The sequence below is a fragment of the Vulpes lagopus genome, chromosome 4, assembly GCF_018345385.1.
Source record: "Vulpes lagopus strain Blue_001 chromosome 4, ASM1834538v1, whole genome shotgun sequence".
In the NCBI taxonomy this organism is placed as follows: Eukaryota; Metazoa; Chordata; class Mammalia; order Carnivora; family Canidae; genus Vulpes; species Vulpes lagopus.
In genome coordinates, this window is record NC_054827.1 from 6489935 (window position 1) to 6634113 (window position 144179).

The 144179-nt window shown below is 37.4% G+C and overlaps 2 protein-coding genes and 1 pseudogene across 2 annotated transcripts; 1 reads left to right on the forward strand and 2 right to left on the reverse strand.

The window, feature by feature from the left end:
* Positions 1-3909: 3909 nt before the first annotated feature.
* VEGFC (vascular endothelial growth factor C) lies at positions 3910-110411 on the reverse strand. Its single transcript, XM_041752430.1, has 7 exons — positions 110165-110411; positions 39270-39483; positions 37603-37793; positions 23495-23646; positions 8086-8192; positions 7443-7767; positions 3910-4414 (listed from the first exon to the last, which is right to left on the reverse strand). The coding sequence occupies exons 1-7, from the start codon at positions 110309-110311 to the stop codon at positions 4300-4302; spliced, it is 1251 nt and encodes a 416-aa protein (XP_041608364.1). The 5' UTR covers positions 110312-110411; the 3' UTR covers positions 3910-4299.
* Positions 110412-110810: 399 nt separating this feature from the next.
* LOC121489488 (translation initiation factor IF-2-like) lies at positions 110811-114463 on the forward strand. The gene is made up of 3 exons (XM_041752569.1): positions 110811-110840; positions 110912-112394; positions 114118-114463. Exons 1-2 carry the CDS (start codon positions 110811-110813, stop codon positions 112088-112090), a joined length of 1209 nt encoding a protein of 402 aa, XP_041608503.1. The 3' UTR covers positions 112091-112394; positions 114118-114463.
* A 17064-nt stretch (positions 114464-131527) lies between these two features.
* On the reverse strand, positions 131528-131903 carry LOC121489491 (annotated as a pseudogene).
* Between the last annotated feature and the right edge of the window lie 12276 nt (positions 131904-144179).

Sequence of the window (144179 nt, forward strand, 5' to 3'; positions counted from 1 at the left end):
CATCATCTGAGAATTTTGACCCGCGTACTTGTCGAGAATGTAGATGCCAGGTCCTGGTGGTACAGAATTCCAGATGGCAACAACGTTTGAAGTCAACCTCTCCTTCAATGGCTTTGCCTGGATGAAATAGAGTATATGTGTATCTGACGGAGGTTTGCAAACAGCACATTGGGAGTTTTAAGTTTTGGTTTCTTGGGGAAAATTGCTCAGTTTTGTTTTTTATAATAACTCTTTCCAACAGTTGAGACTTTCCACAATCTCTCTGTGTGACCACCTTTGATATGAAGGAAGGAATCAGGTGAATGGTGCTCTGAGCTATCTAAAGTAGTTAGGACTTAAGTAGTTGAATAAGATGGTATGAGGAGACAGGATTTTTCATGTATAATTTCTTAATATGAGACATTTAAAAACATTTCCTCTTAAGGGGGGGGGGTCACTAGTTTCAAGAACAGAGCTTTCTAAGCATTAAAAAAAGATTTTTAAAAAACATTAAAAAAGTTTCCTCCTAATGGGGTCACTAATCTCAAGAATTGGGCTTCCTTGAAGTTCTTAGAAAGGTTCTGTGTATGTGTGCTTTCCCCCACTCTGTATGGAGTTTACTATAAACTTTGCAACTTCAGAGGTGGGACTTCATACACAATTTTAATTCAGCTCTCTCCTTCCACAGAGTAAGAGAGGTTGAGACTCAGAGGGTTTTGGCGATTTGCTCAGGGGCATAGTACAAAAGTCAAGATTAAAAACCTGGCACATAATTCCCAATCCAGCGCTCCTTCTGTTATAGAATGCTTTTTAAAGTAATGAATCATGAGCTATGGGACAAAGAAAAAAAAATCAAACACGTAAAACTTAGGTTTAAACCATCAGACACCATTTGCATTTCTACAAGTTACCAGGTAGTTATTCCCCACTGAAAAAATATCCTTACTATATACTAACACTTCAAACATGAACAGAAAAAGTAGGAATTACTTTGTGAAACATGTCCTCGACTTCCTTAAATTGTTCTCTGAGTGTCCTCTATGTGTTTTTGGGAAATGATACTGGATTTGTTCAGAACTTTCTAGAATTCATCTCTATAAGAATCAGACAAATGCTCTCCCACTGTGGCAGAGTGAAATAATTTTGTTTAATCACTTTTTCGTTTGCAGTTCCAAAGGTAAAGTCCCTAAAAAAGCATCCTTTGAAAAGTCTGCCAGAGAAAGCTCAGATCTGGGGGGACAGGGTGGTGATGAAGGTAAGGTGAGCTCACTGCCCAGCACCTACTCTGGTTGGTAAACATGCAAAGTTATCTGAGGAAGGAGTTTGGCCTTTGGCCACATACTGAAGAAGGCTGTGGTGTGAGCTCTCTGACCTCTCTGTCTGCTTTTTCTCTCCCACTGTGAGCAGAGCAGAGACCCAGGGAAACAGGTGAGGAGGGAGCCTGTGACCCTTTCTCCTTGTCTTAGAGAAGTGCATTCTGGGTAGGCCAGTGAGTGCAGGTGGAGGACAGATTATTTTTAGAAAGTCTAATAATGGAATATATTTCACTTAAGCAGTGAGCAAATTAAAACACCTTTCAAAACAAAACAAAAAAACCCTGGAAGCTAAATGTTATACAATTGCTTTTTTTTTTTTTTTTTTTTTTTAATTTTTAACTAATCTCCGTAGCCAACATGGGGCTCAGATTTACAACTCCAAGATCAAGAGTCTCATGCTTTACTGACTGAGCCAGCCAGGTACCCCTTCCCATTAGTCTTTTAAACTGAATGTACAGTATTTAGTTCCTAGACATGAAATTCTGTGTATAAACTTTTAAGATTTGAATATATGTATTAACTGTCCCTGCAAGCTTCCAGTGTTTTCTCATCATCCTTATCCTTGAGATTTGGCTGGGTTGGTATCTCGAGACTCGTGGAGAGTTTACATTCTCAGTATTTTTTTTTCTTCAGCTTTTTGCTGAATCATGCTTGCTAACATCCTAAATAATTATTTAGCCTTATCTCTAGTCTAAACTGGTACCACAAAATCTCGATTCTTATTATTTAGTGAAGTGAGATTTTTATGGTCTACATAAAATTGTTTGCAAGTATCTCTGGCAATGTATTGTTTTTGCTCATGTTACTTTTGATTTTGGCCAAAATTATTACATCTCCAGGGACAAATTAAGTGCTATTTTTCTGGCATGCTTCATGCTTTAATTTTTGGTCTAGTGATTCTTTTTGGCTTACGCATAATATTCTGAGAAACTAATTGTCAACACATACTTTAGATTTTTTAAAGCTGATAGTAGCCATTGTACCAGGCTCTCATTCTTTACATGGCCTCAGGGGGTTCATTTGAACTTAGATTACATTTTTCCCCTAAATCTGCTAAACATTCAATATATTTTAAATGTATCAAAACTAGAAACAATTAGCCAGATTGCCATAATAGATTACATAATGTTTGTTTGCTTACATTCTTGGCTCAAGTGTGATAAAAAATGATTGAATTGAACGTCAGTTGAATTTCATAGATGGTGACCAGTTTATGGACTAGACACCAACTATGCCTCCCCATTAGGTGGAAAGATGTTATTTATTTTGATTCCACTTTTCCATTGGTAGTCATCCCTGAGCTTGTTTTTTTTTTTTTTTTCTGAGCTTGTTCTTATTGAGCAATATTAATGGAAACTACAGCTTTAGTCAAATTTAATTAGCTTTTTCTTTTGTATTATTAGTTATTATTATTGTCTTCTACTGTTCTTGCATTTGAAAATGACTTGGACTGTGGTTTGAACATAAGGATGTATAATGGATAGATTTTCTCCCTTAAGGCTTCAGCCATCCTCACTAAAAAATAAGAAGATGGTCCATAAATGTATATAATGAGAGAATTTCAGAAGAGCATTTTTTTCCCCAATACATGAAAAAAATCGGCCTTATAAACTCTATGTTTAAGTTATGCAGAGCACGTAACTGGACTTTTCTAAACATTACACGTAACATTATTTTAAAAGTCAATACTGAAAATACTCAGAACATGTTTAACGCATCAGTCTGTTGAAATATTTTTAAAGAAAACTATTTTATGGCAAAACACAGATGATAATATTTTGAGTTGTTGCCTACACCATTTTAAAACATTTTTGTTAAATTTGCAAGCTTTAGGAAGCTTATATTTATATAGCTCGATAGAATTTTCTTCTCCTTTCAGGATTACTGTTTTTATGTATTGCTGTAGCCTTGTCTTTTTATGTATTGCTAGCAGTTATGTTTTATTCTTTGCTAGCAGCTCTATCCGACCAGCAAATAATCCTCTGTCAATAAGTGAACTACTCATATGGTTGTGTTTATGTAGGCAAAATATTTGTTCCCAGAGAAAAGTATTTTAGCATGATGCCCTCTTAAACATGAGACAAGCACTTCAATTGTGTTATTGAAATGTCTCCTTTTTAATATATAAGAGTATTTAAACATGATCTCCAGTTTATATGTGCCAGAGAGGAGCATTTCAGCTCACAAATAGTATTTTAGTTGGTCAGGAGGAGTTAAATATCTGGGCAAGATTCTTTTTGAGTAAAATATTTAAAAGCCATTTGAATACATACCGGGGGATAATAAAGCAAGTGAAGAGTCGGAATGATCCCAGTGCACCGAATAGCTTCCATCACATGGACATGCTAAGCAGCATACCGACTCACTTGGTTGTAAATTTAAAAATGTCATGTGCTAAAACATAATCATGACGTATAGTGAGAGATGAATTCAAATAAAATGTAATAGCAACTGTTGTCTCTCTGGAACTTTCTTTTCTAGGATCACACATTTTCATAATAGTCAAAATCTGACATCTGACTGGAGGAAAAGAGAAAGAGCAGGAATGTTTGAATGTTTTCCTATCATCAAGTTTTGCTTATTGTGTCTGATAGTAATGGACTGAACTTTCCAGTTTATAATACAATTTTCATTTTATTTTAAACATATTTTGCATGATATAAAAATATTGATCACAGTGAGCTTTACCAATTGTTATTGCTATAAACATGAATGCAGAAACAATATTTTTTAGTGGAAATAAATTATATAGTCATTTTTTTTTTTAATCACAAGAGAAAAACCTCAGCTGTCTGGTCATTGGCAGAAAAACCAGTCATTAAAAGAGGTCTTTTGCAGATGAGCTCCAGTCCGTTTCTGTAAAGTTATCCACACAGGTCAGCAAACACTGACTTCTGTCTCTGTCTCCATGGTCCCACCAAGGTCTCTGTGTTCACAGATAGTTCTAATGTGGCAACACGGTTTTCCAAGATAAAGAAATGGCAAACTGGAAAATAGTACAGTCTTAGTTCATCTGTGGTCTTTTCCAGTATGAAGGGACACAGCGACATACTTCTTCACTAAATATAAGTCCTTGCTCACAATGCCTCAGTCGGTTTGTACACGGTCTTCTGTAACAGCTAGAAAAACAAGGAGGAACACATTTTTGTTAAAGCCCAAAGCAACGAATTCATTATGTGACAGACATGGTGGTTTCTCTAGATTTAAAATGAGCACAAAGTTACTCATTTTATCATAAAATTATTCTTAGGTTTACGTCTTATTGAAGTTTGTGCTGAGACTTAACAGAAACTGAGGAAGAATAGAAAAGCCTAAAGCAGTCTTGCTGCTAGAACAGATGGGAGAGCGAGATGATGTGAGTGTTGGTTCTTTTGAAGTGCTCTCTGCGTCCCCGGATGAAAGGAACCTAACCCAGAAACCGTGAAAGTGAGGGATTCAGGTCTGTCGATGTGGTGTGAGCAAAGAAGCGTGGCACAGTTCACAAGAGTCTGGGACTTATATGGAACCCAGACTTGGAAGGGATTAACTGCAGCCACATTGGCAGGACCGTGGTCCTCAGTAGGGAGCCCCAACCTCACTCCATGTCTCTGTCTGAGCCGCCTGGGCTCCAGGTGGGAACGGGGTGGTCTGGGGCAGGGGGAGCAGGACAGTGCTTGCTAGGGGCACCCTCTCTCTTCCTACCCTAGACTTCCTGGTTCCCAGCAGTGGTGAAAGGGCAGATGATCAAAAGGCCCTGGTGCTCTAGCAAATGGGAGCTGCCTCTGAAGAGGCCATGGGAGTGTGAGTGTCCACTGCGAGAAAGGGCTGGGTGTCCAGGGAGCAATGCAAGGTGACCTGGCAGGGGAATCAAAAGCGCACACTACAGGGAGACTGCAAATGTGAGTCTGAAGTTTCATTTCTTGGGCTCTAGTAGAAAAGAAAGCATATCTAGTTAAGATGTTATTATTATTATTTTACTTCTAAGCACAAATGCATTATTACAAGACTTCTGGTATTCCTTTACTAAAGACATTCAGTTCTCAATGATTAGTGAAAGTTGCTGATTTAAGGCAGTGGGCAAAAAATATATACTCTGCACCCCCATCACTTTTGGAATAAATATTAAGAGAAAATGAATGTACATATTTTCAAGATGTTAAATTACCTTTTTTTTTGCTTCAATATATACATAAAACCTGAAAGTATAGCCTTAGAAAAATGAACACTTGAAGGTTTCAGTAAATAGAAAATCTTCATGAAACAGTATACTATTAGAAGAAATACAAAGGTAGAAATCCTTTCTCCTAAGTTAATATAAGAATTCTAAGGAAAACATGATGGCTAGTTAGTCTTCTGTAAACAAAGTTAAGTTTGGCAAGCATGCTAGGGTTCACTCAGAAGGGTTCAATACACAAGATGGTTTAATAATCTTTAGTATCTATATACTATTCTGCATTTTTTGAACTATCCTCTGATATAGTAGGGATCTGCAAGTAAAACTGAAATACAGTTATTGCTCAAAATATTTTAAAAATGAAACAAAAGCATCCCTATAAGGCGCTCTAAAGCAATAATGGAAGATAAAATATCATCCATGAGTTACCTAGATTCACTGAAGTTCCCTTAAGTGGTAGCTAAAATGTTAGTGTGGATGGATCACTAGAAATATAAATTAAAATGGGAGCACAAAACTCAGGAGGATTAAAAAAGATGGACGTTTTATTTACTGGGGAAAGGTAATGAACATTAGTGCCTATGTGAAATGATAAATAAATGAAATTTAAGATTTAAGTCACGTGAGCGATCATCTGTTGTCTGCGCATTACTGGCATCTCTAAAGAGTAGGTTGGAAGAAGAGAACCCAGTGGAGATGATAGAAGTAAAATGTTATGGCGGCCAAAAGAGGGGTGCTTCAAGAAAAAGGTACAGAGAAGACAGGTTACACGAAGACCAACTTGTCCACTGGATTTAGCAGTCGAGTCTATTGGGACCTCAAATAGAACTTTCTCATGGCGCTCTGGGGCATACCCTGGGTTACAGTTGGTTGAATAGATGAGAGATGAAAGAGGTGAAGGCAAATCCTAAATGCCTAGGTCTTGGAGCAACTTTGAAGAGGACAGAGCTTCACTGCTAAAGTGTGCTCAGCATCACAGTGAGATGCTAAAAAATATAGAAGAGGCTTGGGAACTCTCAGAAACCCAGGGGAAAGAAAAGAAGTCAAAGATGTCAAACATAGGGAAGAGAGAAGACCCGTCTGGTGGAGCAGTGTTGAAGGAAATGCCAAAAACACAGATCTGGCTAAAAGAGTAACCTTCCCCCACCCCGACTCCACTTACCCTGAGGTTAAAGAGGAAGTAAGTAGTTCAGGGTGCTGTTTGAGTCTAAGTCTTATTTTGTTGTTCTTGGTGAAGAAGGGGAATCAATGTTCAAGGAGTGAGCCTTGAGTGATCTTTAACAATAGAATTTATTTCTCCAATTCCACTAAATACTTAGCCTAAGTATCTTTCTAGATACAATTCTACATTTAGTGGCACGATCCTATCCTTTGTAAATTTTGCCTGAGATTTTCTGCACCTGGAGCAGCTGTCCTCTATTAGGTGTCAGAATTTGGGCAGGGGACAGGTGTGGGTGTTTGGATGTTCTGGAAACGCTCCTCAAGTGACTGTCCTGTGCATCTGTCTCCCAGCCTGCGCTCAGCACCACGGCCTCAGCCCTAGCCCCCGGGCCAAGCAGGAGGAGTGCATTCTGAGCTCAGCTCTGGTTTTGGGTCTCAGGGCTCTGGTCTTACTTTTTTTTTTTTTTTTTCAGGAGTAAACACAGTCTCAAAGTCAAGCATCGGTTAGAAAAAAACCAGAACTTGTCTTCCGGAACTTACTGGTCTCATTCTAAAAAGCACCTGCTATTTTGGTTGAGAAGACTCTTCCCAGTAAGAGAAACAAACACTGTTCATGGAGATTTCTTCTTTTTTTCTTTTTTAAGTTTTTATTTATTTATGAGAGAGAGAGAGAGAGAGAGAGAGAGAGAGGCAGAGACACAGACAGAGGGAGAAGCAGGCTCCATGCAGGGAGCCCAATGCGGGACTCCATCCAGGGACTCCAGGTTCATGCCCTGGGCTGAAGGTGGCGCTAAACCACTGAGCCACCTGGGGTGCCCCTGGAGATTTCTTACCTGCATGTTTGATGTTGAAATTTCTTTCCTTTTAAGAAGCATTTCTGTGAATTTTCTGTACACTCACAGGCACATTTTCCAGGGTTTAGGGGTTGATTTCTTGGGCAGGTTCTTTTACATACGCACTGGCACGTGTTTTCATCAAATTCTCTGTTGGCCCCACACGAGTTGGGTAACAGTTTGTTTTTACAGACACACTGGCAGGAGTTTCTGTCTAGTTCCTTGTGGGGTCCACAGCTGGAAGGCCGGAGCCCCCCTCTGCAGACACACTGACACGTTTCTTCATCTAGCTCCTTGTTAGGTCCACAGATGTCATGGAATCCATCTGTAGAGTGTAGACAAACACAGTCAGACATCTTTACTACACCTTACTTCGTTCGGGTGTGGCCTGAGACAATTAAAAGCATTTAGAAGCGTCTCTTTATGTTTTTCATTAGAGGGTGATGCACAAACATGGGTACGCTCCTTTACAAGGGAGTTCAAAACGGTACCAACGTCAAGTGGAAAGCATCCCGTTTTACAGCCGCTTACTTCAGAGTATGAAAACCTGAAGGTTGTGCAGGTGATTTTAACAATATTAAATTATTTGTGAATCAAACCAGAGACGCATGGCATTTAGTCTTTAAAACACCATTCTGCTTACCATCTCCAGAATCTGAGGCAAAAATAAAATCTTGCTGAGCCAGGCATCTGCAGAGATGATTATTCCAGATGTAATTTGTGGGGCAAGTCTTGTTTGCAGCTTGGCACCTTTGGGAGAGACAGACGAGTTAAGCAAGAATGGTCTACCTGGGACACAGAAGGGAGCATCTCTTACCCGTGTATCACAAAGCCTGCGCATGCTTGAGAGGAAGCTGCGGAAGGACGTCAGGATATATGAAATGAGATGTGGAAGTTCCTTCTCAAACTGCCCCCTCGCCCCTACATATGCAGTCAAATTTTACCCCAGAGCTGACCACTTAGTGGTCCCGTCTTCTATCCCTCCAGACTTTTATCTTGATAAGGCAAACATGTTTATTTGTATAATCGCATGGTGGTTTTATGTGTGTAAAAAGGGGATAAGGCTCTCATATCACTCTGCAACTGCCTTCTTCCACTGAACAGTATATTGTGCATATCTTCGTAGGTCACTCCAAAATGTTCTGTTAGTGGCTACACAGTGGTCCATAAAATGCATGAGCACTACGATTAATCTTTTGGGAATTATTTAAATACTTCCAATTTGTGGCTTTTTCAAACAATTCCACAGGAAACATCTTCACATGTTGACCTTTATGACTTATTTCTGAAACACAGATACTTGTAAAGGGTCTATGAATCCAAAATTTCCTCTCTACACCCCACCAGGAAGGCATCGAAGACCATGTTTGTCGTTGTCGTTGCTGCTGTTTTAGTTTTTCCTCACTCCCTCTCTCCGTCTCTCCTCTTATGTCCTCACTACTTCTTTCAGTAAAAATTACGAACATACGGGCTTCAATCAAGCCCACGGAGTGCTCCTCTGCTCCAGCTGTCTGACTGCTGGTTAACTGGGACTCCTTCATGTTGGCGCCTGGCTGAAATGAGCCGTGCAGTGGGGAGCTTCTCTGTTCTCTGAGACAAACAGAGTCACAAGCTCATCTTGCCCACTGTCTTTTCCACACCTAGAAATGGCCGTTCCTTCAAGGAGCCCAATTCTGTTTGTTGAGAAATGGCATGTGGGAATCGGTCTGTTGGGTGCCATCAGGTCACATCACTTCTTGACTTTTCAGGGTGCGGAGCTAGGAAGTGCACCCATACCCCACAGCATGTCTCCTTAGTTAATGTTCACCCATTAGAAGGATTCTTGGCTCTTAATATCCTAACTTAGGGAGTGTGTATAAACCCCTCACTACCTTACTTTTCAGCTGAGGTCAGTGCAGGGCAAATAATTATCTTTCACATTCAATATCGTGAACAATATGTGATAGAAGGGTGTTGAGTTACATTCCAGGCTGATAGAACTTGACAGTCCTGCGTAGACATCTTAACAGGTGCACCGAGTGTAAACACACAGGTCATGTGCTAAGAAAAGTTTCAGGGCCCTACTGTGTGATGATACAGCGATACGCCTTTCTTGAAAAGACAGCCTGATGTCTCATTTAGCACCTCAGGAAGGACTTTTTGAACCGTGTAAGCACATCTGCTTTGTTAACGCATTTTTCCTCAACAACCACCTCTGAGGATACACAGGATCTCTCCCACCCAGGAGTCTCTACAGCAGCTCCGAGACCCAGAGCATCTCTATCTGCTCCATTCGGTGAGGCAGTCTGCCTAAAAGCCCCTCCGCACACCTCTTGACACAACCTCAAATGGCAATGGCTGTCTTACCCTTATCCTCCTCCCTTGTAACCTCCTTCAAGGGCCATGTCTCCAGCTTAATGAAAACCATCTATGATGGAAAGTTATCTTGAATTTATTTTTGATTTTTAAAAGGTTTTTGAATGCTGTGTGTTATCCGCTGTCCCATAACATGGGCTAATAATTTCTCAATCAGCATGCAAATAACCCAGGTAATCACATATAAGGAAGCCACGTGTTGACAACCATAACAATTGTTGGATGTCAAGGAAACAATGTCTGAGCATTTCAGATCCTATCAAGATAGGGTGTTACTTTTCTACAGGTATTATCTTTAAGTTCTTTGTACGAAATTAGTTATGTGTGGGGCTTAATTCCTCTCGTTTAACACAATAAAAATTTGTTTGCAATATATATTTTTGGAAATAGGTTATTGCTCTTAAGTAAAAGATACCTGTATGTAGTTTTAGGTAAAAAAAAAAAACAGTCTTAGTGTTATTTCCAAATATGATTTAACATTACTGGTTTTTAAATTTACCTCTTGACCTCATACTAATAACTTCCATTAAAATTTTTGTTCCTAACAATCTTCATATTTGCTTAGGTATATACAATATATATGTATATGTGTGTGTGTGTGTATATAAAAAAGATATTTGCCTTATCCTGCATATACTATATGCCTTTTTCTTTATAATTTAAGTTTTTGAAAATTTGTGTGTTTCCTGTTAAAATTATGAGAAAAATATATATTCAGAGGATTCTGATCCATGTCCTCAGCATGCTGATCCTTTTTGTAGTTTTGGTTTATGTTTTCAGTGGTTCTTTTTATAAATAAAATAAAATGTATATGTATGTATTTTTTTCCCATTCTGCTATATTTTTTCCCATTCTGCTATACAGAAGCTTACATGCTATTCGAAACCTTGCTTTTTCAGTTAGCTGCATGTCTTGGCGAACCCTATACGTTCCTAATAACTTTATGTGTCCCCAAGAACAAGTCTTCATTTAGCACATATTTTTGTCATTACTATTTTCTTGGTTAATCATGATTGTACATTGTCCCACAAAAATATTTGAACAATATTTCTCCATTTTCCAAAACAATATCATTGTTTTTTCATTTACCTCCTATCCAAAGCTTTAGTCCCTTCCATCAAGTAAGATGCTCCTATGTTTAGTTATAGAATAGTAATGCAATAAATCCTGGCTGAATGAAACTCAGACCACTCTTCTATAAATGAAGGTAATCCATTTTGGCTGTGTTGCTTCCATGTTGACATATACATGATTTAAGGAACACACTCCCATGTTGGTATCAAGAGGGCACAGTGCTATGGCTGTTGCAGTAGAAAGACATTATCATTTTGCCAATACGTGATTTATACTGCTATTACCTAAGCCAGTGTTCTTCCAGTTGTTAGTTATAATCCATCAGTGGGTTATGAAATCAATTATAAGGGTTGGAAAATGCATTTGTAAGGTAAAAGAAGGATACGTAATAAAATACTATTAGAATGCATGTGATAAAGACTTCTTTCTGCAACTATATTTCAGTTCTCTACATGCATATATTTTGTTATATGCATATGTAAATATGCATGTACACTCCCTCAAATATATAACCTCCCCCTCTCCCACGTGTGGTGTATGTGTATGTGTGTATATGGTAGCTAAGTCCAGTGTATTCGTTTTTTAGTTACGGTCATTAAAGGTGATAAACGCATCTGAGCTATTTATTTCTATGGGGAAAAGTGTCAAGAATGAGCTCAGTCACTAGCCTCAGTGGGACTGGTCCAGGAGAGGTCTTCAACTGCAGGGGAATGCACTAAAGTATCTGTGCTGAAGTTAAAGTAGGTATACAAAATTGTTCACCCTAACGGGATAGGAAAATAAAACATTTCCTATTTTTCATGTGGTGAGGGAAAAGAGTTTCCTCTTGAATATTTCACATCTTTAAAAATATAAATTCAAAAACATGGACCGTTTGTAGAAACAAATGTAGGAATGTATTTCTGAAAATGTCATACAAAATAACAAGGTGTCTAGTGTCTAGTTTTACAACATTGACTAACTTCATATAATCTGGCTACACTAACCCTTTTGGTTTTGCACATTCACGATAAATAGAAATATGGCCTTCAGAATAGCAATTTCAATTATGTTATAACTTCAGTGTTGTTGCCAACATACACTTTATATTGTGGACTAATTATGCTTTGCTCAAGGTGAATTAAATATTTTAATTTCCAATAGTCTTAAAACTTAATTTAAATTTCTAGAAAAATATCACTTTAGAAACTTTGCCAAAAATAAGAAACTACTACTACTTATCAATGTTAATGTATTTTAATGTTGAACTTTGGAATCCTGTTAGATACCATTTAATTAAAGATACATATATTTGCATTGGATGCATTTTCATAATTACTAAATGAGGTTCCCTATCCTAAAAGTGAATGGCAAGTTCTTGGCCTTTAAAGCTTCTAGTGTGAAAAAAAAGGGAGACACAATTGCCAAACATTATCTTAGAATGAAAGAAAATGTTTTTGATGTGGATAGAAGTTAGCACAATTTACTTATCTTCCACATATCTTCATCTCCAAAGCATTTTTACCCTATTGAAATTTTTCTCCAAGTTCTGAAGGCCAACGTGTGTAAAATACAGTTACAAATTTAAATAAATTATTTTTATACTGTATTTATAAAACATTGATTTAAAGACAATTTGTCTACAAAGAAGATTATGCAATTATTTATAAAGCAGGTCTATGCTGAGAATCACACGTAAATAAATTAACTTTCCTACTTTGCCTTTCTCAGCCCGCCTCCACACCCTATAAACACAACCACAATCCTGTTTATAATAGTTATGAAGGAAAAAGATGCTTTTCTAAGAATGATTTCATTAACTCATTCAGCTAATTAAGTAGCTGTTGCTAGTTAAAATCAGAGGACAAAAATTTAAGGGTATATATGTGTTCAAAAACAATGTATTTAATGATTAAATTATTCTTATCATTTATCTCTCTTTTGAAATTTTATGACTAGTATGTTCTGTGAGATTAAATCCTACATCTTGGGTAACAGTTGCTAGCTCTCATGCTTTGGACACTGTAGTAGGCTGTTTTGTGCATACCACTGATGGGGTTCTTTCATCTTCTCTATACTTCTGGCACTAGAGTGTCTGTATACTGGGAAATTCCCTGACTCCCCAAATATCCATATTTAAGGAATGCAGACATACTACCACCTTTTGTTTGGTATTAGGGAGATCTGAGCTGAATGTAATATATTTTGTAACATATTTCTAAGTGAAAAAAAATCCTGCATCTTGATTTAAACTACTTTTGATCCAATTTACCAAATATCTCTTAAAATATTACATAGATCATCCAATATGAATGTCAACATTAACCAAATACCAATTCAACTTGTAGCACTCAATGGTTTTTTAGAAAAGCAAATTCTTTCTGTGGACATGAACTGTGATATTAATCAAATATTCTCAAAGGCATCTCTTTTCATAAAGTGTCTTTACAACAACCCAACTGATTAAAATTCTGCTGATCATGTGGTACCTATAGTACCCAATCATGTTTCTCAAACAGTTATCCTGCCTAAAGTCTTATTAAATGTGGAATGTGATCCAGTAACATTAGGTTGAAAGCATGGTATTGTGAGCTCTCATACATTCCTTCTAAGCATCTTTATATCTATTCAGTAAGATGCTCTGTATTGTATTATGAAAACATATGGAGCAGGGCGGGGGGGGGAGGAGACTCTGACCATGTTAATAATTTTGATAAATATCCAAATACAGTTTTGATTCCCTAAATGCCAACTGCTGATGTCATCTGAACTTCACCCACTGTGATTAACAATCACTCAAATCTATAATTATCCTTTGAAAGAGTATCTGTCCAGACCCTCTGGCCCAAGACTGCTTGTCAGAATAGCAGCAGGAAGGGCAACTCTTTTCTTTCATTTTCATAGAGCCACAGAGCCCTGGGTAAAATACTTCAACAGTTTTATTCCCAAAGACGTTGAATTGTTGTGTTTACTTTGAGTTCCTCATGCATGGCCCTTGAGTATACTTGACTATGTAATGCAAGGTGTTGGAGGAATCTGGGGAAGGAGGGTAAGAAGTATATGGGAATTCTTTGTACTTTTTGTTCAATTTTTCTGTGAGCCTAAAACTGCTTAAAAGAGGTCTAGCAAAAAATATTTAGAAAATGATAGATTTGGTCTAATGTAGATAGTTATTAAAAATAATCATCAGTGTGTTTTAGCTGAACTTGACATTAAGTTGAGAAACTCTTTGATCTAATAGTTCCCACCTTTGGTTAACATGACAATGACAACCTCAGTGCAGAGGATATACTGATGGAATATTTCCCACCTTTTGCTAAAATTTCTACCAATCAGTCAGCAAACCATAGGAATGCTGTGCTTCCAACTGCTAGCTTTTAGAAGGCAGAAACCAGATAGTCCAAAGGGTGGGTACTCTGCATACACAATTAGCTTCCTTTTAGAAAAAAAAAACATGTTCCAGGGTCTAGAGACTCTTACTTGAGTTCCATGGATCAATCAATTCCTATCAATAGACGCTCACTTGAAGGTGTTAGACAATATTTAGATAAAAACGAGCTTTTTTTTTTTTTTAAAAAAAAAGATGAACAGACATGTGAATTAAGATTTAAAAAATAATTGCATATTATCATGAGGGTTTTAAACCTAGAAAGAGGATATTTTTAAGCCAGAACACAGATGTGTGTTTTAAAACACTGGAAAAGTAGTTTCTAATCAATGGGTGCAAGACTGTGTCCCAGTTTAGTTGGCAGATGTGTTATCTCTGCATTTCTGCTCTGATGCAGTTTGTTAAATGCATCATGCTGTTCTGTTTATCTCTATTTTTGGTGAAGCAACTATGTATGATTTTGAAATGAAAAGGAAAGGAACAATTAAAATGAGAAAAAAACCCTCATGGATATTGAAACTTCTGAGCATTCAGACCGAGGATCTGTTACAGATTAACAAAGACAGTGAGCACTCAAGTTCTACATCAAAGGTTGCCAGGGCTATAAATTTACTCTGTTCCTTAGAGAAGAGATGAGTTCTCACAAGAATGAAATTTTCCTTAATAAGCCCAAATAACTCTAACTTCTTAGAAGCAAGTATGTTTTATCTAGTGTCTTGGTAAGCAATGTTGACATTTTTTTAAAAGAAATGAAAACCAGTAAACAAAAAAAATGAGTCTTCAGGCTAGATTTTTCCATTTTCTCATTTTTTCACCCTTCTTTTCCTCTCTCACCACACCAAGATTCTCCCCAAGACTGACAGAACCTCTTTATGAGGTTGAAATCACCTATTTTTGGCACTCATTAAAAAAGAAATTTAAGGTTCCCTGGCTCTGCTGAACATGGTTTCATCATTCCTGTACAAAAAGACTCCTCAGGCTACCCCAATACCTCTACAGAAAAGGTGAGACTCTCCAGGCCAGTGCCCAAAGCTTCTAAAGCACAGCCTTAGCATTGCCTTTTAATTTAATCTCCTATGGCCTTCACTGATTAATATTCAATTAAGTTATTCTGGTCTATTCATTGTCCCTAGGATGTGTTGTTTCCCTTAGGAATCCTATAGGGACATTGTCAATGAGAACCAAGTGACCAATAAGTTGACCACTGGGTAAAATTCACTTCAAGACACTTGCCTTTCAAATGTGACCTCCCTCTCCTTTGATTTTACTCTCTTCCTAATATGTAGTAGAGTGTCTCCCATAGAGTGTGTATCATAGAATAAGCATGAACATTCATTCATTCATTCATTCATTCATTCATTCATTCATTCATATAATGGAATGCTATACAGGTATTTACTGAACAAACCAGGCCTACAGACCTCAAAATGATTACATGTCTAAAACATACTGTAGAGAGATAAAAATAAAGTCACCATTTTAACACAAATATTTTAACCACAAGCTGTACTACTTCTTCTGTCATATGTTAATACATCCGTGTGCCATACATATGCAAGAGCATGAATAAGAATAAAGAATAGTGACTGGGGCTTTGGGTTGTATGTTAAGTGAGTATGACACAGTAGTTGTTGAATTTCAAATCAGATTGGAGGGATATTTCGGGATGGTGTTTTTTTTTTTTTTTGGACTTTTACTATATGTTTGAAGATTGATTTTTTTTTTTTTAATTTAAAGAAGTTAAAAATGCAGTAAAAGACTACATCCCCTTAGGAATGGATCGACTCCAAATCCCTGGTTTGCTCCTCTCAGCTATGAGATGTTGGGGAAAATGGCTTAATCCCTCTAATTCAGTTTCTCATGTGTGATTGAGAATTTCACCCTCTTGTTTCCTCTGCTTCGTTCTCAAGGTCCTTATGCAATGTAGGTTATGAATAAATAAACATGCTATCTCCATTCCGTGTCCTTCAGATAATGGGTCAGTCCTTGTCATTCTTGAGCATTACCTAATACTTGGTCATCTCATCACTTCTTTCCTTGAATTCTTGTTGGTTTTGCAGTATCCTTTGGATTTCGTAATAACTAGTTTTTAATTTTATTTTTTCTGACTGTTCTTAGTCTCCTGCACAGACCATTGTTTCGTCCAGCTTCCAAAATATTGATAATTCTCATGATGTCAGCTGCTGCTTCTCCTTTTACAGTCTGTATTTTCCTTGGTGGGGTTCATCTCTTCCAGTGCTCCACCAGCTTCATGCTGGTAGTACCAAAGAAGTATGCCCATCTTCGTGTCCTCCCAGCTCCAGATCCCACTGCTTACCAATCATTTCAGCGTGATTTCTTACAGAGACCACAAATACCAATGTGCATATCCAACCCGTGTTCTCCTTTTCCAATCCATCCTTCCTGTGAGCACATATTCCGTGTTTGTATCATCCGTGTATACTTTCATCCTCAACCCCTGCCTCTGTGTTGTCCCACGCATGTAGCTCCCAAGTGGTGGGTTTTCTGAAAAATGTTTTTCTGCCTCTTTCCTCTCCATCCCCATTTCCACCGCCGTGGCTCCCACCCTTGTTAATTCTGTATCAGATTATTTCAGAAGCTTCTTCAATTTTTCCACTTCCTGTTTTGCTCCTCCAGCCCACCTACTACACTGCCTTCAGGACAAGCTGTTCTTTCTATAATATACAATGTAAATACCACGAGTCCTACATGTACCTTCTAATGGTTCTTGAGAGACTTGAAGAAAAAGTCCACCTTTGGCATGGCAGATGCAATTCTGTGTAGTTCTGCAGACTCAGGCAGGTCCACTCTGTCTCTTGCTCGATGGTAGGCATGCATCCTGCATACATACTTCTTCTGCAACCCTAGCTCCAGTTCCGTGTTCACAGGTATGAGTTGCTTATGAGATTTCTCTAGAGGAGCGATCCTGTCTACCATTCTTTTCAGCCTAGCATCATAGCAATACCACGGAGACACACAGGAACTGTTTGATGAATGACTCAATAAATCAGAGCATGTGTTTTATGTACTTATTATATGAGATATACTTGTGTTTATACTCTGGCACATGAGCTGCTTTAGTTAAGGAATTATATTAGATATTTTTAAATGTCCTACATCTCTTAGGATAGTGTGACACATATGTAAGATTCAACATAAAAATTCCATGAATGAATGAATACTACTTCTACCAACTAACAAAATCTGGGCATCACTTTTTATTCACAAACGACTCCCTCCAGAAAAGAGGCCCTCCATGTAAGGGGTCATGGGAATCTATGGTATTCAAGCTGAAGGAAAATATAAGAGGAAATAAATGGAAGGAGAGAGAAAAATCTGTGAGAACATCAATAAGAATATTGATATCTAACTGCTTCTAGAGATAATCTCTTCTGTCTCTGGAATTTCTGATCTATTTTAGTGCTGCTGGTATTGAGACTTGAAAGGTTTTTGTTTTGTAAATATTAGAAATTCTATCAGCTATTGGGGGAAAACATGGGTTTAAGAGCTAAAAAGACTTGAATTTTAATTTTTTCTGGCACTTTTCTTAGCTATTAGGTTTGTGCTAATTAACATTTCTAGTGCTCAATTTTCTCATTTGTAAAAATGTCTGTAATATTTCAGCCAAAATTTATTGAAAACTCACTGTTGGGTGTCAGGCACTGTGATAATGTTGACCAGGGATGACAGATTATAAACATCGCCACATCCCTATTTGTTAGGTGTTGTCATCATTCTCACTATTGCTCTTATCCTGTTACATCATTATACAGTATCAGACTAATATGTAATACAGTATAATGTCACTGAATGGGTTGATCATGAGGATTAGGTTATAAATGTTATGCTGCACTGTTATTTATAACATTTGGATTTATTTATTTATTTATTGCAGATGAAGAAAATGAGTCACAAAAAGTTTACAGGAACTAGTGAAACTCAAAGCAGGAAATGAATTTTCTAACCAGGAAGCTGCATGTAATATGCATAGCCTTCAGCCCTGTGCTCTGTGGTGTGAATCATCAGTGCAGTCACCTGACAGCGCTAGGATGAGCATGAGGCAACATGCGGCCAATGCTTGTGCATAGTAATATTTAGTGAACTTCTACTACTACTACTACTACTACTACTACTACTACTACTACTACTACTACAGATATAACACGTGTCGTTTTTCTTTGACTGTGAGTGCTATGAGGCCAGAAGCAGCTAGGCTCATGCTTATCCTCTCTCATACTACCTTGAAGCATTCTTTGCCCGTTTTAGAGATTCAACAATTATGAATGACTCATTTTATGAACGATTCATTTATTTATTGAATTAGACTTCTTCATAAGTAATGTAAAACAGATGGTCTGCTACTTATTTAACCTCATAATAATGGGGACATAATGCCATGCACTTGGGAAAGCTTTGCTGACACCACAGAGCTTCGGGAGGGCTGGGGCCACTGCTGAGAAATTGCAAATTCCACACAAAGGAGGGCTAGGAGGCTCTCCCCACTGGGGAAATCATGAGAATCTTAAAAGATCTGACCTAGGTACCATAAAGATTTTAAGCAATCTACCATTTTACCACTTCCTGTTTTGCTCCTCCAGCCCACCTACTACACTGCCTTCAGGACAAACCTAAATGAATTTCAAAATTATCATTAGTAAAAGGACCTGTTTCTCTTGGCTTTTCAAAAATCCTTTTTTTTTTTTTTGAGAAATATTTTGCCTATGATAAAATGCTCCTATCTTAAATCCACTCTCTTTTCCCCCCAAGTTTATGCACCCATGTTACTATTACCACAATCAAAATAGAGAATATTTTTATCACCCCCAGAACTTCCCTTTGCACCTTCCAGCAATGCCCCACCATCTGTATCTTCAGGCAACTACTGCAATGCTTTCTCTCAATTTAGATTGTATTTGTCTTTTCTAGAGTTCTTGTAAATTGAATCCTATAACATGTATTTTTTAGGTTAGCTTCTGTCACTCAGCTTAATGTTTTGAAAGCCATTCATGTAGTTCACAGCTCAAGAGTTAATTTTTTTCATATTACTCAGTAATGTTCTATTGTATGGATACACTGAAGTTTACTTAGGCATTCACCTTTGATGGACATTTGGGTTGTTTCTAGTTATTGGCTAATAAAGCTTATGTGAACATTTGTGTGCAAGTTATTGTGGAGAAATGTGTTTTTATTTATCTAGGGTAAATACCTAGGAGGAAATTTATGGATTGCATTTGTAAGTGTATATTCAAATTCATAAGAATCTGCCAAAATGTTCTGCAAATGGTCATACCATTGCACATTCTCATCAGTGATATATGAGCATTCCAGCGGCACCACATCCTCTCCAGCCCTTGCTTTTGTCATTTCTTAATTTTGGCCATTGTGGCGGCTGTTCCCTTTTAACAAATGGTTTTATTTTTTATTTTTTTTTAAATTTTACTTATTTATTCATGAGAAACAGAGAGAGAGGGAGAGAGGCAGAGACACAGGCAGAGGGAGAAGCAGGCCCCATGCAGGGAGCCTGACGTGGGACTCGATCCCAGGGCTCCAGGATCACGCCCTGGGCTGCAGGCAGCGCTAAACCGCTGCACCACCGGGGCTGCCCAGTAGTTTTTAATTAAATTGTGGGTCACAATTCACAATAAGTGGAGACCAACATTCAAAAAAAAAATAGAGTAGAAAAAACATATCTAAGGGCATCACGTGTAGAAAGGCATACATTGATAATGGGGACACTATCATCTGTAAGGGAGTAAAAATTGAGTGCTGGGGAGAAGTCTTAGATCTTCCAATGGGTTCTTGGCTCTCCAAAACCCAACCATAGCTTTTGAATCCGCATTTAATTTCTATTGGGTTTTATGGGCTGTCATGTGAGTAGCACTGGCATTAAGGATATCCAAAGCATATGAAAGATAGAGGCTATAAAATTATAGTGAATAGAGGGCTGTCACTAAAGGACTTTCTCTGGACCAAGTGCTCAATCTCAAAGTCATAGAGTGACAGGTGCCTGGTAGCTGCCTGGTGGGTGCTGCTTACGCTTGATCCCTGGTGATTTGGTGTGTGATGCGAGCTTTGGGAATTAAGTAAAAATAGTTTATATTTTATTATTTAATTTTACAGAAGCTACCAAATCCATTAGAATATGTCAAATGCTGAGAAGAAAGAGTGGTGACACTATTTAAATGAATATCTAGCAGCTGTAGAAGTTACAAGATGTTTTCTCATATGAAGCAAAAGTTAAGTTCTCTAAAAAATTTTACAGAAACTATTTAAAAACTTATCTTCCTTTTTTTGGAAAAATAAGAGTAGAATGTCTTCTTTAAAACTATGTTTATGTGGTTATATATTTATATTAATTGGTACTTTCCATATGGAATTTGATTACCACTAAATAAGTTACCTTAAAAGTGTCTTAGCAAATACGGTAGTTATAAAATTATATTCAATGTTAACAGCTTTTACATTTTTAATGTGACTTTTAACTATAATATTTTTGTCATTTTTAATCCATTGCATTACTTTCTGTATGTAAAAAGCCTCAATATAAGTAGGTTTATGGTATTAAGATTTTATGGGGGAGGCCATAAGGGAAAAGGTCTATAAAAGGATCCTTAGGGGGTGATAATGAAAAAAGGGCTGGATAGCACTGCAGTAAAGGAAAGTGTTCTAAAATAATATTTTGTTTTACCTTTATAGTTCCATATGATTTTAACTACATATAAAGTTACATATTTATTTACTTTACATCTATACACTAGATATGCTATACACATATTATATAAACATAGATCTTGCACCTGCACAGACCCAAGTGCATACTGACTTTGAATATGAGGTGCATTTCTTATTGTAGATAGTGGTAAAAAATACTGAAAAACACAGATGAATGAATCAGATATGAATCTTAATGGCAATAATAAATCTCTTTACTGACTCTCTCTTACACACCAGGTACTGTGCTAAGCATTCAGTATTTCATGCATTCCTCTTTACATCTTTGTGCTTTTACATATAAGCAAGCTGAAGTTCAGACACATGGAATACCCAACCTTAAACACTGACTTAGTGGCAAACCTGAATTTATGCTTAGACCTGGCTCATTGGAAGGGACAGGCTCTTTTTGCTCTTTTTGTCTGTTCTTGCCTTTGACTGTGTATATAGTACAGCAGTTATATGAATAAATAATGGTAAAAATCTGGGGAAAACATGCAATTCCTACAAAATGCTGTGGAGAAATAAGTTATTTTATCTAACAAGAACTGGTTGGTCAGTGGTGTATTGTTTGGCCTCAACACTGGAGTTATTAGCTGCTTCATCTGTAAAATAAGGCTAATAACTACCACCAACTTCATAAATGCTTTTGGGGCAGGTTAAATGAAACAGTGAATGTAAAGGGCTGAAAGTATAATAATGGCTCAATAATTTTCAAGCCTGATTATAAGCTGTATATAGAGGAGGATATGAATCTACCTGTACCTGAAGTGGTCACAGTCTGGTTGTACATGCCACATTTATAGACCCCGACAAATTCATGCAAGGAGAAAGCAAATACAGTGATTGTTGTGGGCATTCAAGAAGCAAAGATAGCAGCAGTATTTGGACAGGATACATGCCAGTCAGAGACCTTTACGTGCACTCTGAGAAGTGGAGAGGGCTTAGGAAGGCAGAAAAGAAAGGGAACTTATTTTAAGCCAGGGCCAGAATAGAAAGAAGATACAGAGCAGGAAATGAGCTTGGTGTTCAGGGAATGAGACTTTATGAAACCCACACCTGGTGAGAAATGAGACGCAAGACAAGAATGGAAGGCTAGTCACAGAATGAGGAGTTGACAAATTTGCATTCAATTCTTTGAGTAGCTGAAAGCCACCGCCAGTTTCTGGTCAGATGAATGAAGTGGTACCTTTTAGAGCTTACATGTGACATCATGCAGGAGCTGGAGAGATCTGATACTAAAAAACTGATCTGAATGCCATGGCATGAGATCAGTCATACATTCAAGATGGAGTGGACGAGGATGCCAGTGATGGAAATGAGATACACACTGGGGCAGATCTCTCCTGTCCAACCCCCCAAATCAATAGTGTTGGGGGTGTGACATAAGGGAAAAAAAGTAACAAATAACCACCATGTGATTTCAAGGTCTCAAAGAATATGAGAGCCAAGTGTTATGAATAATGTAGAAATAAACAGAATTATAAATCTTTGATTTTCATACCTATTTTATCTAATATAATTATAAACACAGCAATATGAGAGATTTAGATGTAATATTTTCAATCAACCTGAAACCTAACTCTGGGAACGTCATGGGGATAATGGCTGGAGCCCTCAGCATGGATGAGCTGCCACAGGTGGTAGGGACAGGTGCTGTGTGAGTAAACTTGCACTTACAGCAATTTGGGGGGTACTTGTACCACTATGCAGCAGCGTCAATTTACTCACAGATGCTGGTAAGGCCTTTTTGTTCCCACATTTGGGGCAGACTTCACTCAAATTAGGTTATCCTTAGTTTTTGCCATAACTGCTTTACTTAGTTGGCAGAGAGGAGGCCTCATTTTTCCTGAGACACAAAAAAACCTATCCACAGAGTCAACACCTGATGCTCTGTCCAGGTCCTTCTGTGTGACCCAGTGCAGCATCTGCTGCCATTTACCAGACTAAAAATATGAGAAAGGAACTTGAATAGCAAATGTTACTTTGAATGTTAGTATGAAATAATAGCAAAAATTCTGTCAAGTAATTCATCAATATTTCAGTATTCACTCCTTGCTGCAACAATATTAACAGAGAAAAAAATAAGTGAGATTGAAGAAAGGCAACTGAATGCTAACAGATGTAAAATAATTTTTTAAATGTTTTTGTTTTGGACCAAAAATCTTACTGAGGCTTAAATGTTTTTAGCTGTAACATCACCTATGACTTTGCACACTTGATTTCATGGATGTCAGATCAATTAGGCTAAATCACTGATAATATGAAGAGTGGTGAGATGTGTGTCCTTCCACAGAAATACTTGTTTTATATTATTATATATTGTCATATATTATATATTACTTATATTATTAATTACTACTACAGGGCTTTCCTGTTTCAGTCTAATTTTATTTTCGTGGTGCAAATAATTAATGTCTTCTCTTGTATTTGGTGCAGTATGTTATAGCAAACATCACAAAAATTCTCTTAATAAACTGTGTTTACTTGAAAATAATTTTATATTAGTAGATGATGAAGAAAAAAAGATTTAATTCATACTCACTGTGGTAGTGTTGCTGGCAGGGAACGTCTAATAATGGAATGAACTTGTCTGTAAACGTCCAGTTTAGACATACATCGGCAGGAAGTGTGATTGGCAAAACTGATTGTTACTGGTTTGGGGCCTTGAGAGAGAGGCACTGTAATTTCAAACAACTACAGAGAAGGGACAAAGAGAAGAAAAAATTACATCAATGTGAGAAAGCACTTATGGTAAACGTTGGCATCCAAAAAGAGTGAGATTAATTCTTTGTGATGAGGCCGTGCTGCATAATGTATGCAGGATGCAGAAGTTTTTTATAATTACATCGCAAAAACTGTTTTGCTTGTAATCTGTATCCTTTATCAGAATAATAAATAGTCCATATGTTTATCTCATATCACTCTTATAAAGCATATTACAATTTTGATAACCAGCTAATGATTACAGACCAGAGACACAGCAGACCACCATGTTCAGGGAAAAATAATTTTTTTCAGAGTCCTAGATTATTCCAAGGGTTACTAAAAAGTCACACAGATATAAATATCTTTGTGATATAAGAGTAAAGAGCTATTGGCCACACAACCTAGAAGTGTTTGGTTAAGTCCTATTCTATGTAAACTGAATACAGAGACTTAAAACTGATTTTTATTCCAAATTGAATTTCTACCTCAAAGTAGTTTTACATTTGTCCAAGATAGCTTATGAGTTTCTTATGTTCGAAAGAAAAATAAACACATTCATCACTGAATAGAGGTTTGTTTCTGCTATTTTGACAAAGGTATTATGAAAGTAATAAGCTTAAAATAAAGTGGGACATTACACATGTTTGTGGGTTAGAGTCTCAAGATTTAAAGTCTTATTCTGAATGCCTTGTCTATAGGGGACTTTAATTCTCCTCTTCCTTCTTCAAAGTCAACATTTTAAACTGAATATACAAATAAATTAGTGATTAAGAAAACTAAGTGGATTTACATTCCCAAGGTTCTTAAAATCTAAATGATCAATAATAATGGTAAAAGTGAAATCCTGGCCATTACTTGCTTGATAGGATCAGTTTGTTGTCCAAAAACTGTAGCTGAACTGCTCTGATGATATTTGGTGCCTTTTAGGCAATCTGAGCACAGTTAAAAATGATGATAAACTCCAGACCCTTGTGATTTGGCCCATCACTATAATTTCATGCCAACACCTAAAGATCATTGAACAGATACCTAAATTATAAAATGTACATTTTCTTCATTTGAAAGGTATTCATATATATTCATTGAAAAATTCAGCAACTTAGCATATATGTGCCTTAGGAAGAATAGGTGCAGGGTCACACCCTGACAGGGCATTTTTAATAGCAACCCCATTTGTAATTTGTGTGAACTTGAAAGAGTCATTTAATTTATCTAAGCTATAAATTTCTTTAAAAATCAGTAAACTGAGGAAACATTTGACCCATTGCTCATGGGACTGTTATAAAAATTGCACAAGCTAATGACTATCAGTGTGATATGCATACCGATTGCCAGAACGATGTGTTCTTATTTGAATACATTCTCAAGATTCTGGATCTTCTCCAGAATACTATCCATGCTACCTAGATAATCTCAGCATATTCCAATACTACGACTTTGACCAGTGTCTTCCCTAGAAGGACATTTGTTTATGCAGTTTGGGAGAAACTTCCTATTGGACAAAATGTCACTGATAGAAATCCTTTGCAGTAGGTATAACTATTTTAAGACAGAGAATTCTGCAGTGTCTAAATATACTGCATTTTATCTACTTCTTAGGATGTTTCAGGACCCTACATTAAAAACCAGTGTAAGAGAAGAAATATAAAGTGGTTTAGAAATAAGCAATATTTAATAAATTGCTTATTTGATTTTTGTATGTATAAAATTTGATCATTATTTAAACCCTATATTAGTAGAAATGATAGGAAGATGTACAGATCTGCTCATAAAATCCTAAGAATTTATGTCTAATAGGCATTTAGATTTGTGTCTAGAGCTTAGGCGAGCCATTTAAAAGCCAACGATATTAAAGCTGTAGTTGAAGTCTTGGACATTACTTGGAGATTACTTGGCGAGAATAATTTTGAATGAAAAGAAGAAATGTCTCATAATAGAAACCCGGAGAACAGGTGCACTTAAGGAGTGAAAAAAAGGCAAATGAAGTAGTAAATATGTCTGGGAAGAAGAAAGATGTGAAGACGGAGAACCAAGAGGAGTTTATTGTTAAACCAAAAGAAGCCAAAGGAAAGAGGAGAGCTTCAGAAAGGTGTCTGTGGGTATAGGTGTGATGTCCCGGAGAAATAAAGTGTAAGGATAGAGTGGGAACAAATGGGGACCAAAAGCTGCCCTAGGTGATCTGAGGGGCCAGGCTATGAGACAGGAGCAGTGGGGCTTGGGTGGGGGGCAGCGGCAGGAAGGGATGGAGAGGCAGTGAGGACGGACAGCCTCCAGCCACTGCTTGGGGTGGGGGTGGGGGTGTTAATGTCCACAATCAGGACCTGCCTGTGAGGACCACAATCAGGACCTGCCTGTATACTTAGGAACTGGGGATCTGAAGAACGTTCTAATGAGATGAGAACGCTTAAGTGAACATCACGAAAGCATCTTCCTGAAAATAAGCCTGACTCTATTTTCAAAGGGAGGAAGAGATTTGTATCCATGAACACACGGACTACAGGGATAAAGGGACAAGAAAAGAGGCACTAAAAAAAATCACTATTTAGAAAACTATTCTTTCCTCTAAGTTGAACTCATTCATAAGCATGAAAACTATGCTCACTCAGTTAAGTGTCTGCTTTGGGCTCAGGTCATGATCCCAGAGTTCTGGGATCGAGCCCCGCATCAGGCTCCCTACTCGGCAGGGAGTCTGCTTCTCCTTCTCCCTCTGCCTTTTCCCCTCTAAAACTCTCTCTCTCTAATAAATAAATTCTTTAAAAAATCCTATGGTTCAATATGAGAAAAATTTACTAATAGTATAAATAAAACCCCAATACTTTAACTACTGATGTTTCATTTCTCTTATTTAAGTCTAGGTAGGCAAGTGACCAGCTGAAATCAGTTAATTTGATCAAAAGGATTCAATAAGCTGAAAATTTAAAGCAAAGAAAAAAAACCCAAAACTTTCCTTCTCTTGAAATGCATCTTCCACCTCCAAATTTTTACCTGAATTTTTTCATCTAGTTTCTTTAATTCTCTGCTTGACTGTGTCAGCGGCGACAAAATTCAAGGATCCAGAGAAAGATGCCTTGACCAATATTAAACGTAGAAAGGTTCTTGGTAATCAATTTGTCTTCCTCTATTAACTTCTACTAACTACCAACCTCTATAATCTATCAACTTCAGAAAAATGAGGAGAGTGTGCCATATGTGTGTGTATTAGGGCACAATTGTGAGCCACCTATTGTGGCTCTTTTGAAGGGGACTCTTCCATTTTCCAATATCTTTCTGCACTGGTCTTAGGTGTGTATATTGATTGACTTTTCTCACTTAGGACTTTATGGTTTCTACTAACTTTTTAGTAAGTATGATAAATTCTGTTTTCTGCCTTACAGACCAATTTGTGAATTTTGAATTACTTATATTACTAAGAATGTCCACAGACCCTTTTTCCTAATCAGATAGTATACGCTTAGAAAATGTAAACTTTTTTGAACTAAAAATAGTAATAATTTGAATCACCATATAAACTCACAAGACGCCCCCTGCAAATAAATAAACTTTCCAAATTAACCAGCAACTTCCCTCCTTTACTAGAGATAGAAGAATAACCCAGAGCGGAGTCTTAGAAACAAGTATTTGAGTTCTGCACCTGCAGTTTACTACTTCTATGACTGGGAAGAATGATCTAATTGCCTTTTGCCTCTCTTCTGTTATCTATAAAATAGGGATAATAATGGTGTGATTTCCTAGTGGAGTTCTTTGGATGATGATTCTCCTTCAAAATTGAGTTGAATCTTCATTTGAGGAATTATAACATTTCTGCTTAAATTTTTACCTTCTTTAGTTTTCAGTAACTATTTATTGAGTACCTATGAGATACCGAGCTCCAAGCACCTGCTAGCTTCTCAAAATAACAGTCATCAATCAATGACCCTTGCCTCATGCAACTCTCTGTCCCTCCCTCTCTCATACATATATGCACACACATACATACATGCATGCATGTACATATCTATAAAGATACTATGTTAGAATTTTTAAAATATCAAATAGTTCAACAAATTCTGTTAACATACCTGCATTTTAACTCTCATGAAATCTGTGCTTGCCATTATAGGAAGATCTGAACCAACATAGTAACTATAACTTTTTCTCAAAAGTCTCAAGGTCTATCCATGCATATCACTATTGAAACAATAAATAAATTCTTCATATTTTAATAAAACAAGAATCCTTATACTAAACTGTTTTGTGTCTTCATGTGTGCACAGTAGTATTTTCTATTTTAGAATTAAGCTCATAGAGTGTAATGTTCATGTATTATGTTCATCATTAGCTAATAATTCCATGTATATGTGTGCCCAGTCAGTACTAATTGAGGATGATGACATTTATTCTTTGATATTCTGAACATGATGATTTTCCTAAAACAGTTTTATGCTATCAAGTGAACTGTTCTTGAACAATACGTGATAAGAGCTTGTACCTAATTTAGGATCTAAGTAGTAATAAAGTTCGTAATGGAGACTGATGGTACACTCTCTGCACATGCCTGTTAGAACAGTTGTTGGTTTTGAAGATCAAAAGGTTTATATAAAGATGGCATTTAAACAAGCTTGAACGGGGGGCGGGGGTAGAAAAAAGTGTGTATTCTACAAAATTGCAATAAATAAGAGGAAAAGAAGCATTTCCAAATGAGAGGGTCCCAGTTGTTTGTTACCTACTGGAATTCCTTAATAAGAATATCTAAATAGTCGATTCTCACCAACAAGAATGGACTTCAAATAAAGCCATCTTTTCAAACAATAGATTGTTTACACCAGCATAGCAACAGTTGTAAAGCAACAATTCCTACTTCTACTTATCTTGCAGGCTATTCAAGAAAAAGGTGTAGAACTTCCTTACTGACGAGATCCTGGATTACAGTTTAGTATTACATTCAAAAGGAATGTTTGTGAGGGAACAATTATCAAAAAAAAAAAAAAAAAAAATGGCCTCCCTTTACAGCACCTTTATTACACCCTGAAATATAACCAGTTTCTCTTTATAGCATATCTCATTGCCACACTTAATTTAAATATTCCAACCCTGAGTCATCAATTAAGTATATAATTAAGTATAGAAGCACTTTATAGCTTCTGGAAAGTATGGTTAATAATTGCAAAATGAGAGAGAGGAACTATGTGGCATTTAAAGAAACAATCCCCAAAAAAAAAAAAAAATAAATAAAGAAACAATCCCCCCCCCCAAAAAAAGAAACAATCCCTAAAAATTGAAAAAGGTGAAAATTAAAGGTCCACTGACAGCTTCTCAAGTGAGCATATAACACGTGGCTCACTCTCAAGGGCCTACAGAACTGAAATCAGATCTGGGAAGAACACAGGATAGCAGATCCTAACGGATGTGCTTTTGTACTTAGTTAATTTTCACATGTTGTTTTACGTGAAATGCATACACAATGATATAATTAAAAACTCCAATTCAGGAGTTTTAGAAATACTGAATAAAATTTGTGCACAGGATCAATACTTGGAGTTGGAAGAAAGGAGTATTTTTAGCAGATGCATTTTTTTTTTCTTAAGGAAAGTGTTCTTCCTAAACTTCTGATAACTGGTATTTTCCCCCCACATCTGGATAAAACCTGATTTCCCACAACTGTGTTTGCCAGATATTAATTAGCTAAAGATTTCAAACAAATCACATTCTGCTTGTTGATTACACATATGAGTGTAATCTTTCAGACTGCTGCAGTGCAAAATAATACCTCTAAGTTTCATTCTATAGTTGCACATTTTACTTAGGTTTAAATATATTCTGCTATAGAAGGAAAATTTTGTGAAGCACTCAGGTCAACTCAGATATAATCTGGCATGTTTTTGCTAATATATGCTTTTATTTCTTTATAAGATAATAAAGAATAGACTGGCTTATTGTTTTTTTGGAATGGCAACACAGAATTTTAAATACTGCTGTGCATGTCCATCAGAATGAGCTAGAAGAGACCCGTTCCCACACTGAGCCAAGTCCTTCAGCTGGCACTCACGGACACAGCAAAGAGGCTGTGTTTTCTTCAGCTCCAACCCCAAGATTTCTACGGAAGCCCCATGGGCTTGGTATTTTTTCTTTCTCATTCCTATCTCCAGTAAACCTACATAAGGTAAATACTAACATTTAAATAACTTTTTAGTCCAAATGTTTGGCTCAAAAGCAGATGACTTTCTTCTGCTTCTACTTGAGTCATCAAATAATTTATCTTTTGCAAAATTTGCTTTCTACTTTTTGGTTCTATCTCTTAAATATACAACTTCTCATAAGAAAATATACTGAAAGCATATGTTTATGAAAGAGGTCAAAAAGACACCCAATCTACTTCTTAGAAGCAGATAGCTAAGAGGACTTTGAAGCAGTTGTGACCTATTAGTTCACTTTGGAATGCTTAGTGCATATGGTTTCACTTTTCAACTAATGGCTGGCTTCCTCACACATTCTGGTAACCTGCCCTTCACTGAGCCCCATAAAAAAATTCTAGGAAGTTTTTATAAAAAACTTGGGTTTTAAATTACTTAAGGTACATTGTCCTTAAAATTTATATGATTCTAGTTGGTGACTTTTGTTGCTAAAATATATGTCTGGAACTCCTTTAACAAGACAAAAACTCTTTTTTTTCTTCCCTTCAGAAAATACAGCGGTAAGAAACTTCCTTTTATGTTTGAAAGAGATCATCACATGCTCCCATTTATAGTACATTGAAAATATAATAAAAATACACTTTGAAAAGGTATTGCTTAGGTATAAGCTTTTACAAGTTGCAATATTAGCAAAAATGTTAAATACACGTTAAAATACTGCCTTTGGGAGTTTCATAACTCACTGTCCTTGATACGCATTTTCATAAACCCTTGCATTTCTTTTTCACAACACTTAGACTACTTTTATAACTTGATAAATGTTGATTGACTTTCCCCACTAAATTCTAAGCTCCATTATTCAGGACCCGTACATCACCATATACTCACTATATAGCAGAGTACAAAGCACAATATAGTAGGTGCTTCATCACACTTGCTTAATTGAATATAAATTAAAATAATTGCTTTTATGATTAAAAACAATCTGAGTGGATTCTTCGGGTTAGAGAGAGGGTGTGATATTAAGAAATCAAAAGGAGAAATGGATGGGACTATCAATGATTCAATGTTGGATTTCCCTTAGCATTGGCTTTTGCTCTTCTCTCCTGACATGTGAACAATCTAGCTAGTGACAAGTACACCAGGGATTCAAACAGCATTTATCAATATGATGTTTCCTCTCAAATCTATAGCTAAGGATCCAGTCACTGCTGTAGAATTTTAGAATCACATGCCCTATCTTCTGGCACGTCCACCTAAATATCACTCAGATTTTTCAAAATCAACAAATTCATGACTACCTTTGACTCTAAATCCATTCCCTTTTCTTTATTCAATTTAGTGCCTAGTGTTTACTATGTGCCAATAATTGTGCTATGCTCCAGGGTAATACCCAAACCCAGTCTCTGCTTTCATGGATTTTAGAGCTTAGAGACTAGAACAACCTGACAGATGAGGTAAGGAGGCTAAACTATGAGCAATAGAGAATGCTATGGAGCATACAACAGGATGCCCGAGAGGTGAATTCATATCTAGAACGAACGATGAGCAGAAATTAGCAAGATGAGCAGGAATATCAGGACAGTGTGTAAGGAGATGGTTTAGACACAGAGTAGAGTATTGTAGTGACTCCGAGGTAATAAGAGATATTGTCATAATTTAAGGAGTAAATGAATTTGGATCCTTGTGGAAAGTAGTTTTGGGGAAAAGCATTGACAACTGAGGCTGCAGAGTTAGGTGGCAGCCAGATCACAGGGCCTAAGTAAACCATGTTGAAGGATGTCACCTAAAAGGAGAGTGCTGCCCCAAATATTTAACAGCTTAGAAAGTTTGCATCAATCCATCAGAACCCATGCTAGCCTGGGCAGAAACTGACTTATCATTTAGAGAAGAAAAAGCCTCACTGGTATAATGTAGCCAAATGGATCGGAGGGAAGTAAGAGTGGAGATATAGGACCAGTCACTAGGCTGGCCTAGGTGATTGATGAATGCGGCCTATATCAAATGAGATCAGCAAGATGAAGACAATGGATGGATTCTAGCCATGTCTGGAAGGGAGATTTAACTGGAATTGTTGATTGGGCTTTGAGTGAAAGGAAGAATAACTTGGATTAACCAACAAGATGAGTGGTGTCATTTACTAAGAGAATACCCGAAGGAGACAAATGTTTAGTTACTTGCTCTTCTATCTGTGTGGCTGGGGTGGCGCACGTGAACCATGACCTATGAGAAGGGAAGCCAAGTCACAGCCTTGAGTATGGGAACCATGAGAGAAATTTGAGCTGGAGATGAGGATTTGGGAAATCCTCACGAAAATCAAAACAGTGCTAATGAAGACACGTAGAGAGAGTCTGTGGAGTCAGAAAAGGCATGCTGAGACAGCATACTGAGACCTGAGTACCTTATTTTCAATTCACTTCAAATTTATAATTCAAACTCTGCTAATCTTTGGAAAACTGAAGTGCTAATATGAAACTACTCTGCTGTTCTAAGGATACATATATTAAAAAACACTACCGCTTCGCAGATCAAAATTTGCAAGAATTGTGATTATTGTACATGTCAGGCCTATCAAAACAAAACTTGAAAACAACACAAACCGACAACAAGAAACCGGACCTCGAAAATTTTATAGGTAAATTCTGATTTGTCGTATGAGCAGATGACTGGGAGGAAGTGGACAAAATGAAAGATTTCAACATCATAAATCTGTTATAGAAGTCATCCTAAATTCCCTGAAGGCTGGCTGTGAAGAGGATGCAGTTCAGGGAGAATTGATTCCATATAACCTAGACTTGATTTTCTTAGAGAAAAAATATCCTATGTAAGGATACCAGACCACATTCCGTTTCACCTACCCATACCTTACACTTAGCACTAAATGCTCTTCTTAGCTTGGAAGCCTTCTACTTTCTGAAGCCTGCAACCTTCTGAGGCTTCCACCTGACAGAGAAGTTTGTGTGCTGTTTAGAATACACTCTTACCCTTGAATAAATGCTCTCACTCGGGCACCTGTTAGGTCAACACGGACCTTATCAGGCCACTACACGGAATACGTATGCAGTCGTCACAGAAAAACTGCCAATGGTGAACAGAAGACTCCGTTCATTCATTTTGTTTACTAAAAATGATTTTCTGCTGAGTTCAGATTTTACCTAAGGCATTCCTAGTATCTCTTTGGCACATGTGTAAAGTAAGTGTGTATTCAGGAAGACAATAATAAGAGGAAGAGAATGAAGGGTGACTTTTACTCATATCAGCTATGAATGGGAAAAGAAGGTGAGCATTTTCTCTTTCATTTGTTCAAGAACAAACATTTTTAAAAGATGGATCTGAAATTTATAGCATACAACTTTGGTTAGGCAATCAGATCCATTTATTTAAAAATTACACAAGTGAGTTAATCAAGTATATTATTATTATTATTATTATTAGCCTTCAAGGCAGTAGTTTTAAAATCTGCTTCAGTGAGTAAGGACTAGGGTAAGGGCACCCCCTCACAAGAGTGGTGGGGTAAGCACTGGAGATGTGTCCATATCTTCATTATTTTTCTAGTGAGAGGGTCTTGTTTTTATTTTATTTTTTTAAAGATTTTATTTATTTATTCATGAGAGACAGAGAGAGAGACAGGCAGAGGGAGAAGCAGGCTCCATGCAGGGAGCCTGACATGGTACTCAATTCCGGGTCTCCAGGATCACACCCTGGGCCGAAGGCAGGCGCTAAACCGCTGAGCCACCCAGGGATCCCAGGGTCTAGTTTTTAATGTGCTTCCAAAAGGGAATGTTGCTAATTCTGTGGCAGACACTCAAGGAACCGATGAACAACACAGATTTGTTCTTGGCTTTATGGAGGAGATGGACATTAATCAAATAATAATGACTATATTGTTATAAACTGTTATTATAAGCTGTAGTAAGTGCTATGAAAGAAAAGTATGGGAAATGATTAAGCATTTTAAAGAAATACAAGATCCAACCAGGGAGGTCAGAAAAATCTCCCTCAAGGACTTCTTGAGCCACGTGATTGACACCCAAAGAAGTGGTACCTCAGCAGGGAGGAGGCTAAAAGGTGAGGGTGACTTAAAGATGGGAGTAAAATTGTAGGGCTGGAGGGGAGGGTGGTCCCAGGGACTCAAGGAAGCCTAGCGCATTTGGAAGAACAAACTTAAGACAAGGGACACCTATGTCAGATGATGTTGTGGAGATGGGCAGACACTGAGGTCTGTGATGAAGATTCTGGTCTTATTCTAAGAGAAGTGGGAGATCATTGGAGAGTCTTCATGCTGGAGACTGACACCACCAGATTTGTATTTTATTTTATTTTTTTAAAGATGTTATTTATTTATTCATGAGACACACACACACACACACACACACACAGAGAGAGAGACAGAGAAAGAGAGAGAGAGAGAGGCAGAGACACAGGCCAATGGAGAAGCAGGCTCCATGCAGGGAGCCCGATGTGGGACTTGATCCCTGGACCCCGGGATCACACCCTGGGCTGAAGACAGACACTCAATTGCTGATCCACCCAGACATCCTAGATCTGTATTTAAAAATATCACATTTGGGGGCAATTAAGAGAATGCATGGGGATGAGGGGCAATGGAAGCAAGAGAGCAGAGGGCATGGATTTTTATTAGCTGGAAAGAGATGAAAAGCATCTACAGTGGACTACAGTGATGGTGGTAGACATGGGGACTCAAGATACTTAGGGGATAAATAAACACTTGACTTGGGGACAGGCTGGATGTGTGACAAGAGAAGGGGAATGCCAGGGATGACCCCTGTGTTTCTGACTCGAGATGGTGTCACATGTCAAGAGGGAAAACCACAAGGTTAGGGGATTGTTTGGGCTGAGTGTAGTGCTAGGGATGGAAAGTTCGTCTAAGAAATGATTACTGCACAAAACATTTGAGCATCCATACCTAAAGAAAATATATTTTGAAATATGTAGTTTATATACTAAAATAATAACTATTACACCTTAGAGCAGGAGACATTTTTTAAGATTTTATTTATTTATTCATGAGAGACACACTCATAGAGAGAGAGGGTGAGAGAGAGAGAGAGAGAGAGAGAGAGAGGCAGAGACACAGGCAGAGGGAGAAGCAGGCTCCATGCAGGGAGCCCGATGTGGGACTCAGTCCCGGGTCTCCAGGATCACGCCCTGGACTAAAGGCAGTGCTAAACTGCTGAGCCACCCGGGCTGCCTCAGGAGACATTTTTTAAAGAAAATTCACCTTAAAACATCTTTTTCTATCAACAAGGCATAATAGAAGAATCCAAAGAAGAAATTAGTAATGAAAAACAGCTTTACATATTGTCAACTGGCAACTGATTTTCACCAAGAAAATAAATTAACTCTAAAAAGACAGGAATTTCAAGAATTGAACCAACAAAACAAAATCCCAATGCTAAAACAGTTACTACTTAACTTTATACTTTCACAATATGAGCACTTTGAAAATAAAGTTTCATCTAACAGCCAAATCCAATAAAGCATTTTTGAAATGATAAATAATGAGGCCTTAGAAGATACATTTTATTTGGTGAAATAATTCTTCAAGATCTGTCTTTGGAGGCTATTTCATACATCTCATGTTTAAGACAGATATATAGCCTTTTGGTCTTTGGAAAATGCAAATGATATATCTAGACCTTTTGAGGATCAACTAAACTGATACTGATTTAAGTCAAATCCATAATAATAATATAATCCAGGATACATATCATATTGCTTAATCAAAACATTTAAAAAATATGCTATTAAAGGCATTCCACAAATGTAATTTCCTCAATCACTCACATTTATTTTCTCTAATTTAAAAAAAAATGACATTTCAAGAAACTTACAGGGCCAAAAATCCTTTCATGGAATTTGGTTTAGATATAAAAGCAACAACATTTTTAATAGTAACTTCTTTTTAAAAATGAATGTTGGTTTTTGGAGGCTATCCTGCTGGAATAAATATTTATTTTGACTTTTAAAAATGTATTTAGTTCCAGCAATTATTAAAGGATTTTTAAAATCCTGTTTTACTTCAGGGTTAAGATAGGATGCAAACATATTATGCAGTAAAATGTGCTAAATTAGTAGTATTTTATTCAGAATAGTGTACATAAATCTAGTTTCTTAGCTAACAACATTCCTAATTACTGTTTGATAAAGATGGAAAGGTAAGGGGGGTAAGCCTATGGAGGAGGAATTTTGCTGTGCTCAATCACTACAATTCTGTTATTATACTAAAATATTATAATTTTATCAAGCACTGAAATGTTATCCCATGACCCACAAACATATATTCTACTGGTTAAGTTTCTAAACGCATGAATATATTTAGAATTATGCTGCTTCTCTTGCTAATGCTTGCCAGAAGGAATGCTGTATCATTGTGCTGGATTCTAGAAGGTAATCAAGAATAAATAAACTCCTCCTGTCTGTCCTTAACTATGATGATAACAGGAATGATGCCCCAAAGCATCACCTTTTAATTTTTTTTTTTTTTAGTCTTTAGAGTTTAGGCACAGGTAAACTGAAGAAAAAATTCAGTTTTATAACTTATTTTTTGTTTCCTCTTGCATGTCTTAGTATCTTCATTAGGCACATGAGCAAAATAAAGAAATACAATTCTTTAAAAAAAAAAAAAACAAAAAACAACAGTTTGGATTGTATAATAGGACAGTGTCTCTAAACCCAGAGCCCAAATGGTCACCACAGTAAAAAATTTTAGAAATTTCCAAACAGATGGGAAAGTGTACTGGAAAAAACTGAGTTCATAATCCCAATTTTCATTTCTACTTAGTTATGTTAAAATAAGAGCAGATTAGTGGGATCCAAGCTTTTGATCAGCTCAAGTTTCTGTGAGAAGCAGCTTTCATTACATATATTCTAAGTATAAACATTATTTTCCTAAGAATGTTAACTTGTTGTCATTCCATATGGTATACATCAAACCTCACATCACATTTTTTAAATTTTTTTTTCATTTTGAAGGTCAAAGTACAGTTCTGAATGTAGCCACATTACCTATTCCAACTCTCAAAAACCATTGGAAAAGCCTTTCAGGCAAATACAGTTTTGTCTTGCGGGAAGTTTGCATCAGCCCAACGCACAACCTGGGCTTCTCTAGACATTTCTGTGCCGAGCTGAGTGGCACACACCACTTCGAATAACACTCTGTGGTTCTCACCAGCTCAAAAACAGGACCTTTGATAGAAGACCTACAACGCAGGCTAGTGCATCTGCTCTGAAAATCCTGGATCCAGACCGAACCTTAAAAGTAAGTTTCTTGGTTATGATATTAAAAGCTTAACATCTAAAGTGATGGGACTTTAGAGGTAAAGTCCTGGGATTTAGCGTTGGAATATTTTCTTTGCTTTCTACATGGACACAATGAATACGTTCAGAGCGCTGTTGACTTATTTCAATACTACACCACTGTTTTGCAGAACACACACATTGCATTATACATTTTGAATCTGTGATTTGGATCATCTCTCTGGAATCAGAAGACTTAACCATTTAAAAGTAATTGATTGCCAAATGTAAATGTTTAGATCTCACACACAGACACACATTCATACTATTTATTACCGGCTTCCCTTGGCTTTGACACCACGACTAGGAACAGAGTTCATAAAGCATTAGTTGCTGTCTTTGGGAGATGATATCTTCCACGTTACAGAGTACTGGGAAATTAGCTTCATCTCCCAAAGGATAGTCTAAGCAGCTCAGAACCACGGGGCGCTACTGCAGAGGGACCACAGCAGGGGCCAGGCACTGGGGCCAGTGACCGAGTGGGCTCAAGCCAGAGCCAGAGCAGGGCACCTACCGTCTTGCTGAGGTGGCTTGTGCTGGTGTTCATACACTGTAGGCCCTCGCTGTTACAGCAGCCACCACATCTGTAGACGGACACACATGGAGGTTTAAAGAAGGTGTTTGTTGCTGCTCCAAACTCCTTCCCCACATCTATACACACCTCACGTGGTATGCACTGAGTTTTTCTCCACTCATTATCAATACCTGTCGAGTCATAGGGAAGCCGTAAGTTACACAGAAGCCACCAAGGCAGAAAAGCCCACAGTAGTTGGAAGTCACATTTGATTTCAGGTTTTCAGATTTAAGTACAACCCATAATGTTAAATGAGAAATCGTTGACAGGATCCTAAATTGCCCTGTGAATTGGAATGAGATATAATATTTATTTAATATTTAATAGAGCAGCAAAGGATATTTTCTTTAAAAACGAATTTCTGTAGCCATGTGCCAAGCTAAATCAGGATTATGCTTTCTTAAAATACCAAAGCTTTTATTATAGTCCACCTCTGTGTGGTTTTCTTTGCTTAAGAAAATGAAATTTTAACAGATAGCTGTTTGCAGGACCTGCAGAAACAGTCACGCTCATTTGCTACAGTACGTACTATTGTTGTGGTCTCTGAGCAAAGACAAACAACACGATTTAATTTTTCTTTTTAAACTGAAATGTAAATGAGGAAATTGCTATGGGTTTAGACTGAATTCAAAGATTATTTTCAGGCAAGCTATCTGGCAGCTTTGGGTAATGTCACTTGAAATGTAAGGGTATTTTTCATCAGCTGGGACATGGATCCTGACCTACGTGTCTCCAGGAAAGTCCAATTATCCTCTTCCTTTTATATTCTCTCCTGGAATTCTGTTTCCAGGGACTGAGGGGTTTAGCTCTCCAGCACTGTGGACTCTTTAAAGATTACATTTTAGATGATGTACTTCTTAAATGTTTTAGCTTCTTTTTTTTCATCTTTTCCCTCAAGTAAAATTTTTAGAAAAAAAGGATATAAACCACAGATTTTGCCTGCACTTGTTTTCAAAATAATTTGTATCTTGAACCTTGATAGTGATTAATAATCTAACAACTGAAGGGAGTTATTTTTTAAAAGTAGATCGCCAATTTATACTATGCCATTTTATGCAGCATCATAATTTTTTGTGACATTTTCTCCTAGATCTTTTAGTAGCTTTCCAAAAGTCCAGCTCCCAAGCCTGTGAAACAACCTGTGAAACAACATGGCATTAAGAAGTCTCTGAAAAGATGATTTGGGTGATTTAGGAATTAAGCATTTCTGAATCCAAATCAAAAAAATGTATGTGCAATTATTTTGTAAGATATAGAATGCTGAAGTGGTTGAACTGACACAGTGTGGGAAATATGTTTTCAGGTTTTTAAAGTTTTGCAGTGGGATATCACGTTAATTTAAAAAAAATGTGTTGGTAGAGCTGTACCTTTCTATCTTTATATTTCGAGAAATCCTCTTAACCACTCACAGTGAAGTTATAAAATGCTATATTTTGAGAATCTTTATTCCTACTTTGTTTGCTTTAGGCCCTAAAGGGATTTAGTGTTACAAATGCTGAAACTTAACAAACGAAAACAACAACAACAACAACAACAAAAAACCAGGCTGGCAGCCTTCACTGGGTTGATATATGAAGCTTATCACATATTTTCTTTCCCATACTTACTTTTCAAGATCTCTGCATTATAATGTGCTGCAGCAAATTTTATAGTCTCTTCTGTTCTTGCACTGATGTTGGGCTGTTCTTTATTACGCTGCCAGCCGCCTTTCCTTAACTGACACTTGTACATTTTCCAATATTCTGGGTAGAGTACGGTCATGAGTTCATCTACACTGGACGCTGATCGCAACTGTTCCTCCAAATCTTTGCCTGCATACGCCTATCGAAGAAACATGCAAGATCAGTCATTTATCAGATTAAGGGATTTGAAAACAAATGTACTAAAAAAACCTCTAGATTTACTGTTATATATGCCAAATCCTTATTAAAATATTATTAATTATCCATGAATTACTAACTTGGCAAAATCATATTCATATTTTAATTTGATTCAATACCATGATTCAAAATGAAGTTCAGTGCCGTGCCCACAACCAAAGTAGTAAAGTATATATTTGGTCTTTTTTTAAAGTATTTTATTTATTCATTCATGAGAAACAGAGAGAGAGAGAAAGAGAGAGAGAGAGAGAGAGAGAGAGAGGCAGAGACACAGGCAGAGGGAGAAGCAGGCTCCATGCAGGGAGCCCGACGTGGGACTCGATCCCAGGTCTCCAGGATCACGCCCTGGGCTGAAGGCGGCGCTAAACCGCTGAGTCACCCGGGCTGCCCTATATTTGGTCATTACGACAAAAAATTGGAAAGACATAATTTTAAACGTAATTTCTAAAGTAGCTTTTTTGATTTATAGTTTTGCATAATTGGCAAATTTTTCAGTTGAAAGTGTATTTAAGCTTGTATTAGCCTTCAATATGTATAAACTGAAGTCCATTCTAACACTTTGCTTCACTTTTAGTTATCAGCATCAATAAACATAATTAAGCAAGATGCTTGAACTTAGGAATCTTAGCTTTTTAGAAGGTATTTTATAGTAAATAATTCCACAAAGAATGGGATTTCAACAACAATATCACAGTTAGGTTTATATTTTGGCAGAACCTCCAAGTATTTCCAAAATCTTTGATTGTCAAGATTTATTTTGCTATGAAAAAGACATGAAACGCTTCAGAGAATATTAATTCTGCTCATAAATACCCGTCTATATTAGTGTATGCAATTAAGTAGAACATCCCAAGTTATAGTCAGGCAGTTACCGTAGTTACAAAAAATAGTTTTCTAAATTATACTTTGAAATTAAGGGAAAATGGAACATTGTTTAGCTTCATATACAAGGTGAAGTTGAATGAAAAAACCACCCCCTACCTGGGGGTCTTGGGCAGAGATGAACAGTCTACATTCTAACAAGTTATAGTTTTCTTTTTTCTAATTTTTGATGTACAAAATTAACATATTTGCTTTAAAAGTCAAGATACTATTTAACTTAGTCTTTTCACCATGATTTGGAATAATCAAAGTTATTCTGTGGTAGGTGCTGTTTGTACTTTATTTTGAGAAATACTTTTTTTTTTTATGATTCTAGAGCCTGGTAGACAGATTATAAAAAGTGTTCCTTTTTTTGATAATATAATTGGCTATTAATTTTAGGACCTCCTTTTCCTTCATTTATTGTGTCAGTGGGCCATAGACCTTAATATCTTTAGGTCTGTGTTCTGAAAATATTGATATTAACCCATTACCCTCTAGAATAAGTGGGGTGATTCTTGATATGCCATACAGTTATATAAAATAGAACTCCCTCGAATAGATAGCAGGTGAGGATGGAGACATCCCTGCTTAAATGAAAGTGACAACATATCCTCACACAGTTTCCCAATTGCTTATGAAATATTTGTCACAGGAAAGCCTCATATATGACATAAAATTCAAGAATCAAAAATGTCTCAGAATCTGCAACTGGAGCGAAAGCCTACAAAAGTTCATTGGTAGAGGCACCTGGGTGGCTCAGTGGTTGAGCATCTGCCTTTAGCTCAGGTCATGATCCTGGAGTTCTGGGATCAAGTTCTACATCGGGCTCCCTGCAGGGAGCCTGCTTCCCCCTCTGCCTATGTCTCTGCCTCTGTCTCTGTGTCTCTCATGACTAAATAAATAAAATAAAATAGAAAACACTGTTGCTCAGTAGATAAATAGAAAAATACAAGCATACAATTGACAATAGAAAAAATGCTATATAAAAAATGGGGAATAAAAAGTGCCAAAACTAAACTACAACACAGGAATAGAAAATATAAGTCATATTTATACTTTTAGAGTCAAAAAGGCTTTTCTGGAGGTGAATATAAAGACAAAATATAAACTATCTGGTAGAAAATACTATAAACTAAAAGATAATAAAGTAGGAAAACTATTTGCAAGAAACATGACAGATGGAAAAGGACTCATATTCTTAAAATAACACATGAACATGATAAAAAATAAACATTTTTCAATAGAAAAATGAACAAAGATCTTTTTTTTTGCACAAAGATCTTAAACTGAATATTCACGGAGAATAAATATATTAGTATGTATTTGGTGATGGTAAAAGTGAAGGGAACCACAATTTTTCTCAATCCTGGTGGGAATATAAATTTGTGAAGCTATTTAAGGCAAGTGTGTTATTTCAAATTGAAGAGACTTAAAAACAGACTCCATTTTAGACAGAAAATTCACTTTGGAATAAATTTTCCATCCAACAGAAGTGAGAATATAATTATGCCAAATACATGTACAAATTCATCATGGGGCTGTCATAATGACTTTAAAAAACAATCTATACAAACAATAATAAAGAACAAATAACATACAGTATAAACATAAATGTACTAATCAGATGTATAAATGAGATATGTAAAGAGGTTCGTAAATATTTTATGAAGAAGTATACAATTTAGACACAGCACAAACGATGTTTATATATGTAGCATATTTTTTCACAAAACCAAATTCACATATAGCTTGTATGAATGCATTTGTGTATAAAGATAAGAGTAAAAGGCAGCAAAACAACATGTATCTATCCATGTATATGTATCTTCTCCAAAGTGCAGAATTAAGGTAATTACTATGTCCTTCTTTACACATTTTTGTATCCTAAATTTTATATTTTAAAAAAGATTTTATTTATTTGAAAGAGAGAGAGAGAGAACACACGCACGAGTGGGGCAAGGGTCAGGGGGAGAGGGAGAAGCAAACTCCCCACTGAGCAGGGAGCCCAATTCAGGGCTTGATTTCAGGACCCTGAGATCATGACCTGACCTGAAGTCAGGCACTTAACCCACTGAGTCACCAGGCGCCCCTGTACTTTAAATTTTAAATAATGCACATATATAATCTTTACTATCAGAATGAAAATGTAAAAGTAATAATCTCTGAGCTAAATCTCTGAGTAATCATCTCATTCAGCCTTCATTTGCTTTACTCTTCTTACGTCTCTATAGAACATGCCTTTGACATATTACTTAATTTATAGCAACTACTGGCAAAAGCAGAAGCTATCATAGACAAAATGGTATAAAACTAGCTTAATACTGAGCAATTAATTTACTTATTCCCATTAGACTTTACTTATTATAGCTGTGGAAGAAAAAGAAGCTTTAGTATCGAAAGACCAGATTTCCATCGTGGCCAAAGTCCTTATTTAATTGAGTAAAATTAGATTTCATTTCTTTGAGTCTCACTTCACTCTGTAAAATGGGAATCCTATTATCTTTCTTAGAATCTTTGTGGTGATCCAAACAGACACTTGATAAAGAAGTATGTTATAAATCTTACATAATCTTCCCTTACAGGGAAGGGTGGAATGACTTGTCATTATAACATCTTTAGAGAGCAAACACACAGTACAGAGACTGTTTTTTAGATAAATTGAAATTTTTTACTCAGTCTTAAACTGTAACTCTCAGTATTGTACCAGTTCTGGGGCCATATTTCTTTGAATCCATCTTCTGCATTTTTGTTCTAAATGAGCAGCAACCTAGGAAATCAGCATTGTCAGCTAAGTGTTAGAGCTATTGAGTGAATCCAGAGAAGATTCAAATCTTAAGGATAGATATTACCAGTTAACCATGGCTCGTTCACATTCATATTCTACTTACGAGGAATTAGAAGGGGTCCCAGTAACCTAGAATGAGTTCTGACCCAGGGACACATTCAAGTCTTTCAAGTAGAATTGATATCCACATGAAAGCTTCCTTCTTTAAGCTTTCCTTTTTTTTTTTTTTTTTAAATTGCAATATAATTAACTCCCAATGTTATATTGGTTTCAGGTGTACAACATATTGATTCAACAATTCTATACATTTCTCAGTGGTCACCACAATAAATCTAGTCACCATCTGCCACTGCACAATGTTGTTATAATATTACTGACTATATTCCCTACGCTATAGTTTCTATCTCCATGACTTACTTATTTCATAACTGAAAGTTTGTACCTCTTAATCCCCGTTTCTATTTCAACCATCTGTGCACCCACCTCCCCTCTGGCAACTACCAGCTTCCTCTCTGTATTTAAGAGTCTCTTTGTTTTGGTTTTTAGATTCCACATTTCCATACACGTGAAATCATATGGTATTTGTCTTTCTCTGACTTACTGCATGCAGCACAACACCCTCTAGGTCCACCCATGTTGTTGCAAATGGCAAGATTTCATTCTTTTTAATGGTTGAGGAATATTCCATTGTGTGTATGTCTGTGTGGATGTGTGTATGTACACACGCACCAATACATGCACACACTACATCTTCTTTATCCACTCATCTATCGATGGACACTTGAGTTACATCTGTATCTTAGCTATTGGAAATAATGCTGCAAGAAACATAAGGGTGCCTATAGCTTTTCAAATTAGTGTTTTCATTTTCTTTGGGTAAAGTAGAAGAATTACTGTATTATATGGTATTTTTATTTTTAATTATTTGAGGAGCCTCCATACTGTTTTCCAAAGTGGCTGCACCAATTTGCATTCCCACCAACAGTGTCAGATGGTTCTCCTTTCTCTGCATCCTCGCCAACGTTTGCTGTTTCCTGTCCCGTTAATTATAGCCATTCTGACTGGTGTGAGGTCATATCTCATTTTAATTTTGATTTGTATTTCCCTGATGCCAAGTGATGTAACAATTTTTCATGTCTGCTGGACATTTATATTTCTTCTTTGGAGAAATGTCTGTTCATTTCTTCTACTCATTTTTGACTGGGTTATTTGTTTTTTGGGTATTGAGTTTGATAAGTTCTTTTTAGGCCCTGGATACTAGACCTTTTCTGATATGCCATTTGCAAATATCTTCTCCCATTTTGTAGGCTGCCTTTTGATTTTGTTGACTGTTTAACATCATACCAGAAGTCCACTCTAAATGTTTCTTGAGTCTTCAAGTTTACCAATGTTTTCAAGCATGTTGAGGTCATTTGCTTAAATGTTGATATATTCCTTTTATTTTCCAAAAGGATGGTACATCTTACAATAGAAAGTGTCTTAAAAATGGATATTCAAATGTAATAAAAAGCCTCAAGTAATCTAAAAATGAATTTAATTCTGTACTGTACTTTGGAGGGATCCCTTAGGAGGTTCCAGTGATGACTCTTATTTAACATTCAGCATGTACGTATTTGCAAACAGCAACCTATGTGACATTCAGTGAGGATTTTGAGGTGCAATGGAAGTCCAAGTTGGGTGTGCAATGTCAAAGGCAGGGAGCTATAATCAGGAACAAACTCCTTCCTTGATAATTCATGTACCTAGAACACATTCTCTTATTACTCTAACAGGAGAATGACGATTCCAGAAGTTACATGATGAGAAAGAACTTTGGGGATTCACCTGCAATCTGTAATTCCCCTAATTATGAAGAATCGTAACATAAAGTGAACACTTGAGGTCATTGACTATGATTCCTAATCATTTTACATTTTAAACACATAGCTTGCAAAACCTCGATTTCCTCTCACTTCTCTTTGTTGACTAAAAGGGGCTGTTCAGATGCCTGCTAGGGAAAAACCACGAGTCCACACAGGTTGTCCCTCCTCCCCTAAACTGTGATACCTAGAGAGTCAATGATAAGTAGGAAGTCATCTAAGATTAGTATTAGTAATGGGCTGGCATTGCCATAAGTGAAAGTTAGGTTTTTAAAATAACCCTACAGAGGCACCTAAGTGGCTCAGTGGTTGAGTGTCTGCCTTTGGCTCAGGTCATGATCCTGGGGTCCTGGGATCTAATCCTGAATCAGGCTCTCCACAGGGAACTTGCTTCCCCCTGTGACTATGTCTCTGCCTCAGTCTGTGCCTCTCATGAATAAATAAATATATTAAAAACTCCCTACAAGTCCAATGTCAATAATCTCTTCAAACAACAATCTTAAGTTAATTGCTGTGCTATATATAGACTTGGCACTCATCTGATAATTTTATAAAATTGAAAATTCATGTGGAAATGCATATACTTTAATTATGGAAAATTTTCTTTCACATAAAAGCATATACTGTTATCAAATAGTAATAATCAGAATTGAAAGAGTGGGCAAGGGTCTATCAAAGATAGGTTTGAACACACTACTGTATTTTCATGAAGTGGCCAAAGATGTCATAGGCAAATCTTTTTAGTTGTCCAATATATATATATTTTTGGGAGAGAGGAGGTAAATAATTTGTTTAAACTGGAAAATAAGGGATGTTTATATTTTTTTCTTAAACTGTGTATATGCTATCTTTAAAAGTCTGGCTCAAGTAATATTTTATATTTGAAAAGTGAACATTTTCATGGACAATTTCATTGATAAAGCAAAAAGAAAACTATTCGGTCAAATTATCAGTTATAAGAAATTTACTAAAAAGCTTAAAAGAAAATATTTTTCATCTTATTCATCTTATACATCATTCTTTTGTCATAAGAAACCAAATTATCAGTAGGGATCAACCTATTATAAGGCAATTTTCAAGATCAGTAACTCTATAATGCCATTGGGGTTTCTTTCTTTCTTCTTTAGAAAATATCTGGGTCAGATCCAATCATGAGAATAAGTAGTTGCTGAAATTATTCTTCCCCTAACACAGCAGCAGGACCTGCTTATTCAGTCCTACTTACTTAGCGGTGGCAGTTGTATGACAGGTCAACTGTGGTGGTTTGTTCTGTTTCCTTCAGATAACTGCCCATGCTAGGCAAATTTCTAAATTTTAAAAGTATATTTTGATCAGTGAAAATACCTTTTTAAAGCAAAATCTGGGCAAGGTGATAGAATGTAGAGGATTTGGGATTTGAAAAATCATCCAAGACATAGTTGTAGAATTCATTTTTAAAATCACCCTTTAGTAGAGAGTCATAAATAAATATGTAAGATCAAATGATATCCTTCTAAGGAATAAAAACTTGTATCTGTTTTCTATGACCTTAGCAAATCATTTTACCTAATGTTTTAGTGAAGGTGTCATAGTCAGGTTCTTTTCCCCACAGGTTCCCCATCACCCATGTCTACACCAGCCTGGTATGCCACAGATAGTTAAGCCCTGAATGCAGACACTTACATTTCAGCTTAAAAATGGAAGTATTTTATTGGAAGTTTTAAGATTCAATTTTTTTTGCCTAATCCCCTAAAATGTTTTATTGCAAACTTTTAATATAAGGCCATAATAAAGAATGGAATCTTTTTATATCTATTATTGGTAGAATAAATTGTGTTTATAAAAAAGTTACTTTCTTAGTTTATGACATCTATGAATTAAATTAAAAATGAAATACTTATTTCATTACCTAAGTAGACTCTTAGAAAATTGTTTAACTGTTCACTTGCAATTGTTCTTGTTGAGATAAATTTCCAATTTAATGCCAAATTAGATAGTTATATTTTCATAATCCACACAATGGCCAAGAGAGCTCTATATACACTCATTTCTTGCACTCAACACTGAAAACCACTCACTTGTTTCTTATTTTTGTTTTTTTTTTAAATTAATTTATTTATTTATGATAGGCACACAGTGAGAGAGAGAGGCAGAGACACAGGCAGAGGGAGAAGCAGGCTCCATGCACCGGGAGCCCGACGTGGGATTCGATCCCGGGTCTCCAGGATCGCGCCCTGGGCCAAAGGCAGGCGCCAAACCGCTGCGCCACCCAGGGATCCCTTGTTTCTTATTTTTGAATCGAATTGGTTTTCCTTCCTTGTAGAATGACAAAATGATTTCAGAACTATTTATTCCCAACTTTGTCCATGTATGATGGCAAAAATAGCATCAGACAGATGAACCAAAAATAACGAATGTTTTTACTGACAACAAGGAAAATCCCAAGGAACTAAAACTTATTACTGTAATATTCCAATATATACATATTGTAGCTCAAAGGTTCTAAACCAGGGATTATTTTTTCCTAGGGTTATCTGGCAACATCTGCAGACAGTTTTACTTTTCAGAACTATGGGGTGATGCTACTGGTACTAGTTAAGTGAAGGCCAAGAATGCTGCCAACCATTCTAAAATGCACAAGACATCTCCCTACCCCCCGATCCCCCAACCAAAAAAAAAAAAAAAAGAATTATCCAGGCCAACACTCACTGGTGCTGCTGTTGGGAAACTCTGCAGCTGAGTAACTGGGCCTCTTAAGAACATGTCAGAAGGTTAAAATTTGCATGAATTTTACTTTCTAAAATCCCTAGAGGTATCAGAATGAGTAAATAAATGAATCTAAAATATCACTAGCAGTTGGACTTAGTAACAATAAAATTTTTAGAGATATACATTTTTTTTTATCACCCAGGGTAACATCTTATTTTTCTTTTTACATAGGCATTTCTCAACACCTTTGTTTCATAAAGAGAAGAGAATGTAGCAGTTTAGACATAGTCTTCCTCTGTAAATAAATTCAAAACACTTCATAATTATTTTCCCTTGATTACTTTTTTTTTCTTTTGAAGATTAAACTAATTTCAAAATCATTTGGCACATTTTTTCAATGATGCTCTTTTATAAAGTTATTTTGAAAGTAAAGAATATAATGGATTATTATAATATTTCTTTTCAGTAAAATTTTTTCTTGAAAAAGTCCAATGTATGTTAGTGCTACTTAATTCTGGAAGTAATATTAATAATACTTTAAAAATCCTTAATTAATGAATAATATTCACCAGAGAAAATGAAAAAAATTCAAGTACACAGTTTCATAAATTGTTACAAATTGAACACACATCTGTAATTGCACCCAGATTTAAGATATAGAGCATCTATTACTTTCCAGAAACTTCCTTTGCTCTCCTCAGTGATAACTCTACCAAATTTTGCCGTTTTGTTACATTTCTGCTTTTCTGTTTTTGACCATCATAGTTTTTAGTCTTTTTCAAATTTTACACAAGTATCCAAGACCATATAATATTTTCTGTTGGATATAATATTTTCTGTTGGGTCTTTTTTTTCAACCTTAGGTTTCCGACATTCGTCTCTGTTTGAAGCAGTTGGTTTTCCTGCTTGTCTTGTTTCTCATTGTATGAACTACTGCAATATATTAATCTAGTCTATGCTCAGCATGTCTTTTGATGGATGTACTATGAATTGGGGGGAGGTCTATAATTAGAAATAGAATTGGTGGTTCAGGAGGTATGTATATATTTATAGCTTATAGATACTGGAAAACATTTTACAAAGTAATTGTATCAATTTGCACTCCTGAGGGTTGTATATAAGAATCCTTGACTCCATATCCTTGCCAACGACTAGGAATGTTTGGTTTTTAATTTTAGCCATTCTAATGGGGTTGTTATAACACTCATGTTTTTTTTTTTTAATTTTTATTTATTTATTTATGATAGTCACAGAGAGAGAGAGAGAGAGAGAGAGAGGCAGAGACATAGGCAGAGGGAGAAGCAGGCTCCATGCACCGGGAGCCCGACGTGGGATTCGATCCTGGGTCTCCAGGATCGCGCCCTGGGCCAAAGGCAGGCGCTAAACCGCTGCGCCACCCAGGGATCCCAACACTCATGGTTTTAATGTGTAGTAGTACACCTTGATGACTAATGATATTGAGCACTCTCATGTTATTTGGGCACTGGGTTATCCTCTTTTAAAAACTGCCAATTAAAAGCTTTTTATTCATTTCCGTTAGCTGTCTTGTCATTGATTTGTAAGAGTTCTTAATGTACTCTGGATAAGTGTCCTTTATCAGGTATGTGTATTGTAAACATCTTCCAGTATGAAACTCATATTCTCTCTGAATGGTGTTTGCTAAGAGAAATTAAAGAAATCTATATAAATGAAGAGACCTACCATGTTTACAGATTGGAACACTGAATATTACTATGTTGACAACCCTCCCCACATTGATCTATAAATTCAATGCAGTCCCAGGAGAGTTTCTTGTAGAAATTTGAAGCTGATATTAAAATGTGTGCAAAGAATCTAGAATAACTAGTTTTATTCAGAAAAAGAACAAAGTTGGACGACTCAGATTATCAGGTCTCAAACTCTGTGCGGTAATCAAGACAGTGTGATATTGGCTTAAGAACAGACTAATAGATTAGAATACAGAATACAGAAACAAACAAGTAAAAAAAAAACCATAATACTAATGATAAAAAGAATTTTGATAAAGGTGCCAAGGCAAATAAATGCAGAAGGGGTAGTCCACTCAATAGAAGGTTCTAGAACAGTCAGTTAATTATATGCCAAAATAGAAACAGAACAAAACAACCAAAAAAACCCAAAACCAGAAAAGAAAACCGATTAGACTCTTCCTTTTCACCAGAGTCATAAATACAAAATAGATTACATACCTCAAGGTAAGCATTAAACCACAAACCTTTTTGAATAAAACATAGTTTCAAGTTTGTGAAGCTGGATTAGGCTACAGTATTTTAGGACATCACAAACAAGATTTATTAAAAAAAATGCGAGGTTGAATTTCATCAAAATGGAAACCTCTATTCTTCAAAAGATACCATTAAGAAAATTAAAGGACAATCAAACATAGAGGTAAGATGTTTGAACATAATATATCTGATAAAGAATTTATATCCATAATATATGAAGAAGTCTTCCAAATAAAAGAAAAGAAAGATAACTCAAGTTTAAACAGGTGGGAGGCAAAGGACTTGAATCGATGTTCCACCAAAAATGATATTCGGATGGCTAATAGTTACTTAAAAAAATGTTCAACATCATTAGTTATTAAGGTAAATTATGCAAAATAAACTACAAATTATCATTACACACACCCAACCGAATGGCTATAATTCAAAAGAATAACATACCAAGTACTGGTGAGGACAAGGAGAAATTACAACCCCCCATTTGTTCATATGAATGTAAAATATACACTTTGGAAGCTAGTCTGACAGATTCTTAAATAAGTAAATATATACTTATATGGCCCAGTAATTCCACCACTAGAGAAGTGTCCATACAAAGATTTGCATGTGAATGTTCATAGTCACATTATTCATAATAGCCCAAAACTGAAAAAAAAAAATTTACAAATCCATTAAATGGCTAAACATGAGTAAAATGCATTGTATTATATAACGGAATAAACACTACTTAGCATTTAAAAGGAATAAACTATTGATAGATGGATGAACCTCAAAGATATTATGCAAAGTGAAAAGAGCCAGACACAAAAGACTATGCATCATAATCCCATTTATAAGGAATTTCTGGAAATTGCAAAACTATAGAAAGTGAACACAGATTGGTAATTGCCTAAACTTGGGAGTGGGAGCTGGGATTGATTTAACACAAGGTTTTTGTTGTGTGTGTGCTTGTGAGTGTGTGGTAGTAAAGATACTATAAAACTAGATTGTGATGGTTGTAGTATGTCTATAAATCATTATCCATTTACAGGCAGCAAATTTTATGGTATGTGAATTATACTTCAGTAAAGCTGTTAAAAATTGAGATTCTTCTCAATCCCCCCACTTGTGATGAGCACTGGGTGTTATATGGAGGTGTTGAATCACTATATTGTACACTGGAAATCAATATTACACTGTATATTAACTGGAATTTAAATAAAAACTTAAAAAAATGAGATTCTTCAACAAAATGAGGAAATAAGCCAAGAAAAAGACATACAACCCAAGAAATTAGCATTCTCATACTGGAAAAACATGAAGAGTTATACATGGGACTTGAAACTAACCAGGCAGAAGGAGGCCTCAAGGAGAGAAGAAAAAAAATATAGAGAGAGAATTCCTAAATTAACTTCTATGTTTTGTTACCAATTTTCAGTGGGCTTTTATAATTATCTTGGAAGGTCTGTAGAAGATTTAGGGCAGGGACAAGCAAACAGAAATAAGTAATTATTAGTTCTAAAAATTCCCAAAAACTTGCACAAGAAGAACAGTTACTCAGAAGTAAATAGATTGTGCATGATAAAATAAACAATGAATGTCTCTCCCCTAAATTCAGATATACTGCAGCTCCTTTAAGAAGATGGATGGGTAAGAAGTGTGCATATGAGATGTAGAGGATAACGAGTGGCAGGTAGATAAAAAGAGGGATACTGCCCAGATCCTTATCTTCTATAAAAACAAGCCAGCAAATAAAACCTAAATGCAAAAAATCAAGAGAGAGCACCAGAATATGGAGGTACCTACCAACAGCAACCATTAAGATGTGAAAGAGGTTGTATTGAGAGAACAGGACTTAAGGATGGAAAGTCTGTGGCACTGGACAGTTTTTTCATTTGGCAGAGCTGTGATACCATCTACTGTTAACTATTCCCATGTATCATTTAATAAAAAGTTAAACTTGCAATCATTCAAGAATTTGGTAGAAATGCACAACCTGGTCTTTTAGCACACGAATCTCACAACAGTGAAGGAGTTTTAAAATCCTTCATAATTCACATGCAATTTTTCACACAACTCTCCCTGCTGTTCCTGAACATGAATCTATACCAAACGATTTTCACTATGCCCAGGTGTAACCTGCTTTGTAATGCAGTCTCTCTCCTCCAATCACTTCTTTCCTTTTCACATCCATGAAAGTGGTACCCGTTGTTCAAGGCCACATTTATGTACTAATTTCATCCTGAGTTTTTCTTTAGCCATTTAAGCAAACTTTACATCCTGGTCTTGATTATTCACTCATTTAACGTGGGGAACTGTAGTCCTTGTGTTTGCTGAGTTCTCTTTGTGTACGAAAAACTCTTCTGTTTGTGGACATGGAGGCTGGTAAGCAGATTTGAGGGCTGTTGAGTGCTAAAATGTAGAATGCTTGGTTTATATTAGCAACGTGAGAGAGAGGGAAATGTCCGTGTGAATACGGAGTTTCTGGCATGTGTGACAAAAGTGACTAGAGAACACTCTGGGAGGACCAGATCTGGCGGGGGTCAAATAATGATTCATTTTGGACGATCCGGTTGGGAAGCATTTAAGACATACATGTGGAAATTCTGAGTGGACAGTAGAACGGTGACTACCCATCAGAAGCAGCCTATCCTGTAAACAGCAATATGACAATTGTCTCTGTGCCTAGTTGGAAATGAAGCCATGTGTGTGGCCGAGATTGCCTTGGAAGAGGATACAGAGTGAGCAGAGAGCCACGGAGAGCCTAGGCTGGGGAGCTACAAAACCAGACATTCAGATTCCAGAGCACGAACCAGTGAAACAGCAAAAGGAGAGTTTGGAGGAGCTGGTGTCATGAAATTTAATTTAAGGTAAGAGAGTGTTTCTGAAAGGAGGGAATGGTTTAAAATGAAAGTTAAATTCTTCTGCATACTTTGTAAGATGACATCCGAAACCATCAAAAGGACCCCAGCAAGGGCCGTGATCTCTAGCTGAGTGCAAGGCAGGAAACAGGCAGAAAAATAAAAAAGGTGTCGATTCATTGATGGATGAATTATCCAGGAGAATGGGAATTCTCCTAACTAGTTCTTGCTAATTTGTTAAAAGAATAAGCTTAAGTTTGGCGGTTTGGGTTGGTTTGAGGAATTCTAGGTTCTAGGGGAGCCAATAAAATCACTCACAAAATGTGTGACTCACCACTTTTTGAGAATAAATTTCAAAACCACTTTATCTTTAGGGGAATCTATCCATGAAAATAGAAGGAAAAGTTAGGCATAAATAGCTTCAACATTGCTCGGATAGCCAGGAGGTGAAGTATGGAGAGAATAAACACAAAACACATACATTAAAAAAAAAAAAAAAGTTCTCAGAGACCTAAATTTCTAGAAGACCATCTTTGTGCTCTTAGATGAGGCAAAGTGCTTTTAAATTTAATACCAATAGCGGGATACTTAAGATAAAGTAAAATAAATAAAATACAAATTGTATTTCAAGAAAATTGGAAGGCCTGCTTATGGAAAGACACAAAAGCCACACACTGAGAGAAGATAGTCACAAAGCATGAATCTCATAAAGCCTTGTTTCCAAAATAGAAAGGAACTTTCAAAACTCAATGTTAAAAAAGTAACAAAAATGGGCTAAAGACCTGATCAGATACTTCACCTAAGAAAAACAGTTGGCAAATAAGCACATGAAACAGTGCCCGACATTATTGATTATTAGGGAAATGCTCACTATAAATTTAATGCAATACCACTTCACATCAATTAGAATGGATAAAATTCAAAATACAGTACTAGGGCTAACAAGGGATAATATTATAATTATAATTATACCTTAATTATAAAGAATGAATCCTACATCTAACTAAAATTTAAATATATATAAACAAGACTAAAATTTTACATTTCATCTAAATATTTGCATCAATAAAAAGGTCAATTTAAAAGGGAAGCATGATCTTAACACTATCAATTTGTTCAGCAATAAAAAGAATTTAAACAAAAAATATAATTTTGATTTTTTTCTAGAAATAAACTGCTTAGTACACACAGGATTTATGAGATTTCTCTCTCCTTTTCTTTTCTTTTCAAATAGTATGATCTTATTCTCTGAGTTGGGAGCAATACTGCATTATGTTGAAGACAGTAATCTGGGCTCAGATGGGTTTTGTTCCTTGTTACTGGTTAAGCAACTTTGGAACAGTCATCTGAATTCTCTGGGTCTTAATTTCCCATTTAAAAGATGCTGATCTTAACTGTGCAAAAAGTTGTTCTATTATTTTATGTTTTATATTGTACAATAAATAAAATTTGAATAAGAAAGTCATAATCTACTTTAAGTGTAGCTGGAATCTACAGAGTGGTCTGGTATATCATCTGTCCTTTTAGCAAGTGTTTTATCATTAAAAACACATTTGAAAGAATACACTTAACAGTTACTGTAATAAATTATGCAAGTGCTCAATAAACAGGAGGGGCTACCATTTTTTTGGGGGGGCTACCATTTTTATGTTTGAAAATCCATCTTTAGACTGATAAGAGAAAAAACACAAAAGAATTTCTAGAACAACATTTTTTTTTAAACTAAAAACAACCACTTTAATGGATTACCAAAGCCTAATGTATAAGCAGCATTGATTAACTACTTTGGGGAAAATTGAGCGAAAGAAATCTGTAGACCCTAAGAAACTGGTAAAGATGGCAAAAGTTAAGGGGGAGAAACCTAAAAGAATGTAAAAGTATTGGAAAAGAAAATGTTTAGAATCAATATGTGTGTGTATGTATACATATTCATGAAAATATATACTCATTTGCAAACTGAAGGATTTCATTTATAAAATGGCTGTGGAGAAATATTCACCCAACTTCTGTGTATGTGGTTTTATAATAATGATATTAAGAAAATATTAGAGAAAGGGACGCCTGGGTGGCTCAGCGGTTGAGCATCTGCCTTTGGCTCAGGGCATGGTCTGGAAGTTGTGGGATCCAGTCCCACATGGGGCTCCCTGCAGGGAGCCTGCTTCTCCCTCTGCGTGTATGTCTGGCTCTCTCTCTGTCTCTCATAAATAAATAAAATATTTTTTAAAAAAGAAAATATTAGAGACAATGATAATTTTATGGCTATATTAAAATCGAAATTTAAAAATTGTAATTTGAAAACATTAGTCAATTAATTTTTTTTGTTGAAGTATAATTAACATACAGTGTTATGTTAGCTTTAGGTGTATAATATAATGATTCAGTTCTATCCATTACTCATTGCTCTTCACCATGAGTGTACCCTTAATCTCTTTTATATATAGTTCACCTATCTCCCCACCAACCTCCCCTCTGGCACCACTATTTGTTCTCTGTATTTAACGGCATGTTTTTTGGTCTTTATTTCTTTATTCTGTGTTTTGTTTTGTAAATTTCACACATAAGTGAAATCATATGGTATTTGTCTTTGTCTGCCATAACTACCAACACTTGTTATTTCTTACCTTTTTGATTTTAGCCATTCTGACAGGTGTGAGGTGGTATCTCATTGTGGTTTTGATTTGCATTTCCCTCACAATGAATGATATTGAGGATCTTTTCATTCATCAGTTGTCCATTTGTATGCCTTCTTTGGAAAAGTGTCTATTCAGGTCTTCTGTGAATTTTAATTGGGTCATTTACTTTTTGCCATTGAGTTGTAGGAACTCTTTATATATTTGGCATATTAACCTGTTATTGGGCATATAATTTGCAAGTATCTTCTACACAGCAGATTGCCTTGTCATTTTACTGATGGTTTCTTTCACTGTGCAAAAGCTTTTTATTTTGGCACAGTCCCAATAGTTTAATTTGCCAGAGAATACATACCTAGAAAAATGTTCCTATGGCCAATGTCAAAGGAATTACTGCTTAAGTTTTCCTCTGGGAGTTTTATGATTTCAGGTCTCAAATTTAAGTCTTTCATCAATTTCCAGTTTATTTTTGTGTATGGTATAAGAAACAGACGTGCTTTTGTTCTTTTGTATGTCCAGTTTCCCAATACAATCTCTAAAGAAACTATTTTTTTTCTCCATTGCATATTTTTGCTTCCTTTGTTGTAGATGAATTGACCACGTAGGTGTTGGTGTACTTCTGAGCTCTCTATTCTGTTCCATTGATCAATGCATCTATTTTTTGTGTGCGCCAGTACCATACTGTTTTGATCACTTCAGCTTTGTAGTATATCTTGAAACCTGTGATTGTGATAACTCCAGCTTTGTTCTTTCTCTAGATTGCTTTGGCTGTTTGGGGTCCTTTGTAGTTCCATACAAATTATAGTAGTATCAGTTCTAGTTCTGTGAAAAATATTGGTATTTTGATAGGGACTACATTAAATCCATACACTGCTATGCATAGTATGAACATTTTAACAATATTGATTCTTCCAATCCATGAGCATAGAATATTTTTCCATTTGTTTATGCCATGTTCAGTTTTTTTTCATTGGTGTTTTGTACTTTTGATAGTGCAAGTCTTTCACATCCTTGGTTAAGTTTATTCATAGGTATTTTTTGGTGCAGTTGGAAATGGAATTGTTTTCTTAATTTCTTTTTCATTATTAAAGAAATGCAACATATTTTTGTAAATTAATTTTGTATCCTGTGTCTTGACTTATCAGTTCTAGCAGTTTTTTGGTGAAGCATTTTGGGTTTTCTATATATATTATCCTGTCTTCCACAAATAGTGAGTTTTACTTCTTCCTTACCAGTTTGAATGTCTTTATTTCTTTTTTGTATGATTGTGCTAAGGCTTCCAGGACTATGTTGAATACAACTTGTGAGAACAGACATCCTGGCCTTATTCCTAATCTTAGAGAAGCTCCTAGCTTTTCACATTTGAGTATGATGTTGGCTGTGGGTTTTTCATAACTTTGTTATGTTAAGGTATGTTCTCTCTAAACCTACTTTGTTAAGAATTTTTAACATGAATAGATGTATTTTGTCAAATTCTTTTTCTGCATCTATTGAGATGATCATATTGTTTTTATCCTTTCCATTGTCAGTGTGATGCATTATGCTGATTGATTTGCAAACATTAATACACCCTCACAGGATGCCAGGGTGGCTCAGTGGTTGAGCAATTGCCTTTGGCTGGCTCAGGGCATGGCTGCAGGGGCAGGGGGTGTCTCAGGATTGAGTACCTCATGGGGCTCCCCACAGGGAGCCTGCTTCTCTCTCTGCCTATGTCTTTGCCTCTCTCTCTCCATGTCTCTCATGAATAAATAAATAAAATCTTAAAAAAACAATCCACCCTCACATCCCTGGAATAAATCCCACTTGATTGTTGTTCCAATATTTTCTTTTTAACTTAAATGACTGCAAGGCAACTCTTTCTAATTTTGCATAAGATGTTATCTCTTGCTGTTGAAGGAATCGTTCCCTGGTTTGAAAGAAAGCATTCCCAGTGGATTTCTCTGTAATGGAATTTTGTTTATTCTCAATCTGCTGGGAATCTGTTTTTCTTGTGGCATATAAATTCTCTCTTCCCTTGGAGCTCCTTCCTACATGACTTACTGACTGTAAATACGTTCAAAAACACCTTTTAAATCCTTACACTCTATTAACATTTCCCAAAACTAGTCTTTGAGGTACAAATGAAAGGTTGTCTTCTTTATCTTCAGATGTTTTTCAAACATCATTTTCTTTTTTCCAGCACTTTTCCCTATAATTTTAGGATCAAATACAAGATTGCAAAGCATTTCATCATGGTAAGATTAGTAATTATGTGTGTTATTTTAATTTTATTTTAACAGTATAGAGTAACTCATTGTTCAAAATGGTGTAAATTTGTCCACTTTGGATCTAGAAAGATAGAATTCTGACTCACTGGTTTTTGGCCCAGTTCTATTCCTTACATATTATAAAACAGGAAAGAAAAAGAAACAAAATACAGGAGCTATATACCACCACTACCTTCTCTTTTTTTCAGCACTGGATGTTTTGGACAGAGGCCCTTAGAGGAAATCTTTCCAGAAACAAAATTCTTATCTTTGCCTATTTGGTTATGTAGGAAGAATTCAATGAAGCAAGAGATTGTGAAACAGCATATTCAAGTGCTTATAAATGCATGTTTCTGAATGGTGACACTTTGAATAGAATATGGCAAAATTTAATCTTGGATGACCTAACACTGACTTTCAAGTGTGAGGAGACCCTGGACCAAATAGCAACACAATGCTTCAGAGGAGTGCCTGCCATCTGGATCATTTTCAAAGACTATTTGAAAGGACTATGAAATTGTTTCAGTGATGTATGTAAAATTCTCATAATATTTTGAAATCTATCTTAAGTAAATTGATACATTGAGCCTTCTGTAGCATCTAAAATAGCAAAAACTTTGGAAACTAATTGGCCTTAATTGCAATAGAAGTACCTGTTCATTTAAAACTGGTCTTACATCCATTGTTTCCTGCTAGAGAAAAGGCACTACCTCCACTTTGGAGCATCATCTCCTCCTTGGAGACTCTGCCTTAATTTTTATATCCAGAGACATTCTGTAGGGATTGTAGGGGGTGCTTATTTGTTAAATAAGACAAAAAGTATTGGAATAACGTGCACCTAAATCACCAATACAAAAATAAAAGTTTGCATGCTTTTGGACAATGATGGCTAATTATCCTGTAGTTAAATTTTGTGGTGTTTTCTCTTGATTTAGAATTTTAAAAACCATTAATCTTTCTATGCACTCAATATAAAGGAGCCTAGTCTCTCAATCTAGCCTCAGAGTTTACAAACTCACTTTATTTAGTCTCTTTGTGCTTCAACTAATTTTATTGTAAAGGAGATATAATAAACTTAGCTTCCCCTAATTCTTACGATGATTAAAAGATATGATGTGTTATTTCAACCCTCTTATTTGTGTGTGGTGGTATCTCATTGTGGTTTTGATTTGCATTTTCCTGATGACTGATGTTGATCATCTTTTCATGTGTCTGGTGGCCATCTGTAAGTCTTCTTTGGAGAAATGTCTGTTTAGGTCCTCTGCCCATTTTTAATCAGTTATTTGTTTCTTTTGGTGTTGAGTTGTATAAGTTCTTTATATATTTTGGATATTAACCCCTTATTGGATATGTCATTTGCAAATATCTTCACTGATTCATTAGGTTCTTTTCTGTTTTGTTGAGGATTTCCTTTTTTGTGCAGAAGCTATTTTGATGTAGACGGTATTATGCTAAGTGAAATCAGTCAGACTGAGAAAGACAGATACCATACGATTTCATTCATAAGTGGAATCTAAAAGAGCAAATTAATAAACAAAGAAAAAGCAGCATTAAACCTATAAATACAGGGAAAAAAAACCTGATGGTTGCCAGAGGGGAAAAGAGGTATGGATTTGGGCAAAATGAATGAAGACAAGAGAGAAAAACAGGTTTCCATTATGGGATGATTAAGTCATAGGAATAAAAGGCACAGCATAGTCTATGATATTGTAATAAGCATGTATTGGGACAAAGTATTTTACTTGTGGTGAACAAAGCATAATGTATAAACTTGTCCAATCATTATGCTGTACATCTGAAACGTGACATTGTGTGCTAACCATACTCAAAAAAAAATAGAGACAATATGTGTACAGAATTCAGTATAATTCCTGGTATACAGAATGAACACCACATAACATGAAACTGTTTTCTCTGAGGCTCCAAGAAAGTATGCATTTTAACGTTAAAGAATGAAAGACTCTGTCTTGGATCTATATATTAATTTCAATGAGAATATCACTTGTAACAAAAAAAAAGAGAATCTTGTAGTGATTTTTAAAATATTTCCTCTTTTATAAAATTGTTAAGTATTTCCTAGTTGTGTCAACATTTTTCATATTCCTAAACAGGGTGCTGTTCACCAAATTAAAAACAATTCTTAGCTAAACACATAGAGATAGAAGAAAACTATGGAGTAAATATTTATCAATGAGCCACATGATGAACATAACTCATTTTATTTTTAAGGATGCATTTTAAAATAATGATCTTTCTAGTTCAACAAATGAGAATAATTGTTTTTTTTAAACCTTCTTAAACAAAATATCGAATGTATCAGTGTATAAATTTTAAATAGTTATACAAAACATGCACTATTTACAAACCTGAGTGGTAATATTAATTAAGAGACCACCCAATTTGTTGTATTAACTAATAAACACCCTAAAATAAAATGTAAACCAACACTGAAAAAGAAATGTAAACCACCATAAAAATTCATTAATTAAAGAAGGGGGAATTATTATTACAAGTTTGTTTGAAAATATTCTAAAAAAGTTATGTAACCGATATATTTGAGATGTTTTTCAGATTAAAAAATAGAGATAAATCCAGAATTTATTCAGTGTTTCTAAAAAAGTTTGTCTTTCAGTGTTCATATAGTTCATATAATGCTCATAGCTAAAAATTATTTGAAAAGAAGAAATACCTTCCTTCATTTTATTAAAAAAAGCCCCAAATAACAATATAGTGTTTTAAACAGAATAATCATAAAGATAATCCAGTTATAAAACTTTTATAGCACAACTTTGCTTTTTTTCCCCAATTAAACTCTCCTTGGAAAATCACATCAATTCTTCATAATTTATATTTTATTCTTTAGTGGCTATTTAAATATCCCATGATTCCCATTAGAAGTAATGTCAGATTTAGTTTAAAATGCACTTATATATAGCTCTGTAAGCTGCAGATGCAGAAAGCACAAAATGAGCAGAATATGTTTTGCAAACCTTGAGAGATACTTTTCGACATTTCTTTAGTTGCTGAATAAAAATCTATTGTTGGGGGGATGATAATAAATTGAAGACAAATCTTTCAAATATCAACTTGATAGACTAAGATGCTGGATCTGGGCAAAGGTGGAAATGAACTACAGCTTGAAATCGAGAGATAAAGGCTTTGAAACTTTTAAAGAAATAAAACAAGATACATCATGGGTTGAAACTTTTAAATCTAGGTGCCAGGCCAAAGTGAGGTTATGTTTTGGGATTTCAGTAACTTTTGATGGACAGATAACCCAGGAGAGGTTTTGCACAAAGTCTGCATTTGGGCCAGAGTGCCTCAGCATGCAGCTGAAATCAAATCTTCAGGACTTTAAAGTCACTTTGTGGATCACCTTATCAAAACAAATCAGACAACAGCCATTTGGTAAATAACCACAATTAACATGACATGATGACTTGGTAGTTTCCATACTGACTGTGGGTATTAACCATATTCTTATGGTTTGTTGATGATTATGCCGGTCCTCAAAGAAACCAACCTCAAAGCTAATTAATCAAGTGCAGGAAAATATAAGCGAGCCTTCAGTTGCGATCTATGTTTTTCTGCTTATTAGGTGCTTTTGGGTTTTGTGTTCAGAGGCTGTAGAAAGGGTTAGGAATGTGCCCAAACCACAGATTTCAGATTTGAAACTGTTTTTAGAACACAAAAGGAAAAAAAAAACCCTCATCTTTTTACAGTTATACAGTTACTTTGACCACAACCAGCCTTCCCTAATAATTGGAATATTCACATTGTTTATGGAACTTGGCCTCAAATGATTTTGGCTGTTAGTATATTTGGAATTGTTTAGATAGTTCTGAAGAAAAAACCTGCTAGAGATAATGGAGACATTTACAAAAGTAAATATTCCCAAAATGTCTTAAGTAAAAGCAAACTTCTTTGTCCCAAGTTCAGGTAATTTTTTTTCCATTGCACCTCAAACAGTTCTTTACATATAGTATGACCTCAATTAATACTTACTGACTGAAATGAATAGCAAGGACTCAACAAATGTTTGTCATATAAAGCTGTTAATCCATTAATTAATGAGGTCAATGAGAACTCCCTGAATCTGAGAGATAAAACAGCAACAACAAAAATCCTTTGGAATAAATACTTAGCTTTACATTCTTAATTTATCAATGTTACAGTCCAATATTCTGTGTTGGATGTGTGTATGTGTGTATGTGTGTGTGCCACATGGAGCTCAGTTTCAAAGCTAAAGCTGCATTTTGATGGTTTGTCTTTACGTAAAAATCATCATCTTACAGTAACGTGAAAAGTTAGATAAAACAGGAAATGTGTTTGTTTCACATTTTTAAATCCTAACACTGTTGAGCATGGAAACATTCTTAATATAAGAAACAGAAAAAAAAAAGACTACACTAATTCCAGCTAAATTGTTGGAATAATGACTTATTTTATGTAATTCATGTGTGTTCGTTCCCAGGGCTGTGCCAGCTGGACAATAAACATTGATGAAGATTATATGGGGATGTCCTGTAGGCACTTTAAAATGTGAGAACTCCAGGCCAGAGTCTACTCTGGGGCTTGATTTATCTGGTAGGGTTATCTTTAGTTTCGTAGCAATTGGGAAACTGCCAAATTGCTACTGAATTATGCCGTGTATGTGAGGTCTTAGATCTCTACTTCCTAATTTTAAACTAATAGAGTACATAGTGTCCCATATGTCCTAAAATACATTATGCTGTGAATGATAAAAAAAAAAAAGATAAAGTGTAACCTTTAGTTGAAAAACCATTTAATGAATATTTTAAATTAAACCATTCGGAGCTACTTTATCGATTGTGCTGTTCATTAAGAAAAAATATTCTGGACTATACCCAAGATCTACATTAGGGAAAGGAAAGGGGCGTGAGAATGATTATGCTTTTTCTTGGCAGTGACCACACTTAAGAAGAAAAACCATACATGATATAGTACTAAGTTAATTTTCTTATTTAGTAAAGTGTTCTTCTTCTCTTTCTTCATATAGTTTAAAATCATGGTTTAAGGAAAGATCCTGAGTAGACAGATACTGGTTCAAATCCTAGTTCATCTACTTATCTTTTCGACTTACTTTTGAGTAATCATTCATAATCATTCTGTGTCTCAATCTTCTTATGTTCAAATGTGTTTCATACTAACCTATCTTTTGGGTCATTTTGAAGATTAAAAATGCTCAATGTGTTTGATAACTGTTATCACCATCTTCATGCATTTTGTTGGCACTAATTTTTAAGTTGTAAAATCCTAAAACAACTCTATTCTGAGTGAATTCTGATCAAATTCTTCTACAATTGATGGTGTCACTCTTGCCCATAATGATGTGAAAGGTCAGAAATTAAATTTATTCCCCCAAAAAATATTTATTTGGCAAGAAATGGGCCAGGTGCTAGAGAGTGGCACATGGAAAATATCTCCTAATTTGTGATGGCAACGATGCTGATATCAAGAGCAACAACGGTCAGCTAACCACATGGAAGCCCATCTGGGTTCTGGATCAAGGGAGGAGGAAGAAACAGATACCAAAGGCAGATATATTCAGGGAAAGACTAGCAACTCAGGGAAATGAGAAGAGTAGAGGGAACTCAAGAAGGAACTCAGAAGGTAGACATGGGTTCTAGGGCAAACACCCTGTTGAGCACTGCTGCCCATTCTGATTAAATATTCTCTCCTTCCTGTCCCTCGGAAGGCCAGGTGAATTCAAAGTACTCTGGACAAGAGCAGACAAGAAGAGCTTGTTTCCAAAGTACTTATTTTCATTTGTTTTATTTCATTATTATTCATTTACTTATTTTCATTTATATTCATATTAGTAGAATACAAATGTGAAAATATTTGGGACAAGAAAAATCTGTAATAAATTGTATATGTAGCAGTTTGATATGCCCTGCTTATTATTTAAATAAATGAAAATGATATCCAATTTAAAAAATCATACAATAGAATCACAAAATGAAGATAAATGATTAAAAGCCTTCTCTGATAGTAAACTAGAAATAAGATGTAGGATGCACAATTATGTAGTCACTACACATGTATTCTATATAAAATATATAAATAATATGTGTATAAATATATAATATACAAAGTGATGGGCACTGAGGGGGGCACTTGGCAGGATGAGCACCGGGTGTTATGCTATATGTTGGCAAATTGAACTCCAATAAAAAATATACAAAAAATACAAAGTGATATATATTACAATGATATATAAATAATGTAAAAATCATGTAATATATAATTTTATATGTCTATATAATTTTATATATATACATAAATATAATGCTTAGGGTTGAGATACTTACTAAGGATAGTTCCTAAGGTCTTTCCAGTAGCAATGGAATATGATTCTACATTTCTTTCTATTCTTTTATTCATATGAATGACAAATGCGTGTAGGCATTTATTTTTTTTTAAGATTTATTTTTATTTTATGATAGACAGAGAGAGAGAGAGACAGGCAGAGGGAGAAGCAGGCTCCATGCCAGGAGCCTGACGCGGGACTCGATCCTGGGACTCCAGGATCGCACCCTGGGCCAAAGGCAGGCGCGAAACCGTTGAGCCACCCAGGGATCCCCGCGTATAGGCATTTAATAATATATATTCTTCAGTGATTTTAAAACATTTACTCTGTAAGCTAAGTAATAGCAGCATTCTAAACTTCTTAATATAGCAACAATATAAATATGCAGCAAGTACTGTTTCTGATCAATGACTCCAAATCTCCACCCCATACTTAAGGCCACAGAAAGTTATTAAAATTTTGATTTCCAAAAATGCTGGTCACCATCCTGAAAGGAAAAACTTGCCACAGTTTCAAGAAGCCTTTGTTCTTCTATTTTAATTTTAGCTGTCCATTCTCAAAGCCATTATCTGACTCAAAACTTTTCACGCTTACGGCATTAAGAAAACGTGAATGTAGTAAGAATTCTCATCCTAAGAAAGAAAAATCACTTTAGGTTGAAAATGTTTGTCCGTGATCAATCCTGGATAATCATTTCTGTGAATTTACAGACTCTCTCTGAACATAAAGTCATTGATTACATAACTATTTCAGTGAGCTAAGGTGCATAACACCAGCCTCTATTTTATAAACACAATTTATTGTGATTGGAATCTGTGATGAGTGAGGTTTTGAACTACAATAAAGAGAATGCTCAGAACATGTTGAGAATCCAGGGCAGCATACACACAACTGAAGCAGAAATACCCTATTTCCTTAGGTTGCCTTAAGTGCCCAAGGCAAACATTTCCTTATGAAATATCAAGGTTCTTTCCTAAATGAAAAGGTAACCTTCCATTCCCTTTAAAACCCAGGGTGCATATATAATTGTCCTATACGTACAAAGTTCAGTAAGACATTACCTAGTTCTTTAGGGCCTTAGGATTAAATATGATGTTTAGCAGGGGAGATTTCAGCATGTCTACCTCATTATTTTGGTAATACTCAAGTGATGATAGACAGGAAGGAGGATAATCAACATGGATAAGCTTATTATAACAGCAAGGATTATTACCATTTTTGTTGTTAATGACTAGAATCTGTGCTAGTTGTTTAAAAACAACATTATTGCTTCTCCTGTAATAGCACTTCTCTACAAGGTACAGAATATTAACCTTGTTTTATAGTTGGAAACTGAAGTTTAGAGAAGTTAAATAACTTGCCAAGGAAGGGTTTGTAGCCAGGAAGCAGGCAAGACAAGATTTAAATCCGTATGCCTATGATGTCACAGCCTGTGTTATTTGCACTACGGGTCAGTATTTCTCTGTGATTCTAGCAATCTGTACATTTGTATAATTTTATACTCCCCAGTCATAGTGCACCTTGGGAATTGGGTGTGTCTTACCCTTTCTGCCTCGACCCTTCCCCTGACAGCCAGCTTTTCTCCCAGGCCAGCTGGTGGAAGACACAGCGACTTTGATACGTGTTAGTAACAAGGATCAAGGTTTTAAAGACAGATAGCCCTGAGTCAGACAGCAGCCACTTATGCTTGCAGATGGCATTTCCTTGAGGCTTTGGGAAGACTTGTCAATGCCTCAAAGCCACCCGGTTGCTTGGGGGCACTAGCTTGAACATCCACTGCTTGCACCCTCACCTGACCATTGATTCCAAAGTGTTCGCTAATGAATATACAAATATATGTATATATATATATATATATATATATATATATATATATATATAATCTTTTTGTTAAAAATATAAGTTCCTGGGTCTGCCTCCGAGGATTACTGCTTTATTAGTTCTCGATACTAGAAATTGCTACAAGTGATTTGGTTCCCTGGACCACTCTTCCAATAGTGGTCCCTGCAGTGTGGCCAGTATGAACCAGCCAGGAACCGTGGGGCTAGCTGAATTCTCCACTGGCTGGCTTCAGAAGCAATCAGATCTGGTTCCAGGAGCTATCATATTAGACCATGTCTCAAATAATACAGCAAACATGCTCACCTAACAGCTCATGTGAAAAAGTCTGGCTAGGGCACCTGGGTGGCTCAGTGGTTGAGAATCTGCCTTCGGCTCAGGTTGTGATTTCAGGGTCCTGGGATCAAGTCCCACACTGGGCTCCCTGCAGGGAGCCTGCTTCTCCCTCTGCCTATGTCTCTGCTCCTCTATGCCTCTCATGGATAAATAAATAAATAAAATCTTAAAAAAAAAAAAAGTATGGATATTTCAGGCATTTATAAGTTCATCCCAAGCCAAAACTGTGACATCCCACTAAAGTTGCACAGAGGCCTGCTTGATTACAGATCACAGCTGGAGCACTGTTTCCAACTGTAGGCACCTCATTTCAAGATGGAAGAGGATGATCCAGATGAGGACAACAGAAACAGAATACTGAAAGTTGGTCCATAGAAGGGATTGTTAGGAGCACTGGAGATAAATAGGGTGGAAATATAAATTCAAAGGAAATATATCTTTTTCCAAATACTCATTGTGTTCAGATTCAGAAGACATTTTCCCTGTTACCCAGGGAACAGAGCTAGAACCAGTGTGCAAAGGCAAACTCTTGGTTCATCCTAAGAAATAATTTTCTAAGATGGAGCACTTTCCCGTAATGCAAAGTAGTGAGGTCAACAGCAAACAGGAGCAAAGTAACTTGTGAGGGACGGCGTATGGAAGGTACCTAGCCAGAGGTGCCAGAGAACATATTGACACCAGAAGATGATACCAGAGGGCATTTTCTGTTTATTAGTTACCAGGCTTTTTTTCCCTCACCATTTATATAAACAGACAAGCAGCATGTCTCCAGCTCACAAAACTAACATCCTTCCCCCAACTAATAATATCTGCGCTACTCTTGTGCTCTCTGCCTTCACAAAATCAACCCTTTCGAGGCCAATAATGTTCATTCTTCTGGGAATCCCAAACTCATAAAATATAGAGAGAGTTGATCTTTGGGACTGGACACCTGAATGCAAATATGTCTGAGAGGAAGATGTGAAATTTTAGTGCTGAGATCCAGACCCAGACAGGAACCATCCAGAGTCTTGGCTATGCAGTCTTGGTTCTCTGTACTGAAACAGTATCATTTTTTAAGGAAAAAAGAATCCATTTTAAATCAGAAGTTTATAGGAGTTCATGTCTGTTACTTGCTAACAATACAGCATAAGATAGAATTCCTGAATATTGTTTTTATTCTCTTGGTGCTTGTATTTTGGAAAGTTCTTCAAGTTAAGGCATATGTTATAAAACTGAAACTCCAGAGACGGTAGTTTGTTGATCCTGTGATTTCTAGGAACTGTAAAGCAATTTTGAGGAAGCTGGTCACGATATGAACATTTAGAATAGCACACAAACAACATTAAACCACTATTGAAATTCCAAGTAACCACAAAAATTATCAAAGGTCACTAGGCATCAGTTATTCTTAGAAAGCCACTAACGTAAGGCAGATGGCAGATGTTGATAAATTCTTGTTTGCTTAATTTATTAACTAGATTCAGAAATTTACTTATTGCCTGAGTGCTTTGGGACCCCTGAGACATGCACTTTAGGAATATGTGGATAGGGTGATAAACAGCATCTTTTCTGCATCATGCTGCGTGACAGCGTGTGCTGAATGAGCGGTATACTTCTGTTCATGATTCTCATTTCATTATTCAAAGATTTGACATCATGAAAGTATGTCCTGGGATTGTACCTTGTGACATTGCATATAAAGTCTAACAGCATGGTTATATAAGCTTTGAAAACAGAAGCAAAGGGAAATGAGATGCACTTAAAAATCAATCAAGATGGATACAAATTGAAGTTATGAACTGAATATGTTCTTCTTTTAGGGCGCTATATTAAAATAAACTGATCTGAATTATTTAGGCATAAATAACGATGCCAATCTTTTTTTGAATAATTAGCAAAATCACAGGCAGAGGTGGGCACTTCACAGGGATGAGCACTGGATGTTATTCTATATGTTGACAAATTGAACACCAATAAAAATAAATTTATTTAAAAAAAGGCAGAGATAAATTAGACAAACACAAATCCACTATTTTTAAATGAAATATCACAGTCAGTATTCATTGAAAACTATAATGAATGTGACTGCAAACGCTGGGACAGAAGCAAAGATTGGACAAGTATACCAAGCAAAGTTTATGATAAAGCTTTATTAAACAGCTTATGATAAAGGAGGATGACATGAGAGCCGGAAGGAAGGGAGAAGCTGGCTTAGACCACGCATTATTTGGCTTTGATATATCAGGAGTTCAACCTCATTTTTATAAAAATATTAAAATGTGGGGATCCCTGGGTGGCTCAGCGGTTTGGCGCCTGCCTTTGGCCCAGGGTGCGATCCTGGATTCTCGGAATCTAGTCCCGCGTCGGGCTCCCGGCATGGAGCCTGCTTCTCCCTCCTCCTGTGTCTCTGCCTCTCTCTCTCTCTCTCTCTATGTCTATCATAAATCAATCAATCAATCAATCTTTAAAATATATATATTAAAACGATTCCTTGGGGGTTGGCAAAGGCTTTTTAAATATGTGTTGAGGCATTTAATATGTGAGTCAAAAATCCTGGGAATTTTAGACTATGTTAAGACTGCACCAGATTGATTTTGAATGGATCCCTTTATTATGTGACGGGTCACTTTACTATTATGACATAGGTAGAATTAATTTTAAACTAAGAGAAGATCTTTTGTGTGTGTTTCAATAACAACTCATAGATAACTGCTGATGAATTATTACTTTACTATTAAAAAATACACAAGGCAAATCAACATAGAAGTTGTACATTGGTTCTAGAATAAACAAATATCTGAACCCAAATTTCAGAGGTTACCGCTATGAAATCTATACTTGGCTGTTACTAAATTCATTAAGTCTCCATTTCTTCAGTTATAAAATGTGAACAATAATATCCATATATTAGCTTTGAAAACAGAATTAAAGGTTGGCTTGTGGATTAACGGTAAAAAGGCAATTGGTTGCTTGTGAATTAAAGGTATAAAGGCAATTAGTACAGTGGCTGGATATGTATGGCATACGTGTGGATCGAAAGAAAGAAAGAAGAGAGAAAGAGAGAGAGAAAGCGAAAACAAGTAGATGAATAACTTCACATCTCATGTTAATTCTTGGTGTCAATTTCCATTATCTATAAAATAGACTAAAAAGATAACCCCTATTTACTTCCTAGAAAGTTTGATACTAAAAATGGTTGTTTCAAATACAAAAATGTGATTTGGGGAAAAATTTCATTAAATTGCGTTAAAACTTTTGAACTGGATCTTTGCTGGGGCGTGCCAGGATAACACAGGCACAATTTATGTGGAAAACAGAGGCCTGACAAGTAACTCCTCTTCCAGCAGCGGCGTGGCTTTCACGTAGCCCATCCTGGCACCGGCAATGGCCTCCTGACTTTCCATAACCTGAGTGCAAAGGAGACAAGACCTTGTGACTCAGAAGACACTAATGCCACCGCCGACAAAACCAAATCAAACCCAATCAGCTTTGCCTTCACCCTGCCACTTTATGACAGCACAAAGGCATTTAGCTGTGAAGGGGTGAAATGCAAAATGAATCATTCCTTCTACTCGCTACTAAGATGGAAATTTCCTCTGAGTCTCTTGGCAGTTCAAAGGTCTTACAAAGATGAGCACGGCCTCCAGTGAAAGCTGCCCACGTAAGATGGACCATGCACGTGTTGCCTAACCGAAAAGGGTGCTTCTCCCACAGTACTAGGAAGCACGACTTGCCCGCAGGAGGATGGGAACAGGGCCAATAAAAATCGAGGTCTATGGCAAGCGAGCTCCGGCTTACCAGCTACCGGGTGACTTGGCGGCCTCGGCTTCCTCGCTTGCAAAGTGAAAACGTTAATACCTTTGGTCTGATGTTATTTTAAAGACCACAGCGACAGTTGACAGCATATGGTTGGTTCACAAAGTGGGTCACATTACCGTTTATTGATGGGGGGCGGGAAGTAGGTGCCTAGAAACAGGGCCAAAACAACTAGCTGGCATTGACAGCAACAGACTGAAATCCCTAAGAGAAACTGTGACACACCCGGACCCTCCCTGCCTCTCTTCCACCTCCGGGCTGATGGCGCTCAGACGCTGACAGGTTGCAGCTGTGACATTCTCAAGGGCTGTTTGATGGCGGTGCCATCTGTAATCAAACAGCAAACTGTTTATTATTGTTTGGCTTGGAGCTTATTTTTGGTCGGGGCAGGAAAAGGCAGGGGGTGTCAAAGAATGATATATGGGCTGCAGGATAAAAAACCCGCGCCCCAGTGCTTCATTTCTAGGGCTTAAGAAGAGAGAAGCCAGCACCCCCACCTTATGGAATTCATTAGCTGGGTGGATTCCTCACCCATGCGCCCAGGGCAACCTGCCGTCCTGCTCGGCAGGCAGCACGTCTGGTTGCAGCAAGGATTGACCCTTTCATCAGAGATGGTTTGTCCTTTTCTGTGCCCCCAAAGGATCTTTGCTAATATTGAGACAGATGCAAAGAAAGACTCAGAAAACACTATTTTGCCAAAGTTTTAGAAACACGAGAACACAGTTTTATAAACCATGCTGAAGGAGATGAGGCACAGTTCAACCTCTGACAGTCCACTGAAATGTTTTATTCCCACATAAGTGAACTATTTTGACACTTTTCTAGTTGAGAGGCGGAAAAAGGCAACTTAAAATGTAAGATAAAAATAACGATGACATTGTCACTCCCAGCAAGTACTCAATCATGTACCACAGACTTCTAACTGGTTGATTGTAAATACATATACTTGTTCATTTGATTCAGAAATGCTAAGAAATCTGTAGGTGGACCAGAATTATGTGGCTTAATTTGTATTTTTGAGTCCTTGATTTCTGAGATGAACTCTCTGGCACTAACATTTTCTAACAAAGCCAAGTGAGGCTGCCTATACCATTTTGCAGTCTAGAAAGTACTTTTACATAAATTAGCCACACTGATCTTTCAATAAACTCCTGAAGGAAGCAAGAATGTTAATACTGTCCCTACATTCCAGAGGACAAACTTCATGTTAACTGAAATGGAGAATAATGAGGCAAACTCCAAATCAGTTTTCTTTTTTTCAAATTCCAAATTCTTTCCAATGTTCAAAGCACAGCATTTCTTTTTCCTTTTTTTCTGTTTTTATTTTTATTTTATGTATGTATGTATGTATGTATGTATGTATATATGTATGCTCCACACCCAACATGAGGCTTGGATGCATAATCCCAAGAGCAAGAGGCACATGCTCTACCGACTGAGCCAGCCTTTAGATGCAAAAAGTCATTGTATGAGTCAGGGTCCAGTCACAAAAATGGAATCCACTCTAGGGACGTCTGGGTGGCTTGGTGGCTGAGTGTCTGCCTTTGGCTCAGGTCGTGATCCCAGGGTCCTGGGATCCAGTCCCACATTGGGCTCCCTACAGGGAGCCTGCTTCTCCCTCTACCTGTGTTTCTGGCTCTCTCTCTCTCTCTCTCTGTCTCTCATGAATAAGTAAGTTTAAAAAAAAAAAATCCACTCCAGATGGTTTACATAGAAGGAATTAAATTCGTGGCCACTGCTGACAAAAACAATGAAACAGTCATGAAGACAAACAGGGAATGTGTAACCCAAGTGTCAGCAAGAGCTGGAAGCCACTGTCACCTCTTCAGCAAAAGGGAAAAGGAGTGTGGTATTCTGAATCCTAGCAGCAGGATTCATGTGATGGAAGCTAGCATGGCAGGATACGAGATCACAGAAGGGGAGACACGCCTACTACATAAAACACCAATCTACTACCCTGAAGCCATCACTGATAAAAATACTTTTTAATACACCAGAAATAAAATTACTAGGTAGATTTTGTACTTTTCATATTTTGGTTGAAATATACACTAAAATGTATGGAAAACCTGCCTTTCTCCTATTTCTACTAATCCCTGATCTTCCTTACTCAAAGGATAGCACTTTTGACCATTTCATCCATCTACCTATATGAAAATTTCTATGATTTACAAAATACAGGTCGACACTCCTTCTTACTTGAGGGGAACTTACATCTATGCATTTGGTTAGGTAGTGTGTGAGTTCCCACTGCTGCCAGAGTAAGTCACTACAACGCAACTGCATTATTTTATAGTTCTGGGGATAGGAAGTCCAAAGTGGTTCTCACTGGGCTACAGTCAAGGGCTATGATTATTTTTAAGAAGCTCTAAAATAAAATTCATTTTCTTGCCTCTTCCAGCTTCCAGAAGCTGCCCACATCCCTTGGCTCATGTCCTCATTCCACCTTCAAAGACAGCAATGGTCAGTAGAGTCTTTTTCACACCACATCAGTCTGAACTTGACCCCCCTGGCTCCTTCTTTCACTTAGAAGGACTACTGTGATTACACTGGACCCACTCAGATAATAATCTTCCCATCTCAGGTTCCTTAACTTCACCAAATCTGCAAAGTCCCTGCTGCCATGTAAAGTAAAATTCTAGAAATTAGGATGTAGGCATCTTCGGAAGCCATTATTCTGCTTACCACAGGTACGTGTGAGTTCTCAAAAAAAACTATGTATTTATACTGGGGGTGGGGGTGGATAAATATATAGAGAAATGCTGACAAGCTTTTTAGGTTTATCTACAGATACCTTATCCCAAAGAGGACTGTTCTACATTAAATAAATACTTAGTGTTCTGAAATATACCAACAATTCCTAAAACATAGGCTGCCACATGGTTTCCATCAGCATATACATTGAGAGAGAAACCAATTTACCTAGAGTATTATCTGTATATTCTATCTCTGCAATTACACCTAAGTCATTCATATATTTTAGTTTTCATTCAGCTACTTCTCTTTTCTTGGTCTCAATTCACATAGACACATACATGCACAAATGCATAGAAATCACCATATGCATATGGGTAGTTTACAAAAGACCCTGTTAATACCTTGCCTATATGTCTATGTCCTCACTATTTCAATAAATACCAGTCCTACTTCCATCTGCATCTGTGTTTTGTTGCTGAGTGCTTGCTTTTACTGCCAGAACTCATTCTGCCCACTGAAGGCAGTTAGGATATACTGGGAATTATGTTGCCCAGAGAAGTCCTCAGCCAAAGATTAACAAGAAGTTCTGTGCAAATATAAATGCCCCAGTTCCCTTGCCCCTGGGCTGGGATAACTCTGAGGTGCATGTCCTACACTGATTCCCAGGATTCCCCAGTGGAATGAAACTCATACTTACAGCAGTAGCTTGCCTGATAAGTTACCATTCATTGGCTCCTCTCCCATCCTGTGCCATCTTATCTCTTCCTTGTACATGTACCCTGGAATCATCTCCCAAATAAACTCCTTGCTCAAATCCCTATCTCAAAATCTACTTCTAGAGAAACCCAAATTAATGATCCCATTGATATACACATATTCATAGTCATATAACAATGAATTCCCAGTCCATGTTTATATCCTTATCATGAACATATTACTGCATTATTTCAAGGCCAGTCTGATATTTTTAGTTTGGTAATTTCAAGTAAACAGATATGTACCCAGTTAATTTATGCATGATTTAGTGTATAAAGATTATATTCCTATGTCAAAGATTACTTTGTAGATCCATTCTTTGATATTGTAACATAAGAAAATAATTTGGCACAAGGGCATAACATGGCATAGAGAGTGAAGAATACGGGTAAAGTTCTAACGTCTGGCAGAGTCGAGTTCAAATTCTGATTCTGCTACTGAATCTACTGGGTCTGGGGGCAAGGTACTTACCTCTAAAATCTTCGACTTTTAAAAACGTAAATGGCAGTAACAGCAATAAACTTATAATGATCTCAGAGTTATGTGTGATTATATTTTCTTATTTAATAAAATGTACTAAATACTTATAAACAGTTTTTGAATGCCAGACATTATTCTAGGTTCCAGGCATCTGACTGTGAACAAAACACTCTAAAGCCCTTAGAGTTTCCAGTAGAGAGAGAGAATCAATTAAGAAATAAAGCAATAAATACAAAGGGAAATGAAGTGGCGATGACAGTAAACTGAATGTCATGATAGAAACCAGGACGAGGACTCCTAAAGAATCAGTATTGAAGTTGAAACCTCAACCACAACAAAAGAGCCAACCATGCTTCTCTAGGGAAGAACATTCCAGGCTCTATGGAAAGAATGTGTTTACATGGTAGATAAAAAAAGGGGGGTTTGAAAAGGGGTGGTGTGACAAAATGTAGCAGGGGTGAAGTTGATGAGGTAGTCAGGGGCCAGGTCTTATTTCATAGTCCACCCACCGCAGGGAGTTTGGATTTTAGGCTGAATGTAAGGAGAAGTCATTGGTGGGTTGAGGTTTAGGAATGGTATCATCTCCCTTAGAATTTTAAAAACACCTTAGCTGCCAAGGGTAGATTAGATTCAAAGCACATGGAGAGTGGACATAGGACAACTAGGTTCTATTACAATCATCTAAATAAGGGATAATGACAGCTTAAGTTAGCAGGATAGAGGCTGAAGTACAGAGAGATAGATGGATTTGGGATGTATTTTAGAAGAAGAGAACACTTGACTTGCTAATAGATTGTTGGAAGTTTAGACAATGAGGTAAAATGAAAAAATCTGGGATGTTTCTCAGATTCATTATATAAATTACACATGAGGGGGGGCACTTGGTGGGATGAGCACTGGGTGTTATGCTATATGTTGGCAAATTGAACAGCAATAAAAAAATAAAAAATTACACATGAAGTGCTTTGCTCGATGACTAGCACATATTAAGCACTCAGTAAATGGTAGCTACATGATAAGGCTTGACGGATGGACAAAATAATTTAAATTTAAACCAGTAAAATGAGGAATATAAATGGAAAGAGTATGTTAACAGGAAGCAGAAATAAGTATATGTGTAGATCAATTATTCATTAACAATAGACATTTCTTTCTGAGCATCATTTTATAATCCACACACACATAACTAGATACTGAATCTTAAGGGCTATAAAGGGACACGCATATGGTACCAGTCTTGATGTTAATATATATTAAACACAAATTAATGGAATAGGCAATGATGGCCACACAGGAGTTCAGAAGATAGAGGATCTCTGCATCTGTGACATAAACTCAGAATTTCAATACAGAAATAATATTACCTACTTCTAAGTCACCCAATGCCATGCACAAGAAATTCAATTGTAATTGACAGTTTGATCTGTTGAGAACCTTTTTTTTTTTAAGATTTTAAAATTTGTTTTAGAGAGAGCGAGAAAGAGAACGCAAGTGTGAGGAAGGGGCAGAGGGCGAGAGAGAATCTCAAGCAGACTCTGCTGAGAGTGGAGCCCAACATGAGGCTCCTTCTCAAGACCCTGAGATCATGACCTGAGCCAAAGCAAGAGCCAGGTGCTTAACCCACTGAGCCACCCAGAGGCCCTGTGTTAACAGCTATTTTAAATAGGCAATAATAGAAAGTAAGACTCATACTGTTATCAGAGTTAAATCACAGGTAGCTACACTCTAATATAAATTCTAAGGTATGTGTTAATAAGACCAAAGGACTTGATGGAATATTAAATAAAAACTTCCTCATTTAATACTTTATATTTTATGCTCTTTATTAACATTCCTTATGATTAGTCATCATTTGAGCTCAATTTTTAAATTCTTTCTCCTAGTTGAAAATATAGGGATGCCTGGTGGCTCAGCAGTTGAGTGCCTGCCTTGGGCTCAGGGCATGATCTCAGGGTCTTGGGATCGAGTCCCACATCAGGCTCACTGCAGGGAGCCTGCTTCTCTCTCTGCCTATATCCCTGTCTCTCTCTCTGTCTCTCATGAATAAATAAAATCTTAAAAAAAGGAAAAAAGAAAAAAAAAGAAAATACATTAAGTATTTCATCAGGTTTCAATTCTTTTCTCATATGTCTCACTCATGTAAACTCCTGAGATCAAAGACGATTGTTGCTCTCCCTGAAAATTAACCTAATTATGAATTTGGTATTTTTAAAGGAAATATTAATTTATTGTATTCAATATATTGCCTTTTCCTAAGTTTCCATAAAAATGAAAGCATGGGGGATCCCTGAGTGGCTCAGCAGTTTAGCACCTGCCTTTGGCCTAGGGCATGGTCCTGGAGTCCCGGGACTGAGTCCCACATCAGACTCCCTGCGAGGGGCCTGCTTCTCCCTCTGCCTGTGTCTCTGCCTCTCTCTCACTGTGTATCTCTCATGAATAAATAAATAAAATCTTTTAAAAAAAATGAAAGCATGATTTCACTGGACATGTTCTGTATTTCATAAAATTCTGTATCCTATGTCTTAGAACTATCTTTTGTAAATTTCTCATTTATTCAATAACAGACGTTTGTTGATCATTCAATCATGTGCAAAAAACTTAGTTTTTAAACTCTGGGAGGCAAATAAATGATTTAGGCATGGTCCTATTGAGATGAGAAATAAAAAATATTCCCAAGTAATAGCCATCAGTAGAAGGAAGGAAAGATTGGTTACCAGCAGCAAATAAAACCCCATTATATAGCTGAGGCCCCATTTTTAGAGGACAGATAAGCTTAATTGCTTCCGTTTTTCTCACTAAGGTTTATTCCTCATCACTCTGAGATGCCACACTTTAGTTACCTTGCTGATCTGGAATATGGAATGAATATCCTGAAATTAAATGTATTTCCCAGTAGTAAATTCATATTTAGATGAACAAGTACCACACATCAATCACACCAGACACTTTGTAGTGCTAGCGCACACAAATCTTCTTAATCTTGGCAGCTAGTGCTAGAAAACCTCCTTGTTGCTGACTAAAGTTGAATTAAATGTGGTTATCTATCTTGATCCATGTCAGAGAGGATATAAAGTACATCAGTAAGTAGCTTCCGAAATAGACACCATTCTGGAATTTCTACTTTTTCTTGTTCTGTGTAACTTGTCCCCAGAAAATGGGCTCCTTCTCAAACCGTGGTTGTTAGTAGTACAGTTTATGTCTTGCATCCAAAGTCTGAAACCTCTCCATGACATCCACACTATTCTCCATGCTGTGCTCAAATACCAGACATTAGTTATATCCAAGCTGCCAATATCTTTTCCCCTTATATGCTCAGCTTCTAACTCTTTTCTGCACTTAATACTATCACATGGCCATTCCTAGAAGAACAGACCTGTGGTTTCTTTCATGTATTTGGTCTTTATTGGAATTTGCTGGCTGTTACCCCAACCTTTCTGAGCTCATCCCACTGTATCCACATCCAGGGATAGCAGAACCAAGATCACTAATCTTCTAGTTCATTGCTATTGAATTATATTTTAAATGTACTAGAAGAGTTTCCTATTGAAAAAACCAGAAGACTTGTTAATTTTCTTAAAAAATATATTTTACTTATTTATGAGAAAGAGAGAGAGAGAGAGAGACGCAGAGACACAGGCAGAGGGAGAAGCAGGCTCCATGCAGGGAGCCCGACTTGGGACTCCATCCTGGGTCTCCAGGATCACACTCTGGGCCAAAGGTGCCGCTAAACCGCTGAGCCACCTGGGCTGCCCAGAAGGACAATTTTCATTGTCATGAGAATTTCCTAACTTCCAAAAAAAAAGGAGAAAAGGTCACAAATGAATCGTAAAAATTCATAAATATACAAGAAGCTACAATAGTATCTGGCCAAAGTAAAAACTCAGTAACTATACTATCTACTGAAATTTATAATTGTCAGAATAAAATTTGTAATTTATAATTAAAAATTAAATTTAATAGGCTTCCCTTTGAAAAGACTTCTTAGATCTGGCATTTCTTTTTTTTTTTTTTTTTACATCGTTGAAAGTGTTTATTCATCTTTACAATGGTGGGAATATTTTAAATTACCTCACAAATGGTAATGATGAGTCTTGAATTTGGTTCTATTTTACTCAAGTAGTCTCCAAGTGTACATTAAGGAAAGTTTCCATAAGCAGACAAATCAGTTAGCACATGTTTTACAACTGTTCGAAGTTGGTAGATATCATCAGTGTGAAAAGGTCATAAAATAGATAAAGAATGGTAGTGCATTTCTGTTTTATATGATAAAATACTAACACTAAAGTGCATATAAAGATTCTGAGATGACAGTCAACAAAAATGTTTTAGTGCTGGTATTCCATCAGATACTCCACTAGACTACGAGACATGCAATTTTTATGACTCAGATTTATTGAGAGCGAATCACTGTGATGACTCTTGTAATTGTGCATATTTAATATTTATGTTTTAAATTTTAAGGATAATTGTACTTTAAAAATACAATATTAAACACTAATAAGTGGCAGGAATTAAGAAAATGTAAAATACAACTGTATATTTCTTTATTTAGAAATTCAGCATCACTTGCTAAAGACTTCACAGAACGCTATTCTGATTTCGGTTGATAAGTTTGGATATCGTGTTGCATTATGGTGAAATGTATAGTTTTAATAAAATAGTTCCATTTTACCAATTAGTTTAGTATCTGTGGTTGAAAGGGAGTCAAAACACAGAGTGGCACCGTATCCTAGGGTCATAAATATGAATGTAAAGCAGTAATGTGCTCTCAAGGTCAGAGGAAAATGAGCCTATAACCTACAAGAGTAAGTTTTGGAAGTTACAAAATACAAAATTAACTCGTAGAAGAATCATTTTGTACTCATAAAATATGAGTGTTGCCCATCAGTGGCAGAATGTGCTTTGATAGAATCTATCTCAGAAGGCAAGGTGTTTTGGGGATTTCTATCTCTACTTTTAAATTAAAAATCCAATTTCACATGGTGTACATCTCTACGTAAACAGTGCATCTGACAAAGCTAATGGGATTTATGTATTTTTGTTGAGACTTAATGTTTAAAGCAGCATTTTGTAGTGTCCTTTTTCTTCTATACTGCAAATGTGAATGATCTCTCCAGTTTTTCGGAATGTTACTGAGGATTATATACAGATTCACAGTTGTCCTGATACTAGTAGAATCCTTTATTTATTCTAGTAGAAGCCTATATTAAGTAGGTGCCTATTACAAATTAAAATAGAGGACTTTGAGATTCTCTAAAGGCATATGTTATTCTTAATGAACTGTTTTATGAATTAGCTTTTACAGCACTGGCCCTGGTAGGTTCAGAACACAGCAAAAGATTCATATGGGAATTCTATCTTTCTGTCCTCTAAAGAAAGTAATGATTAAACCTAAATTTGATTAAATTAATTTCGGTTTTAGCAGGATTTATATTTAATTTACACAGGTGTGCTTTTGGAAACTCCCATTCAAATAGATACTTTATGTAGTTAGTTTTAACAAAAGCTATTTAAAAATGTTCTGCTGTAGAATGTGAGAATATAGTGTGAGAGAGCATAGTCATCAGAATGAAATCTTTCCACATTAATTTTGAGCACAAAAAACAAATATTTGGACTATGTATAATAGAATGAAGAGGAATATAAAGGAAGGGAGAAGAAATGTTGGGAAATATCAGGAAGGGAGACAGAACATAAAGACTCCTAACTCGGGGAAACGAACTAGGGGTGGTGGAATGGGGGGAGGAGGGCGGGTGTTGGAGGGGAATGGGTGACGGGCACTGAGGTGGACACTTGACGGGATGAGCACTGGGTGTTTTTCTGTATGTTGGTAAATTGAACACCAATAAAAATTAATTAAAAAAAAAAGAAGAAGAAAACAAAACTGCAAGAGAACAAAATGATAGAAACATGACAGGTAGCTGAGATTTATCATCTCTTTGAAATAAAAATATTTTTTAAAAAGGCCTAAGGGGAGACTCAGAAAGCAACTATAAGTATTTACAAGCCCCAAATTGACTGACTACTCTATAGTGGCATTTTACAAGACATTTCGCAATATAAATATGGTATGGTATGGCATGGTATGGTATGGTATGGTATAGTATAGTATGGTATGGAGAACCGTGGTTTTAATCTGTTTATTTCATTCATTTAAGTATACAAAATATTTTTTAATGACAGAGGAAAAGAAAGCATTGACAAAATTTTCAACTGTAAAATTTGTTCTAATATTATATGAGTTCTCTAGCATACAGTGCAACCAAGCAATGAAACTTAGATCTGGCATTTCTTAGGTGGAACTGATTCATTTAGGAGAGTGGGATGAAAAAGGTACTTGTGTATTTGTTTATTACACAGAAAAATGAAAATAGTGAACAGCAAGGAGGAGCCAAAACAAATAAAAAATGAGGTAATGCAATCATTAAAATCATATTTTTATGGAATAGCTCATGAGATGAGAAATAGAGAATATTATATTTTAAAATTATGCTATGAACTCATTTTAAGCACAGTTTTATTTTCTTTTCAAATATAACATGGGAAAATATAGAGCAAAACATGGTAAGCACTGATACTAATGTTACACATAGTCATTATAATATATTTTTGATTTTTAAAAATCACCTACAAAGTTCTAATATATATTTAGAGAAACAATTCAAAATATGAGGTTATTTTTAATTGAATTTTATTCATACATTTCAATTAGGTTACTAAGCAATAGTTTTTCCTTTCATACTTATGCCCAAAGAATAAAAAAATATTCTTCAAGCAAAACTATCTTTTAGTGGTTGGAGGGTTTAAGCAGACTCAATTAAGAGTAGCTAAAACATTTTCAGATGTTTTGGCTCTACTATCTACATATTTGTAACAAATACTTGTCAACCTGCTAACTGAAGACCCTCCAGAGCTACAGGTAAGTAGAGAATGTGACAAGAATTCTACTCTGTAACAAGCTTTTACTGTTTCCTTTTCTTAGCCCACACTCATCCTCAGAAGTCTACTCCAGAACTATTTTCATATAACCTCAAGTTCTCTGAGAAACAGAGAATGAAAGAGTTTCATTTTGTCTGGCCGGTTTCTCCGACCCAATTTTTTTTCCCATGCATAGCGTTTGAAAAAGACCCATTTATTCCCCAGAAATGTGCCATTCATTAACAATCTTCTGATTCCAAAACAAAGAATTATTTTTTAAAGAACTGAACAAACACCACATTGAGTCAGCTCCAAACGGCATCAATCTCAGTTAGGATGTTGTCTAAGCTTATTACGACTCACAGTGCCAGCAATCGTTGTTTTGATCATGGTAAAATCAGTCAAAGTCAGCATAAACAAGTTTGGCATGCTGAAAGTCTGCCAGTGAACAAGGCTAGGGCTCCCAGGAATTTAAAGTGATCTGTTCGCTAAGGTGAAAAAGTTCTATATTTTCCTGCTATAAAACTAACAAAAGCAAGTGACAATTTCTGAGGAAAAAAAAAAAGTAGTGTATAATTACAGATCTTGTATAGGATTGTCCTAAACTTGCTATGCAATTAAATAACAATATTGAGAAGGAAATATATTTACCTCCTCTTGGTACAGATTTTCCCTCAAATATCAGTGAACATTCTAATATAGGTATCTTTAACCTAGTATCAGTGAATATAAAAACAGCTGATGCCATTTGTAGTGACTATATACACATGTGAGTTTTCTGGGGAACAAATACGTAGTTTTTATAGGTGATCCTTAAAACAAGAACATCTATGTCACCGAGTTAGTAAGATTATAGGAAGGTGTAATGTTGAATACCGCATCAATGAATTAATGTGTGTGTGTGTGTGTGTGTGTGTGTGGTCTCTACCTTCGTCAGACAGCTTCCCTGTGCACATCATATACATGCCAATGTAATGCTAGAAAAAATAAACATATACTTAGCACTCATGTTAATTATATCTTATGACACACACAAATCATAGAGAGGAAGTACTTGCAGGCTCATCATATGCAGACAGAAAAATCAGAGGGAAGAGCGAAAGGCAGGGAGTATAAATAGGATGACAGAAAGTACAAGAATTCAGAGTTGGAAGAAATCATCAACATGAGAATAAAATCTGGTCAGAGAGAATGGTAAGAAAATGATAGTAAGGAAAACCCAGCTGTCTCTGACCTATATGTTAGTTTTATTTAGAATAATAAATTTATTCACTATGACCAAGCAATTTCCCATGCCTTGATGCCAGCTAAGCTCAGGAAGGAAGTGAAAATCATCTATTTTATCCTGTACCTGTGACAGAAGATGCCCATGGCTATGCAGCTGGCATACTGCAAGTTGGTATCAGATACAGACACAGAACACAGCCCTTAAAATCACCAAGTGTTATGGACAATCCTAAAATCTTTTATAAAAATGGATTAGTCACTTCTAACAGTTTGGTAGAAGAGATTTCTAAAAAGGTATCTATCGATCTAGCTATTTACCTACCTACCTACATACGTACATATAAAAGTGCACGTGTGTGTGTATGTGTGCATATAGAGTGAAAACCAGGTAAGAAAATAAAGATTCCTAGGAAGCCAAAAATGAAGTGAAAGAGGGAAATAAATCACAGACTAAGTAAGACATATTTATTCTGGAAACAGGTGCTTTGGGTGGTGAACTTGGGCTTTGAAACTGATTGGGTCACAGGAGACAGAGCCCAGAATTCTCCCAGAGTTGGGAGTCTAATAGAAAATCCTGGCACTAAGCTCACCCTCCAAAGTCTATAGCACCCTCTCAATACAAGGGCAAACTGCAAAAAAGCTTATGTCCACAGAGACACCAGGAATTGCCACCTCAAGATTTGTTCTGGGTGTAAGAGGGGAAGAAATCTCTTCCTTGTGAGATAACCACAAAAAAGCTCATACCCTGGTCTGTGTTCTGAAATAATCAACCTGTGCAATTCAAGCAGCCTTTAACCAAATTACTTTGAAACTGGTCTGTACTTACGGAGTCTGCAGGTGCCTAATGCAAATTTGCTCTATAGAAATTCATCCTCAATCCACTTAAATAGGGTTCCAAAAAAAGAGAGTCCAAAGTGAAAGATCAGAAAACATATCTCCATTCATAGGAAAATACATATTTTGGGATATTTTTATAATACAATCTTACTATGTTGAAAAACGAGGTAGGGATAAAGGAGTTACAGCTACAAAAAATATTATTGTGGATGCACTGCAGAGACTGATGTTAAGGGAACAAAAATCTTATGACAGAGGTCTGATTTTCTAATTACAGGTGATAAAACTGAGTTTTCAGTAGTTAAGTATTTCAAACAGAGTAAGTGTAATTCAAACCACAAGTCCACCCAACGCTTTGTTCCCTTAATCACTAAAGCCATCCTAACCAGATAATTATTTAGATGGCTTACTTAGTGAATGCCACTGCTAACCATGATGGGGCAGCTTGTGACCAAAAAAAAGTGCTTCTGCTCAGAACTAGAACTCACAAAATTTAAAACAGCAAACACCTATTTGAATATCTAACTGCAGAGGCAGCCGAGGTTTCAGATGCCAAGATCTTGGGTAGAAAAATCTCAGAAAGGTGGGCTGACATTTTGAGTGCTACCTTTGGATGAATATGCCAGTCCTCGAATGGGTGAGGGGTTGAGCATCCAGACAAAAAACAACCGAGATTAAATGTGGGGACTTCTGGCATTCTGTTGGGTTTCAGAGATGAAACATTGAAGTTTGGGACTGCAGGGGAAGCCAGGGTTTGAACGGCTCCAATTCTGGAGAGAAGGTAAGATGAAAAGAAACAGTCTGACATTTACAGTTTTCCTCTTGCACTTGCTAACTTTTCAAATTGTCCAGGGCAAGAAGCAAAGTAGCCAACCAAAAATCTGAAAAGTACAGGATGTTCTTAGCAGTATCACGGGTGGGGGAAACCGTAAGTAGTCTGGGACCCACTGAGGAGGAAGGATCGCTCTCCAATAAATCTCCTGAGTGAACTCCACTGGAACAAGGTTGAACCAGAGCAGCCTGACCCACACACCCGTCACAATCTGATTGCACTGGACTGACTGTCCCCATTTAAGTGACTACCAGAGGATGAGGTAAACCCTTTCTGACAGAACAAGCCTAACCCAGGTATAATTTTCCATATACTATGTCAGGCATTTAATCAAAAATGTTCAACTGTATTTTGGTTAGTTCAATCAGACTAACCAAACAAAAACACAGTAAAGTTAGACAATAAAAATAAAATAGGAGAAGCCAGATATTGAAACAGGTATTGTGATATGCTATGACTGGTATGTTTAAGAAAGCAGAAGGCAAGATGAAGAATGTTACTGAGGAAATTGTATTAAAAAAAAAACAACCAGAAATTTGAGAACTGCAAAACATGGTAACTGAAAATAGGGATCTCAATAGACTGGATTAATTATATTAGAGAAATGAGAGGACTGGGGCACTGGAAGATAGGTCAGAAGAAAACATCCAGAAGGAACGAGAAGAAAAGCATAACAGATACAGACGATACAGAGATGTGACACAGAGAGGAGACAGGGAGGTCTAACATACATTCAGTTGGAAGATGCAGACTACAGGGCAGAAAGAATATTTGAGGAAATTATCTAGAATTTTCTAAAATAATTTAAAAATAAATCAAGTTATAGACTGAAAAATTGCCATGGGCTCCAAGCATATTAAACACAAAGGAAGATAGTACCTCTTAAAGTGTAACAGGACTACTGAAACCCAAAGACAGAAAACCTGAAAAACCAACAAGGAGAATCATTCCTTGTTCAGAGGAGTTGTAATAAGATTGACATTGGAAACAATGAAAATCAGAACAAGATGAGGAAAAAAATCTTTAAAATATGGAAAAGAAAATAGATGCCAACCTAGAATACTATACCCAGAAAAAAAGTTAGACAATGCATGGTGTCAAAAATATCAAATCTGGGACGCCTGGGTAGCTCCGTGGTTGGCTGTCTGCCTTTGGCTCAGGTTGTGATCCCAAGGTCCTGGGATGGAGTCCCACATCAGGGTTCCCCACAGGGAGCCTATTTATCCCTCTGCCTGTGTCTCTGCCTCTCTCTGTGTTTCTCACAAATAAATAAATAAATAAAATCTTAAACAAACAAACAAAAAAGCCAAATCTCTGGGTATCAATAAGGCAGATGTGCAAGACCTCTCCACCAAAGCAAAAAAAAAAGTTTTTATGTAACTGAAAGATACTTTAAAAGATCTAAACAGAAGGCTCAATATATGCCAGTTTCCCTTACATCAGTCATTTAATTCAATGCCATCCCAATATATATAGCTCAGGCAATATGAAAGAAGAAACCAGAGTGTCTGTGCCAAATCCTTCTATGAAACTACAGAATTTAGGACTACATAACACTAACACAAGTCAGAGTAAAATAATAAAACTGACAATTCAGAAAAGACCGGCAAATGTACAGAGAACATTTATGGCAATGTTAACACTGAGGAGCAGTGAGGAAACAATACAAAACTAGATATCTAAACAGAATATATTTATCCTTGTTCATACTCCTCTTGCTATACAAGTATCAATTCCAGGTTGATTATTGATCTGTGAAAGGTAAAACAATAAAGCTTCCTGAAGACTGCCTTCATGACATTGGGTAGATGAAGATTTCTTAAGATATAAAAAGCTGGAGACACCAAAACTGAGTCTCTTGTGTCCAAGAGATGACCAAGCAGTTAACGGTACGGCAGCTACGACATATCTCGGGGGTCAGCATCAGCTGACACCCCAGAACAGATAACAAGCAGAAGCAGAGGGGGTCGACAGGGGCCCAGGACCAATGAAATCCCTTTAAAAGGGGGGAGGATTGGGGCAGCAAACTGTCAGAGTCTTCAGATACGACCCCTCTCTGTCTGTTTAGAAAAGGCAGCTGCCATGGAAGGCTCTGCAGATGGATCTCTGAACAGAATCGAGATCCTCCCCTGCTTGAACATAATAAGCAGAAGGTTTTGAGAGCTGACTAGACCAGACCCAGGCTTTATCTCAACTGCACATCCACAGACTGGCTCTGCATTTGGTACGTTAACATCCTACACCCTTCTGTTCTCCTGTTTGTTGTGTGGTTAGTCTTGTGTTCTACTCTGTGTGCTGTGTAAGAAGCCAACTTAAAATATGGTGAAATGTCATTTAGTTTGGAATCATGGACCTGCTTTATAATGGTGATTAACTTTGCTTTATGACCAAATAAGCTGATTTGTGCAAAGACCCAACTTGTGTGTGCGCCTTCACAAGTGTGCTTGTGACAAAAGCACTACCCATAAAAGAAAAAGAGGAAAAGTCACTCAATATTAAAACTTTAAAACTGTGGCCATTAAATAAAAGAAAAAAAAGCTGTTAGTAGGTGGAAGAAAATACTTGATTGATATATATATATATACATACATATATATATAATCTTATAAAACTCTAGTATCCAAATCAGGTAAAGAAATTCTAAAAATCGATTATTTAAAAAAATATATAGCCAAAAAGAAAACTGAGCAAAATATTTGAGCAGGCACTTTACAAAGAGATTATCCAGATGGGCAAAATCTTATTAAAATGTGTCCAACTTCATTATAGTCTCCATGGAAAGGCAAAATAAAACCACAATGAAATACTCTTACGTAATGACCAGAATGGTAAAAATGGAAAAGGCTGACAATATCAAGTGTTTGATCGGGATATGAACAAAAAAAATGGGTTGGCCCATTTATTCTCTTCACTCCCTCCCCTGCCTCATCATACATATAAAAGTACACCTATTCCTCATGCTGGATCCTGTTGGGAAGCCCCTCTGTCACAGTGGCGAGAATTTCCAGGACAGATGACACCATTCCCTCCTTCTGACCCTGTTGGATGGAGGTGGTTAGGACTTCCCACTGTGGCTAAGTCCCTGGGTGTTTCGTGAACATCCTCACCTCTTTAAAATATACCTTGGGATGCCTAGGTGGCTCAGCGGTTGAGCATCTGCCTTTGGCCCAGGGTGTGATCCTGGAGTCACAGAATCGAGTCCCACACAGGGCTCCCTGCACGGAGCCTGCTTCTCCCTCTGCCTATGTCTCTGCCTCTCTCTGTCTCTCATGAATAAATAAATAAAACCTTTAAAAAATAAAATATACCAATCATTAAATTCTTTTTGATTAGAACATTTCCAGAATCCTGATTGCTATTCCTTTGTAGAGATTTGGTTTCTACTCTGTGTGAAACAGGGAGCTATTCTAGGGCCTTCAACAGAAGAGGACTGCAGTATGACTTGCTTTCTAAAAGGATTATTTTCTTCTGCTCTGTTGAAAACACTCTATGAGGGGGTGAAGGGTACAACTGGCGTGATCAGTGAGCATACCACTATTGTCATCCCTGTGAGACACAACTGAGGCTCAGATCAAGACAGGTAACAGCAGATGTGGTGAGAAGAGGTTGTTAGATTCTGGATAGACTTTGAAGGGTTAGCCCAACAGACTCAATTCCCAAATATATTTGGATATGCAGTAGGAAAAAAGTCAGGGATGATTCCCTGGATTTCGACTTGTCCAGCTTAAAGCAGTTTGCTGTCATTGACTAAGTTTGGGAAAGTGGTGGATAAAGTAATCTGATTGGAGTGAAGGAGACCAGAAGTTGGGTCCCCAAATATGTTATATTTGAAATGTCTCTCATCTATCTGAGTGGAGGTGTCAAACAGGGAGTTGAAAACAGAGTTGGTCATGTTCTAGAGTTAAAAAGGAGGATCTGGACTAAAGACATAAATTGGGGGATATTTAGAACCATGGGACTGGTTATATCACCAAGAGAGTGAGTGGATACCAGAACAGAGGGCATGCGGTGAAGCTGTGGGCACTTCAATATTAATTAAAAATTAAGTAAGAAGATGAAAAAAAAAATTGGGAAAAAGAATGGCCAGCAGTTCAGGTTCTAACTCTTCTTCACACTTGTGTACTGGCTGGTAGGAATGGAATGCCTCTCCCAGCTGGCCATTTCTTAGAGGTTTAAAGAGTCTGCTTTTGATTAGCCAACTAACAAGCCCAGAGCCCTATCTCCTCTATTTGGTTCTTACATCCCTTGAGGCACTCACTGCCTCTTTGCTTTCATGATGCCACGGCCAGTTACCTGGTAGGCAGGGACCATCCCTCCAGTATAGAGCCCAGCCAATCCTAACCCATTCACTCTGCCCTGCCATGGCTTTCTTTTGGAAACTCTAAGTGAAGGGTCTTAGTCTCCACTTTCCCCTCACTCCTGCTTTCCACCTCCTCAAATCTTCCCTTGTGATCAAGCATAGCAGGCAATGACCCCTTCCTGTGATATGATAGATTTTGTTTTATTGTGTTTCTCCTGTGACTCCTCCTGTGGCCACATCTGACTATCACAGAAAAAAAAACACAGAACAAAAAGTTCTGATAATTGTACATTGGCTTTAGCAACATGGAGGTCATTGCTATCTTGAAAAGAGCAATGTATTATGTATATTTAGTTAATATGTATTTAGCCAGTAGATTTTACATTAATAACTGGATATTTAGATGAACTTTATTCCATTTGAGGGCCTTTGATCACAGAACCTTAATTAAGGATGCTGAAGACAAGTGTGTGAATCACAGTGGAGGTAAAGGTTTTGACAGGCCCTGAGAGGGAACCAGTGCTTTATCAGTAGTTAACATGAGGCAGTGCTTTAAATGAGCTCTTTTCAATGCTGTAAGGTATACACTATTTCTGTCAATTTATAGTAGAGAACCTGACTCAGAAGTCTTAAGATCATACAACTACTAAAGTACAGTTCTAAATTCAAATTCAATTCTGATCCCAAAGTCCAAGCTGTTTCAATTACCCTCCAACAATAAAACAAAATAAAATGATTAAAGAAGGCACACTTGACTTCTCTGAGAATATGGGGCCCTGTACTTCCCCAAAATACTATTTTCTGGTAACCGCTGCTAAAAAACATCCACAAAACATATTCCTACAAGGCTTGGGAAGAAACATCTACTTAATTAGCAAGAAGTTTTCAGGCAACTTAAAAAATATTTGATAACTATTCATGAGCTTGAAAACGGTTAACTCTGAAAAGCAAAATTCAACTAGCTTGAACATTCAAATTTCCAGTTGTAACTAGATCTTATTCCTCTTTTCCCATTAAACTGAAAATATTTAGAAAATTTCAACTGACAGAAACTCAGGTACCCAAAGACTTCAATCAGTATTACTGCTTCAAATTAACAGGCTATATATATTTTTTAAATGTTGGTAAAAATCTTATCTGAACACATTGAGCAAGTATATTTGGCTACCCATAAAGTCTCTTTCTGGGCGTGACAAGTCATTTCCAATGAAAAAGGGTCAACCCTAATATTACCAACATTATTATTATGGAAAAAGTTGAATATATTAGTCACTAGAATAATTTTCTAAATATATTTAGCAGGTTTATTTGGCCACAGATGAAGTCTCTTTTCAACCCTGACATGTTATTTCCAGTGACCTGAATAGGCTATTTCCCTGAGAAAGGAGAATGGCATGAAGTCTCAATGCAGACTTTCCAAACAGAATAATAATGTTATCTAATATATTTTCAGCTTTGAAATGACCTATTCCTATTATGGTGTCCTCTGGACTACTGCCCCTGAAAACATCACTGGGCTCCTACATTAGCAACAGATTCTCTTGAGTTGGTTTAAAGCAATTAGGATTTAGAGTTTAATTAAAAGCTGTGGGTTTTCCATCTCAGGTAGTGCACATGAAGGCCTATCATATAATCTCGTTTTCTCCTTCGATGAGCACTTTCTCACTTCCCCTCCACCATCCAAGAATAGCAGTGTAGAATGTTCTAGAAGATGCTCCTATCTGGTCGTGATGCTGTGCACCCTTCACCTGGGCAAAGGGATGGCTGTTTTTCCTCTGTGAGGATGACACAGCTGGATCTGCACCATGTGTTTTATTGGTAGTGCGAAGCAATCTGAATCATCCATCTCCATTTTAGGGTTGGAGACACACACCCTGATTTGCAGATAATACGCCTTATCTCAGAGTGTGTTATCTGTAAATCAACAGAGTGAAGTTGGGATTATGGTATTCTCTTATCAGAGCAGCCTGTCATCTGACAATAGCTGCTCTCCACTCTCCAAACAGATCAATGGGAGGGAAAGGAATAGTAGAAATCACAGCATCAATACCAAACTGGTGTCATGAAAAGTACAGCTCAATGGAGGGGAAAGAAGGGACACACAGTATGTTTATGCATTCAGCAACAGAGATGATGCCATTAGAAAGAAGAGAGATTAAGTCTTGAATCATGTAAAATTTGACATTTATCTGTATCCAAAGTCGCAGGCAATAGAGTAAAAGGAAGATCACCACTAATATATTAAAGACAAATTTTAGATAGAAAGGGTTATATTTACTTAATGTGATATTATTTGTCTTGTACTGAAATCTACACTACTGGAGGATTTTTCAAGAACACTAGCTTCTCCGAGTTTTTCCCTTCTCTGTTACGGAACTAACTTTTGACACAGTACAATTAGCAAGTTTAATTTTTCACACTCTATAAACATTTCATATAAGCACTATCTCTCCAAACTAGACTTTTAAGTCTTTTGAAGAGTCAAAAGGTCTTAGGTGATACATTCATATACTTTGATAACCTTAATCTTTCAGATAAGTCTATAAGGGACACAACAACTTTGTAGGCATGAGGGACAAAAGTGAAAAATGTGAGGGGTAAACATCTACAAATCATATTGACACAATGTTACAAACACTGCTACTCAAAATCCATACTTTTCTTCCTTAGAGAGTTCTGATATTATTTGAAGTTGCATGCGCTTTATTTCTCAGCCTCTCTTGCAGCTAGACATGGCCAGAAGAATTCTACTACCGGTAAATGCAAATCTCCTGGGGATTTCTGAGAAAGCTATCACTTTCCTGTTAAGGCACCCACATCCTGCCTCTTTATTCTTCCTTTCTGGACATCAGACATAATGCTGAAGAGGAGCTTGGTTGCAGCTATGAGTGGAGAAAAACACTAGTCTGATACTTTGATAGCATCATGGAACTCTACGTTGTACCAGCCCTTAACTGTCCACTGGGGAGAAGAATAAACTATTTGCTTAAGCCATTGTGGTTAGATTTTTGTTACATTCAGCCGAAACCCACTTTAACTGATACTCTTAAAGTAGCTGGTGAGATCACCAGAGGCTGAAATAAAATTATTTTATGGTGTGGCCACAGCATTAAAAAAATAAAAAGAACATAAAAACTAAAAAACAAAACAAAAAAAACCTCCTTAGCATCAAAGAACAGAAGTTTAGAAGTCTTTAGGGGAAACAAACAAACAAACAGAACAAGTCTAAAAGCAAATTTTTACAAAGACCACTGCAAAAACAAAACAAAACAAAACAAAACAAAAACCAAGACCACTGAAAATAGAAGTGGTAGGTAATGGTGGCAGAAGAGCCATGGGTAGTAGCCATAATTCTTATTTTATAGCTGGATTATTAAAATGAGGCTATGTTTAACCTGCTTTAATCAACACTATAAAAATATGAAGTATTATACTTAAAAGTGCTAATTTGCAGGAGTCCAGAAAATTCGCTTATGGGGACAACTTCATGTCTTTACAATACTGGATAGCTGACAAGTGTATATACTCATGGAATTTACATGTTCCCAGCACGTTGCTAGGAAAAAAGAAAATACAAATAAAATTAGTCCTATATAATATACAGTTGATTTATGACATGCAACTGGTTGTAATTCTTGAATAATTTATGGCATAGGACTACTTACTACATAATTAATCAAATGATTTTAAATAGGATGACGCTGAATGTTAAATATGAATTCTGGTCGACATTTTGAATTATTAAGTTCACTAGTAATTGTGAAAATTAACTTTTTAAGTGTTACATTTTAAATATGCCGAAAGTAATATGCAGTCAATAACTTTAGAAACCAAGATCAAAAAAATCACTCTTGCTTGTGACTCAGTAACTGTATCTAATTATGCCAGTACCTGACATGGGTGGGGTGTGTCAGACAATTATTTTTGTGGTTAAAAAAAAAAAGATCTTTCCTGATGCAAAATGGCTATACCATGTAAAATATAAAAATTTAATATCAAAGAAGCAAGAAATGGAAAAATATGACCAATTCTATAAATTAAAACAACATCCCAATAGAAACTTGGTAAGCAAAACTATACTTCCTGGTCCAGATTAAGTCTTGAAGGAATACATGAGATCACATGCTTTATTTACTGCTGCTTCCTGCATAGGACATGTCTTGATTTGTATTCTCTAGATTGTAAGGTAAGAATATCTTAGAAATCAATTGGTCCAGCCTCAGAGTAAAACCAGGATTGATCAGATTTTAATGACCAGATACAGTCAAAGTGCCTTGAGCATAAATAGGGAATCCACTGTATGAATACAGCTAACTCACCGCCTCAAATCCCCCAGATGGCAAATAATGTGGGAGAAGTGAATTTAAGACATTTACCCATCCTGGAATGGAGGATAATAAATCCACAGCTCTAAGGGGAAGCAAGTAACCTTCAGGGAGAAAGGCTTGTCAAATATAAAATCTTTAATCATTGCAGATTACTACAGCTTGGTCTGTGGCCAGCTCCACAATTTTATAGCTAAGGAAAAAAAAACAAAGACAAAAAAACAACCTTAACCAAAGAGAACCATATTGTGTTTATAAATAAGGTATTATTAGAGAAGTAAACTAAGGTTATATATCGCTATTTGATGGCATTTTTCCCTCCAGATGTTAAGCTGAAACTCTTTATCCATCTAGAAGCGACTGTATACATTTAAAATTTATGTTGAACAGAGATTTTCTTAAGAATGAGTACCCTGTACGTTAGCCAATCACATTCTTGGAATCACCTCTAAACATTCCACTGAGTTTTATAATTGCAGTTAAAACTGTTCATGTGGCATCTGTAAGCACTTGTTGACAGATGAGATGGGCCTCTATGCCATGTATTATATTTCCAACTGCTTTAAATTTAAATTAGCATGCTTTCCTAATTTTCCCATCTTGATGCCGTGATGACAAATTCAGGCTTGTAAAGGCCCGGAATCAAACACAATTATTGCACCGTCCAGGTGTTTAATTATTTATTAATCTGAATGAAGATAGGAATATATTTTCTTGTTTGCACACTTTCTCCTGTCACTTCTGAGACTGTGCATCCAACTTTCTCTAAGTCCCATGAGAATTTTCTCTCTCTCTCTTCCTCTAGCTACCATTTTGCAAACAGAGTTAGTCAGGAGTCACTCACAAGCTATTAACACTTTATTCTTTAAAGATTTTATTTATTTATTCATGAGAGACATGGAGAGAGAGAGGCAGAGACATAGGCAGAGGGAGAAGCAGGCTCCCTGCAGGGAGCCCGATGTGGGACTCGATCCTGGGACTTCAGGATCACACCCTGAGCCGAAGGCAGACGCTCCCCCACTGAGCCACCCAGGTGTCCCAACACTTTTTTAATGTGAGAATGAGAAGGGACAAGATGTGGAGATTTCTCCAAAGACAGAATTTTTATTTGTTTGAAATGTGGCTTCTTAAAGCATTTACAAAATATGAACATAAATAACATTTTAAAGTAATCCATCAGCCATGCAAAAAATGTTGGCTATAAAGATACAAATTATTTTAACCCTAAGGGCAACGGATTGAAGACCTCATACAAATATATAAAGTCTCTCCATAGCCACAGGCTTACATTAATAATCATAAAAATTTTAGTCCACATAAGTCTAAAAGTGTTCTTTTGATAAGCCTACAGTATTTTTTTTTAATTATATGTGATTTTTTTCTTATTTCTAGGGAAGAAAACAAAACAGGAAGGAAACCGATGTCTTACCAGAAAAGTAAAAGTTTTCCCCTAAATCTTAATTAGATTGTCTTATACTTCATTGGCCAGAACTATCCTAAGGCAATATTCCCTGCAGAGAAAGCTAGGAAATAGGCTGATAAATCTTAACGGAGTACATGAGAACTGTCCCATAAAAAAATGAGTCACTATTCTAAACGAAACTTTTAAGCACATAAAAGCTTACATCTTAGAATTTTATAGAATTGTTTTCCTCAGATTTTACTTAATACCTTAAACAGTGACATGCAGAAGGCACTAACTCCTTGGTAATCAAGGAGTTATTTTAATTATTATCAATTAATCAATTTCATACAGAGGCCGATACAGATCTAAATGTTACCCTCGGTAAGTATACATTTTATGGTCACAATATTCCTAGAAATCTAGTTCTCGGACTTAACTCTGCTTGAAGTTACAATCATATTCTTTTTTAAAAATATTTTATTTATTTATTTATTCATGAGAGACACACAGAGAGAGAGATAGGCAGAGACACAGGCAGAGGGAGAAGCAGGCTCCATGCAGGGAGCCCGACGTGGGACTCGATCCCGGGACTCCAGGATCAGGCCCTGGGCTGAAGGCGGCACTAAACTACCGAGCCACCGGGACTGACCTACAATCATATTCTAAATAATTCTTCAAATCTAAGAACTTGAGGTCTTCTCCAGTTATAGCTCAAAATAAAATACATTTGTCTTCTGCCCATAATTATAATCACCAAAATACTGAACTTTAACCTGCACAGTACATACATAAGAAAAAAAGAATGAGTGGGAGCAGAGGACAGTACGACTTCACATGCTGATGGTCTAGTTGTGGCCACTCTGCTTTCTCATAGTGGACATAACTGCTGGTGAGTTTGATGACTAAGCCATCCTGGGTTACAAATAATTTCCAGTGATATTTGCTCACAATTATAATTGGAAGCAAGAAAGAAAGTGGCAAATAACCACCCCCCCCACACACACACACATACACACACACACCCGAAGAAAGCAAGTGAACAGGACTCTTCTAGAAAAGAATGCTACCAGAGGGAAAATTATTCCCTTAAGATACCCTAAACCAAAGAAAACAAGTATTTTTTTTTCTCTAACAATCATTAAGTCAGTATTTAGTGCTATGACATCTATTATAATCAAATGTTTTTTTAAATTTTTTTATAATCAAATGTTGACTAAGTTTTTAAGATTTAAGTTCCAAGTAGGAACTACCTAATTAAATAATTTTGACTAAATCTCCTGGCCCTGAAAGCAAGTTACTCTGTTGAACAAGTAAAGCATTATAAAGGCTAATGTAAACTGTACTTATCTTTAATTACCAGTCTCACTGAAGTCAAGTTTTGATAATTAAACATGGCCCAGATATACTTTAACCATGCTCCAACTCCCTGCTGGAAACATCTGGTCTGATCCAAATACCCTCGGCTCTACATGTGTAGGAACTTACCTTCTCCATTTCCTGAGTGTCTCATGTTCAAATATTCTTGCAGTCCTTAAAAACTCTAGCTACATCCTCGAAAATTTTCTGATTTCAAATTGCAGTAATAGCGTAAATTGGTTTAACAAAATTATCATAATTTATACCTGTTGCCACATGCAAAAAAAAAGCACTGAAAGTTTGGAAACAATTCTGGTTCCTCACGCTAAAAGCACACGCCATCTACGTGTCGTGAATACTTCTGTATTTATGGATGCAGTATGGGTACTAAGTTTTCCAAGCCACAAACCAGCTAATATTACTTTACAATGGAAGGAACTGTGATGTATAAGCATTATTTATGCATCAAGATCGTGGGAAGATGTGTTGAGGTGCAAAGACGACAGAGCCTGGAACCTGGTTTTCCACAACGTTTAAACTTAAATTTAAATTGACTCTAAGAAAAATCTACCCCCACTAAAAACCTTACCATTCTTTATAGAATGCCATTTATATACTGTTGTACAAGGTGGTATAAACAATGAATAACTCTCTTGGCGGGGGTAGACATAGTCATTCTGTAATGAGCAAAAGTTGTTTAAAGTGTGTTTAAAAATATTTAACTGCAAACTATTATGCTAGAGTAGAAAGATGGAATAAAGAAAAAGAAAGGATCGGGTAACTTACCAGGAAGAGTATGTATCCTATGTCTGAAATTTTGGTTTATAAAGGAATGTTACTATGTCTGTCGGCACCCAAGGGCACACTATCAAATGGGATGCTTGGCATTGGGCTGAAATACTAATCTCTAAATCAGGAGTCTTGCTAACCTTCAAGGGAGACCGTGATCCTGAAATTACTGCACATCTTTCCTACTGCACACAGGACAGACCAACTCATGTCAGGGGGAAAGCAGAGCACCCAGACAGGAAAAAAAAAAAAAAGGGTTTAATTAACTAAAATGGTAATAGTTTAAGTTTAGGGTTAAAAAAACAGAAACTGTTTTGGAAAAGACTACACTCAAGTATGGAAAACAATGTTCCAGCAGGCTGCTCGTGAAATCACAGCTTCGGAGAGTCGGGTACCGATAGGTCTAAATGACACTCACATCAACAGGTACTGAAATCCATGTTTATGATAGGTTGGTGACACTCTGGTAAAAATAAAAAAATTTCAAACATAAATATTTAACTGGAACGCTTAAAATTCAGACTAACGGCAACCAACGGTGGGCCACCTAAACATATCTGTTATTTTGTTTTGTTTTGCTTTTATTTTTATATTTTATTTAAATGCAATTAAAAAAATAAATGCAATTAATTAACATATAATGTATAATTGGTTTCAGAGATAGAGGCCAGTGATTCATCAGTCTTCTGTAACACACAGTGCTCATCACATCAGGAGCCCTCTTTAGTGCCCATCACCCAGTGCCCCCTCCCCCGTCCCCTCCCCTCCAGTGACCCTCAGTTTGCAGACATACCTATTAAAACTCGTTTATAACCCATTCACTAAGCAAGTACTTGATGCTTACGCGCTACACACAGTGCATATGGCACAGCCTACGGTTCACCTGAATATTGCAGATTTAATTTTTGCACATACATATCTTAGTTTTTAAGTTACCATTTTAAAGTTGGGGCTGAAAGTGAAATTTATATTTATCTATAACAATCCTGGGAGGAAGAAAACCCTCAATCACCCCTGACAGGGGCACAACTACTAGTTTAGGCAAATCAGGCACGTTTGTTCTCATTCCTACCATACCCCAGACACTTTACAAAGGGGTAATAAAGTTAAAATCAATGCCAAGGGCAGCTTTATTTAGAAAAAAAAAAAAAAAGAGCTTGGCACAAGAAGGCAAAATTTTCGCTATGTTCTGCTAGAGGAAATTTGAAGCAGTCACTAACATTGGCGCTAGTTTACAGATGCACAACAGCCTGTGTGGTCAAATAAGCATGACATGGAAAGGCAACACCAATTTTAAATTATTTTCATTTATCACTAAGGTAGGTGTCACCATATGCAATATAATAGTCATATAATTATGCTCTGCTCCTGTGGCCATGACACAAAGGTGAGTTTTTCTAAGGCAGGACTGAATTGGTCTCCAACAGAGTAGGCCCTGCTCCTCCAATGTTTGGTAAGGGAAAAAAAAAAATCATTTGCCCTACAATTTATGACATCATGATTTGCTTAATCTGTGTATCTAAAGCCGCTTCAAATTACTCAATTTTAAGTGTAATGGTCATGACTCATGAGTAACTTTGACCTTGGTAAAATTCTAATTTGACATGGAGGGACACCAATTTTCTTTTTTTAAAGCTGTAGGATTCAAAGAGAACAAACAATGATTCACTATCGTCCCCAAACTTAAATTTGGCCCTGAGACAAAAGGATTAGTTTGTTTTTTAGGGAAGTCTTAAGTGTCATGACCCGTAAGCAAACATGAATCTAAATAAGTATTCCATTTTTCAAAATGTAAACTTGGAAGAGGACTTTCAGAAGGATAAAGTAACTAAATACACACAACAGATGCAAACAAAAAGAAAGAATTAAAAATATTCCATGTAGGCAATGATACTGTAGTAAAGTAAACCATGGTGGTTTAAAACAGCCTCACATCTGGTATTTGATATTAACCGGCTACTTCCAAGGAACTCCGAGTGCAAGGACATAACAAACCGTTTTCCACATTATAGGAATTCAGGCATAGGATTCAGGGCAGCTGTGTGGTCCCTCCAGTTAAAGGAGCATCGGGGCCACTTTCTATAAGACTTCAGTCTGATCTGGGGACCCTGGGGTGGTTCAGTAGGTGAAGCATCTGCCTTCAGCTCAGGTCATGATCCCAGGGTCCTGGAATCGAGCTCTCCATCGGGCTCCCTGCTCAGTGGGGATCTGCTTCTCCCGCTGCCTCTATGTGCTTCCTCTATCTCTCTCATAAATAAATAGAATCTTAAAAAAAAAAAAAAAAAAAAAAAAAAAAAAAAACAGTCTGATTTAATTTGTCAAGTTTATCCACAATTTGTTTTGAGGGCAGGGAGGTGAGCATGGGTAGAAAAGACTCCTTGTAACAATGTAAAGCAAGAGAAGAAATGTACTATTTTCTTGAGGAAATGGGTTATGGGGCTCTTATCGATACATCCTTTTTTGTGAGATAATTATTTGTGCCATCAGGAAAAAAAAAAGCCTTAAACCATTAAACACTAATTGGCTGAGGAAGTGATAAGCAGTCAGCCTTCCCCGCTCCCAGGTGGTTCCCAAAAGCGTGGCCCTTCTGTGTGGGGTGCCACGTATGTGGGAATTGTCATGTATGTGGGAATCTTCCAGAACAATCACGGTGTCAAAGTGTGCTCTTTCTTTTTAGATATTTTTTTTGTCTGTTACAAGTACTTCCAGTTGGAAGCAAAAATATTATTAATCTCACAAACACTTCCTCTCCATATAAATGAATATTAAATATGCAATGTTATTTTAATCTTGTTTCTAACTAAAAATATAAGCACAGCACTTTTAACAGGAAAAAAAATAGGGATGCCTGGGTGGCTCAGCAGTTGAGCATCTACCTTCCGCCCAGGGCGTGATTCGGGGGTCCTGGGATCCAGTCTCGCATCCCGCCCCCCCGGGAGGGGTGGAGCCTGCTTCTCCCTCTGCCTGTGTCTCTGCCTCCCTCTGTGTGTCTATCAGGAATAAATAAATAAAATCTTAGAAAAAAAGAAAAAAATAGTATAAGGTCAAAGATGACTGTGAAGAAAATTACATTAAAATTTAAATTTGAAAGTATAATGGCACTTAAATAAAAACGGCATTTTATATCATTACATACAGTTCTAGTCTTGAAATAAAAATATGGAAAACCACTTTTTTTTTGGAAAACAACTTTAAAAAAAGATGACAGCAGTATCTGCAGTTAGATTTGTATAGATAATCTACATGGATGTGTATGGATTTGCATAGACAATGTATTATCAAATTCTTTATTCACAATAGGCTATCTACTGTCTGTCTAAACTTTTGGTTCAGATTGAGTCAGGAATACATTCTCAGTTTAGGAGTACAGTTTCTGATCAAAAGTTCCTAAAATACTTCAACTAATATCTGTACTTAAATCCTAAGGAAGTGAATTTTCAAGACGCTACTGAAGAAACATATATTGTTAGCTCTTGAAGAGCTGGGAACTGTAAATGCCACTTATTTTGAATTTCCTCTTCCTCGTCTGCTCGCGTACCTCCAACACCCTCCACCTCCATCACCATCAAGTTTCTGCGCAGAGAAATTCATAGTGTTTACTATCTGGCAAATGAGCAAATAGAACCATCAAACAAGATCAACTACTGTGAGCAAATTAGGGCCCTCATGTAAATCAGACTTACCCCAGAAGTAAAGTATCTACTCCATGATTCATCTCAATGACAGCACAGTTGGGACAGATCTGCTGGTTCCCATTCCGGAAGAGTGCCCCCAAAGAACCAGAGCAATTACATTTTTCTAGACAGATTTACATGAGTTGACCTCTTGCACATTTTCTTTGTATTTTATTTGTTGAAACTATATTTTTAATATTTTAGATATTCTGGAATGGTTTCCCTGTAACTTTAGAATGTATATTTTTATTTCTCTTATGCCAATTAATAATATACAGACTTGAGAGGTTTATACACTGGAGTAGCTATATCAGTCTGTTTCTTTTATAGAGATTTAAACTTTAAAGTATTTAAGCTTTGGGGCACCTGGCTGGCTCAGTCAGTTAAGCATCTGCCTTCAGCTCAGGTTGTGATCCCAGGGCCCTGGGATGGAGTTCATTATTGGTCCCTGCTCAGCGTGGAGTCTGCTTCTCCTTTTCCCTCTGTCCCTCCTCCTACTCATGCTTTCTCTCTTGCACTCACTCTCTCTCAAATAAATAATTAAAATCTTTAAAAAAATATTTAAGCTTTGAAGTATTCAGGATGAGTTCATGTGAAATTAAATGGCATTCTAAAACTCCTATGTGCACCAAAATCCTTTTCATTCAATGACTTAAGTACAGAGCACTTCATGGGTTGACCCTCATCCCCTGTTCCTTGACTTGGTTGGTCATCTGTGGCCAGAGCTGTCACACTCAAGGAAAGACACAAACCAGGCACACACGAGAGGTGGAAACATATTATAATCCAATCTAAAATACATAGCCTCCATACACTGAATGACTAAACACCATTCATTTTCTCCAAGTTTCTCAAAATCAAATATCAACATTACCTCCCCTTTCTGTATTTTAGAAATGAGGAAAATCATCAGTAAGCTTATAATACAAATGTAATAAGTTAGGTGGAAGGTGTTGAAGAATTACTCTGAAGAATATCACAGTTACTTCAAATGCCTACGGCCACAGTCCTTATGTCTATGATGTTTTTCTGAAGATGAAACCTATTTAACAAAAAATTACAGAATATGTCTGCTTACTTCTGTCTCCCTTCGCTAGTCTTACTGGTGGGAGGAATATGTGTAAGCAGATTTTAAAAAGAAGGAATTGCTGGCTGGATCAGTTGGTGGAGCGTGTGACTCTTAATTTCAGGGTCTTGAGTTCAAGCCCCATGTTGGGCATAGAGGCTTCTTAAAAAAGAACAGCAAGAAGAAATTACTAGGACACTTTAGGGTTATCAGTTTCTATCTCACTCTTGCTTTCTTGCTCTTTAATTGCTAGTTGAACTTACAAATCAGTGTATAAGCTATAGAGAATATAATATCATATACTCTGACTTTTAAAATATTTTCTTTCAGTGGATTGTCCAAAAATACTTGGCTAGGCAAGAAAGAATACATAAGCTATGGCTGGCAGTTTGAAGAATGATTAAAGTGGGGGGGAAAAGAGGGAAGGCAGGGGTAGTGTGTGTGTGTGTATGTATGTGTGTGTATGTGTATGTGTGTGTATCTAAGCATGACCACTGTTTACACTGTTTGCTCTGTTTGGAATGTGAGCCATGATAGAAAAAATGTCTGTTATTAATATATTCTATAAATGTTTCCAGACAGTGCAGTGATGGGTGCTTACATAAGTCTGCAGTGGTCATCACCACCATCATCAGAAATAATCAGGAGCATATAGCAGAATTCAACTACCATATATGGGTGGCCGATGGATTGAGAAGAGCTGTCCCTGACAGACACTTCAAGGAAGCCTGCAGTTGCAAATGGCTTTGGGGAAGCCTGTGGCCAGCTTCTAGTTCTCTGTTTTTTTTAGATATTTCTACACAATATGTCGAGTTAATCTCCTTAAGACACCGATTGCAGCCTATCACTCAAGAATCTTCAGTGGTTCCTGTTGCTTTCAACCAAGATCCAAAGTTAGGTCCTGCTCCTTGGTTTCTTACACCTTCTACAAGATTCCCCTCTTGCCCTTATAGCTCTGGACTCTTCAACCAAAGTGCTCTACCCCCACTCAGCTCCCCAAACCCGCTCCCACCCTCAACCTTGACTGTATTGACCTTACTGCCTCTGTACTTTGCCTCTGTACTTCAATATCCAAAATATCTCCCCTCCTTTGTTTGGGTAACCAGTGTCAACAGCAGAACTAACACCAATCCAGCCTTTCCATGCTTGGCCATGTAGCCTCCAGGGGTTACCCAACAACTTCTGGTAAATCAGGAGACTTGCTTACAACAGCTCTTAAACTGTCTGCATTTCCAGTGTAACCCATTCCTGGTATTTCTAATGAGTAAGCTTCTTGTTCCTCACAGAGGATCACATGCTTGTTATAGACAGGAATCACTCACCCTACACTGGGTGCATCACTCACCGCATTGTCATTTCCTGCTTAGAGCTGAAGCTGCCATGAGTGAGAATTAATTAAAATGTTTCTGAATTAAAGCAGATTTAAGTAGGAGGATTCGGCATAAGAAATCCATAAACCTGATACGAACAGGTGAGTGGAGTTAGCAGCATCACCATGGCCTCCTCCAGGTGGTCACTGACTGATCAGGAGGCTGGGGGAAGCATTTGGAGAAGAATCGCCCTATAATCCAATCCCTACCCATGCCCTAGGGACTGTGCTAACTTCAGATCCCAGGATTCTTCAGGAAACCCAGGGCATACATATGTATTTTATATGTAGCCAACATATAACCAACCCCTAGCAGGGCTGATGGTAGCATCTCATATGTAAATACATGCCCCTTTCTTTAATAAAACTCAGGAATATTCAAATTTAGAGGATAAATACTGTAAGTAGGGTTTCATTAGAGCAGAGCAAGGTTATAGCACCAAGTAATTAATGAAAATGAAATTTTGGATTTCAGAACTGCAATGAATGCCTCCTCACACTTGAAAGCCGCTAGTGCACAATCAGTATCAGGAAACAATACGAATCTACCAGTGAAGGGTATTTCAAGGCATCCATTTGATTGACTCTATGATGGATGCCCAGTGGTAAAGACAATGTCTTCTTTCTCTAATAGTTAAACTACAAACTCTGAAAAAGAGTAAATCCATGAACAATAGGAACCACCTGAATAATTTGCATAGGTAAATTCCAGAAGAAACAATTACACAGACAAATCTTATTATATAAAAATTATACAAAATTTTATATGTATATTTTATTACAAATTTATTATAAATTTTAGAATTGTGTTATGTTAAATAAACTATCATACCCCATTTAAAATTCTCTACTACATCATTTTTTTTTCTAATGTGAAAAATCAATGGTACCTTAATTCACAATCTATATGGATCTGAACACACAACCGTGCACTCTGCAACAAATGTAGGATTACCTAGTATTTAGAGAATGCACATCTACCTGAAATAGCGTAACTGGTATAAGCTGAAACGATGTGTGCCTGGAAGTCTGAGGACCTATAATGCTTCTATCAACCACAGTTTGTTCTTCCAAATCCAATTATTCCTGAAAGGTTACTGGGCATAGATAGGTAGGACCATAATCTTTCACTAAAGTTATACTAGTGCAACTCAGAAAAACTGTGTCAGGAATTCTGGCTCAGGTTCTTGTTATGCAGTCATTCTTGCAATGCTATGGATTCTATGGATTAGGCCATTTGGGATCATCCTTTCATCAGAGGGGCACGATATGGTAAGGCCTGGAAGAAAGGACTGGTCTATTTCAGTGTTGCCCAGTTGTAGGGAATTAGGACTTAAATAAATGTAATGGGGTAGGCCTCTTCTTTCTTCCTCCTTGCACACAGCTACACCTTGCAGCAAGAAAGGAATATATACGATCACAGGCCTTTCACAAACCCAGAAGGCCCAAACCCATGATCACACTCTTCTAAAATATGTGCTGCAAAAGTTTTTTTTTTTTTTTAAAAAAAAAGAAAGGAAAGAAAAAAGCTTTATCCTTGCTCCTCACTAAGTCATGTGAGTCTCGGGTCTATTATCTTTAATGAATTATAATAACGTCCATCTCAGAAAGATGTGATGAAAAGCAAACTTGACTTGTTAAGCTCTCAGCACAATGCCTGGCACACACAGATGCTCAGGATTTTGCAGAAGAGACCTAATTATTATGTGAATGCCTACTCAAGATACAGAGGTATGGATGGTACCCAGAGTGATTTGAACCTGTGAATACCCCTATAGCTGCCAGACAACAGCCATGCCAACAGCACAGGCAACTTTCTTTCCTCTCCCACCAGTCTGAGTCCCAAAATATCCTAAAAAAGCTATGAGACAAAACTCCTGGTTGGTCCCATGTTGATAAGGAGCGACCAGGACCTCCATCTTGAGACCTGCAGAACTGGAAGGGCAAAAAGAAATCTTCCCAATCCACCACCCTCCACCTTCTCAGATCAATTTTAAAACAAGAATACACATACACTGGCCCTAAAGCTGTGCCACTGATACCAGTAACTGCTTTCTACAAAGCAATTTTGATGATAATTGATTCTTGAACAAATGACTGCCAGTCAGGTGTCCACAATTCAGAAGAAAGAATACAAAGTGAAACCAAAATGAAGGATGAATTGAGCTTTTTAATGTCCCAAACCATAGATCCCCAGGCATCATTCAGAGTTGGGGCAGAAATCTCTTATAAGAGAGGAGGCTTACAAAACACTTAAAACCATACACTCTAAGGTGCTCGGTAGCAATAAAAACTGTAGACTTGCCATTAAAGAGTAAGTATTTGGGAAAAGGAGATAAGAATCCAATCCTTCCATTATGTAATCCTTTGCCCTCCTCAGAAAGGGGCTCTTAGGGAGTAAAACTCTGGGCCTCTGACATAAATTGATGCAGAGTGAGGTGAAGACAAGAGAGTTCATAAGTTTCCACTTTCACAGACATTTCATATTTCCCTACCATTGAAGCTCCTTTCTAAAGAGTGCTGCCAAAAAGTATGGGTATTTGCAGTACATCAAAGAAATGTCATGAAGCACAGAAAAGGCCACAAGTCAATGACTAGGTATTATAGTTGCATTTATAGCCTAATTCAGTGGAATAAAATTTACCTCTCCATTCTTAATGCAGCGGAGTAGGATATGCAGGCTGTTAATTTTCCTTTCAGAATTGTAATAGTACTTGTCAAATTCAAATACTTTAAGGATATTACATAATTTAAGTCCTATTGATCCTAGGCAATTATTTTCCTATAATGGGATGTAAATTTGTAAAGCTTATTTTGCTTCTCCGAAGAGTTTTTAGACTAGTAAAATCTTAAGTTGATTTATGGAATAATGGTATCATCATCCACCAATGATCCATGAACCACCAAGAGCAGTCTCTGCTCTTCTTAGCAAGACCCTAATCCTACAAGTAGGACCAACTTGTCCTATGATAAAAACATTGATGCTAAGGTTTATTCCTCCCACTCCCTAATCTTTCTTATTTTTTAGTCACCAAATCTATGGATTCTTCCTCTGTGACAGCTTTGGCTCCTGTTCCCACTGCCTAAGCTGTGCTGTATTCATCACTTCCCTTTTAGAATATTGCTGTTGCTTCTTCACTAGACTGTACCCCCAGCAAAAAGTTTTTATGACCTCTAATCAATCCCATAAATGATTTTAATATTTTTCTTACTATCTGTGTCTTTCAGGTACCCAGAGCATGAATCACCCTCCATAACCCACCTTGAAGTGGCTTGGGTCATATGCAATGCAACCCCATCCATCTCTAAAAACTTATTCATAGTTAAGATTCTTCACTGTTACTCTATATAACCCCTTGCCATCTTACCTTCTCACCCCATCCGTGACACGGAAGGGATTCCCGTGCTTGATACAGTCTAGTCATCTGCTGGAAATTCTCACCCAATTTACAGCCCAAGTTCTGCCTTATGTCAAGCACTCCTACCAACGAGGCCACATGGCTGACTCTCTTGCACAAACTTCAGGACACAGACAATGCTTTGATACCAGTCCCCTAATATCTCACAGTATTGTGAGATATTGTGCTTCAGCCTCGATTATTTTCTACCTGAGTTGTATAACTCCTTGAAGAGAGGAAAAATGGCTTATGTCTTTTAAGATGCCCCATGCCTAACAGATTACCTTAAAAGCTCAAACAGTTATATAATGAAGATGGTTAAAGCAATTAAATTAGTCATTGTTACACAGACCGGTGACTTAAAGCAGTCATTCTGCTTGAGAATGACTTAGGATATTGTACAGTGTGCATGAGAATGACTTAGGACAATGTACATTCTTAGACCCAAGCCCAGAGATTTGGTCTCAGGTGGGGGGGGGGGGGATTAAAGATCTCTAGGGAATTCTAATGCAGTTAACACACAGATGGTAGTTTGAAAAACATCATCAATTAATTTGAAACAGTAAATACAAATAAAACAAGTACAAAAGTATGCAGAATTATAAAAGCGGAGAAAGAAAATCTGTCATGTTGCAAAGTAGTTGCTGTCATTAGAAAGTTTTTTTGTGATAGTAACTATAAACTATATGTGCTTTTGCTACTTTAATATAAAATAGAAATTCTCATTAAAGTAATTACCATTAGGGCAGCCTGGGTGGCTCAAGTGGTTTAGCACCGCCTTGAGCCCAGGGCGTGATCCTAGAGACCTGGGATCAAGTCCCATGTCGGGCTCCCTGCATGGAGCCTGCTTCTCCCTCTGCCTGTGTCTCTGCCTCTCTCTCTGTGTGTGTCTCATGAATAAATAAATAAAATCTTTTAAAGAAATTTTTAAAAAGTAATTAGCGTTACTATTAATCTCGGGTTTTTTTTGTTTTTTGTTTTGTTTTGTTTTGTTTTTTGTTTCGTATTTAAACTGCAAAGTAGGGATATTTAAAGTTATTTATGTAAAACAGAAAATGGGTGCCTGGGTGGCTCAGTCAGTTAAGCCTCTGCCTTAGGCTCAGGTCATGATCTCATGATCCAGGCATCAGCTCCCTGCTCAGTGGGGAGTCTGCTTCTCCCTCTCCCTCTACTCTTCCTCTCTCTCAAATAAAAAAAAAAAAAAAAAAAAGAAAGAAAATCTTAAAAAAATGAAAAACAAGTTATATTTGCTCATTCAATATTTGACCTAGATAATTCACTTAATTGATACAAGATTATAAATCTTTAAGCTTTCTTCTGTTGATTTTTCTCTTTAACACAGGCCTTTGCAAAATAAGAAATGCTCTCCTTAAATTCATTGCTTTTAAGATATATAAGGATCTAGGTATTTATACTCTCTGCTAAACCATTTTTTGGACTAAAGGTATACTACATGCAATCCTTCCATTTTTTATTATAACCAACTTTTTCTTTTAAAAATCAAACTCAACTCCAACCAACTAGAGTGAACTCTACATAATCTCATGCTGACAAATAATGGCATTTAGCAATCTAGTGCTCTTTCTAGGTTTTGCATTTTTTTTAGTTGGATGATCATTTTTAAAATTTCCTTTTTCACATCGTGTCTACTTAATTTTAATTAAATAATAGCAATACTTTGCTTGCCTTACTTTTCTAATGTTGATTTGCTTCTACTAATACCCTTCCGGGAGACATTTTGCAATCTTTTAGTAAGTCACATAGCCACGAATAATTAGAAAGAGGAACCTAATAAATGCAAATATCAGTCAAGGAACAAAGAAATCTTGTTTGTGTTTGTGATTTTACCTCCTATCTTTGGTATGGTTTTGGGGTGGGGTGAAGGATTGGATGGCTAAGCACAGTTTATAGTTTGTGACGGTTTCGTGTATTTTAAACATTATAGAAATACTTCCTAAGTGTAAATTACTAAAACTTTGCATCTGTCAAAGATTCTGTAGATCTAGTGTGTTTTATTTACCTTCTGAAATATCTTTTTCGGGTTTTGTAGTTCACAGGAAATTAATTACTTCCCCTCTAAGCTTTACCTCCACAACTTGAGCCACTTGAGGCCACTAGGGAGAGACATGGAGTCTTTGGACCATGTCTCTTGGGGATCCCAAGGCAAGGACATAGCAATTTCACTAAAGGCATTAATGACACTTGTCCTGTCGAGCTCAACCAATCAGGAACTCTTTGGCACAGAAATAATATACTGTCTTGTGGGCGGTGGAACTCAGACACCTAAAATGATGCTTCATTAAGTGAAAAAGAGTCCCTATCACGTAGAGGACATCAACTCATATTCACCATATAGGATATAAAAGATGGCTAGATATGAAAAGCAAATAAAAATATGTAAAGAATTTCACAGCAAAGGGAAGATTTGATTACATCACCAACAAAGGCGATTTTGAAGATTAAAAATAAACTAACTTTAACCTCCAACTGCAAACTCATGCGTAACACACACACACACACACACACACACACATGCGCACACCTCGGCATATTCATTCAAAACTGACCCAGCAGTAAGTGACTCTCATACAGACTTTTGGCTTATCAGGAAAGACTTCTCATTTTACTTCCTTCTTCACACTTCCTACTGTAAACTCAAGTAAGTTATCATGGGCAATAACCTGCTCTCAAACAGGTTACATGATGTCTTTCATCAGCCACCTCTCTGGGTGTTGCCTTACTAAGTCATACTTTTAATAATTTGACTTCGCAGAAACAGAAAGTGAAGAGATCTCATGAAATTCAAATTACAGGAAGTGTTAGTGGGTCTAATGCTACATATTTGTGGCATTTAAGCCACATTCTCGTGATAATAGTTCTACTAACGTAAGTATGTGTGTTGAAAAGTACTTTGCAAATCACATAATACACTGTGTTCTGCAATTTAACACATTTTTTTTTTTTACTCACAAGTTTTTTTTTTTCCCTTGACCCCTATGTTGAAAATACTGAATTACAAATTCAGGGGTGGGGGAGGCTTTTTTAAAAATAATTTCCCCCAAAATTCAAAATTTAAAGGTAATTAAAAAAAAAAAAAAACTTAGTCTTCTCAATTGTAAAAAGTATTTCAAAATATAACTGTGAAGGCAATTCAATGTCTATACATTCAACATATGTTAATCAAGTGAACTCACACTTGACAGTTACCCACCACTGGCACTTCTCCACTTTGCCACCGGCTGAAATAAAGCACTATTGCATTCTGTACCCAGGCAGGGGTCCTGCAAGTCTTTGAAAGGAGGCGTCTCGTTGTCAGCTGAATATAAAACTTCTTCAGGAGTTCCCAAACTCTATTAAGCATCCTATATCCATCCTTAGGTCAGCTCTGAATGTTTTAGAGACGCATTTTGCATTTTGGAAGAGCAAGTCAGAAGCAGTCCAAGTACAGTTACTCCTCTTGAAAACCAGAATATCTCAGAAGTGTCTTGGCAACATTTTCCCGCAAAGGGTTAAAACATTTGTTATTTAATAAAACAATCCACCTTACTTCTCGGTATTTTACCAGATTTCAGAAAGGCAAAGTGGATGCAGCTGAAAAGTCATGCCTGATAGTGATCTCCATGAGATCCTGTTGCAGCTCAAGTGTGGCCAACTTCTCCAAGCGAATCTCAGGTCTTAAACCCTCAAGCCGGTGACTAAATTCCTCTTCCACTTTCCCTAAAATCACCTCGGGTTCCGAGTTAGAGGAACGCTCCGCAACAAGGAACCTGGGCCGACCGGCCGTCCCCGGCCCCCCTAACCTGCTGGCACCGCCCCGCAGCCGCGCTCCCCGCCAGGGTGCAAGCCCGCTGGGCGCACCGGGGGCTGCTCTCACCAGATTCAGCGACCTCTACCTCCAGCCCCCTCTGCGGCGCCTTCCAGCCTGCTTCCCCTCCTAACTTGCTTTCCTACTTGGTTAACAACTTTATGCAAGAAAAAAAAAAGACAGAAAGAAAGAAAAGAAAGAAAAGAAAGAAAAGAAAGAAAAGAGAAAAGAAAGAAAAGAAAGAAAAGAGAAAAGAAAGAAAAGATGAAAAGAAAAGAAAGAAAAGAAAAGAAAAGAAAAGAAAAGAAAAGAAAAGAAAAGAAGAAAAGAAAGAAAAAAAGAAAGAAAACTTTTCTCCCAGGAAGCGCACAGTCTACTCGGTCAACTCTGGATGCAACGTCCAGAAGGTGAAACAGTCACAGCACACTTGGCGGGGCCCCTGGGCCCCCAGGAGCCCCCAGCGCGCCCAGCCCGGCCCCGCAGGAGCCCCCAGGAGCCCTGCAGGCGCCCCCCAGGCCGGCCCCGCAGGAGTCCTGCAGAAGCCCCGCAGGAGCCCCCCAGGAGCTCGAGGAGCCCTCAAGGAGCCCCGCAGGAGCCCCGCAGAAGCTCTGCAGGAGCCCCCCAGTCCGGCCCCGCTGGAGCCCGCAGGAGCCCCCCGAGGAGCCCCCCAGGAGCCCGAGGAGCCCTCAAGGAGCCTCGCAGGAGCCCCCCAGGAGCCCGAGGAGCCCTCAAGGAGCCTCGCAGGAGCCCCCCAGGAGCCCGAGGAGCCCTGCAGGAGCCCCCCAGTCCGGCCCCGCTGGAGCCCGCAGGAGCCCCTCCAAGCACCCCCGGGAGCCCCCCCAGGAGGCTGCGGGAGCCCCCAGGAGCCCGAGGAGCCCGAGGAGCCCGCCGCGCCCAGCCCGGCCCCCAGCCGGCCGCGCACCTACCTGGGCCTCGCCCGCGTCCGGCTCCGCGTCGGAGAAGCCGAGTCCCGATTCGAAGGCGGCGGCGGCGGCGGGCGCGTCGCGGGGCCCCGGCAGCAGCGCAGCGGCGAGCAGGGAACACGCCAGAGACCAGAAGCCCAGCAAGTGCATGGTGGAAGGAGCGGGGCGCGCGGCCGGGCGCGGCGGGGGCGGGGGCGGGGGCGGGGGGCGCTGCGCTCCCGGCGCCGAGAGCCGCGGGCGACCCCGAGGGCGGCGGCCCACGCTCCCCGCGCGGCTCGACGCCGGCCGGGCCGGGGCGGGGGCGGGGGCGCGGGCGCGGGCGCGGGCGCGGGCGCGGGGGCGCGGGGCGGGCAGGTGAGAGCGTCACGGGGAGCCGGGCGCCCGGGCGGTCCGCGTGCGGGGCGGGCGAGGTGCGGCGCGGGCGCGGGCGCGGGCGCGGGCGCGGGGGCACGGCTCCTCCGCTCGCCTTTCGGGCGCCGCTCCCCGGCGGGAGGGGGGCACGGCCGAGCCCCCGGGCGCTGCTCGGCCCCTCCGACGGCCCCGGGCCCGCGGCCCCCTCCGCCCTCCCCTCCCCTGCCCGGCGCGGCGAGCGGCGGCCGGCTGCGGAGCGCGGCCCGAGCGGCGGCGGCGGCGGGCGCAGGGGCAGGGCATGGCTGACGCGCCCTCTGCCTGCGCTTATGTGAGAGAAAGCGGCCGAGGGAGGGAGCGTGCCGAGCCCGGCCGCCCTCCCCTCTCACTTTCCCTCGGAAGCGCTCCTCGCGCTCCCCGCGGCCCGCGCCTCCGCCCCGGCGCCCGCGGCCCCTCCCCGCCCCCGCCCCCGCCCCCCGCCCCCGGAGGCGGCCCGCGGGGCAGGCGCGGCGGGGCCCGGCCGCCGACCCTTTGTCCTCGCCCGCGCCCCGCGCCAGGGGTGCACGCGGCCCCGGGGCCCGGGAGGCCCGCGCGGAGCTCGGCCGCCGGGGCGGGGGGGCCCTGTGGCCCCGCGTCCCGCTGACGCGCTGCGCAGCCCGCGCTCCCGGAGCCCCGGTGCAGGGAGCGCGGGGGTCCCCGGGGAGCGCGGCCGCCAGGCGGGGGCGGGGGGTGGGGGCTGCGCAGCGAGCGCTCCCGGGAGCCCCGGGTTGCAGGGCGCGCGGGGTGCAGGCGGCCCCGAGCCCGGGAGGCCCCCGGGGAGCGCGGCCGCCGGGGCGGGTGCGGGTGGGGGCCGCACAGCGAGCGCCCCGGGAGCCCCGGGTTGCAGGGCGCGCGGCCCGGAGCCCCGGAGGCCCGCGAGGAGCTCGGCCGCCCGGGCGGGGACCCCTGTGGCCCCGCGTCCCGCTAACGGGCTGCGCAGCGAGCGCTCCCGGGAGCCCCGGTGCAGGGCGCGCGGGGTGCGCGCGGGGTGCACGCGGCCCGGGCCGGTGGGGATGCAGGCCCCAGCTCTGCACCGACGACGGGACACACACACACGGGGTCGGTTTCTGCGGGGCAAGTCGGGCTCGCCTGAGAGGGGGAGGGGTAAAGACACGTGTGTGCATCACATTGTGCAAAGTGACATTTGCACGGGAGTCCCCGCGTCTCCCGGGTTGGAAAACCGCGTCGTGGCGCCCGCTGCCCGGGCGTGGCCCTCCTTGGGGCGCACTGGGGGGACCTGCGGATGAGCAGGCCGCAGGGGGTCCGCGGGGTGCAGAACGTGAAAAACCCGGGCTACCTTTAAACACACTGATCCTAGCATTTCTGACCCAGAAGACACTTTATTGCCCGGTTCAGATTCACCTCTCTTTGAGTTCTCGAGCTTCCCTCGCCCAGGACGCACTGGAAGGCGCTCATATCACCAGGGACAGGGACTCCTCTGTGCTTTTCTTTCTTTTTTCTTTTTTTTTGAAAATCAACATCGTCGAAAAGCATTTCCTTCCACGTATCCATTGCTCTCGACTTCTGGACTTTACACAATAAATCTGATCTAACTTCCACATGTGAGTGCTCCGAATATTTTGAAAACATCTGTCGCGTTCCCCCCTATGCTAGCTTTCCTGCCGGCTAAATATCCTTTTTTTTTTTTTTTTTTTTTAAATGGAAAGGACAGCTCCAAGTTCCCTCATCAACCCTAGTCTGATTTTCCACGTTCTTCCTCTAGTATGCTGCTGGGAACAAGACGCAGTCCTGAAAGTGTTCTACAAGCACATAGAAAGGGTCGTCCTCTTCCAGACTGTGCATTTGTTGATGCAGCCTCGAATGGAGTTTATTTTCTGGCAGCCAAGTGAGTGTTGACTCACACGACGCTTAAAATCAACTAAATTCCTCAAGAATTTTTCATGTGCACTGCAGTTCAGTCACATGTACATTACCCAGCATTTGTGAAGTTGGCTTAGGGCTTCCAAGATCTGAGCTCTGTTATTTATCTTTATTAAGTTCTGTCCACCCAGTGAGTCGGCCCTAGATCACAGCATGTTGAGATGTTTTTGGGGATGCTGGTGCTCCGGGTCTATTATGCTTCTCGCTGTCCTTCTGCTCATATTTCATCAGTTTACCACAGTTGTCTTCAGATACTGATAAAGCTGTGAAAAGGGAAGAGCTAAGACCAGACTAGTAGGACTGAAAAAGATGGAGCTGCTTTTTTAACCATTCCTTTCTATAGTGCTTCTCAGCTTTGCACTTCGGATATGGAGAGGGGATTTCAAGAACACATGCTTGAGTGCACCATCGAGATTCTGGTTCAAGTGGCTGGGGGGGTCAGATGTGCACTTCAGACCCCAGTACGCAACCCCATTGAGAGTCTCAGGCATTTGCCACACTCCTAGGGGTTGGCATACAGTGGAGACTGCAAATCAACAGAATCAAAATGTATCAAACTGTATCGTGTTAACTGATTTATTTTATTTGAAATACAGCTATAAGCACATACAGGCCTTTTTTTCTAAAAAAAAATGTTATTGTTTTTACCACTTATTATTTTAAGTCAAGGAAATGCTGGCAAAAAGAATAGTTGAGAGAAAAAAAAAGCAATCTCAGAAGACCATCCTGCATTCGTTGTTGGAGTGTCTTCACTGTAAAAGAGGAGAATTTCTCTGCTCTACCTTTATCTGCCACTTTTGGCTCTTGTGCTTTTTTTTTGGTGAGCATTTGTAAATTTATCTTAATTTTCTTGGGACTTTTTTGTTGAGAAGTTACTCAGTTTTTTTTTTTTTTTTTTTGGTTGGAGGAAGATGTATGAAATTTTTTTTCTAGTAGCTTTTAATCTTATTATACTTAGTTGTACTCTAGATGATGTTGAGTTTACAGCTGCACTGAGGCTTTCTTGGTGACTTTGTACATGGTTGAGTTTTGGAACCAATTCTATGTGTGCTCTTTTTGTTGAATGTTAAGTTTGAGCTTATTGTAATATTTGTCTTGAATGAATTTTAAAATGAGATGTTCATAATTTTTTCTTGATCGAATTTTTCCTTTAGTGGTGTATGCCCATTTTTGTGACATCTGATGTTTTTATTCTAAATTCTACTTTATTGGTATCAAAATCAGAGTCTTTGAGAATTGAGACCATCTGTGACCATGAGTCGTAGGAAACCATAAACCCACTTATATCAAAGTGATTTAGTTATTTCTTCTAGGGAACTTTAGCCTAGGAAAGATACTGCAAGCCAGTAATCAAATCCACTGTTTGCTTCAGGAAATGCCAACAAATCGATATATTCAAGACACTTTTGCCTCACTCTGGCAAAAAGCCTTTTTATCAATAACAGCATGGTCAAGACCCTCACCTACATGTGTCAACCAATCCTAAACTATGACATCACAATTTTTGTCCAATCCTATCCAGCTCTCCACTTTGAAAGGCCCACCTTAACCTACTTGAGTCTAGCCCCCAGAGTCCTACAATTATTCTACTTCTGACTTACCCCTTCTGAGACGTTGCTAAAACTGTCACAGTGGTGTTCCCCCTTATTGCCATAAGTTCTACTAAGTGTAACTTTTGTTTATTGAAGGGTTATCTGGAGATATTTGGGGGAGTTCAATAACCTGGAAGTCCCACCGAGACCCTATTGAAGATCCCCTTTGTGCCAAAGCCTGAGACCCTCAATTCAGAAATGGGGAGCCACCGTGGCCTGCAATGATGAGGTAAGTCTCGCATGAGATCTCAGTCCCAGTTTCTCTTCATCACGCTATCAAATGCTGAGTGTATTTGGTCCTGGAAGATTGCCTTTCAGGAATTCTTGGCTTATTTGATCAGATTTGTAGCCGTGTACCCCCGGAAGAAGGCTGCCTCATTCCTAGCAACATGGTTTGTTTGTAGCTACTCTTTTCAGTATCTTCTGTCGCTAATGGTTAGCGGGAAGTTCATGTCCCAATGATATGTCTTTCAAGATCTTCCAGGTTGGCCATTGGAGGCTGCCTAAGTCATTAGGTTGGGGTGCCCAGGGCATAATGAGGCCAACAAAGCACTGATGTGACTGACCATTGCCTGACTGTCGTCACATTTGTCTCAGCCTAACCTCAAGTGTGTGTCTCCTGAAGGCCTCTCGCATATGTTTACACTGTAACCAATGCTTGTGAGTCGCCGCCTAAATGGCATAATTTTACCAACACTAGTTTAACATAGAATGGGAAGGGAGTAAAACTGCAAACATTTAATGACTTGTAATATTTTATTGGTATGCAAAAGCTTGCTAGAGAAATCCAGATTCCCCAGTTGCCTCTCTAAATTCTGTGAAGGAAACAAATGAAAAAATGTGAAAGGCTATCTCTCTTTTAGATCTGCTCAAACCACAGCTTGAACCTAAAAGTTTTGATCTTACTCTTCTTCTATCCTATAACCCTCCATTATCCCCTGCCTCCAACACTCTGACCAGCTCTCTTTTCCAGCTGGCCAGCCAGCCACTCTGAAAGCTCAATTGTCTCTTAAAAGTTAAGCAGATCAGAACAAGCCCCTTATGGTCGAACTTAAGCCCTGATTGTGGTTTGAGCTGAGAGCGATTTTCAAAGGCTTTCCAAAGCCTATGCAGGGTAGGCGGAAATTTACAGAGCAATTTGCAGTGGTCCTTAGGACATTTAATTCAGGGTTCCCAGACCTGTATCAATTGATTTATATGTTATTAGGAACCTCATATGTAATAAAATTCAGTGGGTACTGAAAGATACTGTGAATATTCTGATTGAATAGACCCCAAATCCCATAATAAAACTAGAGGAACTTAGAAAAACTATAAATATTAGACAAAAATTTTGGACACCATGCCCACAAATAAATAAATAGATGAATACATTGGAGACTTTGGGAATAGGCTCTTTAACCTCTCTGGAAAACATTTAGGTGTAGCTCTTGGAGCAGATACGACCACGGCTCATTCCTCACTGAATGACCTTAAGTCAGAAATAGGGGATTTAGTATGCAAGCAGAAACTGGAATGGAAAATAGTCCTGTTGCTAGACTTCTAAACCCTTGTGAGTAAAACTAAAGGGAAGAAAGGAAATAGCAAATCAGTGAAGCTGCCACAAAGGATGGTCAAACACTCAACTTCTCATTTGCCCTTGAACTCCCAATGACTCTTACTGAGGAATATTTTTTGTGGCACAACAGCTGTTTTAGAGTATGAAGAATTTTGGGGGGGAAATAAACATGGGGGTCATCTCTATCACCTTGGCTGCTTGGCATCACCCAAAGCCTTCAAATGGAAACTTGCAAACATTTAACAAGAAATTACTTTCACTCCAAAGGAAAACAAATTGATCACTATACTTTTATGAGCATTGGTGAGAAAATTTTATTACAGTTGCTGAGCACGTCTGGTTGCATGTCTCATCTGTGTCAGATTAATCCTGGTGTAACTATAAAGATGGAATGTGTAAGAACCCAAATTTTAGGGTACCCTTGAATACGTACAGATGGATTCATACAATTATACCTTGTAATGGAGTTTGAATGTCCCAGTTAATATTTGCTAATTTTCAAGGTGAAATGAAACTTTTGTTTGCTGGAAAGGTGTAGTTCGTATAGTAGCAAAAATATTATTTGACCTTGTGTTTTCGATCTGGAGAATTCCAACTTATTTCTCCAGTAACAGAGGCACTTAGTGTACTGGGATAGTCACTAGAGAACTTTACAAAGCCTTGATGTTTACTACGAAATTGCATTGTTCATGATATTCTCAAACCTCATGAAAATCAGAGAAGGTGAGTAGCATTTTTAAACTAAAATGAGCACTCATTGATTCTTACCCTAAGAACCCATAAGAGGTCTCCCTTTCAGGGTGCATATTTCTACCCCAATTCTGGACTCTACTTTGGACAGATGTGACAAAACACTTTAAGAGACTCAGGCAGTCTAATCAGTCTTAGTACTAACAGGGATGAGTTGCATTTCCTTCATCTTCTCCCAAGTGGCCTCTGTGTGACCTAAAAACCTCAGACTGTCAGCTGGAAAAGACACCATAAAAAATGCCAAGGACCCACAATGGATAGGAACTCTCTAGTAATTTTTGACACTAGATCAGTGCTTAAACTCAAGAAAGTCAATATTTAGATTCCTATATCCCAACTAAAACAAACAAACAAACAAACAAACAAACAAGAAACAAAACCCGCTGACAACAGGATTGATTTTCCTTTAGGAAATTTGAAATTAGAAATTTTTAAGAATTCTTTAGAAGCAGTTGGTCTGTTGGTGGACAGAACTTCCACTACAGAGCTTTGTGCCAACACGGTTACAGATGGCAACCACAGGACATGGCCAGCCTCCAGCAGAGACCTACAGAACTCGATTTAGATAACTGGGACCATGCTGGAATCTGTATGCTTGTTTTCTTTTCCCTCTTAGCAATTTTCCTTTATGATTGTAGGCTTAAGGTGCTGGATAGGTAACCAACGACTGTGACTTCTTAACCAGTGAAAAGTCAAGGTCTCTAATATTGCTTTCTCTGCCCTTAGTCATTCCTTGCTATGACTCAAAAACTGGGAGAAATGTGTGCATGATTTATCCAGAAAAAACAATAGAGCTCTGTGTTTTGCACACATTTGCATATGAGTGCCAACTGGCTAGTGCCAGTCGTTTGTTATGAAATACTTGGTTTCATCCATAATTGGACTCAACCACAAATTGGCTTTTTATGTGGAAGAGAACACAACAGGACAGGTAACCAAAATCCAAACTCCTTAGAAAGAAAGGTTTCTGCCTCCCTGAAACCACACTCAAGGACCATTTCTTAGAGATAACGTCTGTAAACAAGCTTTCATGGAGGAAAGACTCAGAAAGGGAACAAGGAACAGATGGTTTGTATTTAAGATCTGTCTCACATTTACAGACCTTACAAAGAAGGCTTAGTATGGAGATACTCTTGATTGCCTATCAGACCTACCCTGAGTGACCTTTGGTGAACCTCTCTTCACCACATGGGGTTTATGTGAATATTAAAATTAGTTAATATAGGTAAAAAAAATTAAAATAATACTTGGCACGTGATAATCTGAATAAATTTTGGATAAAGAATGACTAATGATTATGAATTAACCTTTAATTGTATGCTATTAATACATTGGTATATTACTCTTTATTCCTTCCTTATATTTATTATATTTTTTCTATTTGTTCACCCTCAGAATTAAATAATTGTTCAGGTGGATATAAAGTTCTCATACTTTCTTGAGCACTTAAAAAATGTTATTTCCTTGCATTCCTCCATCAACTACTTCTACCAAGAAATCTGAAAACAATAATAGTTTATAGCCATATAATGTCTATTATGTGTTTGTGTTTTCATGGGCTTTACATATAGTATCGTATTTAGTGCTCCCAACAGTCTTAGGACGTGGAAATTATTATGATGTGTATCGTATAAATGAGGATACTGAGCTATGGAGAAGCTGAATATCCTGTTTAATGTTAGAGCTAGTTTTTGACAGACCCTGGATTCAAAGCAGGTGGCTCCAGACCAGGAGATGAAACACTCGCTGCCCCCTATTTACTGCCTCCTTTTGAATATTGCTGTGATGCTTTTCCTTGTTACATGATCTGCCATTTCTTGTTAGAAAATTTTGGAATGCCTCCTTTGTCTTTGCTATTAAATATTCCTGTAAATATCCACAATTATTTATTTATAACTTCTTTGGCACCCTTGGGGTTTTTTCAATCCGAGTTTGTATTTGTGTGTGTGTGTGTTTGTGTGTGATTTCTGCAAAATAATGGGTCATACGTCTTTAAGTAATTTATACAAGCTGTTTTTTTTCCTCTGTATTTTTGTAGAATGTTTTGTATACATGTTGAGATTCTACCTTTATTTTTCTGTGTTAACTTTGTTTTCCATTCCATGTGTTTATCCTTTCCTAAAATTTTCCCCCTTATTTTGAACTTGCCCCCCCCATTGCTCATATCAATGATTCTTCTTTCTCCCTATGTGTTTATAAACATATGTATTTTTTCTGCCATAATATATATGTTTCATAATTCACTTTTTTCACACTTTCCTGTGATTATTTCAAGGATTATTGAAATTCTACCCCTTAACCAATTGTGATTGCACATCTAACCCTCATATTCAAGAAAGAGTATTGGAGGGCCACCTGGCTGGCTCAGGTGGTAGAGCATGCAACTTTTGGTCTTGGGGTTTTGAGTTCAAGCCCCACGTTGGGTGTAAATTCTTAAAAATAAAATATTAAAAAAAAGAATATTGGAAAGCCAGTTACTGAGTATGATATTTTTTAGAGGGAAAAATCTTGATCGACTTTTTAAAACTGTATTATTTACAAATATGAGTGGTAGAATTGTTATAGTTAACAAATTACTAGTGAGACATTTCAACTGATTACAACAATTGGTGGTCATGCTGTTGTTTTTAAATATTCATTTTCATACAGAATTGATTCCAAAGTGCTTACCATGGGATGCAGTTTCTTTCACAATATTGTGACAGCCCCACCTTTCTAGCTTAATTCCCTATTACTTTTCTACAATGTGTCCTATTTGCCAACCCCACCAGGGGGGTTTTTGTTCCTCAGTCACACCAGATATACTATCTCACCAATGCACATTTTTAATACTGTTTTGGTAGGAGAAGCAATTCTTTCCAGTCTTGATGTTCATTGAAATATTTTTGTTTTTGTTTATTTCCTTATCATCATGGTCAAACATTCCTTTCTAATCCATCGGAATGAATTCTTTCCTCCCTTGTGCTTCATTATTTTTGTATGTTTCATGATCTAAACGTTTTTTGTCTCATCATATGCTTACTTATTAAAGGTATTTTCTCAGTGACAAGCATGGTGCCTGGAATCTTCTAAATACTTAGTGTATGCTTGGACAATGAGCTAATCTCTTATTTCTCAGGTTGACCAAAGCACAGATGTTTCTTCGGCTCATTCTCCTTCTTTCCTTCTCCTCTCTTCCTCCTTCCCATTCTTCCTCTCCAACCTTCTCCAAATCACAATCTGATAAAAATCATATTTACCACTGTGTTAGCCACATGTTTAACACTAGCCAGCTTCCCTGCGTAAGGATTGGATTTCACTCATCAGTGTCTTTATTGTAGCATCAAGCACAAGAGTTTATTGAATTTAATTAAAAGTGAGCAAGGAATTTGAGATAAGACCTTTATTCATTTATTATGGTAACTGCTTTCAAAAGGTATATCTGAAAAAAAAAAAAAAAAAAATAAAAAAAAAAAAACAAAAAAAAAAAACAAAAAACAAAAGGTATATCTGAGGGAAGCCTGGGTGGCTCAGCGTTTGAGCATCTCCTTTCGGCTCAGGGCATGATCCTGGGGTCCTGGGATCGAGTCCTACATTGGGCTTCCTGTGAGGATCCTACTTCTCTCTCTATCTATGTCTCTGCCTCTCTGTGTATCTTTCATGAGTAAATAAATAAAATCTTAAAAAAAAATGTAACTGACGTACAATAAACTGCTTATACCTAAAATATGCAATATGATAAATTTTGACATATTTACACATCCATGAAATAATCACCACGATCAAGATTGTGAATATATTTATCACTCTCAAAGGTTTTCTCATGTCACTCCCTTCTGCTCTTTTGTGTCCAGGTAACCAATGAACTTTTTCCTATCATACAGATAAGTTTACATTTTCTATAATTTCATATAACTGAAACCATATAGTATATACTCTTTTGGGGTCTGATCTCTTTTATCCAGCATAATTATTTTAAAATTCATCCATGTATTGACAGCATGACAAGTTCACTCCTTTTTGTTGCTGATTAGTATCCACTGTATAGATATAATTTGTTTATCTGTTCATCTCTTGATGAACATTTACATTGTTCCGCTTTTTGGCTATTACAAGCAAAGTTTATATGAACATTGTTGTAAAGAACTTTATGTGGCAAAAGGACAAAAGCTTTCTTGAGATGATCATGTTTTTTCATTTCTAGCTTGATCATGTTTTTTCGTTTCTAGCTTTTTAATATGGTGAATTATACTGAATGATTTCAAATATTAAACCAACATTTTTTGCTGGAATAATTCCAAGAGTTTGCATAGACTTGGTATTTTTTTCTTTTTATTTATTTACTTTGTATTAAGTTTAGAATTTTAATTCCAGTATAGTTAACTGAGAATGTTATATTAGTTTCAGGTGTACAATATATATGTGGAACTTGAGAAACAAAACAAATGAGCAAAGGTATTATTTCTTTTTTAAATGTTTGGTAGAATTCACAGTTGAAGCCATCTGGGCCTTGAGTGTTCTTTGTGGTCAGATTTTTTTACTGTGAATTCAATTTCAAGAGGTATATAGGTCTATTTAAATTATTGGCTTATTCTTGGATGAACTTTGGTAGTTTTACCTTTCAAGGATTTCTTTCATTTTAAGTTGTCACATTCATTGGCATGAAATTTTTCACATTTCCTCATTCCTTTGAGTTTGTGTCACATTCATTGGCATGAAATTTTTCACATTTCCTCATTCCTTTGAGTTTGTGTAGAGTCTGTCATGATGTTACTTCTCTTGTTCTCAGTATTAGTGGCTTATATCCTTCCTCTCTGTTTTCCTCTCTTTCCTGATCACTCTGCCTAGAGGCTAATCAATTTCATCGATCTCTTCAAAGAACCAACTTTTTATTTCATTGAGTTCTCTCAATCTTTGTTTTCTATTTCATTGATTCTACTCCTTATTATTTTCTTATGTTTAGATTGGGTTTAGTGTATTTTTTCAAAGTTCCTACGATAGAAGATGCCATTGATTTGAGACATTTTGCCTTTCATGGTATAGTTTTCGTGCTACAAATTTCTAAGTACTTCTTTAGCAGCGTACCACAAATTTTGATACATGTACTTTTATTTCCATTCAGGGAAAAGCATTTTCTCATTTGCCTTTTGATTTCTTCTTTGACTCATAGGTTATTTATAATTGTGTCATATAAGTTCCAAACACTTGCAGATATTCCAGAGAGATTTTTCTGTTATCCCTAATTTATGTTGTGACCAGAGAATGTAGTTGGTATGGTTTGAATCTTTTAAAACTTATTAAGCCTTGTTTTCATGCTTGGAATATGATCTACCTTGCTAAATGTTCCACGTGCACTTGAAAAGAATGCATATTCTTTTGTTCGCAGGGTGGGATTTCCTATAAATGTCAAATAGGTCAGGCCGATTGATAGTGTTCTTCAGTTCTCCTATATCCCTTCTGACTTTCTGCCTACATGTTCTGGGTTATTGAGAGAGGGACACGGTACCTCGAGCTGGGTTTGCCCATCTCTCTTACACTTGTATCAGCTTTTCTTCCTTCTATCTGCAATCTCAGTTATGTGTGCTGTGTAATATATTATCCCCAAAATAAGACTCTTTTGAGAGTAAAACTAGTTTGAATAACAATGACACTGTAACAATGGTTGTAAACCTAGATTTTCCTGGTACATACATCAATCTACTTAAAAAATGGCAGATATAACTATATATATAAAACTCTCTCTATATAAAACTCTATATATTTTTCTTACATGATGTGAATCTGTATGAGTTGATAAATAGAAACAGTCTGAATGCTGTAACTTATTATTTCAATTCAGAGAACCCCTGTCTTTATTAAAAATTGCAGCACTCCATACTAGTCTTGTCAAAGTCTTACTGCCAATATTGGGCTGGGGGCTAGGGGGTTATAGTTGCTTTTACATTTGTTATTCCTTTAATCCTTCTTGCTAGTTGCAGTTTTGATACTTTGAAGTACAGAGGAAAAGCAGAAAATAAAGGGATAAGGAGATAAAATGAAAAAAATTGTTTTTTGACGTACTGTCCTGATGGTCAACTTTCAGGATTTTCTGCACTTGGAGAATGTTAAGAACCAACTGTCTCTGGCTGTTGAGGAACTTTTTGTCATTTTTTAGGGGTACCTATATACATTACAATTTTTATTGAAGTGTAATTGACATACAATATTCTAGTTCAAGGGTACATCGTAGCAATTAAATATTTTTATGCAATCTGAAATGGTCCCCATGATAAGTTTAGTTACCATCTGTCACCATACCAAGACATTACATACTATTGACTATGTTCCCTGTGCTGTACATTACAAAGAGAGAACCTTTTTGGATATTGTGGTTCTTTTGAAACCCCTTGTATCAGTGGGGGTGTTATACCTGCAGTTTCTTGAACTGCATGGATTCATTACTTTCCAGCTGATGGCTTATGACTTTCCCCATCCAGATCACATAATGCCATATTGGGCTTCATGGACTTTTAAATTAATATCCTTACTACAGTGCTGAAAATGGAATGGGAGAGTTTATGAGCAAATAAGAGGCTGTAGGATTATAACAGTTCAGTCAAGAGAAGGCCATCAGTGGGATGCCTGGGTGGCTCAGTGGTTGAGCATCTCCCTTTGGCTCAGGTCATGATCCTGGGTCCTGGGATCAAGTCCCACATCGGGCTCTCCACAGGGAGCCTACTTCTCCCTCTGCCTGTCTCTGCCTCTCTCTGTGTCTCTCATGAATAAATAAAATCTTTTAAAAAAAGAGAGAAGACCATAAGTTTAACTAAGATGGTAGCATTAGAAGCAGAAATAGGTGGATCAACTCAAAAGAGTTTTATTCAAGAGTTTCTGTTTTATTGAGCATTAGGTGAACAAAATGAAAGTTTTGGGGCTAAATCTCAGATTTTGGCATTCACCATTGGGCTGATGATGGTACAAAGATATGAATGCTGAATAGGACCAGGTGTAAGGAGCTTGAGGAGTGGTCTACAAATTAGAAAGGAAGCTAGGAAACTGGATTGTCAAGTCAAGAGAGGAGAGTATATTGCAATAGAGGTATCTACTAGCAGTGTCAAATCCTGCCAAGAAAGTAAATAAAATGAGCTCTGAGGAACACTCACTGGAACACTGCTGACCTCATTAAAATATTTTGGTGTAGTGTTGGAAGCATAAGTCGTATTTCAGTAGGCTGAGAAGAGAAGGGGAAACAAGGAAATAGACACAAGTATAGGAAATGCTTTTAGAAGATGTGGATAGGAAGGAGAAGAAAGAGTTCAGGGGTAGCTACATGCGGATGTGTATAGAAGAAAAGTAAGATGGAATTGCAGAATGGGGAGGGCAGATTAGAGTTAGCTGAAACTGAAAATACATTTGAGATTCAATGTAAATTTGGCTATTAATCTGATTGCAGTGACCACCCACTGACAGGCTTTAAACAGAGATGTTTGATGCCATGAGAGTAGTGTTGGGGAGAATGAATTTTTATCATTATTCAGCTAGAATAAAGGTGCATTGAGAGGGAGAAAATGAGATTGAAGGTAGAGAAACAGGATAAAAAACTTTTCCAATGATGTAGGTAACTGATGGTAAGGAACTAGATTATGTCATTTTGAACTTAAAAAATAATATGTTCAGGACGCCTGGGTGGCTCAGTTGGTTAAGTGTCTGCCTTTGGCTCAGGTTATGATCCCAGGCTCCTGTGTCAGGTCCTTGTGTCAGACTCCCTGCTCAGCTAGGAGCCTGTTCCTCCCTCCCACTTGTGTGCGCACTCTCTTTCTCTCTCTCCTTCTCTCAAATAAAATCTTTAAAATAAAACCAACATGCTGCTGACTGTAAAGAGTAAGTAAAGATTATTTTATTTGCTGAACACTTACCGTGTGAAAGGCAGGAAAATAAGAGTTTTCACAAATATCAACTCATTTTATCCTAACCATTCAGCGAGGAAACTGAATGAGAAACGTTATTTTGCTTGAGTTTACACTGTTCTTCAAAATCTATATGACTGTCGTTTCTCATTATTCTAACCACCTCATATGGTGTAGTCAGGACAGAAGAACCATTTGAAAAAATAGGGAAGTAGGGAAAATATATGCAATTTTGGATACGTTGAAAACAGGATTAGCATGTACAGCAGTACTTTCGGTTCCTGCCTATTTTTTGGTTGCAACAATAAACTAACTAACGTATTAGAAACGTGACTCATTAGTCTTTTAAATGGCATTTCTGGAATCCGAGCCAAGGATTTTATTGCCCAAAGTGACTGATGGAAATTTTTTTCTTTCCTTCCATCCTTTCTCTTTCCTCCCTCTTTCCTTCTCCACCTCTTTCCGCCTTCCCTTGCTTCCAACCGTTCTTCTCTCCTGTATGACTCACCATCTCTTACCTATCCGCATGTATGACCTTTACCTGGACAGACATCCATCTGTCCACCCATGATCTATTTTCTCACTTTTTCACAACAGAATTTATGTCACTTTATAACATAAAAACAGGAGATAAATTAAAATCAGTTAATAAGAAAATAAGCTCAGGACAGTAGTATGAAGAATGACTAAGCAGGTGAGAATAATATATGAAAAAAATGTCATGTAGAGTTCAGCAGATTACTTTGTCAGTGATCACTATTTGTAGCTGGTCAAATGGTTATTTGTGTTGAAATACAATCTTAAATTCAGGTCAGGATACACTTACCTATCCATTCTTTGAAAACAGTTTTATTTTGAGATTTTAGTTGTAAAGAAAACAATAAGGTGTTTAGAGCAATTTCATCATAACAAAATGGCATGCATGCAGATATATACATTTTTCAAAATTAGCACAATTTCACCTATACTTTTTATGTTTTAGGTTGCAGATAAGCTGCCAAAGATAATAACAGGAAATGCCTCTTTTCTGAAAGAACACCACACAAAAAGCTATAGATAACATGCTATTTCTGTTGCAGGAGTCTTTTGGAGTTGACAGCACACACGAAAAATTATAGTTTCTCATGTATTTTTGACTGTCATCTATTGTTTACTAAAAATAATACTTCTTTTGAGAGACATTCACAATCTCTCATGTTTGAAAATGATGGCTGTACCTAAAAAGGCACTACTAATTCTGCATGTCTATAAACCAAACAAAAGTCATGCTGTTAAATAAAAATTCCTTTAAAATTATTGATCGGTAGAAAAAAGTAGCAGGAATTTTATAATTTTGAATTAGTTTTTTCAGCTTACACCTTCTTACTCCTTTTCTCTATATAACCCGAGCTCCTAAATTCATTTACTTTTAATATTAAAAAAGTTAAATTTGTTTTTTGTTTGAGTGTGGTTGACACACAGTCCAATTAGTTTCAGGTGTACAACCTAGTGATTCAGCTTCTCCGTACATTATGCTGAGCTCACCACAAGTGTGGCTAATATGTCACCATATGACGTTATTGCAATATCCTTGACTATATTCCCTATGCTGTGACTTTTACTCTGGTGACTTCTTTATTCTATAACAAGAAGCCTGTATCTCCTGACCCCCTTCACCCATTTTGCCCATCCCCTCACATCCTTCCTTTCTGGCAGCCATCAGTTTCTTCTTTGTATTTATAGGTCTGATCCTGCTTTTCATTGTTTCCTCTATTGTTTTGTTTTTTTAGATTTCACATGTGGGTGAAATCATATGGTATTTGCCTTTTGTAGTCTGACTTAGCATAATACCCTCTAGGTCTGTCCATGTTGTCACAAATGGCAAAATCTCATTCCTGTGTATGGCTGGGTAATGTTACGTTATATGTATATTAAGTATGTTATATATATGTTATATTGTATGTATTACATTTATATTATATATACCACTTCTTCCTTATTCATTTGTCGATGAGCATTTAGGTTGTTTCTGTATCTTAGGTATTGTAAATAATACTGCAATAAACATAGGGCCACATGTACCTTTTTGAATTAGTTTTTTCATTTTCCTTGGGTAGATTCCTAGTAGTAGAATTATTGGATCATGTAGTATTCCAATTTTTAAGTTTTTGAGGAACCTCCATACTGTTTTCCACGGTGGCTCTACCCATTTACATTCCCACCAACAGTACATGAGGGTTCCTTTTCTCCACATCCTCACCCACACTTGTTATTTTTTGTGATTTTTTTTTTTTTAGTCAATCTGACAGTTATAAGGTGATATCTGATTGTGTTTTTGATTTGCATTTTCCTGATGATGAGTGATGAGCATCCTTTGATGTGGCTGATGACCCTCTGTATGTCTTCTTTGGAAAAATGTCTATTCAAGTCCTCTGCCCATTTTCAATCAGATCGGTTGTTGTTGTTGTTTTTGACGTTGAGTTGTAGAAGTTCTTTATATATTTTGGATATTAACCCCTTATTATATATGTCATTTTTGGATATCTTTGAAATATCAAAGATATAAAAAATATCAAATATCAAAAATCCACTCATTCAGTAGTTTGCCTTTTTGCTTTGTTTTTGGTTTCCTTCACTGTGCAAAGGCTTTTTATTTTGGTGTAGTCTCAATATTTTATTTTTGCTTTTGTTTCCCTTGCCTTAGGAGATATATCTAGAAAAATGTTGCTATGGCCAGGATCAGAGAAATTACTGCCTATATTCTCTTGTAGGATTTTTGTGGTTTCAGGTCTCACATTTAGGTTTTTAATCCATTTTGAGTTTTTTTTGTGTATATAAAGTTAGAAAATGGTCCATTTTGATTCCTTTACACGTAGCTGTCCACTTTTCCCAGCACAATTTACTGAAGAGACTATTTTTTTCCTTAGTGTATGTTCTTGCCTCCTTGGGCATAGATTAATTTGGCCCAAATTAAGCATGGATTTATTTCTGGGCTGTCTATTCTGTTCTGTTGATCTGTGTGCCTGTTTTTGTGCTAGTACTATACTGTTTTGATTACTAAAGCTGTGTAGTGTATCTTGAAATCTGGAATGTGATTCCTCCAGCTTTGTTTTTCTTTCTCTAGATTGCTTTGGCTATTTGAGATCTTTGTGCTTCCATACCAATTTTAGTATTATTTTTCTGGTTCTATGAAAATTGGTGCTGGTATTTTGAAAGAATTTCATTGAATCTGTAGGCTGCTTTTGGTAGTGTGAACATTTTAACAATATTAATTCTTCTAATTCATGAGCATAGTATATATTTCCATTTGTTTGTGTCACTTTCTTTCCTCAGTGTTTCACAGTTTTCAGAGTACAAGTATTTTATCTCCTTGGTTAAGCTTATTCTTAGATATATTTTTTAAAAGATTTTATTTATTTATTCATGAGAGACAGAGAGAGGCAAAGACATAGGCAGAGGGAGAAGCGGTCTCCATGCAGGAAGCCCAATGTGGGACTCAATCCTGGAGCTCTGGGATCATGTCCTGAGCCAAAGGCAGATGCTCAACTACTGAGTCACCCAGGCATCCCAGATATTTTATTCTTCATGTGCAACTGGAAATGAAATTGTTTTCCTAATTTCTCTGCTTCTGTGTTATTAGTGTATAGAAACACAACCAGTGTATGGCTATTAATTTTGTATCCTGCAGTTTCCTGGATTCATTTATCATTTCTTTTTTTTTTAAACAAGTCACATTTTTTTTAAAAGATTTATTTATTTATTTATGAGAGAGAGAGAGAGAGAGAGAGAGATTGGCAGAGACACAGGAGGAGGGAGAAGCAGGCTCCATGCTGGGAGCCTGACATGGGACTTGATCCCAGGACTCCAGGATCATGCCCTGGGCCAAAGGCAGGTGCTAAACCGCTGAGCCACCCAAGGATCCCCTCATTGATCATTTCTAATGGTTTTTTGGTATTGTAAGACTTTCTATACATAATATAGTATCATCTGCAAATAGTGACAGTTTAGATTCTTTACAAATATGGATGCCTCTAATTTCTTAGTCTTGTCTGAATACTGTGGCTAGGACTTCCAGTACTGTGTTGAATAAAAGTGGCAAGAGTGGACATCCTTATCTTGTCTTTCATCTTAAAGAGAAAGCTCTCAGTTTTAAAGCATTGAGTATAATGTTAGCTGTGGGTTTTTCATGTATGGTCTTTCCTATGTTGAGATACATTTCCTCTAAGCCCACTTTGTTGAGAGCTTTTACCATGAACAGATGTTGAGTTTTTTCAAATGCTTTCTCTACATCTGTTGAGATGATCATATGGTTTTTATCCTCCTTTTGTTCATTTATCATGTTGATTGATATGCAAATAGTGAGGCATCCTCACATATCCAGAATAAATCCCATTTGATCATGGTGAATGATCCTTTCAATGTATAGTTGAATTCAGTTTGCTAATATTTTGTGAGGATTTTTGCATCTGTATTCCTTAGGGATTTTGGCCTGTGGTTTTCTTTTTTCCTTGCGATGTCTTTGTCTGGTTTTGATATCAGGGTAATTTTGGGTTTGTATAATGAACTTGGAAACTTTCCTTTCTCATTTATTTATATTTTGTAATAGTTTTAGGAGACCAGGTATTAATGCTCCTTTAAAGATGATAGAATTCATTTGTAAATCCATATGGTTCTGGACTTCTACTTTTTAGTAATTTTTAATTACTAGTTCAATTTGTTACCAGTAACTAGTCTGTTCAGATTTTTTGTTTCCTCCTGATTCAGTTTTGGAAGACTGTATGTTTCTAAGAATTTATCTATTTCTTCTAGGTTATCCAACTTTTTAGCATATAATTTTTTGTAGTATTCTCTTAAAATCCTTTGTATTTCTGTGGTGTCTGTTGTTATTTCTCTTTTGTTTCATATTTTATTTACTTGAGCCCTTTCTGTCTTTTTGTTGATGAGAGGCTGGAAAAGGGTTTATCAATTTTGTTGAAAGTCTGTTCTGTCTGGCATAAGTATTGCTACCTCAGCTTTTTTTTCTTTCATTTTCATAGTTAATATTTTTCCATGCCTTCATTTTCAGGCAGCATATAAATGTGTCTTTTTTTTTATGCATTCCCTATGTCTTTTGATTAGATTATTTAGGCCATTTACATTTAAAGTAATTATTTATAGGTATATACTTGCTGCCATTTTATTCTTTATTTATGCTTGTTTTTCTTGTTCTTCCATGTTCCTTTCTTTGTCTTTTGCACTCTTTCTTTGTGTTTGATGGGTTTCTATAAAAACCCATTTTGGTTTTCCTTTTCTTTATTTTTCTGTATATCTATCATAGATTTTGGGTTTGTGGTTATCATGAGGTGCATAGATAACATCCTAGGAATATAGAAATCTGTATTAAGTTGATGGTCATTTAAGTTCAAACACATTTAAAAAAAGGTTTTTCATTTCTGTTAACTCCCTCCTCCACATTTTATATATATATGTGTGTTGTCATATTTTACATCTTTTTATTAGTAATTTTCTTACATCTACGTATGTCCACTTCTTTTCTACTTATAAAACTCCCTTTAAAATTTCTTGTAAGGCTGGTTTAGTGTTGATAAATTCCTTGACTACTAAAACTCTGGTGGGCACAGGCTGCTGTGGTCCCTGGGCTCTCCATGCAGTGAATGCCCTGACAGGAAAGTCTAAGCTAAAGTGGGTGCATCTTGGGGCATCCTGGGAGCATTCAGTGAGGGTGTGCCCTGATGGGGCAACTGGAGATGAGGTGGTATGCCAGCCAGGAGGTTCCTGGGCTCTCTCTGCAGAGGGTGCTCTAGTGGGGTGGCTAGAGCTAAGGCAGGATACAGGCTGGGGTGTTCTGGGATACCCTGCACAAAGTGCACCCTGGCAGGACAACTAAAGCTAAAATGGATGTAGGCCAGTGTGAGTTCTGGGCTCTCTGCACAAACTATGCCCTCATAGGACAACTGAAGCTAAAGTGGTGGCAGGCTAGAAGTTCCCAGGGCTCTTCACACTGGGATGACCTGATGGGACAGCTAAACTGAACTGAGTGAAGCTAGGGTACCCTCAGGCAACTCAGTGCAGGGGATACACTGTCAGAATAGCTGGATCTGAAGCAGGCAGCCAGGATGATTTGTTTAAAGTCCAAATTCTGGAGCCTTCTGTGCTAAGAGTGCCCTAGCTAGCCTACTGAAGTTAAAGTAGTATGGGCCTGGAGTGTTCTAGAGTAGTTTGCACCTATGATATGTCACCTGGGGATGAAGGCTGGAACTGTAGTGAGCACAAATGGGTGTTCGGGTGTTCGGGTGCACACTGCCCCCTAGCCACCTTGGTGGGACTACTAAGGCTGCTGTGGGCTAGGAGCGAGAGCTGACTGAGGCCTCAGGCTGGTTAGGACACCCACACAGTGCACTGGTATGTGTTTTCAAGGTGGAAGGGGAGTTGAGACCACCTCTCTTAGGCCTCCCATGTGGAGAGAATTCTCACATCATCCCTGCCATTTGGTGAAGTTTTAGAGCTGTCTCATTTATATGCTCCTTGTTCTTTTATTTTTTTTATTTTTATTTTTTTCCTTTTTTTTTTCCTTTTTTTTTCCTTGTTCTTTTAAAGGGGCTTTTTTTCTGTGTCTAAGGACAGAGGAATATGTTCCCTTAGTACTGTCCCTCCTGACTGTGGTTTGCAGCATTGGGTATGGGGGTTCCCTTTGTTACTGAGTCTCTAAGTCTCCAAGTGTCTGTCTCTCTTGCTATTCTCTTTGCCATTCGTTTTGCCATTCTATCTTTTGTTATGCAGAAGCTGTTCAGAAGACCCTCAGTTATTTAAGAAGAATTGCTCTGTAAATAGGTAAAACTTTGTATGTTCTGGGGAGTAGGTGAGTTCAGGCTGTTCTAAGGTCATTATCTTGCACCCAACCCCAAATTCATTTAGATAGAACAAAAGAGCAAGCAATGGGCAAAATGAAGGTAGAAAATTCAGGTGTCACAGGCACACATTCTGGGAAAAAAAAACTATATTCAAATCATTCTAGAATTAAGAAACCTAAATACCCTGTCCAGAAGCAACCTGGGTAAGCTTTGTTTAATTAACATTCTTGAGAAGAATTATTTGTTACATTGGTCTAAGTCATGTATCAACATCTCAAAATAAATTTTGTCTTGAATTGCCCTCTGCAGAAGATAAGAGTACCTGGTATCATTGTTTTTAAAGATTGTTTACTCAACTCTCTCTTCATCACCTGAACAGCTAATCAACTTTTTCTTAATTATGGACTCTTGAATTTCTTACTCAACTGCTCCTTCTCTCTAGTTTTTTTTTTTTTATTTAATAAAGTTTTATTGTCCAAAATGTGCAGTTGGTGGGATCTTGCTCATGCATCTTCACCAGGAGCTGGGACATCTCCACCCTTGGTGTTTCTGGTGTAAATTACTTGAGCTCTGTGCTTTGAAACCAGTTTAATAAGTCGTTTACCGAGGAGCTCCTGAAAGGCTGCCCTGTCCAGAAAACCTCAAATCTTCAGTCTCTCAGAGACAACAGCTGGAGTTATAAGCTTACTAGTTGGGAACTTCCTTACAGAGTTTGTCATATGTTGCTTTGTCAAACACCAGATTATTAAGCTTGTCCCAAACTTTGCCTTTGGACCACTTCTTCTTTTTGTCCTTGCCTCCAGATTTGTTCACTGGGTCTTTGTCCTTTTTGGCTGTCTTTCTGGCATCTTTCTTCTTCTTGTCGTCCTTGGGTGGCATAGCGAAGCTTGGAGAGCAACAGCCACCCCTGTGGCCTCGCTAAGATGTCGGACAGAAAAGATGATCCTTCTATATATTTATTGGACCTTTTCTTTTTATCATTTTGGCTTATATCACTTAATTTTACAAATGGAGTGGAAAACTCTTCTTTTCTATTTTCATATCAATCAAAACAATCTTTATTCCTAATGTTATGACAGCTATAATAGTATTTAATTTTAACTGCATTTTGAGACATTCAAATCTCCCTAGGACAGTGGTTTTCTAAATGTGGTTCCAGCAGCATCAGCAGCACCTGAGAAGTTGTTCAAAAGACAAATTCTAAAAAAAAAAAACAAAAAAAAAAAAACAACAAAAAAACAAAAGACAAATTCTCAGGCCCTGCTCTAAGCCTACTAAATCAGAAGCTGTGGGAGTGGGGCCTAGCAATCTTTGATTTAACAAGTCCTCCAGGTGATTATAATGCTAGTGAGGTATGAAAACCACTGCTTTAAAAATTCCAGTGCCCAAGCCAAGCCCCAGAACAATGATTTCAGCCTCCCTGAGTGAGACCTAGATATAAGTATTAAAAAAAAAAAAAAACTCCCTTGGTGTTTATGTGCATCCTAAGAACCACTACTCGAGGAAAAAACATCTGAGATATTGGGCTTCTAATCTTGAGATGTTTGGGTCTCTTCTTCTTTAATGTCATCTGCATACAGCAGATGACAGGAAATGTTACATATATCAGGGAAATGCACTAGCAAGTTTAGACAAAGCTTAGAAGAAACATATATTCTGAACTTAAGGTAATGTTTTTTAATGACCAAACTTGGGATCAGTACCTTCTATCAGATCACTTCTGCTTATTCTCAATATCGGAATCAGCCCTCATATTCTTCCTCCTGCTTCTCTGATTTCCTCTCTTCTTTAAATCCACATTAATTCTATGAAGGTTCCAACTCATCTTTTTACCCATAAGCTTTGCTTTATCAATTTCTTCATCCATATCATTGATCTTTCAAAAAACCCCTATTTGCTTATGTATATCTTTTGTTTAAATCCCATCAACAGCTCTTTATAACCTACAAGGTAAAATACATGTATGTTTGCATGATTATTTTCATCCTCGATGCTCTCCCCAGCATGCTCTGTCTCCTTTTTTTTTTTTAAGATTTATTTATTCATTTATGATAGACACAGAGAGAGAGAGAGGCAGAGACACAGGAGGAGGGAGAAGCAGGCTCCATGCAGCGAGCCCGACGTGGGACTCGATCCCGGGACTCCAGGATCGCGCTCCAGCCCAAAGGCAGGCACTAAACCGCTGAGCCACCCAGGGATCCCCTCTGTCTCCTAATAGTATAAAATCACTCGGAATTCCATGAATAAGCTTTGCCTATGTTAATGCCTAGCACATTTTAAAGTCCAAATAAGTGTTTTTTTAGTGAATAAATAGAACTATTATTTAGTGTGTTAAAATATAAAGAGTAGGGATTTCAGCTTCTGCTGACGCTAGAATGGCTTAGTCCAACTAAGCCAGTTGCAGGTAACAGTTATAAGATCTCTTCCATACCCTAACTCCCTCAAAACCTCCAACTATTTGAAGTCAGTGAGAGAGTTGCCAGAATCAGACAGAAAATGGAGGAGTATGTACTCTTGAAAAACAAACTGAAGTAGACCAATACTATAAGAGATACTGATAGAAGCCTGTCAGGCTAGAAGGAAACTACACAACAGATAGAAAATTGGATCTATAGGAAGGAATGAAGATCACTGGACATATAAATATGTAGTCAAACATTTAAAAATTTAAATATATAAATACACAAACACATAATTTATTTTCTTAATTTCTTTAACAAAGTAATAATTATATTGAAGGATTTATAATGTGAATAGTTGTAGCATATGTAACAATAAGAGCACAAAGAACAAATGTAAATATAACTATATGGTAGCAAGTTTATTTTATGTGAAATAGTGTAGAATTAACATTAAGTAGACTGTGTTCATTTAAATATGCATATTGTAAACTTTAAATTAACCACTTTAAAAATAACACAAATCACTGAAATGCTAATAGAGGAATCAAAGTAAAATTCTAAAAAAAAAAAAAATTTGAATTTCCCATTAAAAAAACAGAAAATGAGGAACAAAGGAGCAAAAAACCCATTAAGAACAAATATAAACAAATAGTAAAATGGCAGGCCAAAATGAAATCTTATTAATTACATTAAATATAAATGCCTAAATTCTATAAATAAAAGCCAAAGATTTTTAAATCAATTAATGAAGGAAGACCCAAGTATATAGTCTATAAAAGATATACATTAATTACCAAAAAATAAGCAGGTTGAAAGATAGAATTAAAAAAAAACATATGCTATGCAGATTGTAATAATAAAAAGCTGGAATGGCTATTTTATATGTTAGGGGAAAATCAACTTCCAGACAGCAAATTATACCTACCAAATGCAAAGAGGGCAATTGAAAATGATAAAAGTATTAGTGCATCAGGAAAACATAAAAATTGTAACTATGTAAGATCCTAGTAACAGATCTTCAAAATACATGACAGAAAAACTGAGAGAGCAAAATAAAAATAGACAAAGCCACAAGTATTATAGGAGACCTCAACACCACCTTTTCAACAGAACACATACACAAAAATAATCAGTAGTGATGTACAAGATGTGAATGACACCATTAATCATGTTGGCCTCAAAGATGCTATTAATCATGTTGGCCTATTTATAACGATATTGCCAACAATTGCAGAATAGACATTCTTTTCAAATGAATGTGGAACATTCACCCAAATAGACCATATCCTGGGCCATTGAAATGTGTCAATGCACAAATTTGAAAAGATTGAAATATTATAGGATATGTTCTTTGACCAGGATGAAAAAGATTAGAAATAATTAACAATCCATATTTTTAAAAAGTAGAAAAGCCCAAAATATTTAGAAATTAAAAAAAATGCATTTTAGAATAACTCATAGGTCAAAAAGAAATTAAAGGAGTAATTAGGAATTGATTTGTAAATAGGAGAATGAACAAATTATAATGTATTCATACAATGGAATTCTACTTAGCAGTAAAATGAACTCCTGAACAGCATGAGTGATTGCCTCAGGCATCCTTTGAAGAAAAGAAGCTGGTGTAAATATTTTGAAAAAATAAATTCTATGGTTATATGAAATTCTGCAACTACTTTAAGGAGAGAAATCAGAACAGTGACCTTAGGGGTGAGGGTATTGTAATTGTGAAGAGAAACAAGGACAATTTCTGGGAGATGGAAATGTTCTATATCATGAATAGTTTGGGTTATATAGCTGTATCCATTTGTCAGAGTTTTTTCACTGAAATTTCAATGCCTTTAGTGTATGAAACATACGTCAAATGAAGACCCATAAAAATAATAGTAATAATCATTATTTTTACCCATAAAATAGTTGTCATTACCATTATTATTGTTAATATTATTGAGTGGGAAATTAGTCAAATGTAGATATATCATAATGGCAGAATGTTTATAATTATTGAAATTGTGTGATGGTTGGTGGAGATTCTTTATATTTTTATGCTTACTTCATATGTATACAGCATTTTCTATGATTAAAAGAGAAGAGAACACAAAAGTAGTGACCATCTCAGATGTTCTTTTTAACACCATTCAATAACTGATATAACCTGAGAAAGGTATTCTCAAAATTAATGCAAGGAAACATTAATGGCCTTTTTCCTCTAAATTTATTCTGTAGTCTAGGTATTTTATAAGGAAGCTTTTTTTTCTTAATGAATTAAAAATCTTGATGATAACAACAAAAAACAAAATTATTAATCTAAGGCTTCACCATTCAAAATTCATTTGTTAAGATATCACAGAAAAGACCGCATCCACATTATATACAAATCCACTTGTGCTTCACTCAATATTTCATGAAGCTAATCTGACCCTTGGGAAAGTTCTGAAATAAACTGTTTTTATTACATTTTTTTCTCATTTTACAGAAGCTATAGTATATGATGCAGAAATATGGCCATTGTGAATGGCTATGTCTAGAATTATTAAATTTATCTCTATTGCTCAAGCCCTCTGGGTGCTTCATTTTATTATAAAAGAAAATTATATTATGCTGACTTTCTTGTTCCTCACAATTCATAATGATTGTTGCCCAGTGTATAATTTTATTAAAGATGATGTCAAATTGAATCTATAATTGCAGTTTGCAGAATTTAAGAGTGCTTTATGGTTTTTGACTTTCAGTTGTTCTTCAGCCACAATCACTGCTTGATACCTTATAACTAAGGACTAAATTGTAAAGTTACCTACCAATGACTCACCTTAAATAAAATAGCAGAGGGACAATATACAGTCAAAAAATAAATTGGCATATAACAGAACCAGAAAAAAAATAATGGATTGTCATTTCTGCAATATATGGGGAGTCGTGATCATCATTTGTGACTTCCTCCCTGTCTCTGCATTTCATGTTTGCTTTGTCTTTAGGTAGCAACCCAGCTGGTCAGGATTCATTACCAGATGGTATAACTTAAACCTTCACACCCCCAACAAATTCTGAGCATTTTTGTGTCATGCCCATATAGGGTAGCACTTGTCAATGAACTTTCTTTTCTTAAAAGACTTTGTTTTATAACGTTTTAGGCTTACAATAAAATTAAGAGGAAGGTACAGAGATATCCCCAAAACCCCTGCCCCATATATGCATAGTTCCCTGTTATCAATATCAGTCATCAGAATGGTACACTTTTTGCCAAGTATAAATCTCCATTGACACTTCATAATCACTCAAAGTCCATAGTTTACATTAGGGTTTCCCCTTGGTTGTGTATTTAGGGGTTTGGACAAATGCATGATGACATACATTCATCATTATATAGAGTATTTTCACTGACTTAAAAATCCTCTATGCTTTGCCTGCTCATCCTCCCCTTTTCCCAACCTCTGTCAGCCACTCATCTTTTTAATGTCTACATAGTTTTACTTTTTCCAGAATGTCATATAGTTGGAAGCATATGATACTAATGACTAACTTCTTTCACTTAGTAGTATGCATTTAAGTTACTTCCATGACTTCATGGTTTGATAGCTTATTTCTTTTTAGCACTGAATAATATTCCATTGTCTGGGTATGCTGCACTTTATCCATTCACCTACTGAAAGACATTTTGGTTGCCTCCAAATTTTGGCAATTATAAATCAAGCTACTATAAACATCTGTGTGCAGGTTTTTGTGTGGGATTAAGTTTTCAGCCCCATTGGGTAAATACCAGGGAATGCAATTGCTGGATCTTAGGGTAAAAGTATGTTCCAATGAACTCCTTACCACCAGATAAGGTACTACTAGAAGGTGTCCTAGAACCTCACTCACTATTCAAAGGATGGTCCTTCAACAAACAGCCTGAGCATCACCTACGAGCTGGTTAGAAATTTGGGTTCCATTATCCTACCCTAGTCTCAATTTAGATCTGTTTTAACCAGATTATCCCAGTGATTCATGCCACGTGGATTGTTTATTCAACATTGCTCCTAGAGAATGGTTTGGATCCTTGATACATAATTTACTGTCTGTCTTACACAGCAGCAACCATAATCCCCTCCTGAGAACATATATGTTCTAACACATACACATACTCCTGAGTCCTTATATGTTCTAACCAATGTGGTATCTCCCAAGGGTCACATTGATTTGATATTTCTGAGCCAGTTGAGTCCAAGATGGGAATTAGAGGTGCTTCCTGTCAGAGGCAGAGTATAGCTCTCTAGATGGAGAGAATTGAACATCCCCCCTCAAACATCCCCACTGCTACCTAGTACATGAATTTGGCATCTCTTTTGTATAAGGCAGTGGTGTTGAAACTGCTATATATATTGCTTGCATACTCCTAATGCTCAGCAGCAGCCACTGTGGAGGGTCAAAGGCAGAGATAAGGCAGGCTAGACTCCAGATGTCCAATACGTCAACCTGGGCAGCTCCTTTTGTGTCCATTTGATATATTAGAGTTCCACTTAAGCTTTCCTTTTGGAAAAAAAATCCAAATAACAGTTTCTGCTAAAAAAAAAAAAAAAAAAAGTAAAAGGTTAAACATCTCTGGCTTCCATATGACCAGAAGCCATTAAGCTACACATGATTCTCAGGAGAGGTAACAGAGTAACCCCTTATCTCATACCACTTCCGGGAAATACCCAGTTTATCAGGTGAGTTACTTAAATCGATTTGCTGAAAAGTTAGTCTAGAAAGTTAATTTTTAGTGCTGGCTTTGGCAACACATATAATAGAAAGTTAATTTTTAATGGGAAAATACGTGAAAGACTGATTCAACTTTAATATGTAAGAGGGAAAGCTGGACAATTATTTGTGGTGCTGGGTAAGAGTTAGAAAAGATAGGTTAAGAAAAGTTGGACTGTGTATACATGAATATAGGTACAGATTTTTTTAAAACTAAATTCTCACTTGGACTCAATAAACAATTATTACCTCATTTGGGTTTTTTTAAAAGATTTTATTTATTTATTAATTATTTTTTTTTTAATTTTTATTTATTTATGATAGTCACAGAGAGAGAGAGGCAGAGACACAGGCGGAGGGAGAAGCAGGCTCCATGCACCGGGAGCCTGATGTGGGATTCGATCCCAGGTCTCCAGGATCGTGCCCTGAGCCAAAGGCAGGCGCTAAGCCGCTGCGCCACCCAGGGATCCCTATTTATTTTTTTTAATTAATTTATTTATTTATGATAGTCACAGAGAGAGAGAGAGAAGCAGAGACACAGGCAGAGGGAGAAGCAGGCTCCATGCACCGGGAGCCCGACGTGGGATTCGATCCCGGGTCTCCAGGATCGCGCCCTGGGCCAAAGGCAGGCGCCAAACCACTGCGCCACCCAGGGATCCCAGATTTTATTTATTTATTTTACAGAGAGAGAGAGAGAGAGAGAGAGAGAGAGAGCAAGCGCAAGCAGGGGAAGGGGCAGGGGGAGAGGGAAAAGCAGACTCCCCACTGAGCAGGGAGCCCTATGAGGGGCTTGATCCCAGGACCCTGGGATCATGACCTGAACCAAAGGCAGACACTTAACCAACTGAGCCACCCAGGCATTCCTCACTTGTTCTTTTTAAAGAACCACAGTACAATTTTTTTTTCAGGTTCACTATTAGGAAATTACATAGTGTGCCAAAGTAACTGGTTTATTCTTCTCTCATGATCTCTATGACTATTTCCTGATATCGTGTTTCCTCTTTTCTCTGTTGGCTATTAAAGCTCATTGCCAAATATTTGGCCTACCTCTAGCAATGATGAAATTATGTACTATTGTGAAGTTTTTCCTTAGCTTCAGATTGTTTTACTACCACTGTTTTCTCTTTGGCCCCTGATTCTCCTTGGCCTGCTCTTAAATTGATGCTGTGTATTACTTTGCATTCTTAGCATGCCTTGTTTTATCAGTATCCATTTCTAAAGGTTAATTATGTCACCACATAATTGAGAGAAAGGTGACTGCTTCAAAAATACGTTCTTTGAATTTATTATTTTTAGAAACCATACTTTGTTTTTAATATGGAAAAAGATATGCCAAGAGAAAACAAGTATGCGTAATTGGGAAAGGAGCCGTGTCCTATCCTTCGTGAATGCGAGCCATGAGTGGTCATTGTGGGAGTGGTTTTTAAACACTGGTTGTGTTAGAGGTTGCAGGTTAAGATTAGCTAGTGTCCCAAACCAGACACACATGAATTCTATTACATCAGATAAATTAGGGGATATATACATAGTTATTTTTAAAATTGTTATATGTTATTTTAAAAATTGTTTAATTAATCCAATTAATATATAAAATTACCTGTTATATGATCTGTGACCCAGCTTGACATCTCTTCTCAGGTATGAAAGAATCTAAGTAGGAACTTACTGGGGACAAAGGAAAGGAATGGGGGTCAGTAGAAGAGTGTGAATTGTAGTTTCACCATCAGATTTTATAATCCCACAGCAACCTAAATCCAGAACCTGGGAAGAAAAGAAACTCATTCCCAATATTTTGTCCTAACCACTATGCACCTGCTTTTTAATAACTTCATGTTTTCTTACTATATCATATGGCTGCGTACCAAAATCTTGACAATAAACTCGCTCTGTACTTTTCATATGTCAGCACTCAGTTGGAAAAAGTATAATGATTCGTGAAATTATTTAAACTTCTTGATCATCCTTGTCCACAAAAATACATCAGCCACAGATGTGAGCCACAAAGGTGATGTTAGATTTTCCTGTAGCCATCTTATAAAAAAAAAAAAAGTAAAAGAACCAGGTGCAATTAATTCTAATACATTTTATGTTAACTAGTATATATAAAATATTCTTATTTTATTTTAGATATAGTTATTCTAACCTGAAATTAATATAAAGTTGTTAATTGGATGCCTATTTTACAGTGTTTTTATTGTATGAGGTCTTCAGTAGCTGGTATGTATTTTACAGTCACAGCACATTTCAATTTGGACTAGCTATAATTCAAGTATTTGGTAGCTATGTGAAGCTCGTGGCTACTATGCCAGATAGCATAGTTCTGGACCATTACTCTTATGCCTAGTGGTAAATCCCACACCATCCGGCATTATTTCTTTTGCTCACTGCCATATACGATTTCCTAAGGAGGTACACGTTAATTAATGATTTGTATGCCCAAGTCACAGTTTCATCCTTCATACTGACTCTGGATTAACTACATGACTTCCATGTTTGTAGTTCCTTGGTCTCTTCAAATCAAAGGAATTTCATCTCCCTTCGGCTTCCATTACTATCTCTTAGAACCACACCAAGCACTTTGCATTCAAGTGAAACCATGATAGCTTTGAAGTCTTACACTTCTGCTATGTTTCTCCCAGCCCAGAGCCTTCATCCTTTTCACTTGACCACTCCTTCATCTTTGCTCTTTGACCACACTGAGAGTGCAGCCTCCTAGAGACCCTGTTTTCTCCCTTGTTCCCTCTCTGCTGCCTAAGTACATTTGTTTATGGAGCATAGGTGGCTCAAGTTCAAAGGGCCAGGTCTTAACTGAACTACCAATTGCCTCTGGTAGTGTGGCATTCTCTCAGAATAGGTGCTTTGCTGTGTTCTCTTCAGTTCCTCTTTGCTAGTAGTCCCTAAGAAACTTGTTTCACACTATTTCATTTTGAAGGTTCTCAGACATATCTATGTGCTAGCAATAGTTCAACTTAGTTTCAAGCTGCTACATATCTCTCTCTGCCCTTCCCAGGTGATTCCATCAGCCCCATGGTTTTAAATATCATGGGTCATGTCAGCTCCAGTGTCAGCATTTCCAGTGCTGGCTTATCTCTTTGGCTCTCATATTTCTTATGTCTTCCTTGATATCTCCAGTTGTGGTTGTTTTCTCCTTGCTCTTCCTCTTGCATTTTATCCCTCATGTAATGTCTGTACTACCAAGCTCACCAAATAGAAAACCAGGTGTTATCCTTTGACAACTTTGTCCTTCATCCCTGCCTGCCCTTGTCTGCCCCTTGCATAGAGTGGTAACTCTTACTGCATATCTTCCTCCTTGAGTTTTGTGGAACCAGTACCACACAGTGCATCAAGTTTCCATGGTAATGTCAAGACAACTGTCTGGAATTTCCATGCTATGGCGTAATGGTGCTTAAAGCTGGACCTGTTGGCAGTCATGCTTGGAGGCTTTAGCTTAGCAATGCGTTTCAGATTAACCAACCAGCATCTGACAATTCTGTGATGTTCTCAAGGTGGTGCTTCTGTCTGATGATGTCTTTAATTCAAGAGCAACTATCTCTGAATTATATGGCTAACACTCCCAAATAAGTGAGATTATCCAAGGAAGTGAAATCATATTACTTTAATTAGTGAAAGAAATGTGATTTTTTTGGACTTTACTTGTTGAAGCATGGGTTATGAACATATTCTCATATTACGGGTTTCATTATTGTGTGGGGCCATGATGTTTATTATGAATTTATCCAAGAGAGAACATGCCTGACTTAGTAGAACATGCTAAAGAGATATACCAGATGATTTATCTTACATATCTGGGCAAATTGAAGCCAAATTTGAATTGACAAATATAATTAATAACAAAGTCTATATCAAGTTTAAGGACAGATTTAGTTATGATCATTTATATAGGTATAGAAAATACAAAAAATTTATTTATCTACAATGTTCTTTAACATGCCATTGATTAAAATTTATACACTCTGTGCTTGGAAATTGCACACTATATAGTCTGTAAGTGGACAAGATTTTCCTATTAAAAAGATTGAGTATAAATTTGACATTTGGTCTTCCTTATTGATTCAAATAAATATTCTAAAATGAGATGGGGGGTATTATCTGAAAGAAAATGAATTTAAACTAAAGGATCTACTACACTTTATCTTTTAGAGCAACCATTGGAACTGCTAAAGGAGTAATTGCATTAATGTTGATGCTAAATGTTCCTTTACCTGTTTGGAAGGATTTTATCTGCCATTAATATCCATACCATGTGATAATTCAAGCAGCAAAATATGTGAACGTGATGTGCCTGCCTTCTACAGAGCTATTATTTTTTGCTTTTCACATTTATGTACACTGAGGAAGTGGATAGAATCACCTGCAGTTAATCAAAAGGGTAAATTTTATCTAATATATCTAGGAAAAAATTTAGGGCATTTCCCCTGAACCACTATTAAGTTGTAGTAGGGGTGCTGAACCTGCTAGTGACATTCACATTAGGTCACTTCCCATATGTACAGCAATACAATGGAACCATAAGACAAGGAAAGAGCAGAAATCCGTGTGGTCCTTGCTTCTAGAGTTTGTAAAAGCAAAGAAAAGTTGGAATTCTCTAAAACCGTCAGTGCTAATACATAGCTCAATTCTCCCTAGCAAAGATCAAGTAAGGAAGGCTAATCTTGTTTTCTAGACACTTCGCTCTTTTTCCTGGGCATCTTTACTTTCTGTTTGGCCTGAAAGTCTCTTAAAGAGAAAATCACATTTTGAAATGACTTTTTAGTAATACAAACATAATAGTTCCGAATACATCAGTGTCACAGTAATTGTGTTCAGAAGTTAAGATAAGCTGAACACTACAAAGCACGCACTGAATATCTTTCCCCCAAGTGGCATTAATACCCATAAGGCACACAATTTTAAGGACAAATTCACTGATATTTTATCTATAGGAACTATCACAAGACAGCCATGTTAAATGGGAATATGAAAAGATGTTTCAAGAATAAAATTAGGAAATATAATCCTTTCTTAAATATTTATGGGCATTAGAGATATTCCATGAAAATTTAGATTTGGCTCACTTTTGCTTATAGTTAAATATCAGCTCAATGGGATAAGCATTTCATTACTGAATGGTAGATTTTCTGATCATGGATTAAGATGGTTTCTGCTTCCCCAGCTGCCAGGTACATGCCACCACATCAGATTCTTTATAAGTCAACAAGCCAACCTGGAACTCACAATTCATTGAGCACATTTTCCTCTCTGAATTGGGTATCATTTCCAGTGCTATTATGAAAAACTCCATCTGTATCTTAAAGTTCAATGATAAAGCGCCATCAATTTGAGAGACTATGAAGACCTATTTTATCAAAGATCAGAGGCTTTGGATTAAACATGCCTGAAGTCAAATCAGAGCTCTGCCTGTCACTGTTTCTGTTAATTTAAGGGTGTTGTTTTTTTCTCATTAGGAAGTAGGGGGAAAAGCACTAAGCTTTGAGGCTACTTTAAATGACCACTACTGTGGACTGAATGTCTGTGTCAGGCATATGTTGAAAGTCATATGTTGAAATTCTAATCCCGAAGGTGATGGTAATAGGAGATGGGGCCTTTGATTAGAGTTCTTATAAAAGAGATCACACAGAGATCCCTGGCCTCTTCTGCTAGGAAACAGGAGAGCACCATCTGTAAGGCTGTCCCTCACTGGACATTGAATGTCCTCTCACTTTGATTCAGGACTTTCCTCTAGAATGGTGAAAAATAAATGTTGGTTGTTTATAAACTACATAGTCTATGGCATTTTGTTACAGGAGTCTAATAGGTGTAAGACAACCGCCGGTAACATTTCTTCAGATTGCATTCAAGGTGCTTTTTAAAAATGAAAATGAGCTTGGGGAGCACCTGGGTGGCTCAGTCGGTTAAACATCTGCCTTCAGCTCAGGTCATGATCCCAGGGTCCTGGGATCAAGCTCCATACCCAGCTCCCTGCTCAGTGGAGAGCCTGTTTAACCCTCTCCCCACCCCTACCCTGCTTGTTCTCTCTCTG

Bases quoted from the DNA above. Each gene is read 5' to 3' on its own strand.
- VEGFC (XM_041752430.1), bottom strand. From the start codon at position 110,311: ATGCACTTGCTGGGCTTCTGGTCTCTGGCGTGTTCCCTGCTCGCCGCT. The intron at 37,794-39,269 runs GTAAGTATGGGA...ATGACTCGACAG, and splicing joins TAATGCAGAGATCTTGAAAA to GTATTGATAATGAGTGGAGA. The intron at 7,768-8,085 runs GTAAGCAGAATG...TACACTCTACAG, and splicing joins TGCCTCAGATTCTGGAGATG to ATGGATTCCATGACATCTGT.
- LOC121489488 (XM_041752569.1), top strand. From the start codon at position 110,811: ATGGCTGACGCGCCCTCTGCCTGCGCTTAT. The intron at 110,841-110,911 runs GTGAGAGAAAGC...TTCCCTCGGAAG, and splicing joins CGCCCTCTGCCTGCGCTTAT to CGCTCCTCGCGCTCCCCGCG.